General features: G+C 35.7%; 1 pseudogene across 1 annotated transcript; it reads left to right on the top strand.

The window, feature by feature from the left end:
• The first annotated feature begins 5,331 nt into the window (after nt 1–5,331).
• LOC149541560 (pentatricopeptide repeat-containing protein At2g13600 pseudogene) lies at nt 5,332–8,288 on the top strand (annotated as a pseudogene). Its single transcript, XR_016355346.1, has one exon. The product of XR_016355346.1 is annotated as a pentatricopeptide repeat-containing protein At2g13600 pseudogene (transcript).
• Nucleotides 8,289–144,179: the final 135,891 nt, after the last annotated feature.

Below are 144,179 nucleotides of genomic sequence, written 5' to 3'. Positions count from 1 at the left end.
AACCTATAAAAAATAGTATGACCTATTATGACTCCTATATCCCCTTAAGACACACATGTATGGATAACGTACTAAAAAACACAACATAAGTGATCTTAATGTGTTCTTTGGTAATGTAAGACTCATTATTACCTGACAATACCTACTATCTGCTAGTAAACATACGAATACCTATTAGAACCTATAACAAACGTAATGACCTAGTAGGAGTCCCTAGGTCCCCTTAACATATATATGGATAAAAATACCTAGAAATGTATCATAAGAGGTCGTTATGTGTCATTTAGTAATGTAAGAATCATCATTACCTAATAAGACCTATTATATCCTAATAATACATATTAAGACTTATTAGAACCTATAAAAAATAATATGACCTATTACGACTCCTATGTCCCCTTAAGACACACATGTATGGATAACATACCGAAAAATTTAATGTACAAGTGATCTTAATGTGTTGTTTGGTAATGTAAGACTCATTATTACCTAACAATACCTATTATGTGCTAGTAAACATATGAATACCTATTGGAACCTATAGCAGACATAATGACCTAGTAGGAGTCCCTAGGTCCCCTTAACATATATATGGATAAAAATACCTAGAAATGTATCATGAGGTCGTTATGTGTCATTTGGTAATGTAAGAATCATCATTACCTAATAAGACCTATTATATCCTAATAATACATATTAAGACTTATTAGAACCTATAAAAAATAGTATGACCTATTATGACTCCTCTGTCCCCTTAAGACATAGATGCATGGATAACGTACCTAAAAACATACCATTTAACTGATCTTAATGTGTTGTTTGGTAATGTAAGACTAATTATTACCTAACAATAACTAGTTGTTAAAATGAACATCATCAATATCTAAGTGTGGTTCATTCGGTTAGTAGAGGGCCTATGTTATGGTTAGAATGTGGTATGGGTTATGATTCTAGTTAATCTAGGGTTATGTTAGAAGGTGTATTTAATGTCAAAATTAATTTCATCATAAGATATTATTATTTCACCTCTAGATCTATCAGGTTATGTTAGAAACTGAACAATGTCCCCTAAAAGTTTGCTACATTTTTTACTAATATTTTTTTTACATTTTTACCTCATGTTTTTCTATATTTTTTAACTAATTTTTTTGACATTTTAACCTAATGTTTTTCTATATTTTAACCTAATGTTTTTCTATATTTTTACCTAATATTTTTCTACACTTTTAACTAATGTTTTTCTACGTTTTTATCTCATGTTTAACTACATTTTTGCTAACAAATTAATTTAAATACCATTCTAAAACAATCTAAAATAATTAAAATAATTTAAACATATTAAAAAATAAACAATTTTAAATATTCCACTCACAAAATAGATAAAAAACAACTACTTTAAGTACAATTAACATCTATTAATCAAATAACACGTTAAAAAACTATTAAAAAGTGGGGAGGAAAAAGCCACTAACTAGTTACAGCCGAAACACTTGACCTGCTCTCCAGGAATCTAGGTGAAAATGATAGCCGCAAGAGGTTTACGACGGTTTTATTGTGCCTTGGGGTTTCGGCTGTAATGGTTCCAACAGAAAGGGTTTCGGTCGGAATGGTACGAGCCACGTAGGTGCGCGGAACCGCCACGTATGTTCGGTCGTAACCATTCCAGCCGAAACTGTTTCGGCCAAAAGCCTTCCGACTGAAATGCTTAAGGATATCACAAAGGGTGACACATGTTTATGCTTCCACCCAGATGGTCTTTTACTTCTTCTACTAATAATTCCATTGTTTTGGTGTTGTCTTTTTCTCATTGACTCTTTCCATAATTCTTAATAGAATTATGAGGATTTTCCACGATTGTTTGCAACCCATACTTTCTAAGTATTAGCATCATTCGTAGTTTCCATCATCAAGTCTCGTAATGATTACCATTTTGAAAGATGAAATATTTTTTTGAAGATATTTTTGTAATTATTTTCAAAAGAAATTGGATCTGATCTTTTTCTTAAATCTACTCTGATACTATGTTAATTTTTTTATCCTAACTCACATTGCCTTCACATGAATTTGCACTAAAGACTATGATATTGTATGTTTGTTGTTTTTTTTCTTCAAACTAGAGTCACAAGGATTTAATACATACATGTGGAGTCATGACCCATCATGGATGTGACTCCATGATGGATGATATCAATGCCAGTTCATATTAACATAACAAGAGCTCTATTCGAGCTCGAGTCCCTGCCTTCTTTTGTGAGGAGAAGAAAGTAAAGTTTTAAAGAAAATAAATTATTGAGAACATAGATTAATGGTGGTTAAAACAAGAGGTTTTTAATTTGAAATATGAGTAAATAGACACATGACCAGAGATTTTTATGTATCAATATGAGAGCAGTAATGTCTATAGATTTAGCTAAGTAGAAGAACCTTGTATTGGGGCAAGGTAAAAATGCTCACCAATCTGAGATTTAAATAAGACTGTGTATTTGTTAGAAGGAAAAATTTAGGAAAATGGTTCCATCATTGTATGTTAAAAATAGTAGAAAGGAGGAAACAAATCAACCATAGAAAGATAAGTGTAACGTACGTGTGCTTAATTGATCTATTTGTAAATTTTAGCTCTTGGCTAGTGTTTCGATCTCATAGAGAATAAGTTGTAGTTTGGATTTAACTAAAAATTCATAGGAAGTTTTATTTGATCCATTGTAGAATAACTTCATTGAAAATATTTTGTGACAACATTGAGTTGATGTATTGTACTCTAAACTGCAAAGTACGAGATCTTGCCAAACCAAAATTGATCAATTCCATAAAGCATATTTGAGCAGTACCATGTTGCAATTAGTATCTAGCATATTGGTGTGGTTTTCCATATTGTTTCAGTTTATGCTAAATGTTCTTTACTATTTGTTGGGACTAATTACACCCAAAAAATGTCCTCCATCTTTTCATGGTGAGTAGCAAAATGGTAGTGGATCTTATCTTCAACATGCCAAAAAGAAATAGTACAAATATTAGGAAAACGAAGGATTGAAATGTTCAAGCCAGAGCACAATTTTTTTTGGGGAGTTCGGAGTAGATTTCTTGTAATGCAAAGATAAATGTTATTTTTATTGGGTCCTGTGACAATTCATTTATGATGTATTAAAATTTTTTGCTCATAAATTCTATAAAGTATTACAATGTTAAGAACAATAAGTTGAAGTACATTTGGTTAAACATTATTGAATACTATATACTATTACATGTGGTTAAAACTACTGATACCCAAAATTAATGCATTTATCTCAATCTTCTACTAGAGAAGCTAGAAAACTAAAAATGGTGGTTTTTCATTCTCATTGTTGTAAATTGTTTCTTGCTCTTGAAATAGAAAAAAATCTCTTTACGTGCTTCACTACAAAGGTACTTCATTTTTCTCAAGGTGATTGGTGTTTGTGAAATTGTCACAATGGAGATTATCGAAATTTATTTGAACTAGCAATATACAAACCCACAGAGACTGGCTAGAGCATTTTAGCATAATGACTACAAGATTTTATCTATGCTAGGATGGCTACTGGGTTCTCCTATCTCCAGAAATCATCTATGAGAATCATTCGGTATGGCAATTTTTAAGTTACGACTAAATGAAAAGGTCGAAATATTAGCATCAATCTAAATGGAAATGTTATGATTAGATTGTTAGTCATTTTGTCTTAGAATCTTTTATCGTCATTTATTTTACAAGATTCTAGTTTTTATGCCCTACTATTTATCTTTTCCACCAGGGAAACATTTTCAGACTCATGTTAGACCATTAATATCCTAAGTATAAATTTAATCATCCAAACCACCCTTGATAATATGAACGAAAAGATTTTGGTTGCAAAAATACAACTATAGTCAAACATAGATCATTAGTTAGCTTTATGTCTGAAACTTTGGCCATTAGTGAGTAAATTTATATCTATCATAAGTGAAGAGAAATTTGCTAATAAAAATTAAGGACATTTCTAGCCTGTTACAAAAGTTAATTTGCATCTTATTCTTCTATTAGGAAAATATAGTCCCAAGTTTCATGCATAGATGGTTGAAAGATGTGAGCATATAAATATCATCAGAATAAAGCATGCCCCTAGAATTGAGTATGAAGCAAACATTTGGGGAGACGTTAAAATGCACATGGAGACACTGTTTTTAAGTAGAAAGGGGCAGAGCATTTAAAAAAAATAAAAATCAAACATTCAAATATGACAAAGATTCATATCACATGCAACTCCTGCTCAAAGGCTCCAACTAGCACTAATGTTTTACAAATATATTGCAAAACCATGCTCCAAGCCAATCATTGTTGCAGTCTACTATAAAGCTTATTCTCAATCTACTATAAAGCTCCAGTCTACCCTCTCCTACACCACAAAAGTAAAGCTACTAGATTACATGGTTGAGAATAAGATTGGGGTTGGAGGCCTGCAACAATCATAGACTCTGCAAGTGAAACAAGATAAATTTAGGCAAAACTTTCAGTGGATTTTGAGCAACGATTAACATTAGAGTCACTCTAATTATCATATGGCTCTCAAATTTTGACAAGAATGAAATGGGATTCTATGGATTGTGTAACTCGACGGAGAAAGCTACCTACAAGTCTTGTGTGAAATTTATAAAAAAAAATGTTCGTTTGACTTAGAAACTCTAATTTACTAATTGAAGTGTTCAAAATAAATCAAATCAAATAAAAACAACATACAATGATCCCCTTCTAGTTTGAACTCAAATCTTAGAAAAATGATATTTGAAGATATAATCTGTTCATACCAAAATTTTCTTCCCTATCCTTGGAAGACATAATTAAATTGATATTGATGAGAAGAGTATTCACAAAGCATGAGGTGGAGATAACAAGGAATGTAAACAACATACTCACAAGTACACTTAGATGCATGGCTGGCACCCTTGGGAAAACTCGTTATCACATGCCTGGGGTCAAATCTCTCAATGTTAGAGATTGATTTTCACAATGGAGAGCCCAACCTATATCTTACCACCCCAATTGAAAAGAGATCAGTTAAAAAAAACTCTACTCTAAAAACAAAATATAGGCATGCATACATGCTAGGGAAAGATAATCTATTTTTGAGACCAGAAATTTGGGTAAAAGTGAATCCAAATAAGGCAACACAAACTCATACAACTCACCTACACATTTGAACCTTTTCGGGGAGCAGAAAGTTGGATGGAAACTTAATACAAAGGAAATAACATAACAGACAAATATAAAATTTCTACAGTTACTCCAAACTTTCTTTTAAAATCTACAGATTTCATTTTCTTTTCTGTGTTTGAGGCATAGAAAAAGGCAAAGGCAAGAAATCCTAATTTATTCCTTCCACCGTGAAAACATTCAATTATTTGTGTGACGGTGACAAATTACACAACCAAATCCTCTTTGATGGTTACCAGAAATTAGGGTAAATTAAAAAATGTGTATGGCGGTAAGTGACAGTTCGCGGGGAGGATAGAAGCATAGATATGTAAAGTGATTGACAGTCTTTGGACTGTACCTGAAGGGGAAAATTTTGATGGCCAAGTAGAAAGCTTGATTCCTACTTCTTTGTCGGCGTTCACCATTCTCAGTTACAGAAAGACATGGACTGCAAAACCAATTTTAAGGATAGAGAAGGTGACAGCGAGTCTTTTCTACTGCGGTACAAGTAAATTGAAGAATAATGCACTGTGCAAACGCTTTAATTAGAACCAGATAATGCCAGTGAAAACCACTGTCAACTTCACCGGGCTTATTAAACAAAATTCCTCTGTAAGCAATTCTACATGTCTTCAGCTGTTACAGACCTGCATTTCTAAAAGTCGCCTTTTGCTATGTAGGCAAATCCACTCTCACATAAAAAATAAGCTTATTAACATGTATATAAAATGCTGCAATTTAGCTGATGCGCGCCAAATGTTTGACCAAATGCGTGAACCAGACGTCTTCTCGTGGAATACCGTAATTTCAGCTTACAGAAGACATGGTTATCCCCAGGAGGTGTTAAGTCTGTTTTACCAAATGCAACAATCAAGTGTCAACCCGGACCAGTTCACCTTTGCCAGCATACTTCCAGCCTGTGCCAAAATAAGAGCTTTGGAACATGGCGTGAAAATTCATCAAATTATAGTGGAAAGCGGATATTTATCAGACGTTGTAGTTGCAAGTGCTTTAATAGATATGTATGCGAAATGCGGAAGCATACACGCAGCACGTGAACTATTTGACAAAATACCTCAGAGAAATGTGATCTCCTGGAATGCTATGCTCGCTGGATATACACAAAATAGTCTTCTTGATAAGGCTTTGGAAATTTTCAAAGATATGCCTGAAAGAGACGTGGTCTCATGGAATACACTGATTGCAGGATACGCACAAAATGGATATGCGGAGAATGCCTTGGAAACTTTTAAAGAAATGCAATTGACAAATGTAAAGCCAGATTCCACAACCTTTGTCAGCGTTCTTCCAGCCTGTGCTAGAATTGGGGATTTAAAACAAGGTATAGACATCCATCAAGCCATAATCGAAACTGGATTTTTATCAGATGTTGCAGTTGCAAGTGCCCTTGTAGATATGTATGCGAAGCGTGGAAGCATACGCATAGCACGTGAATTGTTTGACAAAATGCCTTACAAAAATGTTGTTTCATGGAGTACTATGATTGCAGGATATGTGCAAAATAGTCTTCTTGATGAGGCTTTAAAGCTCTTTGAAGAAATGCCTCACAAGGATGTGGTTTCATGGACTGCACTAATTGCTGGATATGCCCAAAATGGGTTTGCCGAAAAAGCTTTGGAAACTTTTAAACAAATGCAATTGGCAGGTATTAAGCCGGACTCCACAACCCTTGCCAGCATCCTCCCAGTCTGTGCCAAAATGGGAGCTTTAGAACAGGGTATAGATATCCACCACAGCATCATTGGAAGCAAATATTTGTCAGATGTTGCAGTCACAAGTGCCCTGGTAGACATGTATGCAAAATGTGGACGCATGGGCCTAGCACGTGAACTGTTTGACAAGATACCGCAAAAGAATGTGGTCTCATGGACTGCAATGATTGCAGGATACGCACAAAATGGTGTTCTTGATGCAGCTTCAATGCTTTTCAATGAAATGCCTCACAGAGATGTGATCTCTTGGAATGCATTGATTGCTGGATACGTGCAAAATGGGTTTGTTGAAAAGGCCATAGAAACTTTTAAGCAAATGCATTTGACGGGCATAAAGCCAGACTCAAACACCTTTGTCAGCGTCCTTCCCGCCTGTGCCAAGTTGGGTGCCTTAGGACAGGGCATGACTGTCCATCAAAGCATAATTGAAAGTGGATTTTTGTCAAATGTTGTCGTTGCAAGCGCCCTGGTAGACATGTATGCAAAATGTGGCAGTATACACATGGCAAGTGAACTTTTTGACAGAATGACTCAAAAGAGTGTTATTTCTTGGAATATTATGATTGCAGGATATGCACAAAATGGTTTTTGCAAGGATGCTCTAAAACTCTTTGAACTTATGAAGCACTCTGGAACACACCCTAATGATGTAAGCTTCGCTTGTGTTCTATTTGCCTGTGGCAATACAGGTTTAGTGGATGAGGCTTGTAAATACTTTGATGACATGACTGATTCTTACTGTATTTCACCTACAGTCGATCATTATGTGTGCATGAGTGACCTCCTTGGTCGTGCCGGCTATCTTGAGGAGACTCTAAAATTTATCATCAAAATGTCCATTAATCCTGTGGTGGCTGTTTGGACATGTTTGCTCGGTGCCTGTGGAGCATTTAAGAATATAAAATTAGGGATATTTACAGCAACTATTCTTTTTGAGATGGATCCTAACAATGTTGCAACTTATGTTCTTCTGTCAAACATCTATGCAGAAGTGGGCAGGTGGGGTGATGTTCTAATGATAAGGAATTTGATGAGGGACAGAAGAATTAAAAAAATACCTGGATGTAGTTGGGTTGAAGGCCATAAAATGGTACATGCTTTTTGTGTAGGAGAATGATCAAACACCAAGAGATATGAGGTCTATGCAAAATAGAGATATTTTGTCTTGGGAGATGAAGTAAGGTATTTCCCATATTCAAAATATCTACTATGACATGGAGGAAAATGAATTCACTGACACCATATCAGCCTTTGGAACAACTATTGGAGTCAAATTTTTATGACATTGCTCTCAGCATTCAACAGTGAATTGTGTAGATTTAATTTTGTAGTTTTTGAATCAAATTCATTAACTCATGTTTTAGGTTTTAGGAGTAGTGATTTATTAAAAACCATCTCTTAACTCATATTCATTAGTAGTTATCCATAAGAACTCGTCTCTCATGAGAATGAAGGGTACACTTAAATTTTAACACTCATTATATTTAGGTGATGCTCACAGAAGTAAAACATTAGACCTTCCAAGACAACTATTAGAATCATCAAAAACCTTTGACTATGTGATGACTGCTACAATGCATTCAGTTTATCTCCTAGACTATTGCAAGACAAACTGTATGACAGATAAAAACTGCTTCCATCATTTTAAACATGGACAATGATCTTATGTAGATGATTGGTGATGGTAAGAGAAGCTTAGAGCCAGGCTTCCACTAGAAAAAGGTACACCATGTGGTACCTGGCGAGGTAAAGAAGTTGGAACAGATTTTATTTTCAGTTTCTAAATTATTTTTTCATGCGTGAAGGTCTAGACCATTTTCTTGACTCCATAGACTCAGATATATTGTATGCGATGTATGGTAATCGATGTAGACATTGATGAATCATGATAGTATTTGTGAAAGGTCTGTTTGACTGTACCACGGAGGTCTTATGACAATTAACTCGTTTAAGGAATCCTGTATTAACAAGGTTTCTCTTATTCTATAGTTCATTACTCCTGCGTTTGTCTCATTGCATGGAGCATTCGTCAATGTAAATTCAAAATTGTATCATTTCGTACCTATGTGAGGTTCTCCATTTGATTTGATTTACAGATTCAAGATTATGTTTTCAAATTCATATGATCTGAATTTTGTCTCATTCACTATGAGGCCATCTTAAAAGCAGACAACACGTATAGTTTATTTGAAGAAGATAAGATCAATCAAATGGATGGCTTTTTTGCTAAACTCTATAGCAGAAGGTCAAAAATGGAAAATAATATGGAAACGGCTTAGTATTGTACGATTTTTTGATCCCTTGCGCTGGTTGGTCTTGTGGATGTCATTAAAAAAAATCATTTCATTTCATTCATTGTTTCAGATTTCTACTTTTGCTTCACGTTCCTTTTCTTTTAAGGGAAACAAGTTTTTCTTAATTTACTTTTTTTATTTAAAGTTGGTTTCGTTTTAATTTAAGTTTAAAAACAAATCTTTAGAATTTGTATGTGCAATATTTGCATAACGAAGAGAATTGATTGATTTTAGGAGAATAGACTTTCTATATTAATAATATTAATATTATTATATTGTAATTGTGTACGTATAGCTTGATAGGCTTCTCCTGTGATGCAGAGCATCTTGAACCCATGCACTCCCCTTCAATATGTCTTATTTTGTAACCTAACACACCATCATTCTCATGACTCTACAAGCCTTCACCACTTGTTCTTGGCCCGCTTCATGCACCTTGGCCTTCATGCTTTCAAACAAACTTTGTGAGATAGAGTTCCTCAACATGGCTTCTTTGTCTTGTAACACCATTAGAAGTGTCAGAGGACCCTTTCTAAGTTCATGCCCTTGTTGGGCTGCAACCATGAACAATTGAATAGCCCACAATAAAGGCGATTCTCCTACTTTGACATTAAAACAGGGTATTAATGAACCAACATGCCCAAGCAACTTTTTTTAACCTTGACCAAAGGGAATGAGGAATGTAGGGTCAGTGGAGTAGTATCATGAACACCCAAGGGACTTTTACCATAAACGACTTGAGTGGAAAGAACAAGTTGACTGTGACAATTTGTGAGATGGAACAGCCAGACAGTGGACCACATAATCATTCCCTTAGAATGGTATGTCTTTTATCCATAGATTTGAAGACCAACGAATTTTCAATTCAGATGCATAATTTACTTGGAGGTACATAAAATTTACAAGAAATGATTTGAAATGATGAACCAACAATGAAGTAACACAATCACAGCCTAGGACAAGAAAATGTGAATGTTAGATGCAACCCAACATTGATCAAATGGAGTTCTTAAGAATAAAAAAAGAGGCAATAATGACCATTAACTCACAACCATTTCGATGATTATATGCCAATGAACAACTTAGAATGAGAACCAAATAATTCAAAATTGTCCTAGTCACAGTTTTAAGCAATTATAACTGTAACAATGCAATCACAGTTTTAAGCAATTATAACTGTAACGATGCAATCAGACATTAAAGACTTATGAAGGAGATAGATTCAAAGCATTTGGGTCCTTTGCAATCCCATCATATCATATTTAGTCTTTAGAAATCTTCCATGGAACAATTTATAACAAATTAAGTGCATTTTGTTGTCACAGTGAACAAAAAACTTAGAACAGTCGCATTAGGGCTTGGCAGTTCTCACTCCACACAACCGTTTGATCTCCAATCAAAAGCAATAGAAAGATATATCAAAATACTAGCAGAATCCAAAATATGAGCATTTTTGAACGGTACAAAATGGAGTTATGAGCAAATCTTTTGTGGAACCCTTGGAAGTGAGTTGAGCATAGTTTTTGAAAGAAATTAGAAGATCGTCTTCTCTGATGAACGTTTGACCACCAAACTTGACCCAAATAAAATAAAACTCATTATATTTTACCCTCAAATCAATTTGGCACAAGAAACAATCATTATACAAGAGTACCGCGTGTCTGTTTGAAAAAAAAACTGTAAAATGGTATTGAATTTCTATGTTTTATCGATAAAACTTTCATCCAATCTCCAAGTCTATGCTTCCTCGACCCAAAAAGGGACATTTAAACTAATAACTGTATTCAACCAATTTGGACGTTACCCCTTTGATCAACAACTAGATTTGCCCAAATGAGAACTTTTTGTCAATATTACAAAAGTTGTTGACGACGTTTTGCAACAATTTTTGGCTCTTTAACAGCAAAGACCCCTATACGTTTCCAACTATGACAAATATGACTCAGATGGACCAAAAACACTATTTGCATGTCACCTCTACCTATTTGACTAGTTTGACTGCCCTTGACCAACCCAAGGCCTTATAGCTCAATAGGCCTTACATTTGAAATCCAAATCATGAAAATAAATTGACTATGAAAATGATATGGATGGCCTTAACATGTCTATAGTTGCATTGGTGCACCTTCACCACCCTGCAAGCTCGTTTCTGTAGGGCACGTCTAAATATTAGTAGAAAAATCAACTCGCACAGGTAAAATGTTGCCTGTCATTCGATTGCTCATCCTTCCCCATTTATGTTCCATCCTGTTTAATCTATGTCAGAATACAAAACGTGATTATCTTGTTCAGTGCAGTATAGACATGGCTTGGCAGTAATTCAATCATGAAAATGTGTTACAATTCATCTGACTGCATTTAGCTCTCAACCATTTTGAACCCCATGAAAGATGTTTCCATTTATACATTTCCTATTGTCGTTGCCTATAAATCAGGTAAACATGGTAAAATTGTAGATTCTATCAACATTTGAAAAAATAAAAAACTATCAGCTCCTACAAGATTACCTAAAGGGAACCGCATATTCATTACAACCGCTGCTTATTTAGAAGGTATTTATGTCTATCTCTTGGTTTTCCAATCCAAATACTTTAAATTAATTTGATGCAATTATTTTGGAACCGAAAGTCGACAATTGTTGTACGAATGAAGGAGCAAACAGCTAATTCAGAGTTCGGATCTTAGCGAAGATAGGAATCAACATTTCCACGGTGATTTCTCAGGCCAAACCTTGAGCTCTTCAACGATTCCTCTCATACACAAATGGATCCTGTTATTGACTTGCACGGCTAAATTTGTATTCAATGCGATTTAAAGGCTTCTGCTTAATGATACTACAGTGTCAAATCAATGGGGCGTAAAATTGTCTTGTATGCTATTGAAGGTTGTTGGTTTGTATGGTAAAACAGTAGATTTAAAATAGAGAAAGAAGGAATTTCTAGCTTGTTATTCTTAAATATTAGACGTATATTTATACAATAGATTGATCCACCAACATTTCTAAATGACTACTAATTAGATTGACAACAAACTACTTCATGATTGACAACATACACATAAACTTGACACCTAACTGAAACTTATTCACACCTAACTCAAATACATCATACCTTTATGAGGGTTATGAGGCATTTCATGCGGAGATGGTGTGTTCAATGGTGCAAAATGGTGTTTCAAAGCTGGATGATAGCTACATAACTATATCTGCAATTAGGAGCAACTTGAGGAGTCTTACTCCTCTATTATCTATTTTGAAAGTGTAATTTCCATATATTATTTTCGTTAGTTGTCACATTAAATGTGGGTGTTAGAGTTAATATTCCAAAAGTAGTAAATAAATTATTGTTGCACATGTGGCAAACCTTGTTTGAGTTGCTCATAACATAAGTTCACTTCAGGTGTGAGTCAAAGAGTTTTAGTTTGAATCATTATCCAATTGGATGTATTTGAGTTAGGTGTGAATAAGTTTCAGTTAGATGTCAAGTTTATGTGTATGTTGTCAATCATGAAGTAGTTTGTTGTCAATCTAATTAGTAGTCATTTAGGAATGTTGGTGGGTCAATCTATTGTATAAATATACATCTAGTATTTAAGAATAACAAGCTAGAAGTTACTTCTTTCTCTATTTTAAATCTATTGTTTTACCATACGAACCAACAACCTTCAATAGCATACAAGACAATTTTACGCCCCATTGATTTGAAACTGTAGTATGCATCCAATAAAATATGTTGCATCATTAAGCAAAAGCCTTTAAATCGCATTGAATACAAATTTAGCCGTGCAAGTCAATAACAAGATCCATTTGTGTATGAGAGGAATCGTTGAAGAGCTCAAGGTTTGGCTTGATAAATCACCATGGAAATGTTGATTCCTATCTTCGCTAAGATCCGAACTCTGAATTAGTTGTTTGCTCCTTCATGCGTACAACAATTGTCGACTTTTGGTCCCAAAATAATTGCATCAAATTAATTTAAAGTATTTGGATTGGAAAAACAAGAGATAGACATAAATACCTTCTAAATAAGCAGTGGTTGTAATCAATATGCGGTTCCCTTTAGGTAATCTTGTAGGAGCTGATAGTGTAACGCCCCGCCAAGGGACCCAAAAGAATTAACCTAAAGTTTTACTAAGTTTACTAAACATTTTTTTTTTTTAAAGTAAGAATGTATAACATACACATCAAACACATAGTAGCGGAAGCAATAACATGTAATCATCAACAAACATACATCACAAGTTACATTCCTTAAGGATCCCAAGACGTGGAGTCACATTTAAATTTAATTAATTCTAAGTCTAACAACTACCACATACATATGAAAGAATAATCAGAAAGTCCAATGTCCATAATATACATTTGTTTCGAATGCCTCTTGACAAATTAATTCGGAATGCTCAATCATCCACTGTACATGTCACAGGGTATGAAAGGCTTAAAAGAATATACATATATAAAGATAAAGATACATCATCCTCAATTCCATGATACAAAGTACAGTAAAATAAATGAAATTATATACCATACATGATACATCCATCCATCGTAAAAAGATAAAACATCCACCATAAAATCTAACCATTCATCATAATAATCCATGAACAGAATGAAGGTATAAGCCAATAGTAATACTCCAGCCACGGTGTCTCGGATGGATCTCAATGGTAAGAGTAAAAGCACTACCACCCGACCCCGTGGAACCTAGATGGTCCACTCCCACTGCGCTGAGGAGATAGTCTCAAGTCCCAAACGAGGTATCAAAACACAAAACACAAGTACTCTCTAAGTCTGGGAAATCCTAAAAGTATACTAACTCAAAGGTTCAACATAGATAGACATCTAGACCCAGAGGCACCACAAAGACACGTAGGAAACCTACTATGCAAGCGGGAAAGTATCATCACATGAATCACATTGGAAGTTACCCGAGCAATCCCTCAGGAATCTCGGGTCCCCAGTAATCCTGCGGCCATTAGTATCCTCTCGTACTGACGAGGCATACTATGAAATGCAAGGTCGCAACCAAGCGTTCTCTCTACCCCATCCTAGTCTGTAGTAGCACTCAAGGCATGGGAGAGAACATACAATTATCTTATTAGGTTCATTTAAGTCAGTATTTAGGTGAGATGTTTTCACTTATTAAAACAAACAACTTACAATGAGTCATCCCCAGAGCCACTTTGGGTCTCTCATCCCTCATTGCAAGCCACTTCCCAACACTACACATAGATAACCTACCCTAAGCTCATGAAATCACAAAACACAAAATATCACCTCAGCCCTATACAAGCGATTGGAAAGCATCAAATGATAATCATAATGATCAAAACAGTTCTCTATCAGCAAGTGAAGGCATCTATGATAAGTCACAATATCTAATGGTTCTCCAATGAGCAACCAATAGGTATCCCAATAATAGATCACAATACTGATCGAAGACTCCAGAATGGTCAAGTCAGAACATGTCACAACATGACATCATCAAGAACAAATCACTTTAAAACACCTCAGCTTCACACAAAGAAACTGGAAAGCAGTAATAAACAATAAAAACATCCATCATAGAGCACTCCATCACATTACTATGGTCGGGTTAAGAAAGATCGAGACCAAAACATCATAACATTACATTCACAATCCCGAGCCTCTGGTAACAACCTAAACTGGTCAACACTAGAACAAACCTCAAAACCCCAAAACACAAACAACATACATAAAACAAAACATAGGTATCAAGTTTGGTTTGATTGATAATATGCTATTGAGTTAATGTAACATTTTAGTTTTTGTTTCAATGTATGATTCTAATTCAAAAGATTTCTAGATTACCCTACAGGTTGACCCATTTACTTGTTCGAATGAAACTAGAATTACCCTCCCATCATATTTTAAAAGCAATAATTCCACAATCTAATCACTTAGTATTCATCATTAATTACCTTTAATTAAATTTAATTTTAATTAAATTAATTAATAATTATAGATCTAACACACATATTAATATCTTCATTAATTATCAATTTATTAATATATAACTAAAAGCTTATTAATAAATGGATATTTACAAAACTTCTTAAAAAATGTATTAATAGATAAATTATTACGTGTTAATAAAACTATTCATAAAACATTAATATATATATTAATAAAGTTAATATATATTAAAATGATATATATATATAACATTAAAATCTTTTAATAATTAATACAATTCAAATAATAATTAAAATTTTAATAAAAAAATTTATTTAAAAGTCGAATTGTAATCATGCATCATATAATCAAACTTTTAAAATTAAAAAAAAAATACAATAAGCGATCCCTTGAATCGTTGCGGCAGTATCATATACTGCGGGCCTGCTATCGCAGGGTACTGCTGCGTCAGCAGTACCTACTGCGACACACGGCAGTGAAAGGACGGGTGGGGGTGTGGGTCAACGACCCCCCCCCCCCGCCCCCTCCGCCCCAATATTAATATAAATTTTAATTAATTCCCTTTTTTTATATATATAAAAACTATTTTATCATAATTATAATGTTTGCAAAATAATTTTTTTTTAAAAATAAATTTATTTATTTTATAAACTTTATACATATACTACATTTTATAACCAATTCTTTTCAAATATAAATTTATTTATTTTATGAAATTAATAATAATTTATAATTTATTAAACTATAAATATATATATTTTAATTTGATCACCACATTACTTTGATAGAGGAACTATTGCCAACTATCCAAATTTTCAATTTAGAATTTTGTTTTCTTTAAAATTCGAACCCTTCCTAATTCAATCGTGTCTTCTTTAAGTTAGAAGATGAGGGTTCCTAATTAAATTTATTTATTTTATTTTATTTTTTCTTCTAAACATAATTTAACAATACATTATCGTAGATACAGAACCAAAGAACAGGAGATTCATGCAATGAAACCCAGAGACTTGATTTTAACACTCACGAAGAAGATAGGAATCTCAAATTGCATAATTTAACCAGTGATCAAAGCCCAAGACCCTACCTGGTCCTGATGCTAATACGAAGTCCCCAAAACTGTGAGAGGATTTGCTTCTCTTCAATATCTTTCCTATAATTCTCTTTCTGAAATCCCCTTCCAAAAATTGTCTCCCAAAATTCTTGTCTCTAAAATTCTTTTCCCAAATTCCTTGTCCAAATTCCTGTGTCCCAAAAAATGAACCCCCAAAGTTGTGATAAGGAGTCTTCTCCTCAAATCGGGGCACTAATTGTGCGTTCACCCGAGAAGACTCTTTGCACCACTAAGTTAACTCCCAAATTAACCCTTAATATCTTTTCTTTTATTTTGCATTCATCTTTTCATGCACATTAAGTTGAATTATTAAATAACTTTATTTAATATTCCACTTGACTTCTATTTTAAATTAATTAATTACTTTAATCTCATGTGCACTTTATGAAATTAAAATAACATTATAATTTTCTCTTATTTTATCTTTTAAATTTATTTCTTATATTTAATCTTATGCACAAGTCATGCGAACTAGAATATTTTATTAAATAATTATATTTTGACTTTTTAAATTATTTTAGAAACTTAATTGATAAAATATTTATTAACTCAAATAATAATAATATTTAGCATTTATTTAAAAATGAACTCTAAATATATTATTATTAAATTAACTAAATATTATCATGTTCTAAATTTAGACTTAAAGCTTTTATCTCCAAATTTAATTCCTTATTATTTAATTAATTAATTAAATGCCATTAAATATTAAAGTGTCATAATAATTCACATTAAATTAAATCATTAATTTAATCTTTTTAATTAAACTTAATTAATAGAAAGTACACCAAGGACTCATAAAACAACATACTAAAACCCATCATAGAAAAACACATACTAAATCAAACAAAAGGGTTATAATCACGAAATTACATCATTTGATGCATTCGGAGGGTACTAAACTCAAATACTTGTCCTAATTATCAATTAGGACAATCGGCTAAAGGGTTTAGGATTTGGACTTAAGAGTTTATCTCCCCTCTCTTACCATTGAGATAATGCGATAGGGTACGCTCATCCTAGCAATTCAGGGAAGTCGATACCAGGCACCTGCAACCTGCATAAAATTCACGCATGTACAAACACAATATTCTAAGCTAAACAGACAAAGACAGGAAGTGGTGCATCGTGTAGATTCCAACTAGCAGGTGACTACGACTCCCTTCCTTAACCACATCAGAAACACCATACATAAAGAAAACAAACACGGACACCATACACATGTAGTATGGGGTAAGTATCCATAAGAAAGCACATGTGATAATAAACCATCTAACTAATCATCATCGATAATTGAAAACATTGAATAATCATCATACATGCATGAAATATAGAATACCAAGTAATCTCATCATATAATAAACTGAGTGTAAAACAACATCTGATAATCTCTAAAATAATAATACTAATCATCAAACATAAAATTGGCCTAAAAGAGTTTGGCAAGGATGACTGAAATGCAACTTAGGGGCAGACACTACATGATAGTTTTTGTTTTTTTCAAATGTTGATAGAATCTACAATTTTACCATGTTTACCTGGTTTATAGGCAACGACAATAGGAAATGTATAAATGGAATGATGCCAAGCTTCTAGACTTTCAGATCTTCATGAACTATTGGACACCAATCAACACATGTGTGTCTCATAACCGTTGTAAAGGTATAGTTTCTCCAATCCTATAGCACTTCACACTATTCGAGCATCCATCTAGCCTCTACTACATATTTTCCTATTTTTCATAGCATTGATCTCTTCAAAATCAAACAAATTCTTCAATGAAATCCTAATCATTTGGTGATTCTTCTCTAGGTCTCATCTTCTTAACAACTTCTTCTCTAACACACACAACTTTAGAGGAAGATAGCTCTGATAACATATTGAAAAAATAGAACAACAGATTTAAAACAAAGAAAGAAGGAACTTTTAGCTTGTTATTCTTGAATAATAGATGCATATTTATACAATAGATCGAGCCACCAATATTCCTAAATAACTTCTAATTAGATTGACAACAAACTACTTCATGATTGACAACAGACACATAAAATTGACACCTAACTGAAACTTATAGACACCTAACTCAAACACATCTACAATTAGATATTGATTCAAACTAGAACTCTTTGACTCACACCTGAACTGAACTTATGTTGTCAACAACTCAAATAAGGTTTGCCACATGTGCAACACTCATTTATTTACTACTATTGGAACATTAACTCCAACTGGGAGTGCATAGGAAACATGTTCCATGGTGTTACTAGTTATCATTGTTATCATAGTGACATCGTTCGAAGGTATCAAACCAAGCAGTAGTCAAAAAACAAATTTTGCAGTCTATGTTTTCATGGTAAAATGTTGCGACATGAAATGTTCAATGAATCAGGCAATTCATCGGAAATCTTACTCTTCACGCTGCCGTTGATTTCCATTTTTGAAGATCGTGATTCAAATGTTTCAAGTGAAGAAAATTGATAGTTTTGTGAGTCAAAATTGTTGTTATTGTTGGAAGTATTAGGGTTCTGAGAGGGGGGGTGAATCAGAACACTATTAAATTCTCCCAAAATCTGAGTTCAGTAATTTTAATTTATAATTTACAGCAGTGGAGAAATCAAACTGTACTGAAATGTAAACATACTGAATAATATCAACTCACAGTAAGAAGAGACACCAATTTTGTGCCGAGTGGGAAACCCTCGAAAATCCTCACGGTTTCGTCATAGGGAGAAAAACCACTCCATGAACCTGTATTCTTTATTGAGTTCCAATTCTTTTACAATTAGCAGCTTCTACTGCTTAGGGTATTTAACCCTTTTATCAGTGTTGTAATTACAAGCTTATACACACATATAAATGTGTATGTAAGACATTTATACATGCATACAAGTCTATAATAAGACTTTTAGTCTTTACAAACTGTTCTGAAATATAAGTCTTCTTTCTTTTTTTTCTTTTTTTTTTAACTCATCCCATTTAAATTACAAATGATCTCTATATTTATAGAGATAAAATTCGAATGTAATCAGTTACATCAGCCCAACTAAACCAGTTTGGGTTGTTACACAAACTTCCTTTTAAAAATGCTGTTTGAGAGACTAACAAAACAGTTATAGTTTTCGGATTTGTTCCTGTCTCAAATCTGGTAATCATTATAAACTTCCAAACTGATCAATAGTGTTTCATTTTTATTTTTTAGATACTTGAAAATAGTTTCCATTATCTCAGACCAAATTCCTTCATTGCTATTACAAACTTTGGAGAAAACTTCATTCAATATTTCATGAAACTTTTCTATCTTTTTATAAAAAATAAAAACCGTTCCTTAAAAAAATTGCCATTTCATTTCAAAACCTGAACTGACTATGTATTTGTTTTAGGACAAATATTTGTGCATCAAACTGAGTCAAAGAATTTCTCTCAAAAACCCTTACTGCTGGAGTTTCAAATGAAGAACTTTGTGCATTCTTTTCAAATGAAGAATTCAACTGTTCTTCAAGAAAATGATTATGTCTGGGAAAAAACATACCTGACATGCTCATGAAAATACCTGTGATATTCCTTTTATGTTTCTGTCTGATCTTGCATATTGTTTCATAACGTGCCTTCTTGTTCTTTGCTTATTTCTCAAGCATCTGTACAATGGCCAAGCTCTGTATATAGCAACATAGCTCGCAGCGACAAAATCCATCAAAAGATCAATAGAAGAGAGGTCAGAAAATGACAAAACTGGTATCAATATAAACCTTAGTGAATGTATAACCACATAGTAAAAACCCAGAAGCAAGTCAACTGAACCTTGTTTTAAACTTGACAAAGCATCCTCTGCGTCTGTGAAAATACAAACTGACGGAAGAATAGAGAAGTTACTATAATTTTCAAACTGCCCACCACCTTAAGGTTTTTGCAAACATTTTTGAAGTCCGCCATACAAATATGACAAATGTCACAAAAACTGTGACGTGCATCGTAAATATTTGCGTACATCCAGACCTTAATTACTGTGCAAGTGCTACGATGATACTTTATTCTATGCCAACACTGCAGATGAAATATTGCCATGTGATAAATATATCATGTGATATATTATGGCTTACTTATCACCTATTCTTTTTGTCAAACAACATATTTATTTGGCCATCTTTTATTTACGCATTTTTCCATATTTCAAAAAGGTCATCATGGTCAACAGTTATATTTGCATTAGTCTTGAAGATTAAGTTTTATTAAAAAAATTTAAAAAGTTAATGGAGGTTCAACAATTTCATCTAGCCTTTTGGTTAAGAATCAAGAGTGTTGCGGCTTAACTCAGCAAGACTTGATTTCTGATGAACTCTTTGTGAGTCTTTCAACTTCACCAATAGACCAAGGGCCCTTTGAAATTTACCAAATTTCAAGTAAATGAACAGTGGGGACTAATCTGACTTACCCAATGTAAAAAAATCATTGTACTTAAGGTTTCATTCTTGTGCAGAATATGCTTAAGAATGATGTGACACACACGTGTTGGAATGAAAGTTAATAAGCAAAGTCCTTGTCAAATAGTTAGAGGAGTGGATGGAGATTGAAATCAAGGAAGAGTGGTAGAGATATGATAGAGAATCTTATACAAGAAGTAGAACTAACTATAAAGATAAGATAGAAATTATTATAGATAGAAGTAAAAATATAATTAAGTTACTTTAGATATTAGAATGCATAACATTTTTGCATAGAGATTTCATATAAATGTCATTGAAATATTGTCAAATATAACAACAAAAGAATAAAATATATTTTCATTTGTCAAGTTAAATATGTAATTTTATTAAAGATAACAGATTTCCACAATCCATGATATTATATTCTTGCTTTTGGGTAAGATTGTGTATGAGTTTTTGCATCAATGTTTCGGATCATACTCAATGATCCATCATCAAGATGAGAGTGCTAACATTTTATGCAAAACTCGCATCTTGATGATGGATCATTGAGTATGATCTGAAATGTTGATGCAAAAACTCACACACAATCTTACCCAAAAGTAGGAATATAATGTAATTTTATATTTATAAATTAAAAGTTTAAGAATTCTTAGTTTAAATATAAGAACTTTTAGGTGTTACTTTAGAATTAAAATATGAAATATAACTTCATTTAATAAATTACAAATAATCATTTTTTTACAAATAAAAATAAAAATGCACGCACAAAAAATAAATAGAGATCCAAGAAAATATAAATTAAATTTTAATCATTTTATAATGGATATCTATCGACTTTTTTTTAGATAGATTTATTTAAGATATCTATACTAGTATATATATTAATAATTATTTTTTGTATATATATATATATATATATATTCGATTATAATTGAAAAAAAACATATACATTAAGTCTTAAGAATAGTTGTTGTTCTTTAATACACAATTAACAATATAGAAAATCCTATTATTAAAATAAAGCAAGATTTAATGTTTGGAGGAGAAACAACTAATTGGGATTAATTAATTATTTTACAAAGAGAGAGCGAGATTTTATCTTTCGATGCTTTTATTATTTGTTTCTGAATTTACATGAATTCTGGAGACTAGAAGAACAACCAACAAGTAAATACAATATGAACATTTACGCTTGTGTTGCTTCGTCTTATTTCACGCTTCTCCCACCTCTTCTAGTTCAACTGCATTGTGGGGCAATCACAAGAACATTTTCCACGATGCCTTCCTCATGCTTCTAAAGCTCAATTTTGAGGTTCAAGTAAGCTTCCCTTCTTTCATTCAAATAGGTCTCCATATCATTCATGCCATGCTATCTTATAAAAGGAATGTAATTGAATTCCTTGACATCAACTTCATTCAATAACACTCTAAGGTTCATTTGGTTCATGGAATTGTAGAAATTGAGATTTCTACAAATCTCGATTTAGCCAAATCAAGGTTTTGCAAATCGTGATTCCTATTTTTGGGATTTTACTTGAACCATTTGTTTCACTTGGAAGATGAGTGGGAAGACAATTTTTTATGCATAAGCTTGGAGTTGCAGGAAGACTTCAAATAAAATCGTCTAATCTGTTGTGTTTACACTCCTCAAAGAGTGTAACCAGGTTTTGATTTTCAATTACTAGTTACTTTGGAAGTCTAATAACTTGGTTTTGGGTTAAAATTAGAAATCTAGTATTCTAATTCCTTTTGCCAATTTGAAACAAATGCAAAAAATTTCAAATCTAGATTATGAAAAAGTCAATTCCAGTCATCTTCCATGAGCCAAACGAGCCCTAAAATATGTGTTCCCCAACCAAGAATTGCCCATTCAAAGATTGACTCATGCCCAAAAAGATATCTTCATCGAATAATGAATTCATTACCCAACTCATCGTTTCTTCCGTCTCCATCGATAACACCATAGAGACAATATCAATGAAAGATGGGAAGTGTAGTTGAACCTCAAAATTGAGCTATCACTTCCATTTTTGTTGCACTCAACTTTACATCATTGAAACTAGTAACCAACCTAACTTTAAAAAAAACATTCCTCCAACTATCATTAATGAGCATGTCTTGCTCAGGCACTTAAATTTCCATGAGTTGTAAAGGACATAGCTATGCTCCCGATAAATCATCTCGTTGTACAGAAAAAGTATAGATAAAAGCATGATACTTAAATCCTTTTTAATGGCATGGTCATCGGATGGAAGTCCATGCCATAGACCCATCTATGGTCCTTTTGTGTCCTTCCCTAGGTGTCCTATGGGCATGTCTAACAGATGTTTCATTGAACTAACAACTGATTAGTGCATTTTTGATTAATTATGCAGTTGTACATATGCCAAGTAATGGAGTTATGGTGGAATTGTCAATGTGGACTATTTTCATATAAATTCATACCAGAAAAGGAACCTCATTTGATGTGGTTTCATGGGCCTATTAATGTTACATCAAGTCAGATAACTATTTACATACCTTTGGTTTTCCATTATTGTTACTTCATAATAGAGTTAAACATTTCAAGTGATTTAATCGTATTCATTCGAAAAAATATTTAAACATTTGTTTGATTTCATTTGTACGTTTGCATTATTAGACAAAATTGATATATCTGTTATTTATTCCTTTGACATATCTTTTCTTTTGCACTATTTCCACCTCTTATGATTAAATGTTAAATGAAGTAGCGATCACACAAACAAGAGTGATTAAAAGAATTCAATGTTAACTGAATTTGCGAACAAGCCAACATACAACCATCGAGAAAGGGACAAGCTAAGTCTCCATTGATAGAAGTGTTATTTATTCGTTCAACATATCCTTTCAACTACCTAATCGTGGGTCCCATTCTTTAATGGTAGAGATAGAATTATTATTTCTCCTTCGACGTATTGTAGGCCTCGATTGATAGAATTACTATTTGTTCCTTCAATGTATCCTATTGAATGCCTAATCGTGGATCACATTGTTTATTGTTAAAGGAACCTACATCAAAATATTTTCACACAGAACGATATAGTTTCACACCATCTTGCCCTTCCATGGAATAGTGGATCCATGAACAAAACCCTAGCTTGATACAAAACCCTACCTTGCTACGAAACCTTAGTCACCAGACTCGTCAATCAAAATGGAAGACAAATGCATAAATTGAGCTTTGTTTTTGTATCTATAAATTTAACAACAAAACTGATAGGTATTATTGATATTATTCTCACCGCATGATAACATTAAGATGTTACGGGTCATTGGGATAGTTTCATCATAAGCATTCATCGATAAAAGTGTTATTCTTTCATTCAACATATTCTTTTGATCGCCTAATCATGGGTCCAACACTTAAATGATAGAACAATGATCATGTAACAACGATCTTAGAGAAATGAACATTAAATGAATCGACAAATGTGTGAATAACATGGATTCATACCTTCACTCTCTCCAAGTATTTTATCTTTATTTTACCTACAAATGCATGATGAAAATTGCCTTGCACCGTCGCAATGTGCAAGAAAGTTCATGTCATTTAACCTGCATCCCAACAAACAATAGTGTTCTGCATCATCATGACCTTGAACAATTTGCATGAAAGTGATCCTATGAATGATCGAATGATATATTTTTATTTATATGATCATGCGTACTATTATTATCTATCATGGAGTGACCGTGTAGAGTTTAGCATGTCCCCTCTATCGTAGTTGTTCATATAAATCCAAAACTAGTGGAAGATTAGCATAGGCGACATATCTTTACACTTTTTTCTAATTTTGAAAATGATTTGGTCATGCCTTGCATGATACTTTAGGGAATATTTCAGCATGAAAAGATAGAAATAGTCTAATTCCATTCTTGCTCAACAGTTGATGCACTTGGTTTAGGACCAATCAAGAGGCTTAAAGTGTGTAATCCCACTGTTCGAAGGCACTTATAATGGCTTCTTTTGTCGCCCTTAACTGCGTGAACTATGAAAACAATATCTCACAATAGATTCAAAACTTGTTTAGGGTGCTCGATGATATGCTTCATCTAATTTTGTCAATGGTGGAAGTGTTTGTCCCACTAAATAGATTCTAGTGTGATGGAACTATGTTTATTTCTCTATTAACTCCTCTTGTAGATATTGTCACATCTAGGAAGAAGGTTTTTGAACTGATTGTCAATTTTATAAATCCACTGAATGAGGATTATGTGGGTAATGTTATTCTTGACCTCGACAAATGATGTTTGAATAGTAGGCTCAAAAATTATTTTGATCCTTACCTATATTATCCTTCGATAGATGGGAATGTTAGTGGGACATCCAAGGAAGAGGATGATACATCGTTTGTTGAAGATGATGTTGTGTAGGTCTTGGATGAGGATGCCATTACTGAATATAAGAGATGATTTATCAGGCTTGCACTAAGGAGGTATAGAGAGGGTGTGTTGTGGGGAGATCTATTAAGATTCACAACTGAGTAATTTTCAAAATATTGGTGGCTAGATGATATGCCCACCAACACAGTGGTGGCTTGGGGAGAATTAATATCAAGCATTTATCATTTATTATGTCATAATTGGCAGTTTTGTTTTCTAGTTTGTAGGTGGTAGTTATTTTGTTTCATGTCTAACCTTTCAGTTATGTTGGAGCATTTATCCCAGTTCCTACAATTTTTATTGGGATGATGTGTTTTGTGTTTGCATGTTTTACTATCAACACATAATGTACACCTTATTTCATTTGGACAAATGTGATATTTCAATTATGTTTGCATTGTAGTATCTTTTTCGAGTTTGACTAGAAATGCTCAACTTCATTACATTTATATGTCATTTGTTGAATGTTATTGGGCGGTTAGAGTATTATCGAAAATGCGTTACCGTTTCATCCATATTTAGATAATGTTTTTGGGCAATTGAGTCATATTGAAAACACATAATAGTTTCATCTACATTTAAATTATCTAATCGAGTGGTTAGGTGAATATCAAAAATGCATGACAGTTTCATATATATATATATATATATATATATATATATATATATATATATATATATATATATATATATATATATATATATATATATATATATATATATATATATATATATATATATATATATATATATATATATATATGTATATATATGTTAGGGTTATATCGAAAATGGATAAAATTTTCATCCATGTTTTCTTTATGGTATACAACAGTTAGGTTGTATCAAAAAAACATAACAATCGTTTACATAAACTTATGGAGTGGTGACTGTGTTACATGTAGACCAATATACAATATTCATGCAACTTTTAAACTTTTACACCAATAGGAAAGAAGATATAGGAAAGGGAAGTTATAAATCATAATATTCCTAACGTCCGTAAATTAAAATATGCATTAATTCTTAATAATTACAAATAAAATAGTTTAAATACATGAAAAATATTTGTTTTCAGTCTCTATTTTCAATGTAAATATAGCTTTTAGATAATACCAATTTTTACTTTCATAAGTTTTATAAATGAAAAGATTTATTGAAATATAATTTGGAACAACATACATTATTTTCAATTCCACGACTAGGTTTTACTATGATTTTTAAATGTAATTATAGATCTTATACAATTAAATTTATAAGTCAAAGATATGATTCTTTGGCATAATGAAACAAATTCTTTGTAATGTCGATATTTTGTAAGGTGCCCAAAAATGTTACATTGTTTTGAAAAACTACACTACATTTTTGTGCTAAAACTTTTGACTATTCTATTGTGTGTTATTGTGCTTATGCATTAATTCTTAAGTGTGCTTAAAAATAAAATAGTTTAAAATCCATGACACACATCTTGTTTTCTTCTACTACACATTGTACATCAATTAGAATTGGACAAATGTACAATATATTTAAATTGATAGAAGAATTACCCCAACCTTCTTATCTAAAGATATGTACAAATTAGTATTAATGTAAGTGTAAAGCATTTTGAAAACAAAATCAAAATCAGTAATTAGCAAGCAATCAAAATATTTGTTTCTACTACACATTGTAGTATAATACCAAATAATGTGGGACAAAGTTAGAAGATGTCTTCATTGCAATCACATATTCAATACTAATCATAAATTTGAAAAAATATATAGATTATGGAACATCAACAATTTAAGAAAAACCCTACATAAAGTATGGTGCAAATGACATGAAATAAACAATTGTAAATAAATTATAGTAAAATATCATCTATGTCAACTCAAGTTGCACAACGTGATCCTCTTAAATCTCAAAGTGGGAGTGGTACTACATTGAGTAACGAAAGCTTGCGCATAATCGAGTGCAATTACATTATTTGGAAAATATTGACAGACTTGGGAAACAAAGTTCATTGATGGCACATGATGAGGTTGTGTAGTGTCTGCATGTTATTTAAATGTGCACGCTACTAAAATCCTTGTCAGCCTTCTCAGCCAAAACAAAATGGAGTGTGGTGAAATCTTTCTTTGCCTCAACATGCCCATCCTGTCTACACTTTCTTAAAGAATAAAATGCCACCCATCGAGAAATATAGTAAGATAGTGATCGTCTGCGCTATCAATGGGAACAATAAACTGCTAGTAGATAGACAATGAATTGGTGGTGGGAAACCTCTCCACTATCATCTAGATTATCTCATCTGGGAGTCATGTATGCATGCAATTTTAGGCCAGATTACACTGGACACTTGAAAAATCTACATAGATAAATAAAATGAGAGTTAGTGTTATTTGAGAAAAGGCGTTGCTTGTATATTGTAAACAAGAAGGAGTATTATAAAGTCTAAAGATACATCAATTTAGTTTGGATAGAAGAGTATGGCATTACCTCTATCGAGTTGTTCTTGTGAGACAGTACATTGTGATATAGATGGACCTTAACTACAAATTTTTACTCTTTGTTGTACATGCCAAAGAAACAAATGTCAATGTTACTAAATCACGTTACTTACAAATTTAAATATTTTACATATTTCATTACAAGTCAATTGTGCAATTTTCCCAACTGTTATACAATGTGCATTTTTGCATAATAAACATAAAATGTGGCAACATTTTCAATAAGATGCATTAAGTAAAATGGTAAGTATAAAAAATACTACTTTGGCTACAATATGCAAAATTTAATGAACATAATGTAGAATGTGCTCACTAGTTCGTACCACCCTATTGAATGTCTTCACCACTCACACTGTCAAACAAAAATTGGCGTCAACAATTTGTACATGCAGATGTCTGGCCTACTTGCCAATTATGTACATTAATTGGTTACAAAGTTTACACTGAGAATGTAACAAAAGAAACATGAGATGTTATGAAGCTTGAATGGATTTGGTGTGTGTTTCCCACAAATGAATGCCCAAATGAAGTGCTCACCAATATTTAATGAAGTAGATGGAGCATGGCCACTGACTTGAGCTACATGTATGGAGTCCTTAGTCATCCCCCTCCTATGTCCCTTAGTAGGAAACATGATTGACTGTGAAGAATAATCATCATTGAGATTTTTCATGCTGAGAGGCATGTTGTTTTAAAAATAGATTGATACAAGTATGAGAATGTGTTTCAATCATTGTTTTGTCATTGATGTTAAACCTACTACTTGCTAGTAAGAAAATTGCTTAGATGATTTGAGTACTATCATTTGTTTGATTGATGAAGAGGATTTGATCAAATGAGGTAACAATAGCACTTATATGAAAGGTTGAGTTATGATATGGAAAAGGAGTACAAGGTTCAGTTAAGATAGTGATATTATAGTGTATTGATAATCTACTCAAGGTTGCAAAGGATGGATACACTAATTAAGTTCAAAAGTGTTGGATACAATTGATAATTGCATGATTGTCTTTGATGTTACACAAATGTCATATCAGTCATCAGACAGAGTCTACCGAGCTCAGAAGGTAAGTACAGCTGTTGACAGAGTTTACCGAGCTTGCAAGGTAAACAAAGGAAGTTCAGTGTTTACCGAGCTCACTCGGTAATCAAAGGATTTGTTGCCGAAAGACAGTGTTTATCGAACTCACTCGGTAAACAAAGGATATGAGATAGGTTGTCAGTATTTACCGAGTTGACTTGGTCATTGAAGAAAAGTAGCAGACAGTGTTAACCGAGCTCACTCGATCATCGAAGAAAAGTAGCAGACAGTGTTAACCGAGCTCACTCGGTCATCAAAGGAAAGTCAGAGAAATCGGTGTTTACCGAGTTCACTCGGCGACTGAAGGATTTCACGAAATTCTCTGTATTAACCGAGCTCAGTCGGTTAACACAGGAATTATTTTCTGTGCAGTATTTACCGAGTTAAGTCGGTCAGCGAAGGATTTCTCGAAGGTTAAGTAATTAAAGTTAATTACTTTATGTAATGTATGAAGCCGACTTATAGCACAATTATTTATAATTGTAACTTGTATTTGAGCCGACTTGATAATCTGAAAGGTATATATGAAGGATCAAGTTGCGAATTCAAGTATGGAAGTATGAATGTGAAAAAGCGAGCAGATATGATTGAATATCTAATATGCGAATTATAAGGAAGATCAGAGCAAATTTTTGAAGGATCAGAGATGCAGAGTTGCATTTGATCAGAGAGGATCTAGAGGAACAGAACAGAGATCTGTATCAGCAAAGATAAGTTGTATTTATTTCAGATCACTCATTGTTACTTTCTAACAATTGTAACAGTGTTTTCAAATCTCTTAACAGAGTGGGTTTAACAGCCTTTTGTAAAATCCTCTAACAAGGTGGCAATTCAGTTGAATTGATCTAAAGACCTCTAGCAAGGCCACTCCTAGCAGGGTGATTAAATCCTCTAACAAGGTCGCACCTAACAGTGTGTTTTGTAACCTTTAACAAGGTTGGCTCCTAACAGGGCTCACTTCAGAAGAGTGAAAAATAGTAACTAGTTACATTGGTGGTTTTTCCCATATTGGGTTTCCACGTTAAATCTGGTGTCTCTTGTCTCTTGTTTCTTGTGTTTTCAGTTTGATTATATGAGTATCAGCAATGAGTATTTCCTTTGACATCTTAAGGGACTTGTGGGAAAAGTTTTTGTAGTAACTAATTCACCCCTCCCCTCTCAGTTACTCCATTCTCATTTCCAACAATTGGTATCAGAGCTTATTGGTGCTTGCAGGAAAAGATTTCAAGGATCTAAGCCAAAGATCAAGATGTCTTACAAGAGAGAAATTCCAAGACTCAACAAAAATAACTTCTCTGCATGGCAAGGATTGATGAAACTTCATTTGGCTACTATTGGTGATACAGGACTGAAATATCTTGATGAAAAATACAAAGAACCTTCCGGCACATTATCTGTCAATGATATTGCTGAAAAGAAGACTCATAACAATATGATGATAGACATTGCATCTGCACTAAGCTATGAAGAATTTGATGATATCAAGGATTGCCAAACCGCTTTTGACATGTGGAACAAGCTGAAAGAAATCTATGGAGGAGATGACAATGTGAAAAGAGCAAAAGCAGAAAGTCTAAGAGGACAATTTGACCAAATGAGAATGAGAGAGGATGAAAACATTGCAAAATATGTTGATAGAATCAAAGCATGTGTCAGTGCAATCAGGGCATCTGGAGGTGATATCAAAGAAGAGACGGTTATAAGCAAAGTTCTCAGAACCTTGCTTCCCATCTATGCAATCAGAGTTTCTGCAATTCAAGAAAGAAGGTGTGAAGCAAATCATAATATCAATTTGGAGGCTATAGTTGGAAGACTAACCGCATTTGAACTAGACAATTTTGACAACTATGTTCCAGCTTCCAAAAACACTAAATCAGCATTTGAGGCCAAACTTTCACTCAAAGATAAAGGCAAAAAGAAATCAGAGTCAGAAAGTGATGATGAATCAGACCAAAGTTTAGACAGTGATCTTGAAGTAATTGAAGCTCTACTGGCAAAGAAATACTCCAGAGGTAGAGGAAAATATAAAGATAAAGTTCCTCTAATCTGTTTTTCATGTGAAGAAATTGGTCATATTGCAGCTAGGTGCCCAAACAAGCAGAACAATGATGAAAAGAAGGGTCATAAATGGAATAGAAAGAAAGATTACAAATCATTCAAGAACAAAGGTAATAAATCATGTTTCATGGCTCACCCCATATTTCTTTGTTCCAAAAGTTAAATCCATGGATATTGCATATTTGTGAGAGTGTCTAACCATCATATCAAGCATCCATGGGGTTTAGATACCCATGATGAAAGGTATGTCATCTTTCAATGGCTGCTGCCAATAAAAGAAATTAGTTTTGTCAACTTCTTTCCATTTTATAATACTAATTGGATCATTGACATGCTTTTTTGCTCAACTAGACTGAACTCTCTTTCAAGCATTCATGACATCCTTTCGAGTGAGGAAACTATCCCTCCTCTACAACATACCTGCAAAATATGGATCGCTCATATCTTTGTCCATTACATCATCCACACTCACAATCTAAACCTTCAACATCTACATGTAACATATCAATCTAATTGATAATAGTGACATTTGGTCTAGCAAACATAACATAAACATTGAAGTTGTAATGACATCCCATTTTCTTATTAAATTCATAAGGGTGTTTCTTTGCTAGTGATTTCTTCCTATTATCTTCTAGTCCAAACAAACACCAATATCTGGACATAAAGAATAGTCAATCTGTAAAATGTAAAGGTTATGGTACAATTTCATAATAAACACAAAGTACTGATTGTCTCTGTAATCACCTAAAATACATCTCAACTCTTCTTTCCTTGTACTCTTCATGGTTGTGGTCCCTATGAGTCACATAGAAGAATGCACATTCCACATCATCTCGCTTTGATTCCCCTACAAAAAATTGTGTCAAGTCTATGTGGTGGAATTGTTCCACACAAATCTTTTACCCCATCTTTGTCATACCCAATTGTAATCCACTTAATTTCATCAATTGAAAAAGGCTTGACTCCATCACCTCCATCTTGAACTTCAAGTTGGACAAGCAAGTGCCACTTGCAATTTCTCCCCATTGCATGAGACTGCAATTTAGAAGGGGAAGTATAAAATATGGAAAGCCACATAAAAACACAGTTAGTCATATACAACTTCATGATAACTACCTTCAAAAATTGGCTATAACTGATTCAACTGATGTTTACTGCAAAATTTGTTCATCTGTAGTCATTGTAACAATAATTTTATAAGAATTCTTTGAAAGTCATATGTTTTATGGAAAATTTATTTCTCTCTATGATAGATGAACGATTGTAACAAAAAGTGTGATGACATCGATAGACATTGTATTGTGGTGCAATCTAATCAATCATCTACCATATCTTACTAGATATGGTTTAATTTTTTTATTTTCCTTCTCATCATGTTTTACCCTATGTTTAATTTAAAACCCTAGGTCCATCTTGTATCTCATATAAATCCTGAAGGGTCTATTTATTTTGATTTTCCTAACCCTTTTCCTTTTTATTTCATTCCATAGTTTGTGACTTCGTAAAAGGTATAGGGTTGTTCATTATCTAGGTTGTGAAGTAGAAAAGTCACTAGGATCGTAATATCTTAGCTCTCAGTTCAAATTTTAAAACTATTATTGTGATCTACTGATATAAACTAGTGCCTAACTTCTCAATGCATATTTGGTCAAGAATCATAGAGTGGGACCGCTACCTTGCAAGGGTTTTGATAACCATTTTTCCAAGGTAGAGATGTTGCAATTGTTCCCTTTTGTTATAACATAGTATATTCTTCATGGTTAAGTGGAAAAAGTATATAATAGTTGTGATTGGCAATAAAAGGAAGCAGGTGCAACTTCTCCACCTTAATGCAATGTACCTGGTTAACTGACACAATGTTCTGATAAAGGTAAAAAAAAATTAGGTAGTACATTGCAAGGGTAGATTTCAAATAGTAAAAAGGAAGCAAGTGTTACATTACAATAGTTAGGTTGTGTTGCCAATAATTGGTTGGAAAGTAGAGATAAACACAAAATGGTTAAGCATAACTTGGCAAGGACCAAAAGAATGTTGAGATAGATAGTGGCAAGGCCACAATATTCATGAATTGAAGGACCGTGACTCCACAAGACTCTAAGATAATTAAGGATAAAGTGTTGTGAAGAGATGAAGACAATCATTGTAATGGATGAGTATGGAATTACAACTTTTACTTTGAAAATTCAGAGCAAGTTGTGTTTGAAGGAATAGATGGGTCTAGACAATCATTTTGATGTCATTGCTATTAGAATTAAAATTGATTCCCAAATCCAAAAACTACTATTCAAGATAGGTTAGGGATAAATGTGGCTTAACACCACTAAAATATTTGATAAAAATAATGAATTAATGATTTTGAAATAAATTTGTGCATGCATAATTTAATGTCATAAATGTTGGCTCTTTTAGTCCGTTTTAGGGAGGCATTACTAAGTAGTTTGCAAATTTTTCCATTATAGAGAGTTTCCCATTTCTCAGAACCTGTAGAATTCATAGAGAAGGGATTTAGTGACAATTGTAGAAGTAAATGATTCTAAGATGATAGAACAAGGATCTCCTAATACTAACAAAGAAGTGGATGAAATTTCAATGTCATCTTGTCAAACAAGACAATGGAAAGTGAGTCAATTTATGGAAGAGTGACTAGATTTTCTACCTTGTTCTTCAAATACACATTCAGTTAATGACCATGTGTTGAGAGCCCATATGCACTATGTAGGGATGTAATAGTCCTAGACATGAATGGTTACAAATTGTTAGGGTTCTTTTATAACAACAGAGTGAAAAACCCTAGTGCTTCAAATCCATGGGAGATGAATTTAGGGAAGTTGATAGTATTAGAAGTGTTTGTTCACATGGATTTGGTGAAGGCTTACATTAAAGCATTAAAAATTGGTTCTTATTCATTCCACAAGGCTGATAGAAGTATATTATGTAGGTTGGATAGAAACACATTCATTGAAGCTTTTGGAGTCCAGGAACCAATGGGACAAGAGATTGACTTAGAGAAGCTAGAAAGAACATTTCAATCTTAGAAGGACTTATTCACAAGAAGAGTTATGCTAATTCATATCCTAAGGTGCAAGAAAAAGATGGGATGAATCCCAAAGAAAGTAGACAAGATCATTCCCCTTGAATACTTTTGTAGGTATTTTCATAATACAATATTTTGTTTGAACAAGGTTTTGGGCGTTGATGGGACAATGAATGCATATGGTGCCTCATATGTGATGTCAATAAATATACAAGACCAATTTATGAATGTGGGATATGATTTTTTTTAAAAACATAATAAATGTTGTGCATAAAAAAATTGTTGCTATTCAAAATAAAGATTTGAAAATTTTGAAGTTTCATCATTATTCATTGTTGATGCATTTATTTATGTACACAAATATTGGGCAGATCAATCCTAATTTCATTGAGAAAACTAAGGAAATGGGAGAGACGCTTCATGTGCAATTGTGGAGTAGATTATGGAACAAATTTTATCCTTATGCCAGCTCTATTTCATTTTACAATGATTTTGTGTTTCCAATAATGAGAATGATAGTGCCTAATATGGAGAGGGTTCTAAGGGCAGTACAAAAATTGCTTAGGCCTAATTTGTGTTATGATGAAGTCAAATTGAGTTATAATTGGGGGGATATGCTCTTGTTTGGGAATACTACTATCATGAGAGTATATGGATGTGTCCACCCTCCCCACATTCTACCTAGGTTTGTACCTGAAAGGTTGGGGTTTTAAAATTTTCTAGCAACTCATTCTAATAGACAAAGAGCACCTAGGCCAAAACATTAAAAGGGGGACTTTCTTGTGTAGAAGTTTCAAAATAGAAGACTTCACAATTGGAAAACAAGCCATAAATATTATTGATGCAATTCTTGGTGAATATAAGTTTCCATCTTCAATGGCTATGATTTATGATCTAGAAAATCTGGTCACGATGCCATTGAGAAACATGAGAGGGTATAAATTTCCTCAAACTAAGCCCCTATTAGAGGAGGATATCATAAGGAATGACTTGTTTGAGAATTTTTGTGTTTCGAGAGTGTCAAAATGGAAAGATATTATGAGAGTTGAGGATGAAATGAGGAGGGTTGATCCTTCCTTCCAGGGTTTTTATCATGAGGAAAATTATCTAGATAGATTTGAAACTTTCTTAAAGAATCATGTGAAAACTATGGCATAAATTCCTAAAGAAGCCTAAGGGAAAGGAGAATAGATGGTAAATCCTATGTCACCTAAACCAAATGTATTCATTGAGGAAGAGGAAGTTGAAGATGAAGATGAAGATGAAGAGGGTCCTTCAGAAACATCAACATGGACCAGAGGGAGAAAGAAAAAATAAAAGTTCATAGAAATACCTCAAAAGGAAAGAGATAAGGCTTCTCAGATATTACCTAGTAAGAGCCATTATTTTGTTGAGCTAAGGCAAAACAATTTGATAAAACAAGTAGATGAGAATGAACAAGCTCCTATTGGATTGGAAATATCATCCATACACAAGAATTCTTAGGAGATGATAATTTTTTAAAGAGTAAAGAATTCAAAAGTTTTTTGTTTAAATTGAAACATAATCAGTTATCCCTAAATTTGCAACTAGGAGATTCTGAGGAGAAGATTTCTAAAATGGTCCAGAAGTTGGAATCCTATAATCCAAATATTGAGACTCTCAATGTGGAGGAGGCTAGAAAATTGGTAAGGAGGAGTGGAATGTTATTGCTACCTAGATGGGATGTGAGTTCTTCTTTTATGCTGGACCAAATTAGGAGACATGAAAAATCAATTTATTTTGAATCTTTTGTCCTAGGAGGTTGCAAAGAAGACCAAGGTATAATATAGATTCTTAGACTATGGTTGTATGGATAATATCCCCTGAAATAGACAAACCAAATTTAGTGGAGATAAAATATACAACACAAGGGAGTGTAATTTTTTGGAATGTAGATTCTAAATCTCATGGTAAGGAAAATGGTTTATTGAGTTCAATAACAATAATGAGCATAGATAAAATGGACTAGATTCATGATCAAATTTCTCAAACATTCAGTAACTATGTTTCCATAAGAAAACCATATGAAGAGGAAATGAAAATGACTTATGTGATCGAGCAAAAAATTGCACAGTTGGAAAAAGAGATAAGGACTTTCAAAAAGGCTACCATTTCAGTGATAAGGAAGTATAGACAGATGATATGGTAGACCAACAAGTGAGCATGGACATTAATGAAAGAGGTTCAAGAAGACAGAGAAATGAATGCAATGAAGGGTGTTTTATGCCATAGGATAGATGTTTTAAGGAAAGTGCATAGCACTTTTATTTCTTTACTAGGTGTAGAGCACCAATGTTCAAAGGAACTTACATTAATAACTCCTTTGCATAAATAGTGGGGTCCATATGCTCAGTTCTTTGATAAATTAATTCCCATATTGACCCAAACAAAGGATTTGCCAAAAGAAATTATTATTCGAACTAGAAAGATGATTGGTGGGGTGAGGGAGTTAGATGGATTCTTTACTTGTAAGTTGTGATTGATATAGATTAAGATGAAGATTATTGGAGAGGGCACACATGGTTTCATACCTCCCATTATTGATAGTGATAGAAATTTAAGAGATTGGCAAGAGTATGCCACAACTTTTGAGAATATCTCGAATAATGAAAAGTGTGTAGCTTATTGCAATAGAGACGTGGATGTGTCAATTTTATATGACATTATCGATACATTATATAAAATTGAAATGGACATGAACAAGTTTATTTCTAATGTTAGAGCCATAACATATTTGAGGTGGAAAAAGACTATAGATGAACTAAATACAATTAAGGATGCCACTTGACTAGATATAGCGATTGATATTATCATCTGAGAGGTTGTAGCAGATATCAAGGCTTTGCCTAATGGATATTGTAAGTGAACAGAGCTAGAAGAAAGCATGATGAGCCAATAGAGGGAGGGTAGTCATCAAAATAGGGTATCATAAATTTGTGGTTCACCTGTTATGGATACACCTACATTATAAACATAGAACTAGTCCTGAATACATATGCTTCCAACACTTCATTTTGAAACAATCTCTAGTCTCATTTCATATTTTTTTGTCATGTATGTAACAAATAGGGTTTTTTCAAATAAAAATATGATGTTTCATTAGTCTCCCATGTATGAAGCTTGTTGCAATCCTTATGTTAGAAAAGGATTTCCAAGACTAGGATGGATGGTCCTATCAACCTAGAGAAAACCCTTCACCAAGCTCCAAAATACATACAGTTGGGAAGGTAGACTAGACTAGAACTTTGGTGCCCATTAACAATGCAGCCACCTATGCTCCTTTGGCCCCTATATGATATCAAATCTAAACAACATGATAGGTTGCAGGAGGACCATAGAAGGGAAGTATGGAAGAGAACGTGAGGATTCTACTACACCTTCAGAAGTAGCAGGCGAGGGAGGACTAGAGTTGGAGATTTCTGATCAATGATTAGAAGATGCAATTCTTGAGGAAAAGCATTAAACTTACTAGAGGGTAGATGATGAGTTAATTATTGCCTCTATTTTATGTTAATTTTAAATACTCTATTTAATACTGCCAAGACATTTGTGAACTTATGCTTAGTTGAACTTATGATTAAGTCCAGATAGAACCGTTAACCCATGGGTAGATAGTATGTCATATTTTGCCAGTATTATACATATAATGTAGTACTTCATATAACCATTAGATTGTGTGTTATAATATTTGGATTTAATTTGATTATTCTTATTTGCATAAATATTTTTGCATCACAACTAACTTGTTAGGGAAGAAGTTGAAGGATGGTCGACAACATTCAAGGAGGAACATTAAGACCTAGCTATGGTGGAAGAACCATAACAGTACCAGGAGACATGACTTCTACAAAGGAGGAGCTATTATTTTAGGAATGCATGGATGAAGTGTTGCTATATTCCCTCTGCATTTATTATTGTGTTGAATTGGTTACCCAGACTTTATTGCTTATATTATGAGCTGTTATATTTCATTCTTCTTCTTTGGAAGATTTATAGTCAGTTTATTTTCTTTCTTGTTATAGAATAAGTGTTGATCCTCTATTTATAGGGATTGGATCAATAGTTTTTGTGGTTAGAGAAAAGTTTATGGAAAAACATTGTTGACTCTCATAGTGAGTTGTTTTATAGTTTTATGTATTGTTCTTATGTAAAGAATTTTGGAATATAATGAAGTAATTCTTGGTTTACATTCTGTGTTAGTATATTAGTAGAAGCCAACCAAGGGGGCCCACTTGTGAGGTGGATTAGATTAGATTAGTGTAGATTTACTTCTAACCTTTCTAGTATTTCAAGTAGAAGTTGTAAGTTTCTTCCTACAACATCATACTTTGTGAGTGTTCCTACAACATTTGCAAGAGCAGTTATAGTGGATGATCTGAGTTGAAATATAAGTTAGTGTTTAAATGTATTTCTAGCATTCATTTCATTAAAGAGTTAAGTGTGTTACTTTCCTGTAGCACTAGTGTAGGTTCTTTCTTTGTATTTTACTTTCCTACAGCATAAGCATAATGACACCTTAATAAACCTAGTGCACATACTATGCCGACCATTTCAAGTATATGTCTGTGGGTTGACAAATTAAATGCACCTCATGGTGGGGGAAGTAATCCTTAGATTGAATATACCATTCCTATGTAAGGCCTTGGGCATGATTATCACACACCTATTGTGAGGCAAACCTTGCATAAGCCAAATGGTAATACAAAATAGGCATAGGTACCCCAAGGACATGTAATGTGGTCTTCTCTTGATCTTCTGGAGCAATACTTATTTGATTGTATCAAATGTATCCATCTAGAAATGAGAAGTATTTATTTCTAGCCAAAGTATCCAAAACCTGATTAGTAAAGGGTATAGGAAAAACATCCTTCTTTGTGGCATTATTTAATTCTCTGTAGTTTACACATATCTGCCACTTTCCTCCTTTTCTAGGTACAATAATTAATGGTGATACCCATTTTCTATCAAAGGATTGGATAGATGAATCGAACATCCAACAACTTTTGTAACTCAATCTTAACTATTTCGTGCAATGCTGGATTTATTCTCCTTTGAGGCTAACGAGTGGTAGGCTTCCATCATTGATGTATATCCTATGGGTGTAGAGTTTAGTGCTCAATCCTACCATATCCTTATATTCTCAAGAAAAGGCTTTCTCATGTTGATTAAGGATCTTGGTTAACAATTCCAATTGTGATATGGACAACTTGTTGTTTACATGGAGATTATGACCAAGAGAAAGTTCCACAGTAGTTGTTAATTCTACCATTGACACTTTTGGTACTAGACTTTTAGCTACTTCACTTGGTAGTAATTGGTCAATTATTTTAGGGTTTTTTGGGTAGACACAGTCTTCATAGGTACATAGTTGTAAGAAAAAAATTTCAACAATATCTCTGACCACTATACACTCATTGGTAAGATTGCTCTGTACTACATCATCCTCTTCCTACATTTTCATAAAAGATTTCCTATGCAACATCATGAATCAAGCTATAGAATTCAATTCTTCCTCTTCATCTCCTAAATTTGGCCAAATAGGTTCTCCCAAGTCTGGTTGGCGTTGGGCAAGTGGATACAACACTAGCTTCCTTATGGTTTGACCATTTAAAATTGTCGTACTACCTGATCTGCAACTAATTTTAGCTTTAGTGGTGGCTAACTAGGGTTTCCCTAATATGATAGGATAGCCAGCAAGTTTGACTTTGGGTGATAAGATAATAAAATCAGCAGGGTATTCCCATGAGTCTAAAGTCACTATCACATCTTCTATGGAATCATCTAGAGTGATAGTTGAACTATCTGCAAGTTGTAACACTGTGGGTGTTGTTCTTAAGCCTTCCATAAGTAACCTATGCATTGTATCTTTACTCATCATATTTATTGCTACTCCTAAATTAACTAAAGCATTTTTCACAGCCTACTAGGATCTAAATACTTTGATATCACTACCTTCCCTAACATGATATCTGCTAATTGCCCGACAACATGGACTGTTTGATGATCTTTCTTCTTTTGACTTGGCTTCTTAAGGCATGCTTCCTTAATAGCCTTTCCATAAAGAGGGACATCCTTGATAGCTTGAAACAGAGGAATTTGGATGTGCATATTTTTCAACTACTCAACAATGTCAAATGTCTCTTCCTCTTGGGATATAGATTTCTCTTTATTTAGCCTATGCGGAAAGGGAGGATTCACAGTGGTATGATCAGCAGTCTTGCTAGGTACATTAGTTGGTAGTTTGGTATTTAGAAATGTAACTTCTAGAAGGGCTATTGCAGAAGTGTCTACAACTTCCATGATAATAGGGTATTTTGGTGTAGGAAACATTGTACCCGATCTTAAATGGATATTAGATACCTCTAGCGAATATGTAGGGCACTACTGAGTATCAGTAGTATCCATTTGCAATTTTTGTTGCTTGTTGTTTGGATTTGGCTAAGGTTGATTAGGAAATTGGGTTGGCTTAGGATTAGTATTATTTGCTACAGTAGGTGGCATTATTGTAGGTTGTTGGATTGGAGGCAATGGAGGCCCCCTCCATTGATTATTAGGCTGCCAATTTCCTTGCGATGGTTGCCATTGATTTTGTTGATTTTGCCATTGGTTATTTTGTTGGTTTTGCCACTGGTTGTCTTACTGGTTAGGCCACTGATTGTTTTGCTAGTTTTTCTAGAAAGGTTGGGATTACTGAGAAGGATTATGATAGTTTTGGTGTTGTCATTGACTATTGCAAGGATTTGAAAATTATAAAGGATCTTGAGGCATATCTTGTCTTGAAGCCCATAGTTGACGTTGAGAAATGAAGAACACTTGATTATTGTCCCCATCTATCTTCATGTACTTTGATAGAAAATGTTGATTTGCCAAGTTAGCTACCAATTTACATGCACAATCATGCTTCTATTTGTTGAGGACAATACTCTGTCAATCATGATTCAGCTTCTACATGCTTCTTCTTTGTAGTAATAATGTTGAGATGTGTACTAACATCATTTATGATGTCTTTCTTTAAATTTGAGAGTAGATTAGATATCTCAAGCTTTGAAATACCTTGACTGATCCCTTTAGTGGTTGTGGACTAGTATCCTCTACCTTTCTTCACACTTGACCTTGAGTAGTTAAGACAAATTTTCTTGAGGTCATCTCAAGAGGATTGATATACATCACCACTAGCCATTAAGTCTAGTGCTTCCAAACAATTATCATTTACCCCTCTCAACAAGACTAGTTTCTATGAATCCTTTGCCAGTACATGCGAGGGGTTCTTCTACAGTGTATACAAGAAATGTGAAACGTAGTCTTCTAATGTTTCATCCTCCTTTTGTGATATTCTAAAGATGTCATATCCTCTTGGATCATTCCCCTTGCAATACTCTTAGTATTTATCCAAAAATAGAGTTTACATTTCATCCTAGGTACTTGTTGTGTTGGCTCCTAAGCCCATGAACCATCGTAAGGCTAATTCTTTTAGTGTTGCTAGAAACAACTTGAGTTTGTGTGAATCAATATTATAGTCAAAGCTATGACAGTGTGTGTCAAACTCAAACAAGAAAGCATTAGGATCCTCGGTTACAAGGATATAAAACTTTGGAAGAGCAACTATGGGTATATTTTTGAGATTAGCATTGGTTATGAGGCTTGGGAGAGGAAATAGAAAAGTTAGTTGTGCAATTACTGGAGTTATTTGATTATGAGATTGCTATTGAAAAGGAGCATTGGCTATGAGATTGTTAACATTAGGTAGATTTGGATCCAAATTATCAAGAAAGCTGGCCAGAATTTTAGCACAAGGCTGAAGATGGTTTGTGTCGAAGGGTTTTGCTCTAGAGGAAGATCCTGTAGGAAAATTAGGGCTTGCATCCTCAAAAGGAAACTCAACTTCTTCTTTAATTTCATTGTTCAAATTAATAGATTCTCATGGGAGAAAAATACCACATTCATCTCATTGTCTTCCTCTTTGATGCATGTAATTGAATTCTTCACACTTGTGAAGAAACTTTTAGGGCTGCAAATCTCTAAAAACTTAACTAAAAAAACTATGACCCAAAAAGATGTTCCTAACTTGACACCATCCTTGGCAATGACACCAAAAATAGTCCTGATTGAACTTTGTCCTTTCAAATACATACAGATGCTTCTGACAATGCCATAGGTGCAGTCCTAGGACACAAATTTTAAAATCTTGAAAATGCAATCTACTATATCAGTAAGAGCCTTCATGGACCAGAGTTAAACTATACAGTGACTAAAAAAGAACTATTAGCAGTAGTTTATGCTATGACAAATTCTGGCATTACATAATTGGTTATCCTAGATTTGTTCATGTTGGTGTAAATAAGTATTTACTATTTACACTTTACTTAAGTTTACTTAGGTTAATGCATTATTTTATTATTATGCATTATTTTATTATTTCTTAGCTGAGACACTTAGGAGTTTGCATACTCTTTTGAGTTATCATGTTGACAACACTAGAGTAAGCAACTCTAATTCAACACATGGTGTCTACAACATTGGATTTTGCATAATTAACTGAGTTTTCATGTAGACAACACAATTATTCGCACTCCTATTTTAGCACATTGTGTCTACAACATAATTTTACATGCTACACCTTTGTAGGCTAAACCTCTCATCATTGCACTTACTCCTGTGCTTAATGGAGGATAACCCATATCTGGTGGACATATGCCTAGTTGTATGACTTATCATGTTGCTGATTTCTATGCATTCTAGAAGCATTCCAAAAGCCTTTATATATAGGCACTCTTAGTGTACTTTCATATCAATATACATCATCCATATGGAATGAATATCATATCATCATTCTGATTATACTTTGTTGGTCTACTGTTGTGCTTGTGCTTGAGTTCTTTGGTCTTGGGTGAATTTTTCCCTAAATAAAATTCTTATATGGTATCAGAGCTGAGGGAGATTCTCTTCACATAGCCATTCAAGACCATTCTTGCTTCAACACCTTGACTCAGATCTAGAGTATCTGCAGATATTGGGAGCATCTTGAGCCAAAGCAGACCTCACTATTGCATCTAGAATGTTGATTTGGTAAAAATCGGCTTTAAATTTGCCTATTTTGGGTCATAGTCAATTTTAAGGAACTCAAACACAAGCACAACAGTAGACGAAAAGAGTATGATCAGAATGATGATATAAAATTCATTCAATATGTATAAGTACAATAGGAGTGCCTATATATAAAGGCCTCTGGAATGCTTCTAGAATGCATAGGAATCAACAACATGATAAGTCATACAACCATACACATGTCCACTAGATATGGGTTATCCTCCATTAAGCATAGGAGTAAGTGTGATGATGTGAGGATAAGCCTACAAAGGTGTAGCATGCAAAATAATGTTGTAGACACCATGTGCTAAATTAGGAGTGCAAATAACTATGTTGTCAAAATGACAACTCATAAGAGTATGTAAACTCCTAAGTGTCTCACCTAAGAAATAATGCATAATAATAAAATAATGCATTAAACTAAGTCAACTTAAGTAAAGTGTAAATAGTAAATACTTATTTACACCAACCCCCCACCACACTTAAGCTTATGAAAGCTAGGATGAAATGCATGATGGGTCCTAGCTACTAGACCATGTTAGGTACCCATGTACATAATAAAATGCAATCTCTCATAAAGAGGAGAAAGAGGGAAAATCTCATGGGAAAAACCATCCCCCAAAAAGAGAGATGAAAAACAAGATGCATGGATGTATGGAGTAATCAAGACCCCCCCATTATGACATACATAAAGTATATACAATAGAGAATTAGGAGAAGGAAAAAACCCCATAGGGGGAAGAAGTCCTCTCCATAACAAAGAAGAAGAAGGAGACAAGGTAGTCCCCCCTAAATGTAGTTGGTCGATCAGTGAGAGTTGCTCCAATGTAGAAGCTAATCCATGAATGTTGAATAATGTTCCTCCCCTTGGGAAGAAACAATGGTAGAGGTATAGGTGAGATACTTTCCCTATATATAGAAAGAATCTGGATGATGAATGGTGCCTTTGAAACCTTCTCAACTGTCCCTATGTCAATGCTGATAGTCGCCCCTTCCAATACTGCTAAAAAGAAGAAGTGCAGATCTAGCAAGGATGGATGTAGAACATGCCCCAAAGAACTAATTATCTCCTCAAATGATAAAGAGACCTCCTAAAACTATTTTACATAAATATCCACAATCATATCAACCTATGAAGACTGATCATGTAGAGAATAGACAAGAGGGTCAAAGTGAGCCCTTGCAACAACTAAAGAAGGATCTTCTGCATTAAAGAGAAGATGTATATCATCAATGATGTCTTCCAAATCTACTATGTGTGACTCCATGAACAAACCTAAAATATTTTTCAAGAAGTCATCCACTAATGTTGGAGCTAGAAGACAAGGTGTGCCCTATTGTACTAGATCTATCACTATGGCAATATGTGCATGTAGAATTTGTTGATGTTGTGACCTCTCCCTATATCTATCAATAGGACCCCACATGTTTGAATCTATTGAAGCACTATTGTTGGTGTCACAATAAGTTTCCAAAATTCATGAAGTAGTCTCCTCAACAAAGAGAAGATGAATATCATCAATGATGTTTCCCACATCTTCAATGTGAGACTCCATGAATAGCCTTGAAATGTCTGGAAGGAAGTCATCCCATGAAGCTGAAGTAGGAAGACATGGTGTTTCTTATTGCACTAAATCAGGAGCATTTGCAGCTGGAACTAGATTAGTAGTATCAATAAGAGTATCAAGAGGTGGGATCTCAAGTAGAGTTGGAGGAACCAATATTGAAGCTACTAAAGATAGAATGTCATCTAGAAAAGGAGGAATTGTGGGATCTCCATATTTTTTCCAAACAACCATCTACATATCATACGGGGGAATGAGCTTATTATTGACATGCTTAGTATCAAAAATCATATTGAGTATAATAATATCCCAGAGTCTACTAACAGGTGGTTGTCTTTTAGTATTAGAGATTAGTTCATTGGAACATAAATAAGGAAATACTTCTTTATGCTCACTTCTTAGATGATCAATGACTAAAGTACTCGATTTTTTATAGTTCCTTTTTGTCAATGGGGGTCTAATCCCAAACCAACATGTGAAACAAAACTCCTCCATGATATCAATATATATGCACCCCCCAAAATGAAGAAATAAGCAATTAAACCACCCCCCCTACAATGTATGATTTGGGTACCCTATAGCCACTTGCTAATTTAGGGCCTATTTCTTAAAGCAATATTTCTATCCATAGAACCTATAATTTGATTGCAGATCTGGAAAGTAGACAAAAAATGCACTTTAAAAGAAAATGGAACTTGATTATATGTCCACATGAGCCTGTACTAAGCATTTGAAGTGGCAAAAATCAAGATTTGCAAGTTGCAAAAAAATTCAGGAATAGAGATCTCAAACCACCTACAAAAATGTGTAGATCACGAAATTCTACTCCAAAATAAAAAAAATTGCTCTAAAAAAGGAGTCTGTGTGAGGGAGATATCGTTGTTTGAAAATTGTTGTTCTAATTATTTTTCCTTAATCACCATTGTCGGACCTCCAAAAAAAAATGGCTCTAGATTTGGCCTCAGATGTTCGATTTGGATGAAACAAAATCTGATCTGGGGGGTTTTTGACCTTTTAAATATGATGCCAATATCTGATTAACACCTACAAGCTCCAATCTTTTCTTGCAATAAATCTCTCCTACTAGCCTAATGGACAAAAAAAAATTAGAAAATAATGCAGATCTAAAAAAATAGTAGAGATTCAAATGATAAAATATGTAGATCTAAAATTAAAATTCAGAGATCTAAAATGATCATACCAATTCTGCAAATCAGGTCTTCGGGTGTCGGTTTGCAAAAAAAAAATTGCCTCAATTTTGACTATTGCCCAACATAGGTGAATCTGTAGTCAATTTTCACCGAATTGATGCTCTTGACACAATGGTGAGGTCCACTTTGGATCTAGACACTCCCAATATCTACGATACTCTAGATCTAGGTCGAGGTGCTAAAGCAAGAATGGTCTCGAATGGCTATGTGAAGAGAATCTCCCCAGGCTTTGATACCATGTAAGAATTTGGTATAGCTTTGATATCGCCTTCATTCAAATATCTTTATCTTCTTATTCACTTTATGTATTAGAAGTATGAGTAAGGAATATTTTGCTCCTCTTCTTATGGCAAGTTTTCCTCATGATGTTTGGATGGCTCTTTAGGAAGCATGTGGAGATTCACGAGTCCTTCCATTTCCAGAGGACATTCTATCTTTAGCAACTTTAGCTCTAGTTTCTCCAACTCCAGATGAGATAACACCTCCTGATGCTCATGTTTATACTACTGATCCAATTTCAATTGAGGATGCTCCTGATTCAATGCAGCAAGAAACACCATGTCTTCCTACTTTAGCTTCATGGGATGACTTCCCTCTAGATATTGTAGGTTTGTTCATGCAGTACTCTCACATTGAAGATGTGGGAGATGTCATCGATGATTTTTGTCTTCTCTTTGTTGTAGAGACTACTTCATGCATTGTGGAAACTGATCGTGACAAGGAGAGGTCACAACATCAACAAATTCTACATACACACATTGCCATAGTGATAGGTCCAGCATAGTAGGGTACACCTACTCTTCCAGCTCCAACATTAGTGGATGAATTCTTGACATATATTTTAGGCTTGTTTGTGGAGTCACTCATAACAGATTTGGAAGACATCATTGATGATATACATCTTCTCTTTGATGAAGAAGATCGTTCTCCAGTTGCAAATCGATAGATAGAAGCCATTTTGACAAAGATAGTTCATTTGCACCATAGAGATTGGAGCAATAGACTACCAAAAGCTTTCTAGGTATACTGAACAATAAGGTAGACCACAATAGGATTCACACCATTTGAACTTTTGTATGGAAAAACAACAATGCTACATATTGAGTTTGAACACAAAACTTTAAGAACAACATTGCAATTAAACATTGATCTTCCTATAGCATAGAGAGAGTGCCTACTACATCTTAATTCATTGGATGAAATGTGCAAGTATGCCCTATAATGCACAGAAATTATACAAAAAAAATGGAAACAATGGCATAACTCCCACATTGCATTTCTTTATGATTCCAGATTTAAAGACATACTAGCCAAGCTGCAAACATGATGGTTGGGTCCCTATGAAATAAATCATGTCTTTGCGAATGGATCCCTTCAGTTAACCACAATTAATCTAGTACACTTCAAGTTATTAGCCAATGGACATTGGCTAAAGTTGTGTAGACTGATGTATGTTTTCATTGCTAACCTTCGACTCTTGCCACCTTCATTTGGCACGTGCAATGATCAATTAGCATGTATAAACTTTTCAAATTTTATTCATTTTTAGCACATAGATTTCGTTGGTTATATCTATTACTATATTAAATATATTATTACAGCATTATGCTAGTTCTATACCTAATACCAAGTATGAAAAGTGAGGACACTTGTCCATGTTTCATAGGGGGTAGGGAAGGTTACTAATTCCCAATGACATTTCTATTTATTCATTAAAGATTCTCAAATTTGTACTCTCTCTTTGTTTGATTAAAACGTAGGTTTCATAGTGCACAAGAGTCAAGTGTCGTACCCTTATTCCCAAATAATTCCTCATTGTCAGACTATGATGTGACCCAAATTCAATTTTGGGATTATTCTTGCATATTTATGATTTATTTCCATTAAAACCACATTATTATTGCTCATGACGTATTGTTCATGACATAAATTCACAGAAAAGAATGTGAAATGTGAAAAGGGTCTGGGATTTTCAAAAATAAAATAAAGTTTGAATTCACAAAAGGGAAGAAGGTAATAGTGCAAATAGAGCAGAGATTGAAACTGGCAAGCACAAATGGGAGGATAGTTGCAACGATGAGAACCAATGGAACATAGTGTTTTACTTTTTGATGTAGAGGCAGTGAGAAGATTTAATGCATGTAGTTGGTTAGGATATTTCTTCAAAGTAACAAAGTTTGATGAAGAAGAAGCTACTAAATTTATACGTACATTTGAGGAAGGTGAAGCAATAGTATGGGGATTGATAGTTGTTGCCATAGAAGAGCAGATAGCAGAAGTAACCAAGTTGCTAGCAGTAGGAGAACACTACCCCAATGCACATGATGCAAGATCAACTAGGGACCAGTTCTTCATACCAACTAACCCTCCATTGGATATAACCAAGCAGGGTTGCAAAAGAATGTCTCTTCTACTACCACACAATGAGTTGGCCATACATATTGCCAGGTATTTTACTTGTGAAGGAAGATTTTCATATTTTCATGCACGTCATTTTAAGTTGCTTAATTATGTAAGGCATAATTTTCCAGTGAATGTTCCTAATTTCTTGTACAATATGTTATGCATTAGTGTTGAGGAAACCCCAAAAGGGAAGAACAACTCTGTTAATCACCATGCCCTAATCAAATTGCTCATAGAGAGATCTCTTATGGATGCCTCTCCCATGTCATGGGTAGAATTTGTTTAGTACAAAACCCTACAACCTTGGACTACCCCTAATGAACAACCCAACGAAGAAAATATAGTCCCCATTGACACAACTACTGAGAAAAGCACCCAAGGTGTAGAAATATGTGCAAGAAAATGTGCCTTTACATGCTAAAAAGAGAAATGTACCTACCTCTTCTTGAGTAAGGAGAAAATAAAAAATTACAAGAAGAAACCTTAGCTCTAGTAGCAGAAAAAAAAACCCTACAGTTTCAAAGAAAAATAAAAATAAGTTAGGTTCTATAGCAGCCAATCCTACAATAGAGACACCAAAAAGGGTTAGTAGGAAAAAGGTTGTGGTGCTTGAAGAAACCCCTATGCAAAGAAGCCCTAGAATGAAAGGGAAAACCCCTAAAGTGTCTGTAGAAACTCAGTCCACTTCACCAAAACCATCTAATGAAGAAACCCCAAACAAGTTGTCTCAGATGATTCCCCCAATCAACTTGAAATTCCTGATATTTCTCAAAACCCTAATGAGGAATGTAAGGTTGAGATGAATGAAAGCTAAAATAATCCCCTAGCAAGCCAACAAGATACTCCAGGCTGTAAAGAGGAAAAAGCCCCAATAACGCATCAGTTGGCCTATTCAAAATTGCCCTGGTTTCCTACAAGCAAACATGTTTTACAAATTTCTTGGAACAATCATGGAGGAAACAGAGGAAGAAAAAAAACTGGGAGGAAGAAAGTGGCCCAATTACCCTGCAAATGCTTCTTTTTCATTTATATAGTAAACATGTGTTGACAATAGCCCTATGGAAAGAGGAGAAAAAGGAAATGAAGAAGATAATAATAGACCAAAATGAGGAAATTACAGACTTAAAAGAGAAATTCACAAAATAGAAACAAAAGATGGATCATGCCCTCAAATTGGCTGATCAGATAATTACTTGCAAGCCACCACCTAGGATCTATGCCATTTGTTTAAAAAAAATTTCATTTTGTTCTAGCTCATGTTCACCCTCAAAGAAATAAATGCAGAATTCAGGTCAGCTCAAGAATTCTATGGTTTATACCAAACTCTTCCATCATGGCAACAAAATTTACTCTATGAATTATATGTGCACAATTTCATTATCCCTATAGAAACTCAATGAAATCCTTTACCTTATATAGGGGGTATACACCTTAGGGCCCTGATTTCCTAGATGCACAATGAAGCTAATTATGATAGACAATTGAACAATTACAGAGATGAGGAGAGAATAAAACCCCTTCCATTAAGAGCAAAGATCAATAAACTAGAAGAAATCCTCAGGGATTGGTTCAGATTGACCTATGGAAATATTCACAAGGAGATAACAAAGCAAATCTTTGAGGCCAGGACAAACGTATATGCAGAATATGATAACATGCCTTACTTTTCCTTTTAGAAAGCCATGGATGGTGTTAAAAGTAGATGGGGTAGACTACCTAAGGGATTCAGAAGATCAAAGTCACACAGTCCTATCAACTTAGAGGCAACCCTTCACCAAGCTCCAAAATACATACAGTTGGGAAGACAGACTAGACCAAAACTTTGGTGCCCATTAACAATGCAACCACCTATGCTCCTTTTGCCCCTATATGATATCAACTTTGAATGACTTGACAGGTTGCAAGAGGACCATAGAAGGCAAGTTTGGGAGAGAACATGAGGATTCTACTACACCTTCAGAAGTAGTAGGCGAGGGAGGACTAAAGTTGGAGATTTTTGATCAATGACTAGAAGATATGATACTTGAGGACAAGCATTAAACTTACCGGAGGGCAAATGATGAGTTAATTATTGCCTCTATTTTATGTTAATTTTAATTACTTTGTTTTAATACTACCAAGACATTTGTGAACTTATGCTTACTTGAACTTATGATTAAGTCCAGATAGAACCATTAACCCATGGATAGATAGTATGTCATATTTTGCCAATATTAAACATATAATGTAGTATTTCATATAACCATCAAAATGTGTGTTCTAATATTTGGATTTAATTTGATTATGCTTATTTGCATAAATATTTTTTCATCACAACTAACTTGTTAGGGAACAAGCCGAAGGATGGTCAATAGCATTCAAGGAGGAATGTTAATGCCCAACTATGGTGAAAGAACCATAATGGTACCAGGAGACACGACTGCTACAATGGAGGAGCTATTAATCCAAGAATGTAGGGATGAAGTGTTGCTATATTCCCTCTACATTTATTATTGTGTTGAATTGGTTACGCAGACTTTATTGCCTGTACTGTGAGCTGTTATATTTCCTTCTTCTTCTCTGGTAGATTTGTAGTTAGTTTGTTTTCTTTCCTATTTTAGAATAAGTGTCGATCCTCTATTTATAGGGATTGGTTGGATACATTTTGTGGTTAGAGAGAATTTTATGGAAAAACATTGTTGACTCTCGTAGTGAGTTATTTTACAGTTTTATATATTGCTCTTATGTAAGGAATTTTGGAATATAATAAAGTAATTCTTGGTTTACATTTTGTGTTAGTATATTAGAAGAAGCCAACCAAGGGGGGCCACTTGGGAGGTGGATTAGATTAGAGTAGTGTAGATTTACTTCTAGCATTTCTAGTATTTCAAGTAGAAGTTGTAAGTTTCTTCCTGCAGCATCATACTTTGTGAGTGTTCCTATAGCATTTGCAAGAGCAGTTATAGAGGATTATTTGAGTTGAAATATAAGTTAGCATTGAAATTTATTTCCAGCACTCATTTCACTAAAGAGTTAAGTTTTTTACTTTCCAACAGCACTAGTGTAGGTTCTTTCTTTGTATTTTACTTTCTTGTAGCATAAGCATAATGACTCCTTAAGAAACCTAGTGCACTTATTGTGCTGACCATTTCAAGTATATGTCCCTAGGTTAACAAATTAAATGTACATCATGGTGGGGGAAGTAATCCTTAGATTGAATATACTATTCCTAAGCAAGGCCTTGGGTATGATTATCACACACCTATTGTGAGGCGGACCAAGATGATCATCTTTTTTAGGGTGTATTCAAACCACTACATCTTACCAATGTCTTTTTTGTATCCACATGAGGCATCACTCTTTCCCTGGTGTAGAGAACCTCTTTCATATCCACATAAGTCTTCACTCTTTCCCCAATATAGGGTGCCTCTAGTGAACCATTGATTGCTTTTAATTTATCACTTAATTTTAACATCCTATAGAATTTTCAATAATATAATAGGACTATTACTATAACCACATCTTCTTGATACATTCAACACCCTCAAAATCCTAACGCTTTCATGATGTACTTTGAACAGAACATACTACAAATCATTCCTTCATTGTCTAAAACATTAAATATGGAGTCCATTCAATCTTTTTATCCATCTCTATAAAAAACTTATTTCGTAAGGAAAATTGTAAGTTGCATTCTTGATGGAATTTTTTTGTATAGCGTATAATGATAATCATTGTCTCCAAGACTACACCCTGGTGTGTATATGTTATATTTTCATTGGCTTTAAACCCTACAAACATGTGGATGATAGATGATTAAATATGAGATATATATTTTTAGGTTGTAGAGAGTATTCATGAACTAATATTTAAGCACAAAATATGAATAAATCCTCTTTTGATGATTCAATTTATGACTCTAATCATAGTAATTGTCTATAAGACTACACCTTTTTGTGTATGATTATATATATATATATATATATATATATATATATATATATATAATTATGACCTACACTCGTAGGAATAATTTAAGTAGTAGACCATTCTACTTGTTATTTGTGCATTGTACCATTCTATTCTTCCATAGAAGAGAACATAGGTTACATTGTTTTTCAAAGCCAACCAAGATATCAAATAGTCAACTAGCATAAAACTATTATCAAGGAAATAATAATTTTTTTTAACCAACTACTGAATTGTTTTTTATTATAATGTCACTATAGAGTTATTGTTACAAAGTTTGCACTAGTAAAAGAATCAAGTTACCTCACAACTTACAACTACAACTACAAAAGTGCATGGTAGAAAATTGATTGTTACAACTAGAACTCCATATAAGTAGGTTGCTTTTTCTTCAACAAAAAAATAGTGAGTAAGGCCAATATCCAAAACCAACTTATATTTTAGAACCAATCATATCTATGTGAACTCAAATGATATCAAGGTACAATTAATGTGTTGTTTTCTGTGTCAATTTTTATTTTTATATTTTTTATTAGATCTAGTCTTTGGCATATGAACATAAGACATACCACATACGACCAAATGGGCATATGAACTATGGCATATGACATACGACCAAATGGACATACCAATAAGGACATACGACATATAGCCAAATGGGCATACTGAATATACACACATCCTTTCTTTCTTCATAATATAAAATAGGGGCATACTAAATTTGTGTACAGATCTATTTTAACTAGCCAAATAATCATACTAAATTTATGTACATATCTATTTTAATAGGCTTCTTCGTAGGATAAAACCAAGAAATTATGATTAGTTTCTAGGAAGATTTAAATCTGAATCCTCATAATAATATTTCCATTTAAGGTCAGATCTATAACAACATTTGAATTTAAAAATGAAGTTTCACATTCACTTACTTGATACAACAATATTTCAATTTAAACTAAAACAAACTTGTAAAGATCCATAAAAATATTTCAACATAAAACTTAAATTTTTCATACTTGATGCCCATGATCTGGTTCTTGGATTTATGTGATCTATAGGTGACTCACAACACCAAAGACCTATAGGTGACTATGAAATGAAATATTTTTAGATGACTACAAAACCAAAGATCTCCAAGCGATTGTGAAACCAAAGGAACCTTTGGAGCACAACTGCAAATTGCAAGAACAAAATGACATGCACAAAATAAAAAATGAATCCCTTTCCCCTTTTCAAAGGTTGATTTCTAATCAAGACACATGTTTCACTTAACTATAGACACATGTTTCACTTAACTATAGACACATGTTTCACTTAACCATATTTATTTACCACACAGTTGGTTGGAGTCAAAATATAGTTTGGAGACTGCATATGGCAAGCTACGGTCAATGAAGGTCCACAATTCCAGTTACAATTTCCATGTGGCTACAGTTTCCATGTGGTTAGGGAAAGAGGTATTGGAAAAAATGTATGTGTCACAAACCACTTGTCTTTTTAATTACATATCATCAATATAGAGTGGATTGGCTATGATGACGACTATATCACTTGCATACATATTTATGGTAGTATGGTCTTAGGCATGGAAAAATTATTTGGAGATTAGCTAGTCCCAGTTATAAATCCTCTTGTAATCTTTGCATGGTGACAAGACATATTCACATTTCATCTACCTTAAAATAGTAAATTATGTCATTGCTTCTTAATGTAATAAATATTGGAGTCATTATAGATTACCCCCTGTCTGACACACCAAAGGTTCAAAAATAAAAACTGACATCCTTTCCAAACTCAAACATCCTACTCCACCTCATCGACTTGGCCGAGTCTTCCTTTCTTAAAGTTACAACTTGAGTGGACTCAAAGAGTCATTTCTTTTAAAATCCTCAATTTCAAAGTCATCTTCTCATGTAAAAAGAGTGTCCATTTAGATAGTTTATCAACCTTGGTATTTTATTCTTTGCAAATATGGGAGACCGTAAGATTATGCAACTATGATAAAAAAAAATCCTTAATTGAAGACATAATCACTTACAAGTCCCAAGTAGAGATAACATGCTTCTTTATGGAATTTATGATGGTCATTGAATCTCCCTCTAAGTGGATGTTCTAAAACCTAGTGCTCTGCCAAGGTGTGGAACCTCCAAAGCCACCATTCCTTCTAAAAAGTTGTTTAAGACATTTGATAACTTGACAACCTCAAGAGCTAAGGTATTATCAATCTCAAAATATAAACCCATCTCTAGCTTTACCCTCAAATTTTGTAGAGGCGCCATCGGAGTTGGGTTTAACCCACCCTTGCATGGGGTTAAGCCAATTCACCTTTGTTCTTCCCAATTTTCTTTGTCCCTTAACCTCCAAATTATTAATCCTATATTTTAAATTTGGTTTAAAATATTGCCACATTCAATCCATCTTCAAAAAAGACACATATGTAGGAATGTTCCAAGTAGAAACATCGATAGTTTCTTCAATAAAGTTATCAATTCTTAGCAATATTATTTATAAAGGTTCCTCCTTCGCTTTAAATATGTGCATATTTCATTCTTTCCATAACTTCAATATAATGATGGAATGACATACTTGATAGCACAAGAGAAATTATATTTGGGCACCTTGTGGGGTCAACAGAAGAAAAGGTCTTTTAGAGGATTAGGTAATGGACTGTGTCAACCCAAGTTCCCCTACACCATCACCTAAGTAGCTAAGGCCACCCCAAAATTAGGTAACATATGATTTGAATCATCACACTTCTCTCTATACAGACTACATTTTGAAGGTCCATATTGTAGAAGTTGATGAAAGCCAACTTCATAGTGCACCAAGGTCACTTGCATGCAAATAGCTTGCTAAAGGGAAAATGAAGAAGAAGAAACAAGAGCTTGGAGCAATTCAACAAAGTGAGAAAATATATTTCACAATAAGAAAATGAAATTTCTATGTGAAAATGATATGAATTTACAATGAGTGAGAAAGAATATAAAGGCCTCAAGGAAGCTTGTAGAACAAATTGGAAAGTGCTAGAAGATAAGGTTGACAACTAAGCATACATCCACAAAAGGTGGAATATCCTCGATCAAGGTGAGGAGATAAGTATGACTTAGATAGGAACAAACTCTCATGTTGTCAAGAACTCATCAACTACAACTAATAAATAAATGCATTAGACTAAGTAAACTTAAGTAAAAGAATAAATAAATAATAAATAATTATTTACTCTAACACCCCCCCTTAAGTTCAACTTAGGGGAATGCCTTATGTTCACAAACTAAGATGAAATGCAGAATGGGTCCCGACAACAAGGCCATGTTAGGTAGCCATGTACAATGCAAAGAAATGCAACCTTTGAAAATGGGAAAATTTGACTTAGAGAAGGAGACAATGGTGCTAGTTTCATCACATTCTGAGTTTATTTGAGCTCCCATTTTTGGCGTTAAAGTAGAGGCTTTTGTTTCCTCCTCTGCATCCAGAATCCAGGTTTTTTTTTAGTTTTCATGCTTTCTATAGTTGTTTTTTGTGGTACTTGGGGGATATCTTCATACATTGTGAGGGGGGGGGGGGGGGGGGGGGGGGGGGCGCATTTTCTTTTTTGTAATTTACTTCAAAATAAGACCCTTCTACTTCCATCTTCTTCTCTCAATATCAGATCCATCTGTGACCCATCTTATGGCACACAAATACCACACTTGGAAGGACCAAATGACTAGGCTTCTCATGTCAAAAGGCTTATGGTCATGTTTGGATGAGAATCAACTGGTTCTCAAATACCCTTTTGAGGTTCTTCAGCACAGGAATAAAATGGATGAGGCCATGGGATTGATTGCACTGAACATCTCATATAGTCTTTTATTTCACTTGGATGGTTTAACCACTCCATGGGCTATTTGGATGAAATTCCAAAAAAAATTTGGCACAGTGAATGAGTTTCGAGCACTTCATCTTGGTGTAAAATTGACATCTTTGACACCTACCAAGTTCCCCACCATTGAAGACTTCTTGATGAAGTTCAAATCTCTATGTACCCTCCCCCCAAAAAAGGTAAGAACAAAGATGCTGAAAAAATGAAGGAAGGAAGGAAGGAAGGAATGCCTCAACAAGACCCCCTAAGGACAACTTCCATCAAAAATGGCTCAACAGACTCTCTCAAAACCATAAGTACAACCAACCCCCCATGAGAGATAGAAAAGATGCCAAAGCCCCTCCATAATAATGGAGCCCCTGGAGAAAGAATACAACCAATGAAACTCCAATGTAGAGTAAACAAGGGAAAAAAATAAGGGAACTCCTGAATGAGAGGGAAAACTAGAAGGCCTAGCTGATGCTCAAAGGAGGAGGTATGAGGATTTGAAAGGGAATCCCCAAGGTAGGTGTGATGACACTGTCATGAATATCTGCAAAGGTGCACCTGGAGGCTCAATGAATGGAGCAAGAGGATTAGGCAGAGGAGAAGAAGAATCATGTTGAAGAGAAAAGAGCTCAACTGGATGTGGTGTGGAAGTCAAAATAGGGATCTCAGGAATAATACAAAAGGTTCAAGTATCCTAACTGCACCACATGATGCTCCTGCAAAAGAGAAGAAGTATCCTCCAACAATGGAGATGGTGGACCAAAGTGTGAGAAGGTGTAGAGATGGGTGGAAGGATCAATTGCCCCTATAGCAATAAGACCTCATGTTGCATGATCCTAAATGAAGACTGAATCTGTAGTGAACTCAACTATCTTCCCTAATCCATTGTGTGTAATTTGAGAAATCGAGAGAAGGTTTGTAGAAAAAGATGGAACATACAATACATCATTGAAGGTGCCATCCTAAATTCTAATTGAACTTTTCCCATAAACTAGTAGGGTAGTGTTATTCCCCATATGAATATGAGGAATGGGAGAAGCCTCGAGAGTAGAGAAGACACTATGAGAAGATGTCATATGTGTTAGATTGTGGTGATTGATTAGGAAAGTACTGTACATGATTCATAAATTCTTTGGGGCTTGGGGCATCACCCAAAAAAATTATTTTTGGTAATATTTGTAGATTCACCATTTGTAGATTTTCCACTAAAGTAATGGCTAATTTATGGTTGACATGTAGTAACCCTAAAGTGATTTAATACTTGTATAGAAAGGCTTAGAGTTAGGATTTTTTTTTAAAGTGGTGATGTGAAATTATTTCTTGTGGTGGTATTGAGTTGTAAGGGATTACAAATTGTAATTAGGTTGTAATCACTAGATCTTAATAATATGGGACTTGTTGTTTGGTGGATGTAGCCCAGGGATTGCGTGAACTGCATTAAATCTTGGTGCCTTGTGTTATTTTTTGTGTGATCTAATATTTTTTGTTATTGGTTATATTTGCATGTAATTGTTATTTCTATCTATGGTTTAATCTTAACAAGTGGTATTAGAGTGAGGTTTTCTTTCAGTTATCCTCTGTAGGAAAGTCTCACAGTTAAGTAGGAGTCTCACGGTTGAGTGGGAGCGATGGCAAACAAGGGTAAGCTAAGGGCTGATAGGTTTAATGGGCATAACTTCTAGTTGTGACAGATGCAAATGGAAGACTATCTTTATCAAAAGGATTTATGGAAGCTGTTGGAAGTCAAAACTAAGAATTAGGGATCTATGTCAAATGATGAATGGGATCTTTTGGACAAAAAGGCACTTGGAAGCATTTGATTATGCCTGGCACCATCAGTGGCATTTAATATTACAAAAGAAAAGATGACAAAAGAATTGATGAAAACCCTAGCAACACTATATGAAAAGCCCTCCACTTCAAACAAGGTATTTCTCATGAAGCATTTATTTAATATGAAAATAGCAGAAGGTGGAACTGTTGTAGATCATTTAAATGAGTTTAATATTATTACTAGTCAGTTATCTTCTATGGGTATCAATTTTGATGAAGAAATTAGGGCTCTCTTGATTTTGTGTTCTTTTCCTGAAAGCTGGAATGGCTTGGTAATGGCTGTGAGTAATTCTATTCTTGGATCTAGTACCCTAAAATGTGAAGATGTGATCGATGTTTTTTTGAGTGAGGAAACTCGTAGGAAAACCTCAGGTGGATCTACATCAGAAGTGCTTTGAATGCACAAAGTAGGGGCAGAACAATTAAGAGAGGAAGTAACTCTAAAAATCATGAAAAATCAAGAGGAAAGTCAAAGGGGAGGAGGTCTCAATTGAGAGGATCGAATGACTATTGGTACTATGGAAAACTAGGGCATAAAAAGAAAGATTGTTGAAATCGAAAGAAAAATGAAGGAGATAAATTAGATGGAGACAAGGAGGAAAATGAGGAAGAAGATGATTTTCTTCTATCTTTAAAAAGTGTTGATTATTCATGGGTTTTAGATTCTAGTGCTTCATTTCATGCTACACCTCATAGAGGTTATTTCATTGATTATGTCTAAGGGGATTTTGGACTTGTTTATTTGGGGGATAATGAACCCTGTCAGATTTTTGGAAAGGTAAAATTTAAGATTCAGTTGTAGAATGGGAATCATTGGCTACTACATGAGGTAAAACATGTTTCAAGGCTGAGTAGGAATTTAATTTTAGCAGGGTAACTCGGTGATGAGGGTTGTGTAGTTACTTTTAATGATAAAAATTGGAAGGTTTCAAAAGGTTCCCTTGTAGTAGTAAAAGGTGTGAAAGTAGGCACCTTATATCTTTGTACAAGTCATATTGTTCCTTCTATTTTAATTGTTTCAAAGAAAAATGAATGTTCAAGAATAATTGTTGCAGTTGAGTAGGGATAACAAATAGTTGTTGTAGATTCTAATACAATGCTATGGCACAATAGACTTGGGTACATGAGTGAGAAAGGTATGAAAGTACTTCATTCAGAGAAAATTTTACCAGGTCTAAAATGTGTTAATATGGATTTCTATGAAAGTTGTGTTTATGGAAAAAAAAAGAGAGTGAGTTTTATGAAGACTGGGAAGGAAAACAAAAAGGAGAAATTAGAGATTGTGCATACCGATGTATGGGGACCAACTCAAGTATCTTCCCTTGGTGGATCTCATTATTATGTTACATTTATTGATGATGCAACTAGAAAAGTATGGGTTAATTTCCTTAGATAGAAATCTAATGTATTTCAAACTTTTAAGAAATGGAAATGCTTGGTTGAAAATGAGACTGGTAAGAAATTAAAATGTGTTAGATTTGATAATGGTGGTGAGTATTGCAATCATAAATTTGAATATTATTTCTCCACTAATGGTATTCGTAGATAAAAAACTGTTCCAACGAATCCATAGGAAAATGGAGTGGCTGAACGTACGAATAGGACTATAATGGAGCACATAAGGAGCATGAGGTTGCATGTTGGGTTGCCCTTACACATGTGGGTGGAGGCTATCAATACTGATGTATATTTGATTAATAGAGGTCCCTCTACTCTTTTGGGCTATGGTATTCCAGAGGAAGCATGGATTGGTAAGAAGGTGAGTTTTTCTTTTCTTAAAACCTTTGGTTGTGAAGCATTTACTCACATAAATTCTAAAAATAGAACCAAGCTAGAAGCTAAGTCAATAAATGTGTATTTTTTGGATATGGCATTAATGAATTTGGTTATAGGCTTTGGGATTTTGAAAATTAGAAAATTGTAAGAAGCAGGGATGTCATATTCAATGAAAATGTATTATACAAAGATCTGTTTCAACAACATGAGAAGAAAGACGATAATTATGTAATGCTAGATGATACTCCAAAAGCTGATGTTCCAGCTATTCCTCATGATGTACAACAACTGCAACAAAAAATACCACACACACCGGTGAATGTTAGATGGTCAACATTGCAAATTAGACCTCTACAAAGATTTTCTCCCTCTTTGTATTCAATTTTACATACTGATGCTAGTGAACTTGAATGTTATGATGAAGATATGTAGATGGATACTAAGATTTAGTGGGAGTCTGCAATGAAAGATGAAATGGACTCTTTGTTGAAGAATAAGACATGGGATTTATACAAGTTGCTTGCAAGTAAAAAGGCTCTTTACAAAATAAGTGGGTTTATAGGTTGAAAGAAGAGGAAGGAGGTAAAAAAATATTTAAAGCTAGGTTAGTTGTAAAAGGATTTGCATAGAAAAAGAGAATTGATTTTGATGAGATATTTTCTCCATTTGTTAAGATGACTTCTATCCATATTGTTTTAAGTCTTGTGGCTACTGAAGATTTGCATTTAGACCAGCTTGATGTTAAAATTACCTTTGTTCATGGTGATTTGGATGAAGAAATATATATGGCTCAGCCACAGGGATTTGAGGTCAAAGGTAAGGAGAAATTAGTGTGCAAATTGAAGAAAAGTTTATATGGCTTAATGCAAGCACCTCGGAAATGGTATCTAAAATTTGACATTTTTATGCATGAGCATGGTTACAGTAGGTGTCATTCAGATCATTTTGTCTACTTTAAGAGGTTGGATGATGATAGCTACATTATTTTATGTTTATATGTTGATGATATACTTGTAGCTTGATCCAACATGGATCATATTAAGGGGCTAAAATACTAGTTAGCACATGCATTTGCTATAAAGGATTTGGGGGCAACAAACAAATCCTTAGTATGAAGATTTGCAGAGATGGGAAGAATAGAACATTGATGCTATTTCAAGGTGATTATGTTGAGAAGGTGTTGCAACGTTTCTCTATGGAGAATGCTAAAGCTGTCAGCACACCTTTACCTGGTCATTTGAAGTTGACTAAGGGGATGTGTCCTAAGACACAAGAAGAGGAGGATAAGATGTCTAAGGTATCCTATGCTTTAGCTATAGGAAGTTTGATGTATGCTATGGTATGTACCAGGCCAGATATTGCACATGCAGTGGGAGTTGTTAGCAGGTATATGAGTCATCTAAGAATTGACCATTGGAATGCAAAAAAATGGATTCTCAAATATTTGAGAGGAACATCTAATAAGTGTTTACACTTTGGGGGCTCTGCTACTAATTTATAGGGCTATGTTGACTCAGATTTGGTAGGGGATATTGATACCAAGCGAAGTACTACAGGTTGTGTCTTTACTGTTGGTGGGGCAACTATGAGTTGGGTTTCTAGGTTACAGAAGATTAATGCTCTATCCACTATAAAGGCAGAGTATGTTGCTGCTATAGACGCAACCAAGGAGATGATATGGCTTTAGTTCTTCTTGGAAGAATTGGGACACCCTCAGAGGGATAATTATTTTTTTATAGATAGTCAAAGTACCATTCATCTTGCAAAGAATTCATCTCTACATTCTAAGACCAAACACATACAATTATGGTACTATTTCATTCGGTTAATTTTGGAGGATGGATAGTTAAAGCTAGAGAAGATACATACAAATGACAATCTAGCAGATATGTTGACAAAGGTAGTAACAAGGGAGAAGTTGAACTCCTCTTCAACTTTGATTGGTCTTCTAGATTGAATATGAATAAAAGAATAGTAGAGTCCAAGGTGGTTTGATCTAGTGGGAGCCTCGTGTGGTAGCGGTGTTGCTATAGGATTTGTCTCCAAGTGTTAGATTTTTGTTTAGTGTGGAGCCTGATCAATCCCCAAGTGGGAGATTGTTAGATTGTGGTGATCGATTAGGAAAGTACTGTACATACTTCATAAATTCTTTGGGGCTCAAATTTTTTTTTGGTACTATTCGTAGATTTTTCATTCGTAGATTCACAACTAAAGTAATGGCTAATTTATGGTTTACATGTAGTAACTTTAAAGAAATTTAATACTTGTATAAAAGGGTTTAGGGTTAGGGTTGTTTTAAAATTGGTGATGTGAAATTGCTTCTTGCGGTAGTATTGAGCTGTAAGGGATTACAGATTGCAATTAGATTGTAATCACTGGATCGTAATAATATCTAACTTGTTGTTTGGTGGATGTAGCCTAGGGATTAGGTGAGCCACATTAAATCTTAGTGCCTTGTGTTCTTTTTTGTGTGATCTATTATTTTTTCTTATTGGTTATATTTGCATGTAATTGTTATTTATGTCCATGGTTTGATCCTAATTGTAAGAATTTTCCTTAAGGGAAATATTCACCCAAGAACTAAGAACTCAAACACAAGCACACAGTAGACCAAAGAGAGAGAGAGGGTATGATCAGAATAACGATGTATTCAATAACTGGTTCATCTTAAGAGTACACTAGGAGTGCTTGTATATAAAGGCCTCAGGCGAGCTTCTATAATGCATAAAAGTTAGCATCATGATGTGTCATACAACCAAGCAGATGTCCACTAGATATGGATTATCCTCCATTAAGCACGAAAGTAAGTGTGTTGATGAGAGGATAAGCTTACAAGGGTGGGACACACAAAATAGTGTTGTAGACACCATGTGCTCAAATAGAGTTGCGTACTCCTGTGTTGTCTACATGACAACTCAAAAGGTGTGCAAACTCCCAAGTGTCTCACAAATAAAAATAATAAAATAATGCAAAATAATTAACTAATGCATTAACCTAAGTAAACTTAAGTAAGTGTAATAAGTGAATACTTATTTACACCAACACCCCCCCTTAAGTGCAACTTAGGGGAATGCCCTTAAGCTTACAAACTAGGATGAAGATGCATAATGAGTCCTGGCTACTAGGCCATGTTAGGTACCCAAGTACATAATGAAAATGAAATCTCCCATAAAGCGGGGAAAGAGGGAAAACCTCATGGAAAAAACCCTCCCCCAAAAAGAGAGATAAAGCAAGGATGCATCGATGGATGGAGTAATCAAGACCCCCCCATTATGACATACATCTAGTATATACATTAGAGAATGAGAGAAGGAAGAGAGACATAATAGGCTCCCCCCCCCCCCAAAAGAAGAATGCCAACAAGTGAAAGCTACTCTAATGAAGAAGCTAGTCCAAGAATGCATAATAGTGTTCCTCCCCTTAAGAAGAAACAAAGGCAAAGGTACAATCGTAAAGATGTGTGCTAGCCTTGAAACCTGCTCAAGTATCCCTATACTGATGCTGAAGTTCACCCCTTCCAAGTGTGCTGAAAAGAACGAATGCAGATCTAGCAAGGATGTCTATTGAACCTATTCCACTGAACCATCTATCTCCTCAACTGACAAAGAGACCTCCACTAATTGATGTTCATAAGGATCCACAATCATGCCAACCTGTTCAGATTGATCATGTAGAGAATGGACATGAGGGTCAAAGTGAGCCCTCACAACAACTGTACAAGAATCATCATCAATGAAAAGATGTAAGTCCTCAAGTCTATCTCCCAAGTCAATTGAAGCTGGAGCTGGAAGTTGAGATGTACCATGATGTGATGGACCTTTCAATGTGGTAATATAAGCACATGGAATGGACTGATGTGACCTCTCACTGCAACTATCGATAGAACCCCACGTATCTGAACCTATTGAAGCACTATCGCTAGTGTCACTATCAGTTTCCACTATTATGATGTGCGAAGAGGAGTAGAGGACAAGCTGGGAGAACTTTCCTCAAAATGAACATCCTTCTCCACAAAAATCTCATGTGTCTCTGGATCCATTAGTCTGTAAGCCTTCACATTATCTTCATAACCAATAAAGGTACAAGGCCTAGGTGTCGGTGCCTTGCAACTCCTGGAAGATAGGTTAGCCCATGATGGACAACCAAAGAATCTAAGGTGACTCACAACTAGTTTTCTATTGTACCATGCCTCAAAAGGAGTCTTGTCATCTAAGGCTGGATGAGGAGATCTATTAAGTATGTGAGTAGCACTGCTAATGGCTTCAACTTCTAGTGTAGGATCGAGAGACTTGGCCTTTATCATGCAACTTGCCATGGTCTTGAGAGTCCTAATCCTCATAGCTGCAACATCTGTCTTGTGCGGAATAAATGTTGGTGAGTTCTGAAGATCAATCCCCTCAATTTTACAAAAGTTCTTAAGTCTTCTATCTACATATCTATTCTCATTTTCCACCCTTAGTACTTTGATGGCTTTCCTTGACTTTTGTTCAACATGAGTCTTGAAGTATTGAAGCTTATGAACCAATTCATTCTTGTGATGAAGGAAGAAGACCCAAGTGAATCTTGAAAAGTCATCAAAAAATGTGAGTATGTAGCGACCTTGGCTGACTGAAGTCACTGCAAAGGGTTATGCTAATACCATGTGAACTAGCTAAAGAACAACTGGAGCTCAAGAAGACTTCCCTTTATCATACTTCTCCTTGAGATTCATATCCACTGAATGAGATGAACACTCTCCCTCAGAAAAGCTGATGTTGGGTAGACCTTTGACCATGTGTTTTAAGCAAAGTTGTTGAAGAGAGCGAAAGTCAAGGTGACCAAACCGCTCATGCCATAAGTTGATTTAAGTAGTAGAGTGAGTTAACAAGGCTTGAGAAGGACTCTTAGGCACAAAGTGGGAGAAGGAGTAAAGCCTCTTGTCATCATTGAATTTCCCAACTACTACCAATGAATCATCTTTGAGACTTCGCACCATTACTAAATCAGGAAGGAACTCAACCTTATGACCATCTCCAAGGTGACTGATTTGGTAAACTGATAGGAGATTGGAGATTAGATTTGGAACATAGAGAACATCTTTGAACTCCCCATCTTCCATTTCCACATGTCCTTTCCCTTCAACTTCCATCTTAGCATCATCTCCCATGAAGATTCGTGGTACCTTTGACTGCTTCAATGAAGAAAAGTCTTCCCTTGAAGAACCCATGTGGTAAGAGGCACCTAAGTCAAGTATCCATTCTGAAGAAGAATTTGAGTTTGTCATAAGTGCTTGACCTTTACCTTTTGAAGAGGTAGGAGTAGAATCCTTGGAAGTACCTGGCACTTGAATCTTGTTCTTCTTGAGTAGATTTTCTAACTCATCGATTCTTTTTGTTTTGCAATGATGCTCGTCATGATTTGGCTTTTTGCAATATGCACAAAAGAGTTTGTCCTTCTTTTCATTACTTCCCTTCTTGTTTGAAGAAGAACCGCCTTGTTGAGAGGAGTCATGTTGTGTCTTAGATTGTGTTTTCTACTTCCACTACTTCTTCTTCTTGTTGTTTTTTCCCCCTTGACCAGATTTTTGAGCATCACTAGCCACCAAGGATTTGGTCTTAGATAACTTGAGAAGTCCAAAATCCACCAAGTGAGATTGTTCAACAATCAACATGTTTGCAAATCCATCAAAAGAAGGCTTCTGGTAAGCAGATCCCATGGTTAACTTGTGAGTATTAAAACTTGAAACAAAGTTGGAGTACTCAGAAGGTAGCTTCTTCAGGATGTGATGTATCAACCTTTCATCCTTCATTAGATTTCCACAATCTTTAAGAAGTGCCCTATACTCATTGACTTTAATGATATAATCTGGAATTGTGTCATAATTCTTAGGATCCAAGAGAAGTAGATCATCTTCAATCTGAAATCCCTTTTCTTCATCCACTTTACCATACAACTGTTCAAGTTTATCCCAAGCTTCCTTAGATTCTGAAACATTTTTTAATGTGAAAGAGAAGATCCCCATGTACACAACTCCTAATTACACCTAAAGCCTATCGGTCTTGATTTGTCCAATCAATGAGTTCTTTAGCATCAGTAGGTTTGGTAATCGTACCATCTACATACAAACTATATCCTTTTTCCATTAATCTACTCCATGCAATATCTTTCCATGTAGAATAGTTGCATGAAGTTAGAGGAGGACATTTAAAACCCATGATGCAGAAATGAAAAGAGCACAATAGAGAGACACAAAAAATATAGTACACACCCCCCCTTTTCACTCAATCAAAAGACCCCCCCAAAAGAAGATGCTTTTGGCACTTTATAAGTAGTGCGTTTACAATGGGCCACTTGTCAAAATGAACAAAGTGGACTTTTTGATTTGGCTTTTACAATTGCCTTATCAGGCTGAAATCTATCACTTAAGCACTGTAGCTTAGTTTTACAACAATTCTGAAAAGGAATCAAAGCTTTACAATGCCAAAGAAGGCCTAATTTTGAAAGTGAGAAATTGGTCCACACAACCCTAGAATCTGACTATAGATCTAGAAAATAGACGAAAAATAAGCACTTTAAAAAAAATAAAACTTGAAAAAGTGACTAGATGTGCCCGTACGGAGCTTCTGAATTTGCAAAATGCAAGATTATGTAGGTACAGTCGCCAAGAAATACAATTTTTGCAAAATTTGTGCACCAAAAATAGAAAACAACCCCACCACTGGAAAATTTAGGAAATTATACCTGATTTCAAAAAAAAGTGCACCTGAATCGGAGTCTGAATGTCTAAGTTATGAGCTCGCAAAGTCGGGCTGCCAAACTGAAAAGCAATTTGAAGAGGGGTCTGGAGGAGAAACTACAAGTCTAAATTTGATAGTCAAATGGCCATCAATGCAGTTGTAAAATGGCTAGGAGTGACAGTCAAATGGTCATCAAATTTAAACTAGCGAAAATGTGACGTCAGCAAAAATTTGAGCTATCTTGATGACATGGCAGTTGATGTGGTTCTCCGTACTATATGAAATAGTGACGTGGCAGCAAATACAATCTGGTTGTCCATGTGGCAAAAATGGCAATTTTAGATGATGCAAGTAGCAGACATGGACGGATGAAGCAGTTCCACGTGGCCAACGTTGATGTGGGCGGGAGAACTGTCGAAAAGTTCAAACTATTAGTCTCGAAAAAGTTCATGCACGATGTCAGAAAACTTCACACAGATGCCAAAAAAGATAAAGTTGTTGTCGAAAAAAGTTTGTCGCTGGGCGGAAGGGTTTCAACAATGACTAGAATATCCTGCTACGCCGAGAATCAATCTGTGGGCCGGAGAATTGACTGTGGACGAGCCAAAATCCACAAAAGCATCGTCGAAAACTTTCGATGCCGATGGGACACTGGGGAATGTGCTACCAGAGGGAGGGATATTAATCCCACATTGAGCAAGATTCAGTCTGCGGACTATTTTAAAAATAGGAATGCTCACAGTGAAATGTGAACTGAGGTTGCAGGCTGGTTGCTAGGGTCTCACTGGTGGGCAGTGTTGACGGGTTTGTTCGCCGCCGGTTGAGCCGCACCGTTCACTGAATTTCATAGAGGTTAAGATCGTAATTTCTCTATGGCTCACTCTATTATGTAATCATCTTGCGATAAATAAAATATTCTTGTACTAAATAAATAATAAAATATCATCCAAATGGAAGATCTGGGATGTCATTGCTTGGGTTTGCTAAAAAAATTTCTCTGCTGGTGCCCATAGGGCAAAAAAATTTAGCAAATACTGACAAAAATTAACAGAGAAAATGCAAATCTGAAAAAATTAAATTACAAATTTGAAAATAAGATCATACCCATATTGCAAATCAGGGCCTCCAAGTTTTGATTTGCAAAAAATTTTTGCCTCACGGTCAACTTTGAGCCAAGGTAGGCATGCTTATATTTGATTTTCACTGATTCAGTGTTTTGGACACAATGGAGAGGTCAGATCTGGTGCTGGATGCTCCCAATTTCTGTAGCACTCCAGATTTAGGCTAAGGTGATGAAGCAAGCAAGAGGTCTCGAACGGCTTGTGATGAGAAAGTCTCTATGCTCTGATACCATGTAAGAATTTGCCTAAGGGCAATATTCACCCAAGAACTAAGAACTCAAACACAAGCACATAGTAGACCAAAGAGAGAGAGAGTATGATTAGAATAATGATGTATTCGATAATTGGTTCATCTTGAGAGTACACTAGGAGTGCCTGTATATAAAGTCCTTAGGAGAGCTTCTAGAATGCATAGAAGTTAGCATCATGATGTGTCATACAACCAAGAACATGTCCACCAGATATGGATTATCCTCCATTAAGCATGAAAGTAAGTGCATTGATGAGAGGATAAGCCTACAAGGGTGGGACACACAAAATAGTGTTGTAGACACCATGTGCTCAAATAGAGTTGTGTACTCTTGTGTTATCTACATGAAAACTCAAGGTGTGCAAACTCCCAAGTGTCTCACAAATAAAAATAATAAAATAATGCAAAATAATTAACTAATGCATTAACCTAAGTAAACTTAAGTAAGTGTAATAAGTGAATACTTGTTTACACCAACACTAATAATATGGTGAGAAGCACCTGAATCCAATATCCAAAGGACCTGGGAAGGGGATGCAATGGATGCCTGTAATGCATGACCTTGTCCAAAATCTAATGTAGAGGATGAAGATATGGAAGAAGATTGAAAGGAAGACCCCTATGAGGTAGAAGAGGATGGAAAAGAAATAGTGCTCTTCTAAAGAAGAGCTTGCAAATCTACAATCTATTTCTCATAGCCATCAAATCTCTTCTGAAAACAATGTGCCTCATCATGCGATCCATTCCAACAATAGGAATAAGTATGAGTCTCAATCTTATTTTTATCCTTCTTCTTAGAAGAAGATGATGAACCAGTAGAAGGAGAATCTGATATCTGCTTTAGCTTTTTCTCCTATGTATCCTTGGCAAGCAATGCCTATGACTGTGAACCTGTAAGTGAATCCATCTAATTGATTGATCTGCCTCACAATAGGTGTATCATAGTCATGCTCTAGGTCATGCTTAGGAATAATATATTCAAACTAAGGACTATTTTTCCTGCTATGAGGTGCATTTAATCTTGTCAACCCAGGGACATATACTTGAAATGGTTGGCACAGTATGTGCACTAGGTCTCTTAATGAGTAACTAAGCTTATGCTAGAGGAAAGTAAAATGCAAGAAAAAGAACTTACACTTTTGCTACAAGAAATTGAAGCACTTAACTCTATGAATACTGGAACTACAATGAAAGGATAACAAACATTCCAACTTGGTTAATCCACAATAACTGTTCTCACATATGTTGCAGGAACATTCACAAATTGCACTGCTACCAGAAGGAACTCACAACTTCTAATTATGAAACAAAGAATGCTTGGAAATAAATCTAATCCACCTTCCAAGTGGGCCCCCTTGGTCAGCTTCACTAAACTACTAACACAAGATAGAAGCCAAAAACTATTTCATTAGATTTTAGAAATTCATTTCATAACACATAACTGTAAAAGTTAACAGTTTGTTCTCTTAAACTATTTCTTCTAACTAGTTCAAAAACTTAACACACTTGGGTCAATTCCTATATATATAGGAAATCAACATTTATTCCATAACAAAAAAGTAAATGACCTAGCTTTAAATCCGTAAGAGAGAAAATAGGAGGATAACAATTGAAGGTGGGAATAGAGAATAATGGCTAAAAGTAGGAATAATAAAGTCTGAACATCCGCTTGCCAAAGAATAAATGCAGAGAAGGCAATAAGTCTTCATACCTCCTCCTTATTTGCTACCATGTCTTCTAGAACCATTGCAACTTTCATCTGTTGTGGCTACTCCTTAGCATTCTCTTTTCCTTGAATGTTGTTGGTACTTAACTTTTGAATTCCTCCAATCATCATTTAGTCTTCATTAATAGGTTAGTTTCAATACAAAGACACATTTGCAAATAAACATTAATCAAATTAAATTCAAATATGGGAACACACATTTTGATAACTATATGAAATACTGCATACTATATATAATATTAGCAAAAGATGGCATAGTTCCTACCCATAGGTTTATCACAGGTTTGGTAAACAGACGTCAAAAAATGTTTTGACAAAGATAAAATAGAGTATCAACAAAATATCTTAAAACTATCATAAAATAAAGGTAAATTTTGTTCTCATCATTTGACCCCCTACTAAACTAATGCTTGTCCTCAAAAATTGCACTTCCTTGTCAATGACCTAAATTATCCAATCTCTATCCTTCCTTTTCTATTGCTCTTGAAAGTGTAGTAAAATCCTCTGGTTCTCTCCCACACTTCCCTTCTGTGATATTCCTGAAGCTTGTCTAGTCTGTCAACATTAATGTCATACAAAGGCCACAGGAGCATTGGAGGTTGCATGGTTATGAGACACCACAACTCTGGTCTAGCTTGTTTCCCTAACTCTAAATATTTTGGAACCCTATTAAGTGTTGCTTCCAAGTTAATGGGACTATGTGGTTCTAACTTTTTAAGAGATTCAAGCAATCTAGCCCATCTACTCCTTGCACCAGTCATAGCTCTTTGAAAAGCAAAGTAGGGAAGATTTTTGTAATCAACATAAAATTTAGCTCTGGTAGCAAAGATCATATCCCTTACTTCTAGATTCTTGTTTCCATAGGTTAATGTGAGCCAATCCCTAAGAACTTCATCTGGTTTGCTACTCTCTACTCTTAAAGGAAAAGGTTTTGTACTTTCCTCACCCCTGTAATTATTCCGTTGTCTGTCATAATTTGCTTCATTCGACATCCAAGATATGAGGGCTCTTAAGTGTATATCTCCTATGTAAAGCAAGGGATTCCATTGAGTCTCTGAAGGGATAACAAAATTATGAACATATAATTCACAAAGTAAATTCTGCTACCAAGGTGGCAAAGTCTGATATAGTCCATAAAATTCTTGTGCTGATTTGAACTTTGCATTAACAATCTTAAGAGTTAACATTAATTGAAACAAAAGAAATTGCTCTTTCAAATAGAGAGCATAAACTCTTGGTGGTGGTCTACAAGCAAGGGCCTAATCAGCTAGCTTTAGGGCATGGTCCATTCATTGCTTTTGGCTTGCTAACTGTTCCTTTAAATCTGCAATTTCTTGACCTTGAGATACTATAACCTTATTCATCTTTTTCTTCTCTTTTTTCCACAAGGCTTCAACAAACTGATGTTGTCCATACGACTGAAAAAGGAGTTTCTGCAATGTGATAGAACCACTTTCTTCTTCATGATCTCTTTTCCTTTTTCTCTATTCCTACCATAAATGTTCTACAACACCTATAATCCATGTTGACTTATGGGGAACAAGAGAAGTGTTTGGATCAACATATTCATGAACTAGTTCATCCCTATAGCTGGAAGTACCTGGTAGGTCTGTTGGGGTATCATCTAGATTTTCTTTAATTTCATCCCTACATTCCATAGTAGGATTTTTGGGAATACTTGCAATCTTAGGATGGGGAGGAGAGTGATCAAAAACAATTTTTATAGGGAATTCGCTGGTGGATGTTTTAGACAATGTAGAATCTTTGAAAACTCACCCTCTCATCCTAGGGCTTCTCCTTACTGGGGTTTCCTCTTGTATCATTACATTTTGCCTACTTTTCCCTTTGGGTGTCTCTACTGCAGGAGTAGTTGTTGCAGGACATTTTTTTGTTTTCTTTTGTCTTATAATTGTAGGGTTCGGCTCTTCCTTTTCCTAAATAGATATTTCTTCTTATGGTTTTCATTTCCTTTTAGCTCTACTAGTAGTAGGTTTTAGAGTCTATTACATAGGTGAAGGCATATTTTCTTGAATAGGGATAGTTTCTTGCACATTTTCCTAAGCCTTTTTGGCTTCAGCTTCTTGGGTATTTTGTTCAATAGGCTCACTAGTGGGAGCTACATTTTCCTCACTAGGCTATTCGTTAGGGGCAGCTTGGGGTTGCAGATTTTTGGCTTGCACAAATTCATCCCCTGTCATGGGAGACACATCCCTAAGCAACCTCTCTATCAGTAATTTGATTAAAGCATGACGAGTAACAGAATTATCTTTTCCTTTTTGGGTCTCTTCCACACTAATACAAATCATATTATATAGAATATTTAGAATATTTACTACAAGATTATGCCTTACACAAATAATTAATTTGAAATGGTGTGCATGCAAGTATGAGAATCTACCTTTGCATGTAAAATACCTAATTATGTATATGGCTGATTCATTGTATGGTGGTGGCAGTGACATTCTCTTGTAGCCTAGCTTTGTAATGTCCATTTGAGGATTAGGCAGCCTGGTAAATTGAGCTCTTGTTGACCTCACATCATGTGTGTTGGGATTATGTTCTCTAACTGCAGGTAACCCAGTCACTTCAGAAATGCATTCCTCTATTGTAATCATCCTTAAACCCCAAACAGAAGATTCACCCTCATCGAATGTCCTTGTAAATTCTACGGCTGCCTCCTTATCAAATGTGGTTAGACTCAAAAAATACCCTAGCCATCTGCATGCATTAAACCTTCTCACAACTTCTACATTTGAGAGTAACACAGTGTGTTCCACTGGTTCTCTCCTCTGCAACTATCCACCCATTCTCTTAACACTTCCTCTTTTTACTCTGTTTTCCCCTTTTTAAATTCAAGCTTCAAATTGCTTTGTTATTTTGCAAACTTAATTAACACTTCTTTGTTTAAATTAGGTAATTAATGACATAACAATTTGTTATGCACAATAATATGAATTTTAATGAAGGTAAATCATGAATATGTTTGAGAATCATCTAAAAATGGGTTTCAAATCACATAAAATTTAAACATAAGTCACATCACAGTTTGACACAGAAAATCATTCAAAAATAGAGAGTACAACACCTCACTTGTGTACTTATGGCAATTAATTTTCATTAATGAAGGGAATGCAAAGATTTGGAAAAATCTTTATGGGTAAATAAAAATTCCATTGGATATTAGTGACCTTCCCTACCCCTTGCTAAATTTAGACAAGTGTCCTCACTTGTCAGACCTAGTACAGGTAAGGGATTGGCATAACGCTACCATGATATCAACTATGTAGTATTAAATATAATAAACAAAATCTACGAACTATAAGTGAATGATAATTTGAAAATTTTATACATGTCATTATGATTATTGCACGTACCAAAAAGGTGGTGGAAGTGATATAATCATTAGCAGTGTTTGTCAGCATCTCACAGTGTTTATTAAAAGCATTAAAAATTGATGACGTGGAAAGTGGATGGATGGAAGATAAAGAAATGAGATGAGGTGAATGGGTGGAAGGTAGAGAGATGAGATGGAAAGAACAAGTGAATAGAAAAATGAACTTTATCTGAACATAAAGTCTTTATTATGAGCATGAACAAAGAAACTAATGTTGAAGAGTGGTAGTCAGAAGGTTGACACCTTTGGCTGCAGGAAGAGTTACTTGATTTGGTTTTGAATGTGGCTATTGAAACTGCTATAGGAACTTTACTTTTGTTTGGGGTCATTTGTATAACTTCAATCTGTGACCATTGACTAACAGTTTGAAGGGTACTAGATCAATGGTAGTTAGTTGAATAGTTCCATTTCAAAGACATGACTAATTTCATATGGTCAGAGCCATCTTGTCTGTAGCTTTCCTGGCATATCTTTGAATCTAGAATCATATAGGAGTGCCCAGTCACCAACTTGAAATTATTTACTGATAATATGAGAATCATGCCATTGTTTCCTTTGTTTCTGAATTAGTTTAGTATGTTCCAAAGCAACTTTTTGCATCTCATCCAAAGAGTTAAGATGCAGAAGACATTCTCTTTGTGCTACAAGAAGTTCAATATCCAATTCCAATGTTGTCCTTAGAGTTTTATGTTCAAATTCAATTGGAAGCATTTCTACCTTACCATATAAGAGCTCAAAAGGTGTGAATCCTGTAGTAGTCTTTTAGGTTGTTCTGTAAGCCCGAACAGCTTCTTGTAATTTGTTGGTCCAATCCCTACAGTGCAAATGGACCATTTTTGTTAAAATGTTCTCCAGTTCACAGTTTGTGACCTTTGCTTGTCCATTAGCTTGAGGGTGATAAAGACTAGATTTTTGGTGCCTAATATTATACTATTTCATCAACTTTGAGATCAAATTAGAGGTGAATTGTGCACCTTGGTCATGACTAGCTCCTTGGGTACACCATAGCGAGTAAAGATCTCTTCATATAGAAATTCATTGAATTTTTCGTCATGAGCATCTTTAATAGCCTTAACTTCAACCCATTTTGTTAGGTAATCAGTGCACACAAGAATATAGGTTTTCCCATTAGATGGAGGATCAATTGGTCCAATGAAGTCCATTCCCCATTTGTCGAATGGCGCTAATGTCATCTGAGGATTAAGAGGCATTTCATTTGTTCTTGTTGGCTGGCCCATCTTTTGACACTTGTTACATTTCCTTGTATAGTTGACTGCATCCTTGTGAAGTGTAGGCCAATAATAACCAGTTGTCAAGATTTTGAAAGCTATTCTTTTTGTTGTAAAGTGTCCTCCCCATGGTTCATTATGACATGCATGTAGAATGTCATATATCTCATCTTCTCTCACACATCTTCTCATAAATTGATTAGGTCCAGTGTAAAAAAAGAGATTATCTATCTAGGAGAATCAAAAACTTTTCTCTACAAGTAGCTTCTTTTTCTTGTAAGAAAAATGTGCTGGTAACAATGTAGTTAGCAATGCCTACATACCATGGAGTTTGAATAGCAATATGAAATAAATTGTCATCCAGAAATGCATCATCTACCAAAGTAGTGTCAGTATCATCATGATGGATTCTTGATAAATAATTAGCTACAACATTGGGTTTCCCAGGCTTATCAACAATAGTTATATCAATTTCTTGCAACAATAGTAACCATCTTGCTAACCTACCTAGTATAGCAAGTTTTTTCATGAGATATTTAATTGTTGCATGATTAATATGAATAAATATGGAATAGCCAGTTATGTAATGCCAATATTTTTTGAGGGCATAAACTACTGCTAGCAATTCTTTTTTAGTCACAGTGTAGTTTAGCTCTGGGCCATGAAGACTCTTACTGATATAATAGATTGTATTTTCAAGATTTTGGGATTGTTGCGCTAAGACTACACCTATGGCATAATCAAAGTCATATGTATATATGTGAAAAGGTAAATTTCAATTAGGGCCTTGTAATACTGGGGCTATAGTCAAAATTTTCTTAAGCTGTAGGAAGGCTTCATCACATTCGGATGTCCAACTAAATTCAACTTCTTTTCAGATTAACTTATATAAGGGACTAGCTATTTTGCTGAAATCTTTTATGAAATGTCTAGAATATGTACCATGACCTAGAAAAGATCGTACATCTTTTGACTTTGTAGGTATGGGCAATGTTTGAATTACCTCTATCTTAACCGGATCCACTTGTATTCCTGCAATGGATATGAAATGACCAAATACTACACCTTCCTACATAAGCATAACACACTTTTCACTGTTAAGTGCCAAATTATGTTCTTGACATCTAACCAAAAATTTTTCAAGATTCACCATTGTTTCCTCAAAAGTGACTCCAAATGTTGTGAATTCATCCATGTATATTTCCATACAATCATGTGATATATCAGCAAAGATGCTTATAATTTCTCTTTGAAATGTTGTAGGAGCATTACATAGACCAAATGGTAAAGAGTATGCAAAGGTACCCCATGGACACGTAAATGTGGTTTTTTCTTAATCTTCAAGAGCAATACTAATTTGATTATAACCACTATACCCATCTAGAAAAGAGAAATACTTCTTTCCAGCTAGTGTGTCCAAAACTTGATCTATAAATGGTAAAAGAAAGTGATCCTTTTTGGTAGCTTTGTTCAACTTTCTGTAAATTTTCCTCTCTTTTTAGGCACTATAACTAGGGGTGACACGCATCTACTATTAGATATAGGATAAATAAAACCAGCATCAAGTATTTTTTGCAATTCAGTTTTCACTCTCTCTAAGGCTTGGATTTATCCTTCTCTAGGGTTGACGGAGTGGTAGATAGCCTTCATTGATGTATATCCTATGAGTGCATAGTGTAGGACTCAACCTTTTCATATCACTATAATCCCATGCAAAGGCCTTTTCATGCCTTCGAAGCAATTCTTTTAATTGTTACATCTGTGTGGGTGTTAACTTAGGATTACCATACAACTTATGACCTTTAGTCAGTTCAACAATAGTGGTGGACTCTATCATAGCAGCTTTAGAAATTGGGCTTGCTTCTAATTCACAAGGTAAAAGTGGATAAAGAATTTTAGGTTCTTTAAGAAAAGTGCAATTCTTATCACACTCTTCATATGTGATTAATTTCAACACAGAACTTTTAGATACATCTTTTTCTACAACACAACTATTAGTCAAGATACTCTGAAGTACTGAATCTTTCTCTTGCAATTTTAGAAAAGATTGTCTATGCAACATCATGAGCTATAGTTTAGAGTTTAACTCTTCTTCTTCATCTCCTAAATCTGGCCAAAGAGATGTGCTCAAATCTGGTAATGGTTGGGCTGAAGGATATAAATCAAATATCTTTGTTGCTTGGCCATTTGATATGGTCATATTACCTAATCTGCAACTTATGTTTGCACTGGCTTTGGCTAACCATGGTCTACCTAAGATGACAGGGTAACCAAATAGATTAACTTTGGGGGATAAAATCATGAATTTTGTAGGGTATTCCAGAGAATCTAAGGTTACAATTATGTTTTCTATCATCCCATCAGGGGTAACAGTAGAACTATCTACAAGTTGCAGAATTTTTGGTGTAGCCCTTAGTCCTTCTATTTGTAACTTCTTCATGGTATCCTTGGTTATAACATTTATATCAGCTCCAAGATCTATTAAAGCCTTTTTAACAAACTAACCATTTATACTAACATTCACTACTAGATTTCCTGGATCAAAGTATTTTGGTGTAATCAATTTTCATAGCATGATGTCAGCCAATTGTCCCACAACATGGACTATGGTGGGATCTTTTTCTTCCTTCCAAGCTTCTTCAAATAGGCTTCTCTAATAGATTTTCCATAAACTGGAACATCCTTAATGGCTTGAAATAGAGGTATTTGGACATGCATGTTTTTCAACTAATGAACAAAATTAAAAGGCTATTCCTCTATTTGTTCATGTTTCTTTTGTATCAGCTTTTCTGGAAAAGGAGGTTCTACTACTGGTTGAGCTGGGGTTGACATAGTAACATTGGTTGGGTCAATAGTTTTTGCAACTAAGGGTTTTGATGCTATAGGAGAATCTAGTATTTCAATTATAAGAGGTAGTTTAGGCATTGGTAAAGTTTTACCAGATCTCAGATGTATATGTTAGAACTGTAGACACCTAAATTTGATTACATCACTTTAGTAATCCTATTTAGTTATCTCTAAAGGCATCATTAATTAAATTCCTATTTAATTAATCCTTTTCCATCCCCTAGCTGATTAATTTAATTAATCATCTATAGTCCTAATTGATAAATCAAATAATCTATTATTTATCAATTAAATCCTTTTCTCCTATCTAATTCCAAAAATCCCCATTTATTAAATAAATCTATTTGATAAATGAAATCCTCAAATTCAAAAACCCCTAACCTATCTCTAATCCTCCATTTAGCCTAATCCACCCCATCCACCCATACTAACCAAGCTTAGCCACTAACTCACCCAACCTCATTAATACCATCCACTTGCACATCTCTAACATCCCTAAGCTAATCCTAAACCCAAGCCTAATCCACCCCCTAATGTTGTCACATTCCTTAAACAAGTTTAAGACTTTCCTAATTCAAACCAAAGTCTCCCCTCAAAAAACCAAACCACTAAGTCATGAGTGCTCTTACAAAACATAAAGACTCTTACAAGCCCACTCATGACTCTTACACCCATCTTCCACACTCTTCCCTCTTCCACACTCATTCCTCTTACATCCCTCTTACATACTCAACCCCACTCATCATGCCTTTAACCAACCCTTTACGTTACCCTCTCACACTCATCCTCCTTGTGACAAGTTTCACCTTCCTATTGGTTCCTAACAAGCACAATCCATGTGCTCTCCTTTGAGTGCATCCTAGCCCTCCTTAAGCCTTCATCCATCCTTGCATCTAAGCCCTCCATCCCTCTACCCCTTAGCCTATAAATTGAATCCCATCCCAAGCCATTTCATCAACAATCTTTGAGCTAAAATTACCATGCCCTTTTGAGAGCCAAAAGCCATACCCATACCCTTATAATGCCAAATTGAGAGCTCACAAAGCTACCAATTTGCCATTACCCATCTCCATTGAAGCAACTTTTGAGCATCTTAAGCATACATCCACAGCAAAAGGACACATCTACAAAATCAAGAAAGCATGGAGTGTTTTCTCTTGTGAGGTTTGCACTTCTTGTTTGCTCTCTTTGTCTAAGCATATATGTGAATTTAGTTTTTGGTTTGTGAATGTTTACTTTATTTGTAAATGTTCTTTGCATACTAAATCTTATTCTACATTTTGGCATGCCCGGTGGGACCAACCCAAAGCCAAGCAAATTCAAGAATTTATGTCGGAACAACCCAAACCCAAAAAAAAGTTTCACAAGGTCAAACTCAAGCCATCTCTAGCATACCAAGAACTTTCAGCCAAGAGAAAAGAAATAACACCAAGCCCACGAATTGCCAAACTCCACAAAGCAGAGGACAAAGCTACCGACGAAGCACTTCAAGAGGCCTGGTTAGAGCATACCATCAAATTTAGCCAACATCCAGGAGTTAATCCTGCTTATGCCTTACCAACTAGGCATGATTTCTATGATTAGACACCCTTGTTTCTCCACATCTTCTTGGATAAGCTTCACTTTAGAGTCATCTTTGTAGAAAAGCCAGCCATCTTAGGTTATCCCCTTAAGCATTATTAGCTCATCCATCTCATTTAGAATCATACCATCTAGCCAGTAATCGAAAATTTGCACATCTAAGCTTTCAAAATTGTTGTCACCTTGCTAAAAGTTTGCCATTCCCAAAATCTTCCAAATCCACCAATCTCACCAAGGTTATCCCTTTGACAGAGCTTTGTCTAGGGTAATCTAGCTTTGTCACTTGTTATCCCTCATCACCTTGAGCTAAAGGTTGGGATTCGCAAGTGGTCAATCTCATGTTCTTCCTAAAGGATCATCAGTCTATCCTTAAGTTGACACAATCACCACCAAGCTTGCACATAGGAAAGCAGACCTTTTGTGCTTTGACAACATATCTTTGAAGTTAGAATCCCAAACCCAATCCTCCTTAGGTTTTTTCATATAGCTTTGCCTCAACCTAGGAAATCATTTGCATAGAAAAGCCTTCCCCCTTTTGCATCCATCAGCATTATTGCATCTCATCCCTAGGAGCATTTTTCATGCCACCCGTCACTCGCTTAGCCAAGAAGAAAGAAACAATGGAGCCCTATCATTTGGATCGAACAGCCTCACCCCCCTTGAGCACTCAGCCATCCTTCAGCCCAGAGCAAGCTATGCCATCACCTACTGACATTGAAGCTTTCATGAACCAACCAGGAAATGCAGTATTGGTAAACGCCATTATAGACAAAAACAAAGAGACAATCATGGCTAATTTTCGAAGGGACAATGTAGGAACCTTTGACTTTGGAAGACCCCCTCCATTATCAGATCCATCTCACCCAATGTTTGGGCGGCTGCCACCACCCATAGGCTCTTATGATCCAAATTATCCTCAATATATTCCAAAAGAAGAGCCTCCAGCCAATCCATATGACCCAACAGACCCAAACATACCATCATACACCCAAGTTGAAATCTCCATGCCGTAAGCCAACCCAGCCACCACCACTCCATCCTTGGTTCATACCTCTCCGCTCCAAACCCCCTTTACCCAAAACAGCTCACCATTCACCCCCTTCACTATTGCTGCTACGGCTCCCCAACCCAGCCTTCCAAATCCACCCATCTCCCAAATCAGTGCTAGCATCTTTGGCCAACCTCAACAATATACAACAGGGATGTCACCCATGGGGCCAAGTAATCAACCTTTCATCACCCCCAGCTTGTTCACCGCAGCCCAGAACACAATCCCATCATTTCCATTAGGTCTTGGGAGATCAATACCATTAGCCACAAATCTACAAGCTACTACCAATTTTCTACCAAGCTCCCAAATGACCCCAGCTCCCGCCACCACTATACCAAGCTTCCAAATCCAGCCACCAAGCTATCAAATCCCATCAATTCCATTCCCAAGCTTTCAATTCCCACCACCGCCACCACCAACTAATCCATCACCTCCTATTAACAACTACTTTTCAATGCCACTTCTAGGAGGTAATCCACCACCCCAGCCAACCACCAATTATTTGCAGATACCATCCCAAATGGGGGCACAACCCACATATATTGGTCAAACCCCACAAGCCCCCCGATCCTTTCCCCAAGCCTCACAACCATCTTATACCTTACCTCCACAAAGCAATCCATTTATCCCACAGCCAGCTTATGTTCCTCAATCCCAACCTCAAATCCCATATCAACAGCAAGCCTCGCAGCACATTCAGCAATATGCGCCACCTCCGCCTCAACAACCCATCATCCACCATGCAGCTGCCCAAACAATGTACAATCCCTATCAGCAAATCCCTCATAACCATCCATATTCAATGGCCCCATCCAGCACATACCTACCTCAAGGCACTCCTACATTGGGGGCACCCCAACCATCACCTATCAATTCAGAGTGGGAGCAAATGAAGACAACTCTGAAAGCCATCCAAGAAGGGAATGATCCAAAGACATTCAAGTTTGAGAATGTGTGTCCTTACCCATTTGACAAAGCCATTACCACGAAACCATTTCCCAAACACTTTGAGGTACCTAAATTTGACAAATTCAGAGGAAAAGGAGACCCTGTCACACATATCAAAGAATTTTACATGCATTGCCAGGACGTGGCATACAATGATGTCTTCCTCTTGTGCCTTTTTCCCAAAAGCTTGGCTGGACCAGCTCTTGAATGGTTTTATAGAATCCCCTATGGCACAATTAAAAACTTTGCTGAATTATCTGAGGCATTTGTAGCCCAATATGCCCATCTTGTTGAAACAGAGCTATCAATAGTTGATCTTGTCCACACCAAGCAAAAAGGTGGAGAAAGCCTTGCCGAATACCTGCAAAGATGGCAAACCCTTACCACCCGCATATCCTGCACCTTGCCAGAACGCCATGTGGTGAAAATGTTTATTGATAATGCACATCCCAGCTTGGCCCACCACATGACCATGAACTGTTTGCAGACCTATAAGGATATCAAAGAGAAAGGAATGATCCTTGAGCAAGGACTCATCAAAGATGGTGTGGTAAAGATTTACAAAGAGGCCAACCAAAATCAATCACATTCCAATGAAAAGTCTAGGTATTAGAACAAAAACAAGCATGTTGCAACAGATGGGGTTACTAACACCAGACATGTGAATATCATTGGTCCTTCTCAAAACCAGTCTAACCCACCATATCAAACAAACAACCAACAAGCTACCAATTACCAACAACAAAATAACCAAAGCTATCAAAACCACAATACAAGACCCAACTTTCAAGGGTCTAACAATCAAGTTAATGCCATCAATGTAGCTGCAGGGTAAAAGCCCAGATTCCAACCTGCACCTAGAAACTATACACCCCTTGGTGAGCCATTGGATGTTATTTTTGAGAAATTGGCTAAGGAAAACCTCATCAAATTTCCTCCTACCCAGCAAATTGATCCAAGCCAATCCAAAGCTGCATGGTACAAGGACAATGAGTATTGCAAGTTCCATAGGGTAAACGGTCACACCACCCTCAGATGCATGAAACTAAAAGACTATGTGCAAGACCTCATTGATCGGAAGGAAATCACTGTTGGTGCCCAAACCTCTCCCAATGCAGGCTTACAGATTTATCAAAATGCTTTTCCTCCACACAACAACCAAAATCCTGGAAAAGCACCTATCCAAAACAACACCAACAACCGCCAGCCAAACCAACAGCATGGGAAGAACAATGACCAAACTTCATCCTATATAGACTATGGTAGCCTTATAGGTTGTATATCTAAGAAAGAGCCTTCTGTCAATGTTATCAATATCCGAGGACCAGACAATGAGTGTGCGGTCACCACTCAAAGAGCGCGATTTAACATCACAGGCCCACCAGTTTCATCAACACCATCAGCTCCATCAAAAAGCTGGTACAATATCTTGGAACACCTTGGGAACGTGCCAGCCCAAATATCCATTTTAGACCTTCTCTGCACTAGTCCTGTGTACAAAGAAATCCTTGACAGTGCTCTCATAGAATCTCGTGTCCCTTCTGATATCAATGCTACTAATTTTCATAATCTTGTTGGACACCTTTCATCCTCATGTGCCCTATCTTTCAAACCCACCGACATACCCGTGGTTGAGCCAGATCACACCCTTCCACTTCGCATAGCCATCATGGTATCCAATTTTGCCGTGAAAAGAGTAATGATAGATAATGGATCAGCCTTGAACATTTGCACCCTAAAATTCATAAAACAAGCTGGGTATACTGAGGCAGATATGATCAGTGAGGTTATCACCATCAAAGCTTATGACAACTTGGAAAGGACCACAGAAGGGACTATTTTGCTACCAATCAAGGTTGGGCCAGTCATTCAAGAGACAGTTTGCCATGTTGTTGATCTAAACCTACCATTTAACATCCTCCTCGGTCGCCCATGGATTCATGCCATGAAGGCCGTTCCATCCACCTACCATCAGTGCATCAAATTTCTGCATCAAGGCACTGAGGTAACCATCCATGCCGATCCAGAACCCTTTGCTTACTACAATGCGATTGAAGCTTCATATACAAACCATTGCCCTAGAATAGACATTAGCACAGCCATCGCCAGCTCAACCCACACTTGTAATGATGCAGAAACCATCCTTGCCTCCACCCTATCTACTGTAAAGATCAACAACAAAGGTTGTGGAGAATATAGTCTATCAGATGCATTTGCTGTAGGAGCAATCCGACTTGATCCACATACCCATGGACGGCCAACATATCACAAAGCTAAGGAGATTCCACCTCCTCGATACAAACAGTTTGGCCCAACCACCTTTGTGTCCTCAAAAACCCCTCTTCATGAGGAGCTCACTCCAGATATCAACAATTGGTTACATAAGGATGCACCTCCAAGAAATCAAGCATGCCTTGATCACTTCAGCCAGAAGTATCCCCAACAACATAAGCTCATCACTAAAAAATGGAACTATCAAGGAGGTGGACTAGGACCAGAAGAAAGGGGCATGCAATGTCCCATCGAAGCACATAATTGGGAAATAAAGTCAGGTCTTGGCTTTGGCATACCCACAACTGGGGGCACCAAGGAGAATGGTCACGCTTTTTCGAACATCCACCACGACCTTGTCGAAATCAAAGACATTCCTGAGGAAGTTGAAAAGAGAGCCTACGATGATATCCCAGACCAAATCTTCCTAGGAGACTCTGTTCTCCGAGAACTATCCATCCATCTCATTGACCTACCACTTGCTCATCCACAACTCATAGATTGGGACCAACCAAGTGTCATACATATTGATGAGTTCGCATCAGAGGAAGCGCTTCTAAGATTCATGGGAGCTGAAACTCCTCATAAGAAGACAAAGCCAAATTCTGCCTACATCTACAAGCTAGATCCCAAGGGGTATTTTGGAGAAAATCCCCAACCTAGTTTCGATACACCCAAAACTGGAACTAAGGTAAATCTGGGACTAGCTAAGGCAGCGAAGAGAACCCCTCAGCAAGAAAATCCAGAGCCACAAGCAGAACATGAGGATTTAGTATTGCCTCCTCAAGATAATCGACCAGAGGTGTCTTCTATTCTAATAGAGGATACTAGAGAAGTCAACATTGGTTCTTCAGAGATCCCTAGAATTGTTCACATTGATGCATCCCTATCACAAGACCAAGCTGACCTCCTCTTTGAGGTTTTATGAGAGAACATTGGTTGATTTGCATGGTCATATCAGGACATGCCAGGACTTGATCCAAAGCTTGTAGTTCATCATCTTGCAGTCGATCCAAAGATCAAGCCCGTCAGACAAAAGCTTAGAGAAATGCACCCCAAGGTGGCATTACTAGTCAAAGCTGAACTAGAAAGAATGTTAGCTGCTAAGGTTATCCGACCTATCGACTACTCAGAATGGATCTCCAACATGGTCCCTGTCACTAAGCCTTCTGGTGACATCAGAATCTATACTGATTTTAGAGATCTTAACAAAGCTTGTCGAAAGGATGATTTTCCCTTGCCCAACATAGATATGATTGTAGATCTTACAGCTGGACCTGAAATCCTGTCCCTTATGGATGGCTTTTCTGGGTATAATCAGATCAAGATTGCAGAAGAGGATCAGCATAAGACAACATTCACTACCCCCTGGGGAACCTTTTGCTACACCATGATGCCTTTTGGCCTAAAGAATGCTGGGGCTACCTATCAAAGAGCTATGACAGCCATTTTCCATGATCTTATCCATAGCATTTTGGAAGATTATGTGGACGATATCCTGGTCAAATCTCACACCTTCATGGATCATCTTACTGACCTGGAAAAAGTCTTTGATAGGTTGGCCCAATATCATCTCATGCTAAATCCCAAGAAGTGTGTCTTTGGGGTCACATCTGGCAAGCTTCTAGGCTTCATAGTTTCTAAACGAGGTATAGAGATTGACCCCAAAAAGGTCAAGGCTATCTTAGACATGCCTCCTCCCCAGACACTGCGACAGCTTCGCTCTCTTCAGGGAAAACTTCAATCTGTCTGGCGCTTCATCTCCCAACTTGCAGATAAGTGTACACCATTTTCACACTTGCTAAAGAAGAATGAGAACTTCAAGTGGGATCTTTTATGTCAGCGTAGCTTTGATAAACTCAAGCAGTATCTCACCAATCCCCCTATCTTGGTTCCACCAGTTCCTGTTCATCCCTTGATCTTGTATATATCAGCAACACCTACTGCTCTAGGGGCACTTCTAGCACAACATGATGATTATAGTAGAGAGAGAGCCATCTACTATATCAGTAGAACCCTAGTTGGTTATGAACTCAATTACACTCCTATGGAAAAAGCTTGTTTGGCAGTTGTTTTCTCAACTCAAAAGCTTCACCACTACATGCTAAGTCATACCATCCAACTAGTCTCCAAGATTGACCCTCTCAAGTATATGCTCTCCAGAACAGCACTTACAGGCCGTTTGGCCAAATGGGTTATGCTACTAAGTGAGTTTGACATCCAGTATGTGGACAGAAAGGCAATCAAAGGGCAAGCTATAGCAGATCACCTAGCTGATGCACCTCTAGTAGATGCATATCCTTTCCTCACAGAATTTCCAGATGAGCATATCTGCCTAATTGAAGAACAGCCCCCATGGAAGCTTTATTTTGATGGCTCATACACCTCTCATGGATCAGGGGCAGGAATATTATTAGTTACACCTCAAGGAGATTACATTCCAAAAGCCTTCAAGCTACAATTCCCTAGCACCAACAATATAGCAGAATATGAAGCTCTTGTAGCAAGATTAAAGATAGCTGCAGAATGGAATATCACTGAGTTACAAGTCTTTGGTGATTCCCAACTCATCATCAAATAAGTCTTAAATGAATATCAAACCAAAGATGAAAAGCTATTACCCTACAAAGAGCTAGTTGATCAGCTGACCCAGCATTTTACAAAGCTTCAGTTTACACAAGTGCCTCGAATGCAGAACAAGGCAGCAGATGTCATGGCCACTATCGGCTTACTCTTGGAAATTCCCCAAGAAGCTATGCAGTATGAGTTTTTAGTTGAGCAGCTCCTCACACCTGCCTATGTGAATGAGGATTCAAACTGTGTTTGTATCTTGGTTGGTCCCCAATCCCCTTGGTACCATGAAATTCACGCTTACCTTAACGATGGTATCATATCCCCTCACCTCACACGTACCCAACGCCAGAACCTCATTCGAAAATCATCCCGCTATGTTATCATAGGCAATACCCTATATCGTCGGGGTTATCACGATACTCTCTCTCGATATTTAGATGAAAATGAGGCCGCGATGGCATTAAAAGAAGTACATTCTGAACTTTGCGGTGCCCACACGAGTGGTATTTTCCTAGCACGACAAATCCTTAGAGCAGGCTACTATTGGCCTACCATTGAAGAAGACTCTTGTGACTTTGTTAGAAAGTGTCTCCCATGTCAACAGCATGCAAATCTTGTGCACGCTCCAGCACAGGATCTATAGCCTATTGCACCACCTTGGCCTTTTGCTTGTTGGGGCCCTGATCTAGTTGGAACTATCACACCTCTCTCATCTGATGGACATAAATGGATAATAACAGCCACAGACTATTTCACTAAGTAGGTGGAAGCAGTCCCCCTAGTCTCAGCTACAGGAGTTCAAGTCTCCAAGTTCATCTTGTACCACATCGTTTGCCACTTCGGCATCCCATCCACCATCTTCACTGACCACGGAGGTAACTTTGAAAATCTCAACATGGAAGAATTATGCACTTCCCTCCGCATCCATCACCGCTTTTCTAGCCCATATTTCCCACAAGGTAACGGCCAGGTAGAGGCGACTAATAAGACCCTCCTCAAAATCCTAAAGAAAGTTGTCAATGATTTCGGCCGTGATTGGCACCTTCAAATAAATCCGGCTCTATGGGCCTATCGAACTTCCTTCCGTACATCCACAGGCACAACTCCATACTCCCTAGTCGATGGTGCCGAAGCGGTATTACCTATAGAAGTTGAACTTCCCTCACTACGCATATCTTTGCGAGGGCAAATCTCAGATGAAGAATACAGAGTAGCTCAACTCACCCAGCTAGATCTCTTAGACGAGAAGAGACAACAAGCCTATGACCATCTCACAGTTTACCAAACTAGTCTCAAAAGGAATTTCAACAAGAAGGTGCTCCCACGACACTTTCAGCCAGGTGATATGGTCCTCAAAGAAAATATGAAAGTCCAAGCAGATCGAGAAAAGAAAGGCAAGTTTGAACCTACATGGCTTGGTCCCTATGTGGTTACTGCCTCCTTTGGCTCCGGAGCCTATCAATTATCTACACCAGAAGGAGAACTCTTGAATGATCCCACTAACATCATTCATCTCAAGAAGTTCTATGCTTGAAGATCTTTGGTATACCCAGCTTTTGAAAAATACAAAAAAATAGTAAAGAGAAATAAGCGTCCAATGGTGAAAACTTGGCAATTCAAGCGCCTTGGATAGGTACCTTGGTGAAAACCTGGTAATTCAGGTGCCTTGTGTGCTAAAGACTAATCCATTATCTATCACTATCCTATCCCTCACCCATCCACCCACCATCCCATAAAACACCTGCTTGTTCCCTTGGTGTTCCAATCAAATATCCAAAATCTGATGGAGCTTGTCAATACCTCCTGTATTATACCTTGTAAATCTTGTACCAAAGCTTGTATTATACCTTGTAAATCTTGTACCATACCTTGTATATATTTGAATCTTGTCCAAAGCTTGTACCATGTTCCAACTTGTAAATAATCTTGTATCCTAGCCTGTATCCTATCACATGCACACACAGAATCCCATTTTTCTTAAGCTTTTCACAAACCATCTACCTATCCACCTATCAACTATTATAGACATCCCATCCTTCACAAACATTTCCATCTCACAAAAAAAAGAAAAAAAAACATGAACAAACTTGTACATTTGTAACATATCTTGGTCTGTCAACTTGTACATCCTCTTTAGCTTAGTATCATTGTATCTATCCGGCTTTTGTGTTAGTTCATCCTTGGTCAACATCTTGCACACATCGCACACCTTGGTTAGATATTCCAATGCATCCTTTAGCTAGATCTCATGTCACCAAAGTGTTATCCTTCTTAGTTCAGCTTGCCAGACGCATCACTCATCCAGATCCATCAGCTTAGGTGCTCTCTGATAGATCCTTGCAGGATATAGCTTTCCTCATGTCTGATCTTGGTCCGTTAGTACCTCGTCCTATCCATCTCGTTGGCAAACAGTTCTCTTTTGGATTTTCGCTTTCTTTGGATTTGGGATCTTCCCTTTTGGGTCTTGAAATATCTTTTCCAAGCAATCTCCTTGTTCCCTCCTCAAGGTTGCCATGATCTTCCATATCATGGTATGCTGCGAATGGGGAAATTAGAGCGTAAGGTCTTGATTAGGTCTTTTGCTTGTTTTCTTTTTCTGCTTGTGGGTTACCTAGTGTTGTTTCCACGCTGCTTCCTCTGGGATTCATGTGTGATACTGGGGCAATCCTTGCGTGTTTGTTTCGAGTCAGTTCGTCAGTCCTCTGGACGGTTGGTGAAAAGGCCTTGATGTTCTTGGTAACCTTGGCAATTAATCAACAGTCCTATAGCAAATCTAGTGCTCAACTACATGGTGGTACTTCTCTTTGAAGTATCCCCCCGCTCAAAAAGCTTCAATGGATTCCCTTCATCTCCATTATCCCCCATCCACATCCTACATCTGTCGCTCCTACCCCAGCTTATGCATCAGTATCTCTTTGAATCACTCCTCACGCTTAGCTTTAGGGATCCACAATCCTAGTCTTAGGGATCCACCAATCAAATCAATCCACCAAGCCTCATCTTTCGAGATCCACAATCCTAGTCCTAGGGATCCCCGAAACCCATCTTCCGCCAATCTGACTCTTTGAAATCTTGTTGCATCAGCTTTATCATTCTATCATCTATCTCCCTACCATGGATTCCTTTTATAGCGCTCTGCTCCTCCTCCCCCCCCCCCCCCCAATCCTGGAAAGTCTTAAGCTTGCTTTACTGTTGTGCCCTTGATTTCCCTTCATCATTCTCCCATAGTGAGAGTTTGAGCTCATTCAGCCCCTTCTCTTTGCCAACATGTGTCTTAGCTCATCTCAATTTCTTGTAATTTTCAAGAAGTCGTCGAGCCTCATTTCTCTCCCCGCCACCTTCTTGAGGGGGCATCATCTAAGTCTAGTCTCTCCTCTTTTTATCCGAGATTGGGGCAACCTTGTTGCTAAAACATCTTCTTCGTGTCGTCTTCATTCGAACTTCTTTGAAATAGTGTTGTCTCAACACTATGTCAAAGAGGGACAAAATGTAGACACCTAAGTTTGATTACATCGTTTTAGTAATCCTATTTAGTTATCTCTAAAGGCATCATTAATTAAATTCCTATTTAATTATTCCTTTGCCATCCCCTAGCTGAGCAATTTAATTAATCATCTATAGTCCTAATTGATAAATCAAATAATCTATTATTTATCAATTAAATCCTTTTCTCCTATCTAATTCCAAAAATCCCCATTTATTAAATAAATCTATTTGATAAATGAAATCCTCAAATTCAAAAACCCCTAACCTATCTCTAATCCTCCATTTAGCCTAATCCACCCCATCCACCCATACTAACCAAGCTTAGCCACTAACTCACCCAACCTCATTAATACCATCCACTTGCACATCTCTAACATCCCTAAGCTAATCCTAAACCCAAGCCTAATCCACCCCCTAATGTTGTCACATTCCTTAAACAAGTTTAAGACTTTCCTAATCCAAACCAAAGTCTCCCCTCAAAAAACCCAACCACTAAGTCATGAGTGCTCTTACAAAACATAAAGACTCTTACAAGCCCACTCATGACTCTTACACCCATCTTCCACTCTCTTCCCTCTTCCACACTCATTCCTCTTACATCCCTCTTACATACTCAACCCCACTCATCATGCCTTTAACCAACCCTTTACCCTACCCTCTCACACTCATCCTCCTTGTGACAAGTGTCACCTTCCTATTGGTGCTAAACAAACACAATCCATGTGCTCTCCTTTGAGTGCATCCTAGCCCTCCTTAAGCCTTCATCCATCCTTGCATCTAAGCCCTCCATCCCTCTACCCCTTAGCCTATAAATTGAATCCCATCCCAAGCCATTTCATCAACAATCTTTGAGCTAAAATTACCATGCCCTTTTGAGAGCCAAAAGCCATACCCATACCCTTATAATGCAAAATTGAGAGCTCACAAAGCTACCAATTTTCCATTACCCATCTCCATTGAAGCAGCTTTTGAGCATCTTGAGCATACATCCACAGCAAAAGGACACATCTACAGAATCAAGAAAGCATGGAGTGTTTTCTCTTGTGAGGTTTGCACTTCTTGTTTGCTTTCTTTGTCTAAGCATATATGTGAATTTAGTTTTTGGTTTGTGAATGTTTACTTTATTTGTAAATGTTCTTTGCATATTAAATCTTGTTCTACAAGAACTTGTAATCTTGGCCTCACCCTAATAGGTTTCGGTCCCAAGTCTTCCCATTGAATATTAAAGATTGTCGAGCCATTCCAGCGTGGGTCCTAGCATAATATTTTTCCAAAGCATCTGAAGTCATATGCAAAGAAATTTAAGGCAGCACGTGTTCGATTTGGGCAATACTTAATGGAGTATTAACAATGTCATTTCATGATTACTTGTTATGGGAAGAAACGTGATGATTTGACAAGGTATTTAAAACAAGAACACCCACGGCACCTTTTTCGATGAATATCACACGAATGAGTAATGATGGTTTTTACTTGCAAAATTTGTCCCGCGATTCTCTATCCAAGTCATTCCTTAAATGCATGCAGTTACCCTTTCCCACCCATCTCATTTTCTCTAGAAAAATCTCAGTGCTTCTGGGTAAGAAAGGCGAATTTCAGGCTGTGTCTTTGTCAAACTGTAAGTGCATCTCCATTCCCCTTTGCATTTTGGTTGTGTTTTGCTTTGTTTTGAAAGTATTTAAAACTGGGTCCTGTAGACTTGTTGTCATAATAGTGATGATGCTTTTTCAGCCAAAAATGCCCAAATTAGAGAAGCTGCCATTACTCAGTTCCTTGCCTTAAATTCGCAATACATTTTTGGTTAATAGAAATTTATCTGAAGTTGTTGAAAGAACAAAAACTACTCAGTCAAGTCCCATTTTCTAGAGGCTAGTTGATAGTGGTTTACTAGAAGCCATCACTTTTCCTACTGTAATCCCATGCCCAGAGCTCATCCTCGAATGTGCTAACCATTATGACCCTATTTCAAGATGCATTAAGGAAACCTCGGGGGAAGTAGTTGTCAAAATTAATAGGACCAGTGTCAATTCCGCCCTCAAGATTCCTCATAAAGAACCCTATGAGCCATGGATGTTCAAAGAAGCTGAACACTTGTATGCCACAAAAAAACCCAACTATGACACCAAGATTTCTCAGTCTTGGCTCTTGAAGCCTGCAGAGGGAGGTTCTAGGTTGCCTAAACCATTGACCATCGAGCACTTCATCAAAGAGATTGCAGATACTGTATTCCTGTTGAATAGAATTAAGGGAAATGAACATGCTTTCCATTGGGAGTCTTGAATGTACTTCTTCATATAGAAGATAGTTGAAGGTGTCAAATTCATTGATTGGTCAGACCTAATGGCAGAAAACTTGCATAAGGGCTTGATAGATGTTACCAATTGTGGTCCATTTTTCTTGTCCTCTTATCTAATTTACACCCTAGCCGCATCCAAAGATTGGGACTATCTTCCACATATCCCTTGGGTAGATGACATGCCTATCTACCAATATTATAGAGATCTCCAGAAAGATATAGCATGCAAAGAGTTTAAGAAGGCCAATGATGTTTTTTTAGGGAAACTGGTTTTTGAACTACAAGGTCGAGAAAACAATAGGATGTCAAAAGAAGCCATGCAGGTTGTGCAAATTTATGTTTGTTATTTCATTCAATTTCCCAGATTTACATATATCAGAGTGGGTGGTTTTCCTGGTGAACCTTTGAAATTACCACGCTATTGTTCAGATTCTATAGTGTTGTCAAAAATGTGTAGGTAGTTTGCTTCTCTTGTTGAGTCCTTTCGAATTTCCAAAAAATCCTCTTCAATATTCTTCTCGATTGAAATTGGACATTATAGATGCCCAAGTTTGAAAGAAGCCATATTATTAGCCAAATCTTTAACCCACTTATGTCTTATATCTTTCACCTCTCAGTTAGATTTTGACTACACCAGCTTTATTAGAAACAATGTAAAAAATGCAGCTTCTCTCTTTCATTCCCCACAATTAGAGGATTTTTGGGCAAACTGTCATAATGAATTTGAAGTGAGGAAGAGGCTATGGTCACACTTGACCATTAAACAAGTCATCATGTTCAATGTGGAGTTAGATACCTATGGGCTGAAAGATGATGATTCTGAAGGTGTGCTTGATCAATTTTACATGGATCAGATTGAATGCATGCCTATCCTTGAAATCAAATTGGAGAAAAGGGAAGAAAATGATGTATATGCCCGTACCAAGGATGTAATAGTAAGAACTGCCAAATGGATAAAATCAAAAGCAGCGGCTACTCCAAGCTTTTCTGAGAAGTCTTCAAGAAGCAAGGGTAAAAGGACTACTCATAAGCAAACTAATTGAAGTGTCCCTGATTTTGTTGCAGGGCCACTTGAAGTTGAACTTGAAGCAGTTTCGGAAACACTTCAACTTCAAGTTCAAGAAGAAACTCCAAAAGGAAGGAGAGTAGCCTACTCAATAATGAAGAATGCATTAGCCGTCAAAAGTAAAAGCACCATAATAGTGGACTTGGAGACAACAAAAGACCTATCTATGGTGGATAATGTACCTAAATCCCAGAATTCTCCAATGGATACAAAAAATCAGGAAAGTAATCTCCCCTTAGTTAAATGTTCCCCTACTATTGTAAAGGATCAAACAACTCCTAAATGGCTTGAGAAATTAATGGAGAAGAAGAGAAGTATGGTCCCGATATCTATGCCTATTGACGACCTGGCCAGCAAGTGCCTTGGTAAGGCACCCAAAGTAAAAAAGGCAAGGACTGAAGCAAGAATTAATTTTGACAAAAGTTCAGGTCGATGGGCAACAGAGATAGCTACACCACCTGATGGGAGCTCTCGTGATTCTGTAGTGCCTCAATATTTCCAAATAACAAAGGTTGATTTGGGAAAAGGAAACCGTGAAGTAGAGATGAGATTCTTTGAGGTATCTAATAAGAAGATTGTGGAAAGAGTGTGAAAAGACAGGCAAGATAAGCAAGAAATGAAGGAGACAATAAAGAACATGGCGCAATACATTAACGCTATCCTACATCCTGAAGCAAAGCCAATTCGTGAGATGTCAGCCATTATTGACGTATCATCTGCAACCAATCAACAATCATTGGAGAACCTGCATAAGTGAAAAGTAGTAGCCAAAGTAGTAGGCGAATGGGTCCAAGATGTTATGCTTAACACCGTAAAACACATTGGACATTTAGATCATGCCTTAAAGGAGATATCAAACATTACCAAAAAAGTAGAAGTAAGTAATGAAGGATATGAAAAAGAGAAGAATAACTGGGCAAAAGTGGTAATATCTCTAGAAGATGTGCAAGAATTTGGCTTGTAAAAATTTCAAGCCGAATGCCCTGTAGCTGATCTTGATGAAAAAACCATGTACGTCATAAAAGATTGCATTGAATGGCGGAATGAAGCACTGGCACAAAGGGTATCTAAAATCAAAGAAGCATTACAAGAACTTAAGGTTATACATTAGATTATTTAGAATGACCTTAAGTGGTTTGTAAAACAGTTCATGGAAAAAGAAGATGACTCCGTTGCCCAATCAAACAAGATAATCAAAGAGGTCCAAGAGAAATTTCAAGAATGGTAGGACAAGAGGACACTAGCCAAGCAGGATTTCTCCAACGTGGCACACACTGAAGCTATGTTGATTATTAATCTGAAGCACTTGGAGATGCACGAGGAGAAGGCTACTGAACTGAAGAAGATAAAGGAAATTTGGAAGCAACATCTCACCTACATTGGTCTTCCACATCAATCCGTTATTTCTGCCTTTTCAACTACCTACGAAATGTGGAAGATGGCGAGAGGTGCGGTTGGTGGAGACAGTGCAACCTGATCAAGAATCGCTTAGCTACAGTTTCTTTGCCATTTTGTTTTCTTGCATTTTCAGTTATCAGTTATTTTCAAAAGAAAATTAACTCCTAGCGGGGTGATTTGGCTTGAGTCCAGCCCCATGCCTATAAATGTAATAATTGGTATTGTTTAGGGGGTTTGAATTTCTCCAGTAGACTGGTATACATAACTACTTTTGTTTATGGTTTTATTTCCAATTTAGAAGTAACATTTTAGAACTTCGGTAGACACAAGAAACTCTATAGTTTGATTTTGGGTTGAAAGCTTTGTAAGTGGATACTATTATCTGCTTATTTTTTTGGTATTTCTATAGATACTATTTAAGCTTTTAGCTATACCTGTTATTGATTTTGAAATTGTGAACTTTGAATTTGGAAATTCTATGGGAAATTGGTTCATGAAACTTGCCTGCTCGATAATTTAATTTTTAGCTATGTGGATCATTTTGATAATTAAAATCGAGTGGTTCTTTTGCATTAAAGTTTGTTTCATATTGATGAGATAAAATAAGTTGTTTCAACAGCTCCAGCAGATTACATTCTTGGAAAGTTATTCTGTTGAGTTTTTTTTGGTTAAAACTTTCAATGCAATAAAGGTAGCTGCACCTGTTTCAATTAAAGAAATTTTAAGCAGAGAATTCCTAAGTTCTTCAAATAGGAATTCATTTGTTAGTTTAGATTCATTTCTCTATTTTGATATATGAACATTCATGGGAAAAACTGTTCACTAATAGTTTTTGGCGACTCCACTGGGGATTGATAAAATGGTGTTACTGTATCATGAAGTTTTCCCAGCACTTCAACCAGGCTTAGGGTTTGATAACACACAAGAAGATATCATTTTCGACTTAAGTGCACTAGCCTGGAAACTCAGAACAAGCCTAGAGCAATTTACACAAGTTAATCAAGTGCTTGAAAGGGAAGAAGAAAGGGCCGAACTCATTAGGGGCATACCTATTGCTAATGAAGAAGCAATAGTGGATAGACTAGTCCCAAGGCCATTCTGAGTATTGCATATTAATCTATATAGTGATAAGCTGGCTAGCAAAAGGTATACTCGAAGTGAAGAAAGGAAGGGATTTATTGATGAGTCTTATGAGTCTTATGAGTTTGTAAAAAGCCTCAATTTTGCCCCTAATCTCTCCCAAAGGCAAAAGAAGTCTGTCAAGAGTAAAAGTAGGCCAACTTCTCCTAGGAAATTTACCCCTATAGCTGTAAAACTTCGAGCCTTAATTCTACCAAGGACATTACTACCTTCTCATTTAAACATCCAGCCTTTGAACCTCATTTTCCCTACGATGGCTGCTAATCCTTGGGCCGCACAAGTTGGCCCCTTGGCTCTTGGAGGTAATCTACATCCACTTCCTAAAGGTGCGAAAGATGTATTGCCTAAATTTTATGGTGATGGAAAAAAATCAATTGATGAGCACCTTAATGCCTTTAATACCTCATGTGTTGTCCTTGTTGTGGCTCATGAAGATGTAGCTGTGAGATTATTTGTGTAGACTCTGATTGATGATGCGGTAGACTGGTTTCATCATCTACCTCAACGTTCTATTACTGATTGGAATCATATGTGTACTACTTTCAAAGATAGATTTAAATCCTCTAAAGATGAACATAACATGCTACTTCAGCTAACTCAATTGAAAAAGGAGGTGCATGAACCCATGAGAGATTTTGTAGCAAGATTCAATAAGATAATTCATAAAATTCCTGCTACCAAGAGACCCAATGATGAAAATCGTAAAGGATTCTTTGTTAACGCAATGCCTTCGGACATCAATTTTTATTTGAGGAGAAACAGAGTAGCAGACGTTGAGGCAACTCAAAGATTAGTCGTTGAACTAGAAGATGATCTTTTAGCTTCAAGAAAATGGAAGAAAGAAATGCAAGGTTCTAAAACTCAATCACCTTCCTCAAAAAAGTCAGACCCATTAGTTCAAAAGTTAATCAATGATGTGATGACTCTCAAGAAACAACTTCCTAAAATGAACACCCCATACCAAGATATCTCAAGAAAATATCCAGGCCAAAGTAGTTTTCAGGGAAAACAACTTACTTTACCCTCAAGTCAACAAAGATTACAGATTGAAGCTCCACCTAGCAAAAATAACATGTGTGTTTTTCATCTTACAAATGATCACGAGGGAACTTCTTGTCCTAAAAATATTAGATATTAGCAGCTTGAAGCAAAAAAAGTGGCTTCCACCAATGTAATAATAGAAGAAGAATCTTCTGAGGAACCTGGCGACTCTGTAAATTATTACCTTGAGTATGAATCTAATTCTGACAGAGCTAATGACATCTTATTAACCTTAGAAGAAGCTTCTTGTTCAGTCTTAACCCGAGGGCAAAGGACTGGAGTAGCTGAAACTCATGATAAGAACAAATCAAATCCAACACTGGCCAAGGATCAAAGGGAGAAAAGAGAAAGTGAAAGTAAGTCATCACCTGTTGTAACTATTGTTCCTCAAATCCTTAGGAAGGTTGCTGATTTAGATTCCACATTTGAAATTGTTGAGTTTTGTAAGACATTCAGGATACAAATTTCTCCTGCAAAATATCTAAGAATGAATCTAGGTGAACTTAATAAACTGATTGAATATGTCAATCAGTCCCCTCCTGAAAAAGAAGCCAAACAGATCCATGAAGTTAAATTATCAGAAGGCAATGAAATAGTTGCTCAACAAAAGAAGGAATCCTCAAAAGGAAAGAAAATAGAAACACAAAAATCTCATAGTCAGGAAGAGATAGTTCAACCAGACCCAATCATTCCTAAACCATACAAGCCTGATCCGTTTTATGTTTCTCTCTTTCTACATGGCTTTAAGTTGAGTAATTGCATCCTAGATTCAGGGGCTTTTGATAATATAATTCCAGTAGCAGTAGCAAAAGCTCTAGATCTTCCTTTAACCAAAACATTTGGCAAATGTTATTCCATGGATTCAAAACAAGTACCATTGGTGGGTCAAATTAAAGATGCCCAAGTGGCATTAGCTGCTTACCCAGAGAAAAGGATTAAACTCACCATTCTAGTAGCGGATATCCCCACAAGCTATGGCATGCTTCTTAGTCGAACTTTTTGTCAAGACCTAGGAGGGGAAGTTAAGATGGATTGGTCTCAAGCTGTGGTACCTATTGGGAAAGAGAAAGTAACCCTATTACCTGAAGCAAAATCCAAATATACAATCTTCCCATCTGATGACCCCAAATCTCAAATCCTTTATCAAGAGATAGATTTTGCTAACTATTTAATTCTGTCTGAAGATGAGAAAATAGGTGAGAAGCCATTGGGCAAAGATCTGCTATGGACTCTCGAGTTTGATGGAAGTTGTTGTTCGAATGGATCTAGAGCTGGTATAGTTCTCATATCCCCTGATGATTAGAAATTCCCTTTTTCTTATGAGCTTGCCTTTGAAAATACTAACAATACAGCTAAGTATAAAGCCCTACTTCTAGGCATAGAGGAAGACAAAAGAATGAACATCAAGCTATTAAAGGTGAGAGGGGATGCTGAGTTGATAGTGAAACAAGTTAAAGGCATATTTTCATTCAAAAACCCAAGGATCAAGCATTATAGAAATCGAGTATGGGACGAAATCGAAGATTTGGATGCTTTTGGAATTGAAGCAATTCCCCACGAGCTAAATGATAGAGTAGACTCTTTAGCAGTATCAGCTTCTTTGTTGATCCCCCACCTTGATTTTATGAACAAGAAGTATTCAGTGGAAATCATTCACAAACCAAGTGTCCCTGATAATAACAATTCTTGGCAAGTATTTAAAGATGATGCTCATATTAATGCTTTCTTGCAGAATGTTGAGAAGTTCTCTATGAACTATTTTGAAGGTTCAGATGTGGAATGCAGAGAGTTTTTTCCTGATCCACCTGATGAAGGTGATGTGTTACAATTAAAAGGGAATGTTATACCTAAAGGCTTAGTCGAATTTGAAAAGCTTTTTGGTAGGAAAGATACCTTCCTAGCTCAGGATTTAACACCTAGAGAAGATCCAAATGCTGATTATGAAAAGGTGAATCTAGGTGATAATCATAACCCCAAAATCATTAATCTGGGAACCTGTTGTGATGAAGGTGAGAAAGCTAGATTCATAAAGCTCCTATCAGAATATATAGATATATTTGCTTGGTCTTATGATGATTTGAAAACTTTTAGAAATCATAAATACAAGCACCATATTACTCTGAAACCAGGAACTTCCCCTTTTAGGCAAAAATTGAGAACATATAATCCAAAGGTTTCTGATGCAATATTTAGAGAAATAGACAAGATGCTTAAATCTTGAATTATTTTCCTAATCCACCATTCCACGTGGGTGGCAAACATAGTGCCAGTCAGAAAGGAAAATGGAGAAATAAGGATTTGTGTTGATTTCAGAAACCTTAATCAAGCCAGTTTGAAAGATAACTTCACTTTACCAATGATGGATCAAATCCTTCAAATAGTTGCTAGTTCAGAAATGATGTCTTTCTTAGATGGCTTCTCAGGTTATAATCAGATAGAAGTTGTAGAAGAAGATCAACACAAAATAGTGTTTACAATGCCATGGGGATCCTTTGCTTACAAAAGAATTCCTTTTGTCTTAATAAATGCTGGTGCCACTTTCCAATGAGCTATGAGTTTAACCTTTGGTAATTTATTGGATAGATGTATCATAGTATATCTTGATGATATGACAGTGTTTTCTAGGAGATGGAAGAAACACTTGAAAGACTTGAGGAAAGTGCTCTAGAAATGCAGAGATCATGGAATCTCATTAAATCCCAAGAAATCAATTTTTGTTGTGACTGAAGGGAAGTTACTTGGACACATGGTCTCAAAAGAAGGAATCAAAATTGACCCAGAGAGAGTGAAATCCATTCAACAGTTATGCCTCCCTGTCAAGAGAAATGGTGTAAAATCCTTCTTCAGACAGATCAATTTTATAAGAAAATTCGTGTCAAATTTTGCGAAAGTTGTCAAACCTATGGCTAAGTTACTTAGTGAGAAGAAAAATTTCAAATGGAGATGAACTTCCCCTGTCCTTCAATGAACATGATCTCAAGATGTACCATTTTTGAGCCTTTTCCTCATCTCATTGTAAATACTACCCTTTTTTGGCTTTTCTTTCCTTCCTTTTTTCGTTCTGTGTGTTGAGTCATCGTCTTTTGAGTTAGTCTGCGGTCTTTAGTCACTGGGTTCATTCATGATCCTTTTAGTCCCATTCCCCAACAAAAGCCAAGTGTTAGAGCTTGTAATCTGGGCCTCACTCTAACAGGTTTCATTCCCAAGTCTTCCCATTGAAGTTGAACTTGAAGTAGTAATTTACTTCAAGTTCAGGTTCAAAGTCTTGTTGGTCTGCCAATGGATAAGCGCACTAGTTCTGTCGAGTCGACCTTTGTAAACTTGAAGTACAAGTTGATGTTGAAGCCTGATCTCTCAAAAGTTCAACTTCAATTTTAGTGTTGTTTTTGTCCTCTAACGATTTTTTTATGTAGATTAAAGATTGCTGAGCCATTCTAAGGTGGGTCCCAGCATAATATTTTCCCAAAGCATCTGAAGTCATATGCAAAGAAATTTAAGGTAGAACATGTTTGGTTTGGGCAATACTTAATGGATTATTAACAATGTCATTTTATGATTACTTGTTATGGGAAGATACGTGCGAATTTGACAGGGTATTTAAAACAAGAACACCCGCGGCGTCTTTTTCGATGAATATCACACGAATGAGTAATGATGGTTTTTACTTGCAAAATTTGTCCCGTGATTCTCTATCCAAGTCATTCCTTAAATGCATGCAGTTAGCCTTTCGCACCCATCTCATTTTCTCCAGTTGTGCTTTGCTTCATTTTGAAAGTATTTAAAACCTAGTCCTCTAGACTTGTTGTCATAACAATCATGACACTTTTTCAGCCAAAAATGCCCAAATTAGAGAAGCCTCCATTACTCAATTCCTTTCCTAAAATTTGCAATATGTTTTTGGTTAATAGAAATTTATCTAAAGTTTTTGAAAGAACCAAAACTACTCAGTCAAGTCCCATTTGTCAGAGGCTAGTTGATAGTGGTTTACTAGGAGCTGCCACTTTTCCCACTGCAATCCCATGCCCAGAGCTCATCCTCGAATGTGCTCACCATTATGACCCTGTTTCAAGATGCATTAAGAAAACCTCAGGGGAAGTAGTTGTCAAAATTAACAGGACCAGTGTCAATTCCGCCCTCAAGATTCCTCATAAAGAACCCTATGAGCCATGGATGTTCGAAGAAGTTGAACACCTGTATGTTGCCAACAAAACCAACTACAACACAAAGATTGCTTAGTCCTGGCTCTTGAAGCCTGCAGAGGGAGGTTCTAGGTTGCCTAAACCATTGACCATCGAGCACTTCATCAAGGAGATTGTAGATATTGTATTCTTGTTGAATAGAATTAAGAGAAATGAACATGCTTTCCATTGGGAGTCTTGGATGTACTTCTTCATATAGAAGATAGTTGAAGGTGTCAAATTCATCGATTGGTTAGACCTAATGGCGGAAAACTTGCATAAGGGCTTAATAGATGTTACCAAATGTGGTCCATTTTTCTTGTCCTCTTATCTGATTTACACCCTAGCTACATCCAAAGATTGGGACTATATTCTATATATGCCTTGGGTAGATGACATGCCTATCTACAAATATTATAGAGATCTCCAGGAAGATATAGCATGCAAAGAGTTTAAGAAGGTCAATGACATTTTTTTAGGGAAACTAGTTTTTGAACTACAAGGTCGAGAAAATGATAGGATGTCAAAAGAAGCCATGCAAGTTGTGAAAATTTGTGGTTGTTATTTCATTTGATTTCCCAGATTTACATATATCATAGTGGGTGGTTTTCCTAGTGAACCTTTGAAATTACCATGCTATTGTTCAGATTCTATAGTATTGTCAGAAATGTGTAGGGAGTTTGCTTCTCTTGTTGAGTCCTTTCAAATTTCCAAAAAATCCTCTTTAGTATTCTTCTCGATTAAAATTGGACATTATAGATGCCCCAGTTTGAAAGAAGCCATATTATCAGCCAAATCTTTAACTCGCTTATGTCTTAAATCTTCCACCTCTCAGTTAGATTTTGACTACACCAGCTTTATTAGAAACAATGTCAAAAATGCAGCTTCTCTTTTTCATTCCCCGCAATTAGAGGATTTTTGGGCAAACTGTCATAATGAATTTGAAGTGAGGAAGAGGCTATGGTCACGCTTGACCATTAAATAAGTCATCATGTTCAATGTGGAGTTAGATACCTATGGGCTGAAAGATGATGATTCTAAAGGTGTGCTTGATCAATTTTACATGGATCAGATTGAATGCATGCCTATCCCTGAAATCGATTGGGAGAAAAGGGAAGAAAATGATGTATATGCCCGTACCAAGGATGTAATAGTAAGAACTGCCAAATGGATAAAATCAAAAGCAGCGGCTACTCCAAGCTTTTTTGAGAAGTCTTCAAAAAACAAGGGTAAAAGGACTGCTCATAAGCAAAGTAATCGAAGTGTCCCTAATTCTGTTGCAGGTCCACTTGAAGTTGAACTTGAAGCAGCTTCGAAAACACTTCAACTTCAAGTTCAAGAAGAAACTCCAAAAGGATGGAGAGTAACCTGCTCAGGCACAAAGAAGCTTGCATTAGCCATCAAAAGTAAAAGCACCATAACAGTGGACTTGGAGACAGCAGAAGACCTATCTATGGTGGATAATGTACCTGAATCCCAGAATTCTCCAATGGATATCGAAAATCAAGAAAGTAATCTCCCCTTAGTTAAATGTTTCCCTGTTGTCGTAAAGGATCAAACAACTCCTAAATGGTTGGAGAAATCAATGGAGAAGAAGACAAGTATGGTCCCAATATCTATGCCTATTGACAACCTAGTTAGTAGGTGCCTTGGTAAGGCACCCAAAGTAAAAAAAGCAAGGACTGAAGCAAGAATTAATTTTGACAAAAGTTCAGGTTGATGGGTAGCAGAGATAGCTACACCACCTGATGGGAGCTCTCATGATTCTGTAGTGCCTCAAGATTTACAAATAACAAAGGTTGATTTGAGAAAAGGAAACCATGAAGTAGATATGAGATTCTTTGAGGTATCCAATAAGAAGATTGCAGAAAGAGTGTGGAAAGACGGGCAAAATAAGTAAGAAATGAAGGAGACAATAAAGAACATGGTGCAGTACATTAACGCTATCCTGCATCCTGAAGCAAAGCCAATCCGTGAGATGTTAGCCATTATTGATGTATCGTCTGCAACCAATCAACAATCATTGGAGAATCTGCATAAGTGCAAAGCAGTAGCCAAAGTAGCAGGCAAATGTGTCCAAGATGTTCTGCTTAACACCGTAAAACACATTGGACATTTAGATCATGCCTCAAAGGAGATATCAAACATTACCAAAAAAGTAGAAGTAAGTAATGAAGGATATGAAAAAGAGAAGAATAATTGGGCAAAAGTGGTAATATCGCTAGAAGATGTGCAAGAATTTGGCTTGCAAAAATTTCAAGCCGAATGCCTTGTAGCCAGTCTTGATGAAAAAACCTTGTACATCATAAAAGATTGCATTGAATGGCAGAATGAAGCACTGGCACAAGGGGTATCTGAAATCAAAGAAGCATTACAAGAACTTAAGGTTATACATCAAATTATTCAAAATGACCTTAAGTGGTTTGTAAAATAGTTCATGGAAAAAGAAGATGACTCCATTGCCCAATCAGATGAGATAATCAAAGAGGTCCAAAAGAAATTTCAAGAATGGTAGGACAAGAGGACACCAGCCAAGCAAGATTTCTCCAATGTGGTGCACATTGAAGCTATGTTGATTATCAATCTGAAGCACTTGGAGATGCTCGAGGAGAAGGCTGGTGAACTTAAGAAGATAAAGGAAATTTGGAAGCAACGTCTCGCCTACATTGGTCTCCCACATCAATCCATTATTTCCACCTTTTCAACTACCTATGAAACGTGGAAGATGGTGAGAGGTGTGGTTGGTGGAGACAATGCAACCTGATCAAGAATCGCTTAGCTACAATTTCTTTGCCATTTTTTTTTCTGGCATTTTCAGTTATCAGTTATTTTCAAAAGACAATTAACTCCTGGCGGGGTAATTTTGGCTTGAGTCCAGCCCCATGCCTATAAATATAATAATTGGTATTGTTTAGGGGGTTCAAATTTCTCCAGTAGATCAGTAGACAGAACTACTTTTGTTTATGGTTTTATTTCCAGTTTAGAAGTAACATTTCAGAACTTCGGCGGACACAAGAAACTCTATAGTTTGATTTTGGGTTGAAAGCTTTGTAAGTGGATACTATTATCTGCTTATTTTTTTGGTATTTCTATAGATACTATTTAAGATTTTAGCTATACCTGTTATTGATTTTGAAATTGTGAACTCTGAATTTGGAAATTCTGTGGGAAATTGGTTCATGAAACTTGCCTGCTCGATAATTTAATTTTCAGCTATGTGGATCATTTTGATAATTAAAATCGAGTGGTTCTTTTGCATTAAAGTTTGTTTCATATTGATGAGATAAAATAAGTTGTTTCAACACCTCTAGTAGATTACATTCTTGGAAAGTTATTATGTTGAGTTTTTTTTGGTTAAAACTTTCAATGCAATAAAGGTAGCTGCACCTGTTTCAATTGAAGAAATTTTAAGCAAAGAATTCCTAAGTTCTTCGAATAGGAATTCATTTGTTAGTTTACATTCATTTTTCCATTTTGATATATCAACATTCATGGGAAAAACTGTTCACTAACAGTATATTAGCAACATTTAGTGTGTAAGCAGGATATTGTTGAGCATCAGCACTATACATGGATTGTTGTGGTTGTTGGCTATTTGGGTTTGGTTGAGGTTGTGTTGGTAATTGTGTTTTCTTTTAACTTCTAGTATTTGCAGGTGGTGGCATTAAAGTAGGTTGCTGAACTGGAGGTGGTAATTGTGGAGCACCAATATTTTGGTTAGGCCATTGTTGAGATCCCCTCCATTGGTTTTTAGACTGTCAAGTCCCTTGGGGTGGTTGCCATTGGTTTTGTTGGTTGTGCCAGTAGTTCTATTGGTTCTTCCATTAGTTACTCTATTAGTTAGGCCAAGGTGGTTGGGAATTTTGAGGCCATTGGGATTGTTGTTGATTGTTTTGCCCAGCATTGTTCCAATTGGGTTGATTTTGTGGAGGACCCTAGGGATTACAGTTTTCCCATTGATTACCATATGAATTTTAATTTTGTAAGGGGTCCTAAGGCATACGTTGACATTGGGCCCATGGTTTTTGTTGAGCAAAAAAGAATACTTGCTCATCATCTCCATCTATCTTTATGTACTTAGTTGGAAGATGATGGTTCTCCATGCTTGCGACTAGTTTACATTGGCAATCTTTCTTTTGCTTCTAGCAATGAGGGTAGTATTCAGCTAGTTGTAACTCAATTTTAGCTTGCTTCTTCTTTGCAGTCATTGTGTCTAGATGTGTAGCAATATCATTAATGATATCTTGTTTGAAATTTGACAATAGGTTAGATATCTCAAGGTTCAAAATGCCTTGAGTGATTCCTTTGGTGACTGTAGAATGAGGTCCTCAACCTTTCTTCATGGTTGACCTTGAATACTTCTAATAGATCTTCTTGAGATCATCCTAGGAAGGTTGATATATGTCACCACCAACCATCAGGTCCAATGCTTCTAAATAGTCATCATTCACACCTCTTAGAAAAACCAGCTTTTGTGAATCTTTGGACAACGTGTGCTGACAGTTCTTCTGCGGTGTATATGAGAAACATGAAACATAACATTCTAGTATTTCTTCCTCCTATGATATCCTAAAGATATCATCCCCTCTTGAACTAGATGCTTTGCAATATTCTTTATATTTATCTAGAAACAGAGCTTGCATCTCATCCCAACTTCCTATTGCATTGGCTCCTAAGCCCATGAACTAGTGTAGAGCTAATTCTTTAAATGTTGCTAGAAACAATTTAATCTTATGGGCATCAGTGTTGTAGTCAAAACTATGACAAAGGATATCAAATTCAAAGAAGAAAGTATCAGGGTCTTTAGTTGCAATGCCATAGAACTTTGGAAGAGCAGTGGGAGGTATGTTCTTAAGATTAGCATTGGTTACAAGACTTGGAAGAGGAAATGGAAAAATAGGTTGTGCCATGACTAGGGATATTAGATTATGAGGTTATTTCTAAAAAGGGACATTAGGTACTAGATGATTAACAACTGGTGGATTTAGAGCAGTGTTATCAAAAAAACTAGCCAAGACTTCAGTGAAGGGTTGAAGACCGCTTATCTCTACTGGTTCAACTCTTGATGATGATGTTGTGGGAAAAATAGGGCTTGAGTCTTCAAAATGTAACTCAACTTCTTCTTCTTCAATTTATTTGTTCAAATTAATAGACTCCCATGGAAGAAATCTACCATATTCATCTCGTCATCTTCCTCTTCAATGCATGCAATTAAACTTTCCACACTGGTGAAATTAACTTCAAACTGGAGATTTCTAAAAACAATTTATTGAAGAACTATGACTCAAAAATTCTTCTAGCTTGACACCATCCCCGAAAATGGTGCCAAAAATGATCCTCCTCATAATATGTTTATCATAGCCATGCTCTAGGTCATGCTTAGGAATAATATATTCAAACTAAAGACTATTTTTCTACTATGAGGTGCATTTAATCTTGTAAACCCAGGGACATATACTTGAAATGGTCAGCATAGTATGTGCACTAGGTCTCTTAATGAGTCACCAAGCTTATGCTATAGGAAAGTAAAATGCAAGAAAAAGAACTTACACTATTGCTATAGGAAATTGACGCACTTAACTCTATGAATACTGCAAGTACAATGAAAGAATAACAAACATTCCAACTTGGTCCATCCATAATAACTGTTCTCACATATGTTGCAGGAACATTCACAAAGTGTGATGCTATAGGAAGGAACTTACAACTTCTAATTATGAAACTAAGAATGCTTGGAAATAAATCTATTCTATCCTAATCTAATCCACCTTCCAAGTGGGCCCCCTTGGTCGTCTTCACTAAACTACTAACACAAGATATAAGCCAAAAACTATTTCATTAGATTTCAAAAATTCATTACATAACATAGAACTGTAAAAACACAACTCTAAAAGTTAACAGTCTATTCTCTTAAACTATTTCTTCTAACTAGTTCAAAAACTTAACACACTTGGGTCAATTCCTATACATATAGGAAATCAACATTTATTCCATAACAGAAAAGTAAATGACCTAGCTTTAAATCTGCAAGAGAGAAAATAGGAGGATAACAACTGAAGGAAGGAAGAGAGAATAATGGCTAAAGGCAGGAATAATAAAGTTTTAACATCCACTCGCCAAAGAATAAATGCAAAGAAGGTAATAAGTCTTCATAGCTCCTTATTTATTGTCATTTCTTCTGAAACCGTTGCAACTTTCATCGGTCGTGGCTGCTCCTTAGCATTCTCTTCTCCTTGAATGTTGTTGGCACTTAACTTTTAAATTCCTCCAATCATCTTACAGTCTTCATTAATAGGTTAGTTTCAATACAAAGACATGTTTGCAAATAAACATTTATCAAATTAAATTCAAATATAAGAACACACATTTTGATAACTATATGAAATACTACATACTATATATAATATTAGCAAAAGATGGCATAGTTCCTACCCATAGGTTTATCATTGGTTTGGTAAACATAGGTCCACAAATGTTTTGACAAAGATAAAATAGAGTATCAATGAAGTATCTTAAAACTATCATAAAATAAAGGCAAATTTTGTTCTCATCATTGATCTTGGACTATTGACAAGTTAACCAATCACAAAATATCTCAAAAGATGGCATCTGATGTTTGTTACCCAAGTCATCCATAGTGGAGTAGAATGTGGAAGAGAAGATTTGATACTATCCCCTCAACTTTAAGAGTATCAAAAAGATACACTCATTATTTGTCTTGGTTTTCCCACATCCTTACAAAAGTGTACGCAAAGATTTGAACTTCATCAAGAAGTCCTCAATGGTGGGAAAGTTGTTAGGTGTCAAAGAAGTCAACTCTACATCAAGTTGCAATGCCTAGAATTCATTCACTGTACCAAACAAAGATTGGAATTTCATCCAAATAGCCTATGGAGTGGTCAAACCGTCTAAGTGAAATAGAAGACTATCTTAGATGTTCAGTGCAATCAATCCCATGGCCTCATCCATTTTATTCATGTGCTAAAGAACCTCAAAAAGGCATGTTAGACCAGGTTGGTTCTCATCCAAACATGACTATAAGCCTCTTGACAAGAGAGACGTAGTCATTTGTTCCTTCTAGGTGTGATAGTTGTGTGGCGTGAGCCTAGTCATAGACGGATTCGACATTGAGAGAAGAAGACAAAAGCAAAAGGGTCTTATTCTAAAGTAAATTATAGAAAAGAAAATAACCCCCCCCCCCCTTCTCAAATACCAATGAAAACAACTATAGAAAGCACAAAAACTAAGAAAAGAACCTGGATTCTAGATGTAGAGAGGGAGGAAACTGAAGCCTCTACTTCAACATCAAAAATAGGAGCTTAATATTACTCCAAATTGATTCTAGATCTCTGTAGTTATTTTTTTTGAATTTCCACCATTGCACCTCAAAAAAAAAAAAAAAAAAGCCCAAAAAATGTCAGATCTTTGATGTCAAACCCTCTTTCTCCTTTTTCTCCAAATATTGAAAAAATGCTCTTCCTCCTAATTGAAGAAAAAATCACAAACAAACTAGAGTTTGTGTCTTTGAATTGCAGCTTCAAAAATTCTTCAGCTAAGAAGCAAAAGGGAGGCTTTGATACCATGTAGAAGTTGATGAAAGCCAACTTCATAGTTCACCAAGATCACCTACATGCAAATAGCTTGCTAGAGAGAAACTGAAGAAGAAGAAACAAGAGCTTGGAGCAATTCAACAAAGTGAGAAAAGATATTTCACAATAAGAAAATGAAATTTCTATGTGAAAATTATATGAATTTACAATGAGTGAGACCAAATATAAAGGCCTCAAGGAAGATTATAGAACAAGCCAGAAAGTGCTAGAAGAGAAGGTTGACAACTAAGCATACGTCCACAAAAGGTGGAATATCCTCGATCAAGGTGAGGAGATAAGTATGACTTAGATAGGAACAAAATCTCATGTTGTCAACAACTCATCAACTACAACTCATAAATAAATGCATTGGCCTAAGTAAACTTAAGTAAAAGAATAAATAATTAATAAATAATTTTTTACTCTAACACATATAACCCAAACATTCTCCAACTATCATCAATAAGAATTCTCCTCTTGGTAGAAAACCCCACAAATAATCTCTCTTCTGGAAGGCAATGCTTTCCCCATAATAGGCTAGCAAGCCATATTTCATCTCTAGCAACATCATTCAAAATCTAATAGCCAATATTGATAGAGTAGCACCCACTTTTTACACCATGTCGGATTAGTTTATCTTCATTCCTAGTCCTCAAAAAATTTCTATTTGCAAAAATTTCAAGAATCATTTCCTTTTGGTGATTCTCCAAAACAACATTCTCAAGGCTTTTCCATATTCAACTCTCCCCAAACTATATTTCAACTCTTTCGATGTAATCAAACCTTTAAACCTCATTTTTATTCCAAAACTACTCTAGCCTCTCTTAGAGTTTGGTTCAATTCTAAAATTGGATTCCCACCCCATAAATTTTCTTGCTCACTATTTCCAACCTGCTAGGTTAAGTGATTGGTGATGAGAGATTTGCAATCCAATATAAAATTCCAAATTGAAGAACCTCTGGGAGGATCCCTGATAGTAAGAGCTTGAGTATCCACCTAGGAGTCAAGATACTTCACTCGAAGAGATTTAACGCACAACAACTCTAGATTTGCATACATCATCCACACAAGCTTATCTCCTAATGATTCATTCATTATCCTCTATTTTCTCAAACCAATGCCTCCATGAACTTTTGGGTGACATATTTGATCCCATTCAAGTATGGGTAATTTTTCCACTTCACTAACCCCATTCCAAAAGAATTTTCCCATTTTGTTCTCATTAGAGTTTTAGATTTTTTTGGGGGATCTTGAGGTAACTCATAGAAAAAATAGGGATGGTTGAGATCACCAATTTCAATAGCATAATTCTCCATGTCGATGTGAGTCATTTTCTCTTCCACCCTTCTATCTTTCTAATGCAATTATTAGCCAAGCTCTTCCACTTATTTTCTCTACAATCCCCTTGAAATAATGGGATTCCCAAGTATTTTCTTGGTAGCTCACTAATTCTCATGCCCAAAGTTAGACCTATTTCCCTCTATATTTTTTTGGGTGTATAGAAGTATATCTTAAACTTCCACCAATTTATGGATTGACCTAAAATATTATTTTATTCATCTAGAAGACCCTTCATCACCCATGAATCTCTAATTAGAAATTCACCAATCAGATAGTTTTTATTAGTGAACTACATGTGGTTAAGGGGATCAACACCATTAGCAATATGAATACTTTTATATTTACCTTTCCTTGCCTTTGGAAATTAACCTTCCTATAACCCCAACCATAGTAATAAATAAGAACATTGAGAGTGGATCACCTTGTCTTAATCCTCTAGTGGACTCAAAAAAACCTTGAGGATGTGTGTTAACTAAAATAAAGAACTGAGGAGTGGAGATGCAGTTGTTGATCCAATTTGTCCATTCTTGACAAAAGCCAAATTTCTCAAGAACTCATAGTAACAATTTTCTATTAACTACATCACAAGCCTTCTTAATATATAGTTTGACCATCATCTTGGACAGCTTTGTAGACTTCACAATATGTATTGCCTCATGAGCTAAAATCACTCCCTTATATATAGACTTCATAGGAACTGATTTTCACATATCCTAGCCTCTATGACTTTAGAATGAAAAGTTGTCACAATTCCATATTTTCAATTGCTCCTTAAGATGTTATAGCTTCTTTAAAATTGTGAATAATTTATTTCCTTTCTTAATAGGAGATATTTTCTACTAGACACTCACTACCTCATGTAAATTGTTGTGCCTCAATCATAAGGATTCAAAATTGAGGGCACATTCGAGGGTGAAATCTCCATGCACCTTAAGATAGATTAGATAGTGGTCAGACCCACTCAAAGGAAGAATCTTTGCATAGCACACCCAATTAGTAGCCCCCCAATCACCAGCTAACATGAATCTATCTAGCTTCTCAACAATGATAGAAATCCCACTCCTTATATTAGTTTGAGTAAACTAGCCATTTCATAAAGAAATATCTAGCAATCCATTGTTTGTGCAAAAAATTGCAAAATCTCGTTGCCTTTGACTAGCCCAACCTAGTTCCTTCTTTCTTCTCCCTAGGATTCAATATAGCATTAAAGTCATCACCCAAAAAAACTAGATCATTATCAAGATTTTAGATAACCCTTGAGAGGGACTACTAAATCTCTCTTTGCCTTATAAACTAGTTGGACCATATACATTGATCAGTTTCACATTAGTGAACAATTGTTTGGAAGCAAGTTTGAGCCACAATCAAGATGAGTCATTTTATTGTAGTATAGTCTCTACAGTTTCTAGATTCAAAAAAATACCAAGTCCCCCTAAATCCCCTAAAGGCTCAACAAAGATATGATTCCAAAATGAAAGCCTACGCCTAAAGCAATTCATATCTTTCAATATTATCTTAGTTTCTTGTAACAACATTAAATCTAGCGTCACCTAATCCAAGAACCTTTGATTAGGCACACTTTTTCAAGGGAATTCCAGCCCCTAATTTTCCATGAAAGGACCTTCATGGTACCTGAGAAAGGGTGGATCCCTTTCCCTATCTCAACAATATATCTTGATTTGCAGCACTTCCTGTTATGGCCATCTTGTCCTTAACAGATGTTGGTCCTTGTTTGTTCATGTCTCCATTATTGGGTTTACCAATAGTCAATTAAGTTTGTCTTATTATTCTATTATCCAAGATTTTTGGGATATTAGAAAGGACCAAGGTATCTTGGTCATCCAAGTCCTCAATTAGCCCTTCATTAGAGTTTGAGTATAATCCACCACTACTGTCTTGTGCCCCTTCAAAGGAAGATTCTTGGTTTCTAATAGGGGAGATTGGAATATCTCTACAATATTATTGATTTTTTAGACTACATTACCTTGTGAAGGTGTAACCTATGGTTGTATATAATCCATCCTTCTATCCCCAATGTATCCCTATTATACTATTGAGACTTTCATCCTACCAGATTTATTCTATGCCACTAGTCTCTCTTGTTCTGCCAAGGGAACTATATTATTTTTTAGGTTAATGACTTGATCAAAGAAGGCATTCCCCTAATGTGTCATGTTTTCATTATTCATGTTTGCATTCCATAAATACTCCTTTATGGTTGCATCCCTATGGTTTCCTTCATAAGGCCCATAGTATAACTCAATGCTTGTCTCCCCATTGAAGAGACTATATATTTCAGACTTTTGAGTGAAATCTTGAGTCCATGCATTTGGGTCAACTCTAAACCTCAAATCTATGTTCAAAAATAAAGCCTCCATTGAATAATATCCCCATCTCTTTCTTATCATGTCCTCTGTTATTTTTAATACAAGATCATCTACAACATTTTTCTCTAGCCTCTTACCTTTTCCTCCTCCATGTCATACAAAAAGTCCACATCTATCAATTGGGAATGTTTCACTATGATTTTTCACTGCTAGATTCCTTCCCCCAACTAGATCTCTATTATGTTAGGAATGGGATAAGCTTCCTAATAGTTTACTAACATTATTAACTCCCACTATGAGATCATTCTTATCTACTCTTTCCTCATGCTTCAAATATATTCCCACCTTATCTCCAATGATTTTCATAGGTGCTTGATCAAGATACTCAAAGGGGATATTAAGAACAAAAATCCATATTGGACTCTCATCCACCTTTTCCTTTTGTGCATTGAAATTAGGACACTAGTGTAGCATCAAAATTCTTCTACCATCAATGACAAAAGGGCCACTATTCATAACCTACTCCTTATCCTTTGTCATTGACACTATCACCCAAAAAATCTATTGAAAATGGGTTCTAGGCTATTTCATTCTCCTAGGGTTTTAGAGTATAAATATTTGATCCTAGGGTAAATTGGTTTACCACCCGCCATTTGAAAAAAAAGGCATGCTCTTTCATATAACTAATGACATCGCTCTGTTACTTATTTTCTATGGTTACCATGGAAACCAAAACATGATCATTATCATGGCTTACCAACGGAGTCTAGGTAATATCTTTGAAAGAAAATCCTTCTCCTATCCATAATCTATCATAATATTTCCTAGCCAAATCTATAATTCTACATCTAGACCTAGACACATAACCTAGTCTCTAATATAATGCCCATCTATTGAGTTTTTGTCATTGTTGTTCCTATCGCCAAGGAAGGTTTGACCCATTTCTTGAATCTAGAAAACCAATCTAGTTCTATCTGCTAAAATTTCATTTCCTTCTTGCTCATCCATTGTAATTTTAATTCATGCATGTGCTACTTAAACCCTAAACTTCTTGCACCACTCTCCATCTATTTGTTTCTCACTAAGGAGGATTTATGATGTTCTAGAGATAAGAGTATGATATTTATTTGATTTGAATTCTCTTATAAATCCTAGGAAATGTGAAGACAAGCCCATGTTAGTTAGATAAGCCAAAAGACCCTTGTATCATGTCAATTCCATTTTCCTTTGTATACATACAAGCAAGTTGAATATATCCTCAAGAAAATAATTCAACATTAAATATAGCTATCTCTACTTTGAACAAATGAGTGAAAATTATTAATAATGTTCACAAGCCTAAAGTATCCCATAACATAGTCCACCAAGAAAAAATACTCCAAAATAGAGTTCTAAAGCATTAATCCTCAAGAAATTCTATAGGTTGTTTGGTATTTCTTAGATTTCTACCTTATTAGAACTTACAATTATATTTTTGTGAGTTATTAGGATGTAGAAGATTCATGTAGTTCTTTTGAAGTGTTTATTTATGCTTTTCATCCCACAAATTACTCTTGTTTTATTTCATTGAGGCTTCTAGTGTTGGGTTTTGAGAACTAAATGATTTTAAATTTCTACTGTAGGAGCTGGTATATAAGATATATGCAAAACCCACGAGCAAAAATCATGTTACAAGGAAGAATGAAGCAAAGAAGAGAAGAGTGGCTCTCAAGATGAAAATGTATTCAAGAGAGGAACAAATGAATACTGAGTTTTGCAATATACAAGGAGTGAGTTCCTTATAAAGGAAATCAAACAAACTACATAAGGTGACTTGCTAAGCAAGTTACCACTTTAGAAAACCCTAAAGTTGACCTAACCCTAAAGGGATAATGTGATACTTAATAAAAGGAAACTTTTATTAAATGTCACCCGCATGATTCATTTTGAATGTCATCCACATGAAGTGACAAAAGTCAAGCTTCAATAGTGACTAAATAGTGAAATCTTAAGGGTAGATAAAGGTAATTCACCTTTACTCTAACACCCCCCCTTAAGATAAGCGACAATGCATAAAGAAGCAAGGCAACTACAAAGTACAAGGAAAATTGGGTCCTAGCAGCAAGGCCTGATTAGGTACCCAATCACAACCAAATCTCTATAAAGTGGAGAAATAGAGAAAATTGCATGGGAAAAACTCTACTCCAAAAAAGAGATGTGAAAACAAGTAGAAAAACATTAAAGGAAGGAAGGCATCACTAAGACCCCCCAAGAACATCTTCCTTCACTCCAAGCACCGTGTGCAACTGAAGATAGCACGGTGATGCAAAAAATTTAGTGAAGATGTCGACAACCTGTGCTTCTGTAGGAATGTACTCCAAGAGGAGAACACAATCATGAATCAACTATTGAATGAAATGCATGTGGATCTCAATATGCTTAGTACATTGATGCTCTACTAGGTTGCAAGAAATATGTATGGCACTTTGATTGTCACACCAAAGCATAGTGGGACTATTAGGAGGAAACCCAAACTCAGTCATCAACTATTGAAGCCACAAGATATCTTGACTAGCTAACACTATTGCTTGGTACTTGTCCTCTATATATGATAATGCAATAGTATATTGCTTCTTACTACACCATATGATAGGACCCGATTCAACATAGAAAACAAAGCCAAAAGTAGACTTCCTATCATCAACATCATCGACCCAATCTGAGTTAGTTTAACCAATAATGTATGGGGATCTTGTAGTGTAGTGAAGGACAAAATGTGTAGTGCCCTAAATGTACCTCAAGATACGTTTAGCAACTTGCCAATGGCTCTCATGAAGTTCATGGGAAAACTAAGAAATAAGACCAACTACAAAGGAGAGATGAGGATGAGTGTGTGTCAAGTACAAAAAAATTCCTACCAATTGTCGGTATAAAGTAGGATCCACTGAAGCCATAGAACAAGTGGTAGACAAGACAACACTTGAGTAAAATGGTGTAGGTACAGGCTTGCAATCAAGCATGTTGTAGCATCGCAGCATATCAAGAGTATACTTTTGCTAACAGATGGAAATACCATCGAAAGTTTGAATAAACTATAGGCCTAAAAAATAGTCCAAAAATTTGAGATTTGTCATCTCAAATGGTTCCATCAATGCTAGTTGAATACTCCTAATCATGGGAGATGAGCTACCAATAATGATGAGATCATCAACATAGAGAAAGAGTATCACAATATCATCCCCCTAACATTGAATGTACACTATATGATTAGAATGACAACATGTGAAGTTTTTAGAAAGTAGGAATGAGTCCATCTTCTCATACCAAGCCTGAGGGACTTGTTTGAGACCATACAAGGAACACTGAAGTTTACAAAATAATGAAGAGTCTTGCACAAATCCTTGAGGCTACTCCATATCAATCTCCTTTTGAAGATCACCATGCAAGAATGCACTCTTCACATCCTTCTAAAAGATTGACCATCCCTGTGAAACTGCTAGGAAAAGGACAAAGAAAATAGAATTCATCTTTGCTATAGGGGAAAAAGTCTCAGAGTAATCAATACCCTCAACTTGTGTGAATCCCTTCGCAACAAGACATACTTTCTACTTATCAATTGAGCCATCTACAACATACTTGGTACAGTACAACCACTTGCACCAAACCAATTTTCTTCTTTTTAGAAGAGTACAAAGATCCCAAGTGTGATTCTTCATCAAAGAAGAATACTCCTCATCCATAGCCAAATCCCACTCTTGATGTTTGATCATCTCTGAGAACCTCTATGGATCTGTAGAAATAGCATGACTCAAAAGACTAGAACCAGATGTCTAAACTCAAGTATGACAGATATTTGTAGGATTGCCTACCAAAGAACCAATTGACTCAATGGTAACATGGGCCCACATGGGAAAAGGTGGACCAAGTGGTGGTGGTGGAGGAGATGGATGTGGTGGATCATCATCTACATCATCATCAAAAGATGGAACATCCTCAAGAGATGAAGAGGAAGGAGTAGGAAATGAGAAGGAATTCAAGGAGGGAGAATCTGGAAGAGGCAAGCACTCATCAAATTGGACATCTCATCAAAACAAGACATCTATAGGCTTAGGATCAAACAACTTGTACGCCTTCACATCCTCATAGTAACAAACAAAGATGAGTGGTCAACTCTTCTTCTCCATAGATTTCTTTTAAGCATCAGGAATAAAATTTCATGCCTTACTACCAAAAACTAGAAATGTGGAAACATTAGGCTTGGAATGAGACCAAGCCTCCTCAGGAGTCATCTTTCACAATGCCTTGTGGAGCATCCAATTCTAAATATAGTTTTCACAATTGATCGCTTTAGCCTAAAATGAATACTGCATATCCCATGATTGAATCATGCAATTTGCCATCTCCCATAAGGTTCTATCTTTTCTCTTGGCAACACCATACTGCTGAGGGGTGTGTGGAACAAAAAGATGATCTAGTAAACCATGCTCAATGCAAAAATATCTGAATTCCTGATTGATATACTCCCCCCAATTATCTGTGTATATTCATCTAAGAGAAAATCTAGATTTCTTCTCCACAAAAGTCTTAAATATTTGGAAGGAATCAAAGACATTAGATTTGTACTTAAGAAAGTACACCCATGTACATCTAGGGATTCATCAATGAATGTGAGCACATAGTGGGCTCCTAAAAAAGGAGTAGGAAAGTACATAAGATCACTGTGAACTAACTCTAAGGGTGCCTTAGCACAAGTGGCTATTCTTGAAGGAAAGGGATCTCTATGATGCTTGCTAAGAATGCATCCATGACAAACACCATCAGTGCAAGAGATCTGTGATAGCCCAGAAACAAGTGCTTGTGTACTCATCTTTTGTAAATTGTGGCAATTGAAATATCTGAAATGCTCGTGCCAAAGCTTTCTTATGGAGTCTACAGGTGCAAAAAGAGAAGAACCAACACTGTATGATATCTTAAAGCCATCAAATTGGTATAAGTGAGACTGGAGATCCACACTTCTAGTAGCGATAACTTAATTAGGATCAAGGAGATCTCAAATAACCACATCATGTGGTGAGAACTCAACTATTTTACCAGAGCCAGAAAGTCAAATCTAATAAACTAAAAGAAGGTTTGTAGAAGTGTTAGGAACTAGGAGAATGTTGTGAAGAGAACCACCACCCAGTAAAATTGAACCTGAATCAAGAACTAGGAGCTGTGTAGTGTCACCAACTACAATATGTGGTGTGGTACTATGAACAAGTTTGGTGATCAAATCCTATGAGTAATTCATATGGTGAGAAGCACCACAATCAATGATCGAAGATGATCCTGAAGATAGGGCTCGTGCATGAGTAGCATGACCCTTCTCCATAGACAAGGAAGATGACTGAGGAGAGGAGGTGTGATGTTGTTGATGCTCACTCTAAAGCCTCTAAATGTTTCCAACACTTGGAAATTGGATGTCCTTCTTTGCCAAAAAGACTACAAGGATCACCTATGGACTTCTTAGTCTTGGAGGAAGACTCACTAGATTGAGAAGAATTATTCTTCTTATGGTTGGATTGTGGTTTGGAAGGAGACTATGTAGATGGCTTAGAGGGATTCTTATGACCAATTGAATCTCTCTTGGGCTTTAGTGTTTACTTCTTCTTCACCAAAGATGATTTTGTAACCAATGTTGTGGTATTTGATCCTAATAGAGAATCCAATTGGAAAAGCTTGGCTCTTTCTCTAGTCAAATGATCACAAAATTCCTCAAATGTGGGCATGGTCAAATTAGTACCTAATGCATCCATATTTGAGTGAAAATTAGAGGAGAAAAACTACAAATTTCCCCGAAGCTTTGACGGTATTAAGAAAATGTATTTTTTATCTATCTTTGTCTTGTCACAACCTTGTAACAATGATTATTGTTGCCTAAACTTCATTAGAAATTCCTTAATGGATGAAAAAGAATTAGGTACAAGTGAAGTAAGCTCGGCCTCAAGTTGGAGTGCTCTAAACTCATTCACTGAACCAAACAATGATTTAAACTTAAGCCACATCTCTTGAGGAATATTACACTCATCGAGATGGAATTGAAAGCTATCTAAGATGCTTAAAGAAATTCAACCCATGGCTTCATCCATTTTATTAGTGTGATGAAATGATTTTCATGGATTCTGAAATAGCAGTTGATCCTCATTCAAACAAGATCATAATCCTTTAGAACAAAGAAGTCATGTCATGGCAATCTTCTGTGTATGATAGTTATATAGGGATAGAGGAGATAGACTAGAAGAGGTCTTGGCCATTGTGAAAAGAGTAGATTATGGGTTACAAATGTGGGAACAATTGAAACAATACCCCCCATAATACAAGAAATTGAACCCCAGCATCTAAAAATAATGTGTATACAATGAGAAAAGAAAAACCACTTTAGATGAGTGACTTATGTACCTTTGAAAGATCTGAAAAATAGGATAGTAGATATAGATATAGCACTGCATAATCTTTCCAACACCTTTTGGTTGGTCAAAAATGGAGCTTGAATGCAAAAGATATGGCCCTTAGAGTGAAAAAAGAAGTTCAGCCTTTGATAGTGAAAATAGGTGACTAAATAGTATCAAAATCTAATGAAACCTCCACCATCGTGATGGGCTCAAAACTACCTTTTTGATGATATTTTTTTTTTCAAAAATAGAGTCTAGATACTCAAGTTATGAGCAAAAAGCTCAATGTTGCTCCTTATGGCCTAGAAGGGCATCCAAAGTGCTCATGTATGTTGATGTCAGCACACCATTGCATTAAATTTGATGGCCATATGGCCATTACTAGAAAAAAATGGTTGCTTACATGGCATTTATGTGGCTACCACATGTCTAATGTATGTGGCAGGTGAGACAAAATAGGTGCCACGTGGAAGTGCTGACATAGCTATCTAGGCCCAGGCATTGATGTGGCATATGCTGCATGGAAAGTGCTAGAGTTTCCACATTGGTAGCTTAAGGGGCCACCTAGGTGACATAGCTTATGTGGCCATAGATGGTGGTGGCAGCAAATGATGGTGGTAGTAGGTTGTCAGTCATTGGCAATGGTAGTAGTGAACGATGGTGGCTAGTCCTGGCAACATTTGGTGAGGTTATGGTCGAGCGTCGGTGGGGTCATGGCTATGGTTGGGTGGTGCTCACGAGCCAACTAAAGGCTACCACATGGCGGCCTATGGGTGACCCATTTCAATATTTTTTTAATTTTTTCTAGGCCTCATAAGGCATGCCTAGGCATCCAAATGCCAACGGTGGCCAAATGAGATGAAGTTTATATGGAAATTGGGTTTTTTGGGTGCTCTGAGTCCAATGGTGTGGTCTATTTGGGTTCAAAGTGATCCAAAAAAATTGACCCCCCAGATCCACAAAAAATACATAAAACAATGCAAAAAAATGCCTCCAACAGCAACTTTGTCACAAAATAGAAAAACTTTAAATGAAAATGGGGGTTTTTGGGCCCTGTAAATCCAACAATGAGGTCCGTTTGAACTCAAAATGCACCAAAAAAATACACCCCTTCAGAACCTAGAAAAGGGTATTTGAAAACCTTCAATCGAAAAGCTTTAAAAAGAAACTTCAAACACAAACAAGAAGCTGTAGGAAAGCTCTAATACCATGTAGGAGTTGGTGTGCAATATATATGCAAAACCCAACTTCATAGAAGCCACAACAATCACCTATAAGCAAAAATCTTGTTACATGGAAGAATGAAGCAAACAAGAGAAGAGTGGCTCTCAAGACAAAAATTTATTCAAGAGAGGAACAAAATGAATATTGAGTGTTGCAATATACAAGGAGTGAGCTCCTTATAAAGGAAATCAAACAAACTACATAAGATGACTTGCTAAGCAAGTTACCAGTTTAGAAAACCCTAAAGTTGACCAAACCCTAAAGGGATAATGTAATATTTAATAAAAGGAAACTTTTATTAAATGTCACCCACATGATTCACTTTGAATGTCATCCACATGAAGTGATAAAAGTCAAGCTTCAATAGTGACTAAATAGTGATCTGCAATAGTGAAATCTTAAGTGTAGATAAAGGTAAGTAACCTTTACTCTAAAATCTATGACCTTCCTCTCTCTACATTAGGGGTTCCCAGCCTCATGGAAACCCACTTAATCAACAATGTGGTCTACATTGGGGGGTTTTTTTCCTCGCAAAGAATAATTACATTTTTAAAATGTTAAAGTTATTATTTTTGTCATTTGGTTTGGGAGTTCATCACTTCATGATACAGTCATCATTTTGGGATTTTTCCCCAAGTTGAACCATTGCAATTTTTTAACAATAAGTTTTATTTTTTACATTTTCTTGAGGATTAAATATTCAATATAAATTATTCCATGATTTGAGGTTCTTATCCTACCCAAAAATATTTGGTTCTTTAAAACACTAAGATGCAACTAGCTAAACTTTTTTTGTCACCATTTTAGAGCATGAACACTTCATCTTTTTTGTGGAAAAAATCTCTTTAAGTAAGAGGTCATTAATTTTAACATTTGTTGACAAATTTGTTAGGAATAAGAGTCATCAAGACTTCTTGACATTTATTTTTCTCAAAGATTGAGGATCTTGTAGGAGTCGAGTCTTAGTTGGTGATGGGGGTTCCAAAGGAGAGTTTACATAATTGCAAGTTGTTTATATATACTTGTCTATCTATAGAAGATTTTTGTGATCCAAAAATCTCTTCAAATATGTAAGTTACAAGTATGCAGTTTTTTTCTAATTTCAAAGAAACTATAATGAAATTAATGATGGTGGGTGCAATTCTTTGGGTTTTCTACTGAGCCTTGCTTTTGTCTTCCATTAATTCTCCTGCATGCAATTTTAGTTTGCATTGTGGGGCAAGAAGTTTAGAATTTGAAACCTTTATTTTTTTTCAATTTCTTGTAATTTTTTGTTGAGGAGTTATTTTTGTTATATGATTACTTTGTTTTTTCATTTTAGTTACTAGATTGATAAATCTATTATGTTTACCATGTCGGTCAAGGGAAAATTTAGAATTTTTCTGTTACATTTCAATTATTCAATTATTAGAAAAGGAAATTTTTAATTCTTTCAATAGTCGAATGTCTAGTTTTATTTTGAATGAGATTATAGATACATACAACTTATATTTGGTGTAGAGTGAGTTGGATCACATTCTTTAGACTTGCAATAATAGGTCATTCTCCATTGTAATTTCTAATCATTATATTGCAATTAAGCCAACATGAATATGCATGAGCATAGGTAGAGTCTAAGTGATTTTTAATGTAGTGCCTCTCATGTTTGCAGTCTGTACCTTGTCTATTTTGATTCGAGAGATACTTGATACTCTTATTTTATGTACTTTGAGATGACCTAAGGGTCAAATGTTATACTTTGATTTAGTACCTTAGATGCTTTATTGCTATACTATTCAGTTTATCATATTTGCATGTTGATGCCATTTTGAGATGACTAGTTGGATGTACATGTTTTTTTATTATGTTATTTGATGGGTTTTATGCTATGGCAATTTATGTCATTCTTGTCTCTTTATGCTTTATGTGAATGAGTGATGTAAATGGATTAATTAGGTATTCAATGCATTATTTCTTTAGCTATGATATTATATGCAATTCTACTTGATTGTGTGTTTTAGTGTGTAGGAATTATATCCCTAACAGTGGCACATGGAGTTAGTGATTAACCAATTCATATTTTACCAATGTTGTCCCTATATGGTCGACGTATCCTTATTTTAAATATTTAAATTACAAACCTTTTGATGATTATTGAATCAAAACTCATCTGTATTATGTGATTAGACCAGTGAGCATGTCTATGCATTTAGAGGTTTGCATTATAGTGAAAATTGTTTAGTGATTTATGTGATTTGGGGTTTTCAAAATTTAATTCTTCTTGAAGTTAATTTCTAGTAGCTTTGCCTTAGGTGAATTCCCATTACGAGGAATAACTTGTTTTCATTTGGGTTGAATTAGAGTCTAGCTAGTCTAATTGGCTATTTTCCCTAATCGAATATTCACTCAAAAAGTGAATAAGTATTGAAAAGGTGATTTTATTATTCACTTTTCACTTTTTGAAAATACAAATTTGAGAGCTTTTCTTAGAATCCTATTTTGGAGGATCACATTTCTATTCATTCTAGGAGCTATGAGCATGGGATCTTTGTGAGGTCATTCTTGTTGGATTTGGCTTGGGTAGACCTTGCTTTGTCATGATTTCTAGTAGCTTTGATGGACATTTTATTTTTTTGTGTAGGTTTTAGTTTCTGCCCCCTTTGCTATCAGGTAGGGCTTTCCCATTTTATTTTTTTAGTTTCATTTTAGGTTCTATTTTTGGTAGTCATTTTTCTGGAGGCTGAGAACTAGTGTTCCCCTCTTTTTGTTTGTTGGTTCTACTCGATTGGTCGAGTATGAATATTTTCCCAATTTTTTGGATGGGGGTTTGGGGTTTTGCACCTTTATGTTGGTCGCTTTTGTATACGATGTCTGAACCCAAATATTATTGGATTTTTGTGGTTTTGTACCCAAAGGAAAATTGGTTTTAATTTTAAATTTTTTCAATTTTTTGGGGCTTTTACTTTGTTTTGTGTATCGTCTTGTTTTCTCAAGTTTTCTTGGCATGAGTTGGGTCATGGACCTAGATTATCCATTTGGATGTTAGTCAAACCTTTATTGCACTTTAATGTTGAATTAGGATGGGTGCCACATCTGTCCTCCCAAGTTTGTTTCTGGTTGAGTGACTTTCTACATTATTTTCTCATCCAATCCTTGTGTTATGATCTTCATGATGGTGGTGTGCCACACACTAGTATGTGTGCATACATTTGTCGAGTGACTTGCAAGCCTCGATATTCTATGGTACTTCTAGAATTTATGATCATTGGGGTTGGGTTGGGAATTTGCATGCCTACGAGCACTCATCATTGGATGAGCCTAGGTAGGGTACTTTAGCATATGGAGGGGGCTTATATCTCTGCAAACTGGTGTCTATTTCTTGAGGGTTGGCATGCAAAAGCTTTGTAAATAAGTGATAACTAAACATAAACATTGGGTGGTAATAAAACTTAAAGATAATATAAATGATTCAAGATGTGCTCCTTTTGTTGGGAAGTGTAAAGTTCCTAGTACCATCCTAGGCTTATCAATGCTAAGTGACTCTCCATGATGTTAGCCCCTACTTAGTAGCCCATTGAGTTTCTGACCATGACCTATAGTTTATGCATTGTCTATGCCCTAGATTTAGTCATCATATTGTCTAGCATGTGTGTTAGCCATGGACATTTGCTTTGTGTGTGTTTGTGGTTGGATCATTATCTCCATCAACACGATGAGAGTGGACCTATGAGTGCTACGTGGTTGGGAGGTGTAGCTACCCCTACCACTACTAGGGATCAATGTACAGAGTTAGTCTATTATTCTAGCATGACCGTTGTTGGATGTTTTCACTTGGTACTTCAAGTTCTAGAGTATGCTTCCTTGTGGTTTATGCTTTCATTAGGATTCTTGTATATCATGTTTAGATGATGTTAGTTATTGACACATTTCCTTATTATGATGACTAGCATATGATAGATGATGTTATCTAGTTTTGTAGGATTATCTTATGATTTACTCCTAGCATGATAGATATCCTTATGCTTATGTTTTAGCATGTTTTAGTAGTGATGTCCCTATATGATATTACCGACGATTTGATCAGTAGCTTGGGATGTTACGTGCGAGGGATGGCTAGGGTCCATGATGGCCTTATGATGCTATTATAGTTGGAAGGAACCGCATACTTAGTTTGGTTGTTTTACACATTGTGATGTTATTTTTTTTATTGCAATTTTAGTTTAGTACACTATGATGTTCCTTCTGTACTTTCCCTTTTACTACTTGTTAGATGGTTAGATGTTGTTTTTATCTTTCAGTATTATGTTCGAGTGCTTACGCCTTGAATTGTGGATCTAGTACTCCTCAGTGTGGAAGTTCTAAACTCTATTTTACCCTTTTGTTTGTCCTTAAGAGTTTATTCTTGTTTTCTTGGGTGACCATGTGTCAGCATGGGGCGATACATTAATGTGTCACATGCCTATTAGATTTCTATTGTACAATACTAGAAAGTATCACACCCCTTAGGAATAAATGTCATGTGATACTAGAAATCATCACATGGTTGGGAGGCATAGCTACCCATACCACTACTAGGGACCAGTGTATAGAGTTAGTCTATTATTCTAGCACGATCATTGTTGGATGTTTTCACTTAGTACTTCAGGTTCTAGAGTATGCTTCTTTGTGATTTATGCTTTCATTGGGATGCTTGTATATCATGTTTAGATTATGTTAGTTATTGACGCATTTCCTTATTATGATGACTAGCATATGATAGATGATGTTATCTAGTTTTGTAGGATCCTTATGATGCTATTATAGTTGGGAGGAATTGTGTACTTAGTTTGGTTATTCTACACATTGTGATGTTATTTTTTTTATTGCAATTTTGGTTTAGTACACTGCAATTTTCCTTCTATACTTTCCTTTTACTATTTGTTAGATGGTTAGATGTTGTTTCTATCTTTCAGTATTATGTTCAAGTGCTTATGCCTTGAATTATGGATCTAGTACTCCTCAGTGTGGACGTTCTAAACTCCATTTTACCCTTTTGTTTTTCCTTAAGATTTTATTCTTGTTTTCTTGGGTGACCATGTGTTAGCATGGGGTGATACATTAATGTGTCACATGCCTGTTAGAGTTCTGTCATATGATACTAGAAAGTATCGCACCCTCATATAAGAAGTTTTGTATGATACTAGTAAAGTATCACACACCCTTGAGAGAAGTGTCACCTAAACCCTAAAAGTGTTGCACACCTTCTTGAGAAAAGTCACACGATACTAGAAAGTATCACGCAATGCTGATTTAAAGTATCACCTGGTATTTGTAGAAACCTATCTAGGCAGACAACGAGTACTTTTTGGTTTGACCCAAACTTTTTGGGTAGTGTTTAGGGTACCTCTTAGGTGTTCTTCAATCCTTTGGTGTTGCATTTTAGATTTGGAATGTTTAGATTTGAATCCAATTTTGTGTCTATCATTGTTAGTCATTTTGATCAGTAGTGGTGTTTGTAGATCCGTTGGTGCCAAGATGTTTGGTAGTCTTCCATTGCAATATTCGTGATCCTCATGTGTTGTTTTCATGTGCATTCATAATTTTTTTTTTTTTAAAAGCTTGGCTTATACTTATCCTTGTTTCCAAGGATCTCTAGGTGAGGCATTACATTTGGTATCATAGCCCATGTTAAAACATTGGGATCTTAGTGTTATGCTTCCATGATGGTTTTGTTTTTTGTTGTGTGTTGTTATATTATGTTTGGTTATTTGATATCTCATTGGTTCATGTTTTTGACTCTTATGATTGTGATCATTATGCCTGACTTTATCTTGTTGCTTCGATAGTGATGCCTCCTGCATGTAGGTCTAGTCAAGTTGGTAACTGACGGGTGGTTCAAGAAGAAGAAAACCATGAGAAGGAATGGAAGAATGGTGGGGGAGAATAGGGTAATGTTAATCAGAATTTAATGGTAGCATTGATGCTAGCACTTTAGGAAATTCTTGCTCGTTTGGGCCCTCGTGTGGAGGAGCACCAACAGGAACATAACTAGGAGGAGGGATCCCATCTTGGGGATTCCCATCATTCAAAGCATAGATAGGAGGAATGTGAACAAGAACATTCTCATACACCACCTAGTGGAAGAAGGAACTGATGAAGGGTTCATGGCTAGGATGATGATGATCTCACTCAAATTGAGATGATGTGGGAACTTCAAAGGTCCAAACCACCAGTGTTTGATGGTTAGGGAATAGGACTCAAGGTTGAGACCTAGTTGCTTGATATGGGGCATTATTTCTCCTTACCACTTTATGGGAGCAATGTGAAGGCCTATTGTGTGATCACACAACTAAGGGAACATGGTTCTATTTGGTGGGATTCAAAGAGTGATAGGCTCCAAATCAGTGTCATAGATCTCAACTAGGAGATCTTCGAGGAGAGGTTAAGAGAGAAATTTTTATCACCACAGTACCATGAGGCTCGCATTGATGAATTGCATGAGCTTAAATAGGGCTTTATGATGGTTCATCAATATCAGAAGAAGTTCCTTGGTTTAAAACACTACTTGAGCTACAAGCATGATGAGGCACTCATCACTCAACGTTTTCTTAGAGATCTTAGAGATTCCATCATCGGAGATGTCCATGCTCATTAGTCGAGGACACTTTCTCTTACCATTGAGAAGGCAAGGATCATAGAGAGCAATGTGGCTAGGGGTTTTAGTGGTAAATCTAGTTCTTAGACCCAAAGTGCTTGAAATTCTAGGCAGGATACACAGTTAACCCATTCCTCAGGGAAGGGCCAAATTGAGTCAGCACCCTCTTAGGGTGGACAATGTCGTAAGTTTTAGAAAGGGTTTTGGAGAAAGGGTGGATAGGATTTTGGTACCTTAGGTAAGAAAGGAGATAACTAGAAATGAGGATACAAATCTCAATAGGATCATCCTCCTCAAAGTGCTCAATAGAATTCCAACAAGGGTAGTGCACCTCACCCTAGTGCTACCTAGGGTGGTCATGGAATAGTTTCCAACTTTGGAGGAAACTATTATTCTTGTGGCCAGCCTGGCCATAAATCTTTTGAGTGCTCCATCAAACCATCTTTAGGACCTACTAAGGGTGCATCAAGAACTAAATCTACTATAGGAGACATTGGTGGGAATCATTGAGTCTTTACGGTAGTTGATAACCATCAAGCCAATCATCAGAGTACAATAGGCGAGGCTATAGGTATGTTGCATGGTATGTTGTCTTCTATTTTATTCAACTCGGGTGCTTCTGATTCTTTCATATCAATGTCTCTTTTTCAATGATGTGGGCTAGTGGTAGTGTGTCAAGTTGAAAGGTGGCAGGTTGAGTTAGCCAGGGTTTTAAAGTGGTTGTTGACTTGTTGGTTAGGAGTTGTGTTTTGAATTTGGGAACCTTCACCACCATAGTGGATCTACACATTCTACCTCTTGGATTGTATGACATTGTGTTGGGCATGGATTGGTTAGTTTCCCATCAGCTAAATATCAATTTTTGTCATAAGACAGTATAGTGTGTTGATGACACAGGTGGGCAGGTGGAACTTTTGGGAGTCTCGAGACTAGTCTCACTTCGGATGATCTTAGCTAATGTGGAGTGTGTAGAAAGGTTATTAGTTTTTTATTGTGTCTATCAGTGATCTCAAGGAAGCCAAGAGTTGTATGATGATGCTTGATGATCATCCACTCCTTCATGAGCATGTGGATGTTTTTTTTGATGAGATTTTAGGTATGCTACCACAGTGTGACATTGATTTTTGAATTGATCTTGTGTTAAGAGTGGAGCCAATTTCACAAGCTCCTTACTGCATGACTACTTAGGAGTTGAGTGAACTCAAATTATAGTTGGAGGAATTATTGGCCAAGGGCCATATTCATCCTAGTGTATCCTCGTGGGGTGCACTAGTCATCTTTGTGAAGAAGGCTGGTTCTTTGCATTTGTGCATTGACTACTGGTAGTTCAATAAGGTAATGGTGAAGAACTATTATCCTTTTCCAAGGATAGATGACTTGTTCGATCAGATGAAGGGAGCACTAGTATTCTCAAAGATTGATCAAAAGTTGGGATACCATCATCTTCATATCTAGGATGCCGATATTCACCAAATAAATTTTCATACATGATATGGGCATTATGAGTTTGAGGTTGTACCCTTTGGGTTAACCAATGCACCATAAGTATTTATGGGTTTTATGAATGGTGTATTTTGTACTTACCTCAATCAATGTGTCATTTTATTCCTAGATGACATATTGATCTATTCAAAGATTGTTGAGGAGCATGAAGTCCATTTATGATAGGTATTGCAGTCCTTGAGAGACCATCAGTTGTACGAAAACTTGAGTAAATGTGGGTTCTTCAAGTCAAAAGTGAAGTATTTGGTACATATCATCACTAGTGATGGAATTGCATTGGACCTAGAGAAGATTCATGCTATCATAGATTGGCCTATACCCACTAATATCTCAAAAGTTTGTAGTTTCATGGGATTGGAAAAATACTTATCTTACTTCATGAAGGATTTCTTGTGAGTAGCTCATCCCATCACTTGTCTTCGGCAGAAAGAGAAGAAGTTTGTTTGGTCAAATTAGTCTAAAGCAACATTTAATGCTCTTAAGGAGTGTTTGACTAGTGCACCAGTCCTTGCAATGCCTAATCATGTAGGTGATTTAATGGTTTTTACAGATTCTTTGTTGGAAGGTATGGGTGCAATGTTGATGCAAGATGGTCGAGTGATTGCATATGAGTCTAGGAAACTCAAGGACCATGAGCTGAGTTACCCTACTCATGATTTGGAACTTGTAGTTGTAGTGCATGCCCTTGTCCATTGGAGGCATTTTCTATTGGGACATAGGTTTGAGTTGCATAGCAATCATAGGAGCTTGCAGTATATCTTTACTCAACCAAACCTGAATGCACGAAAACATCGTTGGATGTAGTTCTTGTATGAGTATTACTTTGATGTTCATTACATTAAAGGGATGGAGAATGCCATTCTGGATGTCTTGAGTAGGAGGTGACATGAGGTATTAGTGATGTCATTGGGAGTAGATTTTTGAGGTCATATCTTAGAGACTTTGCCTAGTGACACTTGGTATCAGGAGGTGAGGGCAAAGATCAGGTCTAGACATACCCTTGCGGGGAGAATTTCAGGTTATGTTCTTGAGTCCAATGGACTGCTGTGACACTTGGGGTGTATCTATGTACCTCTATCAAGTGATCTTCATATCTTGGGTCAAAAGCGCATCGTGCACCATAATCCACACATCCCAGTGTTAAGAAGATGCATGTTGATCTCAAACAGCTATACTTTTGGGTAGAGATGAGGCATGATGTTGCTAATTTTGTGCTAGATGTCTTGAGTACCAGAGGGTGAAGGTAGAGCATCAACATCTAGCAGGTCTTTTGTAGCTGCATACCATTCTCGAGTGGAAATGGGATATGATATCAATAGATTTTATCACAGGGTTTCCTATGTCATCAAGGAGACATGATTGTATCATGGTGACAGTGGACAAGTTGTCCAAGGTAGCACACTTTTCACCCATGAAAGCATCTTGCACAGCTTCTTTTGTAGTGCATGTTTTCTTGGAAGATATTGTTTGTTTGCATGGGATCCCTTATTAGATCATTTTAGATAGAGATTCAGTGTTTACTTTTGCACTGTGGATGTCTCTCCAACATGCTTTGGGTGCACAACTCAATTTCAGTTCAACTTATCACCCAAAGACCCATGGTCAAACTAAGAGAGTGAATCAGGTTTTGGAGGATATGCTTCGCATGTATATTATGGATAGGTTGGTGAAGTGGGAGGATTATTTGTACCTTGTTGAGTTTGCATACAACAAAAGGTATCATAGTTCTCTTGGCATGTCACCTTTTCAGGCCTTGTATGGTAGACTATGTTGTACCCCTTTGAGTTGGGAATGCTTAGAGGACCAAGTTCTTTTAGGTTCAAAGATGCTTTAGGATATGGAGCAGTAGGTTGTTTACATTAGGCAACATTTGGCTACTACTCAGGATAGGTAGAAGAAGTATGTTGATGCCCATAGGTTGGATTGTCACTTTTCTATTGGTGACAAGGTGTTTTTGTGAGTGCATCTAAGGAAGAGCCCCATCCATTATGGGAAAGGCTCTAAGTTGGTGCCACATTTTGTCAGACTTTGAGATCCTTGAGAGGATTGGTCCTATTGCTTATTGACTAGCATTGCCACCTAGCCTATCATACATCCATGACGTCTTTCATGTTTCTATTTTGAGGTAGTATATTCTAGATGTGACCCATGTTCTTGATTGGGATGCTTTGCAAGTAGCAAATGGGCAGCTTACTATGGAGCCCATTCATGTCCTACAACACTAAAGGCTAATGTTGCAAGGTTGGGACATCAAGCAGGTAAGGGTCCAATGGGACCTGAGCGATGAGACTTTTGCGGCTTGGGAGGATGCTACATGATTGAGGGGATTGTACCCCTATCTTTTTGTTGGCTTCTAGGAGCAAGCCTATGCTAGTGGGGGAGGATGTAGTGCCTCTCATGTTTGCAGTCTATACCTTGTCTATTTTGATTTGAGATATACTTGATACTCTTATTTTATGTACTTTGAGATGACCTAAGGGTTGAATATTATACTTTGATTTAGCACCTTAGATGCTTTACTGCTATACTATTCAATTTATCATATTTTCATGTTGATGCTATTTTGAGATGATAGTAGATCTATGATGATATTTTATTATCTGGTAGTTGGATACATATTTTCTAATTATGTTATGTGATGGGTTTTATGCTATGGCATTTTACTTCATTCTTGTCTCTTTATGCTTTATGCAAATGTGAGTGATGTAAATGGATTAATTAGGTATTTAATGCATTATTACTTTGGCTATGATATTATATACAATTGCACTTGATCATGTGTTTTAGTGTGCAGGAATTATATCCCTGGCAGTGGAACATGGAGTTAGTGATTCAGCCATTCATAGTTTACCAATGTCGTCCCTATATGGTCGACATATCCTTATTTTAATTATTTTAATTAAAAACCTTTCGATGATTATTAAATCTGAACTCATCTACATTATGTAATTAGACCAGTGAGCGTGTCTATACATTTAGAGGTTTGTATTGTCACAAAAGTTGTTTAGTGATTTCTGCGATTTTGAATTTTTAGGCTTTAATTCTTCTCGAAGTTAATTTCTGGCAACTTTTCCTTAGGTTAATTCTCGTTATGAGGAATAACCTATTTTTGTTTAGGTTGGTTCAGAGTCTAGCTAGTCTAACTAGCTATTTGCCCTAATTGACTATTTACTCGAAAACTGAATAAGTATTGAAAAATGGATTTAATTATTCACTTCTCACTTTTTGAAAATACAAATTTGAGAGCTTTTTCTAAGAATCCTCTTCTGGAGGATCATGTTTCTATTTGTTTTGGGAGCTATGAGCATGGGATCTTTGTGAGGTTGGTCTTGTTGGATCTAGCTTGGGTAGACCTTACTTTGTCGTGACTTTTAGCAACTTTGATAGACGTTTTATTTTATTGTCCAAGTTTTAGTTTATGCCCCTTTTGCTGTCAGGTAAGGCTTTCCCATTTTATTGTTCAGTTCTATTTCAAGTTTTGTTTTTGGTAGCTATTTGTTGGGAGACTAAGAACTAGTGTTCCCCTCCATTTCTATTTGTTGATTCTGCCCGGTTGGTCAGGTATAAATATTTTTTGATTTTTAGGATGGGGATTTGGGGTTTTGCACCATTATGTTGGTCACTTTTTCATACAATGTCCAAACCCAAATATTATTAGATTTTTGGGGTTTTTGTACCCAATAGCCAAATGGGTTTTAATTTTTAAGTTTTCCAATTTTTTTTGGGTTTTTACTTTGTTTTACGTGCTGCCCTATCTTCTCAAGTTTTCTTGGCATGAGTTGGGTTGTGGACCTAGATTATTTATTTGGATGTTAGTCAAACCTTTATTGCACTTTTATGTTTCATTGGGATGCGCATTACATCTGCCCTCTCGAGTCTATTTTCAATTGAGTGAATTTCTACATTATTCTCATCTAGTCCTCATGTTATGATCTTCGTGATGGTGGTGCACCACACACGAGTATTTGCACATACATTTGTTGAGTGAATTGCAAGTCCCGATATTTTGTGGTACTTCTAGAAGTTATGATCATTGGAGTTGGGTTGGGAATTTGCATGCCTATGGGCACTCATTGTTGGATGAGCATGAGTAGGGTAGGGTAGCATATGGAGGGTGCTTCTATCTCTGCAACCCGGTGTTTATTTAATTGATAACTAAACTTAAACATTAGGTTGTAATAAAACTTAAAGACAATAAAAATAATTCGGGATGTGCTCCTTCTATTAGGAAGTGGAGAGCTTCTAGTACCAGCTTTGGCTTGTCAATGCCAAGTGACTCTCCATGATGTCAGCCCCTACTTAGTAGCCCATTGAGTATCTAACTAGGACCTATAGTTTATGCATTGTCTATGCCTTGGATTCAGTCATCATAGTATCCGGCATGTGTGTTAGCCATGGACATTTTCTTTGTGTGTGTTTGTGGTTGGATCATTATCTACATCAGCATGATGGGAGTGGACCTATGGGTGCCACATGGTTGGGAGGCATAGCTACCCATACCACTATTGGGGACCATTATACAAAGTCGATTTATTGTTCTAGCATGACCATTGCTAGATATTTTCACTTGGTACTTTAGGTTCTGAAGCATGCTTCCTTGTGATTTATGCTTTCATTGGGATGCTTTTATATCATGTTTAGATGATGTTAGTTATTGATGTATTTTCTTATTATGATGATTAGCATATGATAGATGATGTTATCTAGTTTTGTAGGATTATTTTATGATTTACTCCTAGCATGATAGATATCCTTATGCTTATGTTGTAGCATGTTTTAGTAGTGACATCCCTATATGATAGTACCGATGATCTAATTGGTAGCTTGGGATGTTATGTGCGGTGAATGGCTAGGGTCCACGGTGACCTTATGATGCTATTATGGTTGGGAGGAATCGCATACTTAGTTTGGTTGTCCAACACATTGTGATGTTATTTCTATTATTACAATGTTGGTTCAGTACACTGTGATGTTCCTTCTATACTTTCTCTTTTATTTCTTGTTAGATGGTTAGATGTTGTTTCTATCTTTTAGTATTGTGTTTTAGTATTTAAGCCTCAAATAGTGGATCTAGTACTCCTTGATGTGGAGGTTCTAAACTCTATTTTACCCTTTTGTTTTTCCTTAAGATTTTATTCTTGTTTTCTTGGGTGACCATGTGTCAGCATCGGGTGATACATTAATGTCACACACCTGTTAGAGTTTTGTCGTATGATACTAGAAAGTATCGCACCCTCATCTAAGAAGTGTTGTACAATACTAGTAATGTATCCTTTGCTCTTGAGACAAGTGTTGCACACCTTCTTGAGAAAAGTCACATGATATTGGAAAGTATCGCCCAATGCTGATTTAAAGTATTGCCTAGTATTTGTAAAAAATTTCCCGGGCAGACAACGAAAACTTTTCATTTTGACCCAAAATTTTTGGGAAGTGTTTAGGATAGCCTCTTAGGTGTTCTTCAATCCTTTGATTTCACATTTTTGATTCAAAATATTTAGATTTGAATCGAGTTTTGTGTTTCCTGTTGTTAGTCGTTTTGATCAATAGTGGCATTTGGAGATTCATTGGTGCTAGGATGTTTGGTTAGTCTTCTGTTGTGATCTTTGTTATCCTCATATGTTGTTTTCATGTGCATTCATACTTGTTTTTAAAAAAAATTATCTTGGCTTATATTTATCCTTGTTTCCAAGGATCTTCGGACGGGGCATTACATGTAAAGCGAGGTAGATTCTATGTGACATGGTCTAGTATATTTTATATCCTCTAGACTTAAATTACATTACACATTAAAAATGTGTAATGTAATTTTGCAGATTTTTGTTATTGCCCCACTTGTCTTTATTAAAAAGAAAAAAGAAGTTGAGTTACAATTGTTATTAAGTAGTATACTAATTTTTTCTCTTTCTTTAATTCATGGAAATTATTGTCCCTTATTGATTATAGTGTTTTACGCTCTATAGACTCATACTTATTGATCAAAAAGAGGGAACAAAGATGATTTATGATTACAAATACTGCAATTTTTTTAGTGTTTTCATGCATTTAAATGCCACAATTTTTAGGAGGACCCAAAAAAATGCAAAAGGACACTACTATAACTTTAATTCATTCAAAATGGATGCTAATATGAACAAGACTACTTTCTACATTGATACATGTTTATAGACCTTCACTTTTATTATATAAAGCTTAAATTATGATTTCAAATCAAATAGCTATTGACATATCCCTTGCATCTCCTTTGGTTGCAAGGAGTAGGAAATATGAATATTAGTAAGAGGATGATTTTGGCATAGACCAAGTTAAATAAATTATGCATCTATTTTGTGAGAATAGTTTTCCATAATCGAGTTATGGATAACAAACGAAAGTACATACATAATTAGAACTGATTGAATAGCAATACATAGTTATTTAGGGTCACTTTGGACATTTTTTAAAGAAAAGTCGAATTGGAAGGATGAGAACCAAAGGAATATTTTATAAATACAATGGAGGATATCCATAAAGGTGTGAAATAATCACAATTATATATCACAATATAACCAATTGGATAGTCTCTCCATGCTACAATCTCAACAAATGTTAGTAGGATTATATACTACATAACAAGATATAAATATGAGATATTTATAATCAATACTTAGAAAAATGTTGGTTAAGATTGAATTCTATGAAGACTAACTACATTAAGCTTCTTAAATTTTTGTAGGATAAATTTAATAATGAGAATTTAAGTTATAATATTCAAGAACTTTTATGAAATAATGATGATACATTTTTCTTATTTGATTTTAATAATTCTTAAATGATATCATATGTATTCATGTTATATAAAAATTAAATGATATACAATAAATTATAATGAGTTACTATATAATATGATATTTCTATTAGGATTCACTTGTGTAGTTTTTTAAGACAAACTGATCAACCCATGTTTTAAGATTAGTGGTTCACAAGAACCTATCTCTCGTGAGAGTGAATTCTTGTGAACTACTAATATTGAAACATGGTTCAATGAGCTTTTCTTAGAAAACAACACAATTGAATCCAATGAAATGAGTATTAATTGTTCCATTCATTCTCGTGAGAGATGGGTTCTTGTGAACATTTACTCACTACAACAAAACCCTATTATTAGCACCTAAAATAAAGTCAACTTTTTGTGTATTTTTAAACAAAAAAAGAGCCTCTTTGTGGAAGTAAAAGTCAGTGCTAAAGTGCATCCAACCTTTGTCAACAAGTTTTGCACCAAGTGTTTCACCAGATTATTCTTCTAGTTTTGCACTAAATGTTGCATTGAAAAGGTTTACTTCCATTTTTGCTTTTGCTATGGTTGCAAAAATATCTATTTATTTTCTTCTGAAGTGATGTCTAGTTTTTCTTCCATTATGAAGTCCTTTTTTGCTTCTAGTTTGGCTTTTAATTTTACTTCTTGGGTTGTTTCTAGGTTTACTTCTTATTTTACTTCTTATTATGCTCTCATTTTTAATTCTAATTTTGATTTTTCTTCTGATATAATGTTGCTTATATTGGAAGTTTAATTAGGAAACTAAGATACTGGGGGGGTGAATCAAGATCTATAAAAAAAATTATCCTTCAAAACAACTTTACAACATTCGCCATATTGACCATCTCATACCTAGTTTATGCATAACATAAATCAAATACTAAAATAAATCTAACTATGCATTACATCCATGAAAATGTAAACACATAACACAAAATATTTGGTTACCCAGAAGCCCTCCAAGGTGAAGGTAAAACTAGGGTGGGGATGACACCCACAAATCTTCACAACTGTAGTAGCAAAGTTAACTTATTAGGGTTACAATTTTGATCACTTTTGATGATCTACCTTATGAGGGGTCTACTCTTCTAAAATCTTTTTAGATTATTAGGTCTTACCTTGATTAATGGATTTTACACTTACAATGAAGTAAGGACTCTGTTAGGAGATTTACAAAGGTCTGTTAAAATAATTTTGTTAAGATATTTTCCTCGATTCAATTTTTTAAAACCGACTTAGTACCTGATCCTTTAGTCTGCACTTATAATTTTTTATTATGGATCTCCTCCTTCCAATCTCTAATTTGATCTCTAATCTAATATAGCTTTTCTCAGTCCTTCACTGCTTCATTAGGTCTCTAAACTTTGTTCTTCACAACTTTCACATGCAACATCAAAAACTTAACTCCTTAACACAATACTTTTCTTCCTTCACACACTTTTCAATATCTTCTATGATAGATCATTCCACACTTGTTAAAAATAAGGTTTGTATATGCCTATTTAAAGACATCTATAGGGTCTTCTAGATGCTTCCTTTTTTGCCTCTTCATCTGGTTGGTTGTTCTTTCCTTATAGGGATCAATGATCCATGTTAAAATGTGTAACAAACTCTATGATCATTAAATGTCATGTTTATGTTAGCTCAAAATGGTTTACCTCAAGGTTTGTATCATTATAGAATTTTATGTTCTACCTCAAGGTTTGTATCATTATAGAATTTTATGTTCTCTTTGTGTTACTCAGCACTCACTATCTCTAATTCTCAATCATAATTGTTCTTTCTTTTGTCACTCAGCCTTAACTATACATGGCTTCTTCTATATAACTTGACATCAATTTTCTTTGTCTACTCAACATTCACTAGGCTCTTCTTGTACTAGAAGTACTCAGAAACCAAAGACTTTCTTGACTCCTATAGAGATCAACATATACATAATTATTTACAAGTCTTTACATGACTCATCCTATATAGAGTAGCTCGGTCATAGTGATGACCAACTAACTCTATCTTATATATGACTAAGTGTTTGACACTAATAGACAACAAAACTTAGAGATACCAAAAATCTCCCCCTTTGATATTAGTGGAAAAAATAGTTTTCCATGATTAAATTTTTACAAAAAAAGAATAAGAGAACTCCCCCTAAGCCTATGACTCGGTTCTTATAGAACTTCAAAACTTTTTCTTTGCAATACAATATATAATACATACTTTACATGACCCAAATTAGTCTTACTATATCTTTTTCATACCTTGTCTTCTTTCTACCTATATGAGCTCTGAATCTTTATATTCTCTTGTAGTTTTTCATTCCCCCTTGTGTTTGAAACTTATGTTTGTTGTTGGGGTGGTTGTTGTTGGGGTTGTGAGGGTGGAATCAAACCATATGTATTAATGAATGGTTTATGAATTTGATTGATAAAGGAAAGGGCATGATCCCATTGGTTCTTGCTAACTCCAAAACATAAATCTTCAACTCCATATTCACTTCTAAGTTAATTAATATTTCAACAATCAAAAGATTATGATCTCTTTGCACTGGATCCTTTGTTGAAATTCGCTCTCATTGCATAACCTCTAAATGAGGTATCAACATTAACTGGATAAAGATTATTTTGACCCTCATTTTACTATCTATTGTTTGTAGCTCAACCAACCTCCCTTGTGCAAACAAAAATCTATTACAATGCATTGAGCTTGTTTCAGGAAACTAAGAGATACAACTACCTGATTGCTTCATACCAACTTGAATCCTATGTATGTTTGCCTGAAATTCATTTGTAAACCTTGGTACATCACAAAGTATGTTGTAAAGATCTTGTACCTTTTTCACTAGCTCTTTTATGTTCACTAAAAGTTCTTGCAACTCAATTTTTCTAATTGCAATGACAATAGAAACTTTCTCTAATACTCTCTCTTGAAATTTATTAGGCCATAAGTTTTTCATTTTCCCCAATATCCTCAGTGTTGAATTTTTCAACAATTTGTACCAACTGAGAGATAATGAGGGCCTACTCATCAATGATATAAATATCAAAAGCATCAAAAATTATGTCATTTATATCATGTAACACATGTTTCTATTGTTGTTCTCTTTTCATTGGTTCTTGCCTATTATTTCTTGCAAGATGACAATTTGCTCAAAATTGAGATTGGCTAGATCCCATTTTGGCATATCAATTACTATATCCAAACTAACAATATTATTAAGAGAACTATCCTATTTCTTCTTTCCTTTACTTTTCTTAAAAAAATTATTGCTTGACAATAATAGAGTAAGAGTAGGTGAGGTTACATTGCTATCCTGCATGTTTACTGAGTTTCTTAGTTATTACCGAGATGCAGAGTCTTGCATTGTGGAGTTCTCTATGTTTATTTAGTTTGCAATTGCTTTTGTGTTATCCTTTGATTGTCGAGTTCCTTTAGTTGTTGAGTTCTCTTTGGTTGTTGAGTTCAGAGTGGTTGTTGAGTTCCTTTGGTTGTCAAGTGTTGCTGAGTTTGTCAAGTTGCAACATTTTTCTTGGTCCTTCATTTGTCGAGTTGTTTGTATACAATTTCTAGTGGGAGTTGACCTTTTCTTTTAATTTTGTGTTAGGTATCTTATAAGAGAAAACTTGTGGCTTGTCTTAGCATTTAATGTAAGGGTTTAATTAGTTGGTATTTGCAATAGGTTGACTTGTGGCCATGCATGTTCTTAAAGAGGCTTGCAATAGAGTCTTAGGGCATTGGAAGTAGTATAGGAGGAGGAGAAGGAAAACTAAAATGCAAATTTTGATCATTACAGATTGAGATTGAATTGTAATGTTGGTCGTAACCCAAAAGGCCTCATAGATGGGCATGTATTTGATGAATCTACAAAGAATTTTTTTTCCTCTATCTCTCATTTTTGTTGTTATTTGGTGTTTGTGTTTTTTTTCTGTTGTGTTTACTCTCACAAGTAGTTTGAATAGCTAGGCGTGCCTTTGGCCCTAGTTATCTCATCCCTCCCTATGTCAAGTGGTATCAGATCTTGAGGTTTGTCCTTTTGGAGATTTTTTTGTGTAGAACCCTAAGTGAATTTGGGTTGTAGGGTTTTAGATCTGTAGATTCAACCTATAACTTGCAGAGGGTTACGATCTTGCAGGAATTGGATTATAAAGATGGTTTGAGGTAGAGGAAATGCCAACAATGTCATATTGGATACAATAAGACAAATTGCAACCAAATTATATTTTGTGAAGAAAACCTAAAGGAGAGGAGCACATCTTGATGATGTGAATGATGATGAAGTAGTTGCACCAAACCCTAATCCAAAACCTGAAGAAGATCAAGATGAGGCAAGGTTGTTAAGAGTATTGTCTAGGAAAAATTCAAAGCCTATTGTAGAAGTTGTTCCTTATGATGGAAAATTGGATACCAATGTTGTGTTGGATTGGATCTCTAAAATGGAGAAGTTCTTTGACTATGAAAACACTCCTGATAATAGGATGGTGAAGATTGCAATTACAAGATTGAAAGGAAATGCCTCACTATGGCAGGACATTTTCAAACTGATAGACAAAGGAGAGGAAAGGAGAAGATCGAGCCTTGGCCAAAAATGGTGAACAAGGTAAAGAAAAAGTTCCTTCCTACTAATTACCAAGTTAGCCTATTGAGAAAGATGCAAAATTTGAGACAAAGAGACATTACTGTGAAGTAGTATACTAAGGAATTCTATAGATTGGACATCAGATATGGACATGTTGATGATGATGTTGAAAAAATTGCAAGGTACATTAATGGATTAAGATCTAGAATTCAAGTTGAGATAAGTTTTGTGAAATTGGAAAGTGTGGAGGAAGCATATCTATATGCCTTGAAAGATGAGGAGATCTTTACAAAGAAGCATGAACAAAGACAAAGAGGTAAAGCTAGTAGATTATAGAGAGGTAGAGGTAGATCTTATGGAGAAGGTGGAAGATCTAATAGTTATGTGCAAGATAAGGGTAAATCTGTATGGAAGAATGATGATAAAGGCAAGACTGATTGGAAAGGTGGTGATTCTTACTGAGGAGATATTTGTTCTTATTGAGGAGGAGGTAATTCTTATTCTAGAGGTGGTTTTCATGGTAATTGTTTCAGATGTGGTAAAGAAGGGCATAGATCCTTTGAGTGTAGATCTTCTAAAAGTGGGCAAGGTAACAGAAATGTTGTGGTATAGGGAGACATTGAGGGTTCACCAAGTGTACCTAAAGCTAGAGAAAATCTAATCGTGAGAAGAACTTTATGTAATAAGGGATGTGATGAGGAACCTATCCTAAGGAAAAGTCTTTTCAAGACCACATGTAAGATGGCTAGAAAATGTTGCAAGGTGATCATTGATAGTGGAAGCTCTATAAATTTGGCATTAGAAGAATTGATTAGAAAGTTACAGTTGTAGAGATTAGAGCATCTTAAACCTTATCATGTTTCATGGATCAAATATAAGCATAAGATATTGGTAAGTGAACAATTTATTGTGAAGTTCAAGATTGGACATTATTTTGATGAAGTTTTGTGTGATATTATGCCTATGGATTGTTGTCATATTATGTTGGGTAGACCTTGGCAATATGATAGATTTGTTATACATGATGGAATATTGAATCAATATATACTCCTTGGGTGAATGGGAAAAACAAAATATTGTTGCCTTTGATTGAAAGTCCAGATGAGGTTAATTGTACTACTATGAAAATTTGAATGGTTAATAGAAAGCAATTGTAATGTTTCCATTATAAAATAAATCATTAATCAAACTATTGTTAATGGTATGATTGATTTAATATATCTCAAACCCATTTTTGTTTTGATTCTGTAGTTTTTGTTGCCATTGGCTACCTTTGTACACCCTTAGAAAGTTTTCCCAATGGGTATTTAAGCACGACTTGTAGGTATTCATTAGGTATGAATTTTGGATTATTTCTTTATACTGTGAATCCTAGTTGGGATTCTCTGTAATTCATCATTTTGAAAGTGAAAGATCTTCCCTACTTGACTATTTTTGGTTTCAGTGGGATTCAACCCTCACCCTATTCCATCACCTATAACACTTTTCTCAGATGGCAAATCAGAGCACCATCATTTTGCAAATCGGATATATATAACTTGTTTAATTGGTTATGCTTTTCTTGTGTTCAATCCAAAAAATATTTTTGTTCTCTAGCATTATTGGTGTATCATTCCTACTCTCTGTCATCTGCATTGCCATACATTATCAGCTTCATCCCTCATTTGTATGGCCATTGGACAATGACTTAGCCACTCAATATATGGCCTCCTTAGCTGCCCATCATTTGTACAGCCTTAGACCATCATATGACCTTGCCTCCATCATTTGTACAACATGTAGTTGTCTACCATATGACCACTATATCTTCCATCGTACGACCTATAGGTGTCTATTGTATGGTCACCCTACTTGCTACCATGTAACCTCCATCATTTGTATGGCCCTCCATAGTTTGCAATTCTGTATGACCCACAAACCATTGACCATTGTATATCATACATTATTTATCCACTACACAGAGGTCTAGAATATTACAACAATTTGGAATAGAAATGAAGAAGAACCAAGTCTATTTTTCCATAATTCCTAGGAGATCAAGTTGTGACAATAGTAACTGAGTATCAGAAAATAGTGTTAACTGAGTCAGTAGTGACCTAGTGATAGAAGCTAATGGTAACTGAGTGACAATAGAAACTGGTACCATTGATTGAGTGTGAGTGAAAATTACTAAATTTTTAATTGAGTATTAAGATATTTTTGTAGAGGATATACCTAGTGGTTTACCTCCAATGAGAAGTATAAGTTATTGCATGGATCTGATTTGTGGAGCTAGTTTGCCAATTAAAGCAACATATAGACTAACACCTACTAAAAATTAAGAGCTTAATAGACAAATGCATGACTTTTTGCAGAAAGATTTGATCAGAGAAAGGTTGAGTCCATGTGTTGTACCTACTATATCAGCACCTAAGAAGAATGGAGAATGGAGAATGTGTACTGATTCCAGAGCTATCAATAAAATCATAGTGAAATATAGGTTTCCTATGCCAAGGATGGATGACATAATGGATTGTTTGAGTGGAGAAAAGTATTTTACCAAAATTGATTTGAAGAGTGGCTATCATTGTATTAGAATCAAAGAAGGTGATGAATGGAAAACTTCTTTCAAGACAAAAGATGGTTTGTATGAATGGTTGGTTATGCCTTTTAGTTTGACTAATACACCTAGTAATTTTATGAGGTTGATGAATGAAGTTCTCAAAAGATTATTGGGTAAGTTTGTGATTTTTTATTTGGATGATATTCTAATATTCAATAGGACTAAGGAAGAACATCTTGAGTGTGTTAGACAAGTATTGTAAAGATTGAAAGAGGAGAAGTTGATGATTAATCTGAAGAAGTGTTCTTTTATGCAAGAGGAGATTGTGTATGTGGGATTTGTGATTTTAGTTGATGGTTTGAAGATGGATCCTGAGAAGGTTAACGCAATTTTGGAGTGGCCTACACTTGAGAATGTGGGTGAGGTAAGATCATTTCATGGTTTGGCTAGTTTTTATAGAAAGTTTATAAGGAATTTAAGTTATGTTTGTAATGCTATGGCTAAGACAATGAGAGGAGACAAAAAGGAATTCAAGTGGACACATGGAGCTCATAACAATTTTGAGACTTTGAAACAAAAGATTTTTGAGTCGTCTGTATTAGCTTTGCCTGATTTTAATAAGGTATTTCAAGTTGAATGTGGTGCAAGTGGTAGTGCAAAAGGAGTTGTGTTAAGTCGAGAAGGTAAACTTGTTTTTTTTTTTAGTGAGAAATTGAATAATGCTAAAAGGAAGTATTATGTGTATGATCAAGAGTTTTATCCTATTGTTCAAGCATTGAAGAAGTGGAGACATTATTTGATTCCTAACGAGTTTGTGTTGTATACTGGTCATAAAGCCTTATAGTACTTGGGAAGTCAACATAAGTTGAATCAGAGACATATGAAGTGGGATGAGTATTTGTAGAGTTTTACATTTGTGATTAAGCATAAAAGTGGAGTCCCTAATCTAGTTGTTGATGCATTCAATAGAATACATTCTTTGTTGACCAAGATGAAGGTTGAAGTTCTTGGTTTTGATGAAATGAAGGAGTTGTATGATACTAATCTTAATTTTTCTAAGATGTGGAGAGAGTGTAGAGCACCTAGTTTGATAAAAGAACCAAGTTTGATGAGTATTTCATTCTAGAAGGTATGTTGTTTAAGGGTATTTAGTTGTGTATTCCTAAGAGTTTAATGTGGTTGAATTTGATTAAAGAAAATCATAGTGGTGGATTGGCTGGACATTTTGGAATTGATAAAACATTGAGTTTGTTGAAGGATAAGTATTATTGGCCTCAGATGTATAAAGATGTTCAAAAAATTTTAAATATTTGTGGAGTTTGTCAAGTTGAAAAAGGAGTCAGTCAAAATACTAGTTTGTATACACCTATTTATGTTCCAAAGAAACCTTGGAGTGACATCAATATGGATTTTGTTCTTGGATTGCCTAAGATAGTGAAGGGGTATGATTCTATATTTGTTGTTGTGGACAGATTTTCTAAGATGGCTCATTTCATATCTTGTAAGAAGAAATCAAATGTTGAGCATGTTGTTGAGATTTTCTTCAAAGAGATTGTTAGATTGCATGGATTACCAAAAAGTATTCTTTCTTATAGGGATAGTAAGTTTGTTGGCTATTTTTGGAATACTTTGTGGAAAAAGATAGATATTGAGTTGAAGTTTAGTTCTACATTCCATCCATAGACATATGGATAGACAAAAGTTGTGAGTAGAAGCTTGGGTAATTTTTTGAGATGTTTAGTTGGAAACAAACCACATAATTGGGAGATGGTTTTAGTACAAGCTAAGTTCACATATAATAATTCTATAAATAGGAGTATAGGGAAAACACCTTTTGATATTTTCACTAGAATAAAACCTAAAGGGATATTAGATTAAGGTATATTGCCAGTGAAGAGAGGAGAAGTGATGTGAGAGAAGATTTTTCTAATTTTATGAAGTCTTTTCATGAGGAAGTAAAGTTAAGATTGGAACAAAGTAATTTGGAGTATAAGGAGTATGTTGATAAGTCTACAAGACATCATGTTTTTGAAATTAGTGATGAGGTGATGGTTCATTTGAAGAAAGGCATATTTCCTTTTGGAATATACAGTAAGTTGAAGATAAAGAAGTTTGGAATTTGTAAGATCTTGAGAAAGTTTGACAATGGTAATGCTTATGAAGTTGAATTTCCTTATGACATGGATATATCTCCTATATTTAATGTTGCTGATTTGTATAAGTATCATGAGTCAGATGATGAAGTTGTTGTATTATATATTTATCCTAAGAAGAAAATTGAAGAGGTTGAATAGATACTGGATCAGAAAGTTAGTAAGAGCACAAGAGGGAAATATTACTATGAGTATTTGGTAAAGTGGAAGAATAAACCAGTTGAAGATGCTATATGGATTTCCCAATTTGAGTTGGATTTAGCTTAGGTTGTGACATCTCAATGATTTAGGAGAATCATTTCTTTCAACCTTGGTTGTTTGATGCAAGAGCATCCTGGGTTGCATTGTTATTCTACATGTTTACCAAGTTTCTTAGTTGTTGTTGAGTTATCATTTGGTTGTTGAGTTCCTTTGGTTGCCGAGTTCTCTTTGGTTTCTGAGTTTGGAATGGTTTTCGAGTTCCTTTGGTTGCCAAGTGTTGCTAAGTTCACCGAGTGTTGCTAATTTTGTCGAGTTGAAACATTTTGCTTGGTCCTTCATTTGTCAAGTTGTTTGTGTGTGGTTTCTATTGGGAGTCAACCTTTTCTTTTAATTTTTTGTTAGGTGTCTACTAAGAGCTTACTTGTGGCTTGTCTTAGCATTTAATGTAAGGGTTTAATTAGTTGGTATTTGCAACAGGTCAAGTTGTGTCTATGCATGTACTTAAAGAGGTTTTGGGTAGAGTATTAGGGCATTTGAAGTAGTGTAGGAGGAGTAGAAGGAAAGATGAAAGTGAATTTTGATCATTATTGATTGAGATTGAATTGTAATATTGGTCATAACCCAGAATGCCTCATAGTTGAGCATGTATTTGATGAATCTATAAAGGCATTTTTTTCCTCTATCTCTCATGTTTGTTGTTATTTGGTGTTTGTGTTTGTTTTATATTGTGTTTACCCTCGTAGGAAATTTGAATAGATGGGTGTGCCTTTGGACCTAGTTATCTCATCCTTCCCTATGTCAAATGGGGTGTCACCACTTGATCTTTCTTGTACTTCAGTGCTTGGAACAATAATGGTATCACTCAACACCACATTCTTTGTTTCCTCTTCTTCTTGTCCAAACTCCTTATCTCCTTCATGATGAGGTCCTAATACATGTGGTCTTGTATGACATGTAGAAGAAACTTCTACATTGGTTTCCTTTTTTAGTTCCTCTTGCTCTTGCTTCTCCTTTCATGGTTCCTCAACTTCAAAGGTCTTCTTTTGTTCATCAACATGAATGTCAAGTGTGGTGACATGAATAGGAGATATGTTGCCTTGTGGTCTCAGCACACCTAAACTTTCTTCATCACTTTGATCATCCTCTATGGTT

This window comes from Cupressus sempervirens, chromosome 8 (genome assembly GCF_028749045.1).
Source record: "Cupressus sempervirens isolate cs-2001-9-10 chromosome 8, ASM2874904v1, whole genome shotgun sequence".
In the NCBI taxonomy this organism is placed as follows: Eukaryota; Viridiplantae; Streptophyta; class Pinopsida; order Cupressales; family Cupressaceae; genus Cupressus; species Cupressus sempervirens.
The sequence above is the reverse complement of the archived record's forward strand: the minus strand, read 5'-3'. Positions and strand labels throughout refer to the sequence as shown.